The sequence below is a fragment of the Coregonus lavaretus genome (genome assembly GCF_964263955.1).
Source record: "Coregonus lavaretus genome assembly, chromosome: 6".
Lineage (NCBI taxonomy): Eukaryota > Metazoa > Chordata > Actinopteri > Salmoniformes > Salmonidae > Coregonus > Coregonus lavaretus.
In genome coordinates, this window is record NC_139993.1 from 56,642,973 (window position 1) to 56,773,764 (window position 130,792).

General features: G+C 44.5%; 1 protein-coding gene across 1 annotated transcript; it reads right to left on the reverse strand.

Moving 5' to 3' along the window:
* Positions 1 to 35,719: 35,719 nt before the first annotated feature.
* On the reverse strand, positions 35,720 to 107,380 carry lepr (leptin receptor; the record flags this gene model as incomplete). The annotated part of the gene is made up of 20 exons (XM_084163901.1): positions 35,720 to 37,667; positions 37,895 to 37,970; positions 40,631 to 40,733; positions 41,143 to 41,226; positions 44,610 to 44,816; positions 48,616 to 48,829; positions 49,123 to 49,205; positions 51,091 to 51,244; positions 61,941 to 62,092; positions 62,305 to 62,525; positions 68,746 to 68,845; positions 68,992 to 69,270; positions 79,915 to 80,059; positions 80,533 to 80,696; positions 90,098 to 90,279; positions 91,189 to 91,318; positions 92,650 to 92,895; positions 96,039 to 96,091; positions 104,284 to 104,399; positions 107,339 to 107,380. 20 exons carry the CDS (start codon positions 107,378 to 107,380, stop codon positions 36,819 to 36,821), a joined length of 3,600 nt encoding a protein of 1,199 aa, XP_084020027.1. The 3' UTR covers positions 35,720 to 36,818.
* Positions 107,381 to 130,792: the final 23,412 nt, after the last annotated feature.

The window sequence follows — 130,792 nt, forward strand, 5'->3', positions numbered from 1 at the left end:
CATTCTCTCACGTCGCTGTGGAGGAATTTTGGCCCACTCTTCCATGCAGAACTGCTTTAACTCAGTGACGTGTGGGTTTTCAAGCATGAACTGCTTGTTTCAAGTCCTGCCACAACATCTCAATTGGGATTAGGTCTGGACTTTGACTAGGCCATTCCAAAACTTCCAATTTGTTGCTTTTTAGCAATTTTCATGTAGACTTGATTGTGTGTTTTGGATCATTGTCTTGCTGCATGACGCAGCTGCGCTTCAGCTTCAGCTCACAGACGGATGGTCTGACATTCTCCTGTAGAATTCTCTGATACAGAGCAGAATTCATGGTTCCTTCTATTAAGGCAAGTCGTCCAGGTCCTGAGGCAGCATCCCCAAACCATCACACCACCACCACCATGCTTGACCTTTGGTATGATGTTCTTACTGTGGAATGAAGTGTTTGGTTTTCGCCAGGCATAATGGGACCCATCTCGTCCAAAATGTTGACTCAAGTTTGTCAAAAAGCACCTGGATGATCATCAAGACTCTTGGAAGAACGTTCTAAGGACAGATGATTCAAAAGTATAACTTTTTGGACGACATGGTTCCAGTAATGCCTGGCGAAAACCAAACACTGCGTTGCGTCGTGCCTAAGAACAGCCCTTAGCCGTGGAATATTGGCCATATACCACACCCCCTCGTGCCTTATTGCTTAATTATACCACAGCATTGTTGAATACTTGTTTCTGATTGGTAATGAATGGGGCAAAATCGTGCATCACCAGTTCATTGTTATGGATGTATCCAAATGACTGTCACTAAAAAAAGGTACTAAAAAAACTACTTTGCTGTTATTCTAGCTGCAAAGGTTGACGTGACTGTGTTAGCCATGAGTGTGTTAGCCGTAGTTGTATAGCTAGTAAGCAAGGGATAAGAATGGCAACCAAATAAAAAAAACAAATGACTGGGTCTCTTCCATATACACTGAACAAAATGATAAACGCAACATGTAAAGCGTTGGTCCCATGTTTCATGAGCTGAAATAAACCGGCCTCACAACCGCAGACCATGTGTATGGCATCGTGTGGGCTAGCGGTTTGCTGATGTCAACGTTGTGAACAGAGTGCCCCATGGTGGTGGTGGGGTTATGGTATGGACAACGAACACAAGTGCATTTTATCGATGGCAATTTGAATGCACAGAGATACCAGACGAGACTCCGAGGCCCATTGTCGTGCCATTCATCCGCCGCCTATCACCTCATGTCACCCATAAAGCATGTTTGGGATGCTCTGGATCGACGTGTACGACAGCATGTTCCAGTTCCCGCCAATATCCAGCAACTTCACACAGCCATTGAAGAGGAGTGGGACAATATTCCACAGGCCACAATCAACAGCCTGATCAACTCTATGTGAAGGAGATGTGTCGCACTGCATGAGGCAAATGGTGGTCACACCAGAAACTGACTGGTTTTCTGATCCACGCCCCTACCTTTTTTTAAAGGTATCTGTGACCAACAGATGCATATCTGTATTCCCAGTCATGTGAAATCCATATATTAGGCCTAATTAATTTTATTTCAATTGACTGATTTCCTTACATGAACTGTAAGTCTGTAAAACCTTCGAAATTGTTGCATGTTGCGTTTGTGTTTTTGTTCAGTATATATAGAACATAAATAATTAATAACTGGGTTGCGTCTCTGGCAACGGACTAACAATCAGGTTTGGTGGGAGGATGAAAAAGTATGAATTTACTTAAAAACATCCAAATATAAATGAAAACATGTCATTTCTACCGTTAAATGTGTGCTTTAGTATTGTTTTCTTTGGCAACTGTGGTATAAGCGGGATAAACGCCTTTGTTCTGTAGATTTTTGTAACATTCCTCTTAAGTCTTCCAGAGGTACTGAATGTCATAGCCCGTTCGGAACATTATAGGCACATTCATAATGTTTCTAATAAGTATTATAGAGGTTATAAATATCAGGTCGCTATACAGACATCATGGGAACATTAAAACGTTCCTTGGTAGTCCATGAAAGGTTCTGAATATCATGTTATTTTGGAGATATCCTAGGAACATTTCATAACGTTACATTTAGAGCTATGGTTTGTCTTCATATAACGTTACAATCGGAATGATAGAAATACATTTTGGAACATTGTCTGTAAGTTTCACAATAACGTTATCATGACTTATGTGGGGACAAAACTAACTTTGTGGTCACGTCCTGGAACATAATTTTGTTAGCTGGGCAAGAATCTAAAGACAGGACAGACATGCATCTCATTATACCCATTATACTATCACAGGACTAAACAATACCCAACATAAACGAGCCCTCTCACCAGGCCAGCCGATTAGTCCCTTATGCTAGTTCAAGGCATTGTGCACATGGGAATTTCCACTAGCATTGATGCCGAGTCATGCACTTAAAGCATTAAAGGCTTAAAGTTTTTTGAATGTGGTGGTTAAGACGTTAACGTAGGGACTGGGAGAGCCTTTCCTTTCAAATCCCCTCTGTTGAGATGATAGAAAGCACTCGGTTTCTCAGGCAATTACAGGGTTGTGTGTGTGCGTGGGAGCTATGGCTCTCGCTCTCTCTCTCTGTGTGTGTGTGTGTGTGTGGAAGCTATGGCTCGCAAAGCTACCTTCAACTTCCTTCAGATCACAGTGACAAGTTACAACATATATTTGTAGCAAACAGAGCAAGCAGTGGAGCGAATGAGAGCCATGAGCGTACAGCCACCGCTTGCTCCTCATCATCTCCCTAGAGTGCAGTGGTGCGCATCAGTTATATTTCAGATGGTGTCAACATCATATAATTTTTATGCATTTTGGAGTCCTTTCAAAATGTTACAAGAAGTGACCTTCTCACAGTCATAAAAAAAAAAACATCTCTCTGGACCCTTCCAGCAACACGCTGTCACAGGTTGACGTTTATTGGGATGAATCTTGTCCTGGAGGCAGAGCTAGATGGGCCAGCTGCAAAGTCAAAATTGGCTATATATCGTAAACATTTATGAAAACAAAAATTTGCTTTTTGGTCTTAATTTAAGGTTAGGCATAAGGTTAGCAGTTGGTTAAGGTTAGGGTTAGGTTTAAAATGTTTGACTTTGTGGCTGTGCCAGCTAGTGAATACCCTGCAAAGCTGCCTCCAGTAGTCATCCCAGTAAATGCCAACCAGCTGTTCTGTTGATCCTTCTTCATATGATGCCCTGTGGTGTGTGTTTAATATTATGTGTATATCGGGGCAAGGGATGGGGGGGACTAAGACACACGGAGGGAGGGGAGGGGGGTTCAGGGGATTTACTACTTAAGAAACACGCTTGAGATTAGGGAGCAGAGCCATCTGGTAGTCTGTGACATACACACACACACAAAGAAAGACCCCCCCCCCCCCCCCCCGCCCCTCCACACACATAGAAAGACAACTTCACACACACACACACACACACACACACACACACACACACACACACACACACACACACACACACACTCACACACACACACACACACACACACAGAGCATCACCTGAGTGACTCTCTCCTGTTCAACACCATCCACCACAGCACCGCATGCTATTGAGGGAGGTTCTCTGAAGGTTAAACATTTCATTTGACATTTTCCACACAGACAAAACCAACAATATCACAGAGCAATCTACAAAATACATTCACATGAAAAAACAAGAAGACGGAGACAGATACACAGTCCCCTCCCGATTTCATTGTGGGGACAAAAAAATGAACAAATAAAACAGCGATGTCTTCCAAGAATAAAACAAGTTAGAATAGGTGAATAAGAAAATACTGTCATTCTACTTACATTTACATTTACATTTACGTCATTTAGCAGACGCTCTTATCCAGAGCGACTTACAAATTGGTGCATTCACCCTATAGCCAGTGGGATAACCACTTTACAATATATTTTTTTTTTTGGGGGGGGGGGGGGTAGAAGGATTACTTTATCCTATCCCAGGTATTCCTTAAAGAGGTGGGGTTTCAAATGTCTCCGGAAGGTGGTGAGTGACTCCGCTGTCCTGGCGTCGTGATGGAGCTTGTTCCACCATTGGGGTGCCAGAGCAGCGAACAGTTTTGACTGGGCTGAGTGGGAACTATGCTTCCGCAGAGGAAGGGGAGCCAGCAGGCCAGAGGTGGATGAACGCAATGCCCTCGTTTGGGTGTAGGGACTGATCAGAGCCTGAAGGTACGGAGGTGCCGTTCCCCTCACTGCTCCATAGGCAAGCACCATGGTCTTGTAACGGATGCGAGCTTCAACTGGAAGCCAGTGGAGTGTGCGGAGGAGGGGGGTGACGTGAGAGAACTTGGGAAGGTTGAACACCAAACGGGCTGCGGCATTCTGGATGAGTTGTAGGGGTTTAATGGCACAGGCAGAGAGCCCAGCCAACAGCGAGTTGCAGTAATCCAGACGGGAGATGACAAGTGCCTGGATTAGGACCTGTGCCGCTTCCTGTGTAAGGCAGGGTCGTACTCTCCGAATGTTGTAGAGCATGAACCTGCAGGATCGGGTCACCGCCTTGATGTTAGCGGAGAACGACAGGGTGTTGTTCAGGGTCACGCCAAGGCTCTTCGCACTCTGGGAGGAGGACACAACGGAGTTGTCAACCGTGATGGCGAGATCATGGAACGGGCAGTCCTTCCCCGGGAGGAAGAGCAGCTCCGTCTTGCCAGGGTTCAGCTTGAGGTGGTGATCCGTCATCCATACTGATATGTCTGCCAGACATGCAGAGATGTGATTCGCCACCTGGTTATCAGAAGGGGGAAAGGAGAAGATTAGATGGAGAAGATAAGTTGTGAAGATTAGTTGTGTATCTTTATGTTCTTCCATGATAAATATATATATCCCTTTCTCTCCTTACTCTCCTTCCCAAACAAATTATTATAAGTATTGAATTCCTTTTTTTTTTACCACCTTTTTCGTGACATCCAATTGCGATCCAATTACGATCTTGTCTCATCGCTGCAACTCCCCGACTGGCTCGGGAGAGGCAAAGGTCGAGTCATGCATTCTCCAAAACATGACCCGCCAAACCGCATTCCTTAACACCCGCCCGCATAACCCGGAAGTCAGCTGCACCAATGTGTCAGAGGAAACACTGTTCAATTGACAACCGAAGTCAGCCTGCAGGCACCCGGCCTGCCACAAGAGCGCGATGAGCCATGTAAAGCCCCCCCGGGCCAAACCCTCCCCTAACCAGGACGACGCTGGGCCAATTGTGTGCTGCCCTATGGGACTCCCGGGTTTGATCCCATAACCTGGGATCGAACCCAAGTCTGTAGTGACGCCTCAAGCACTACGATGCAGTGCCTTAGACCACTGTGCCACTCGGGAGGCCATAAGTATTGAATTCCAGTGGTACAAACAGCAACACCCAGATGCTTGGTGGGTTATGGGTTGGCAATCCCCTTCAAAAGTGTATGTGCACACTCATCTCCTATAAACCGAACTACAGGTTCCAGATATGCAAAAGCTTGTCAAGTTTCCCCTTGAGGACATTAGTCAGAGAGGTAACAACCACAACAGGTTTCTGAGCCACAAGGAATTGTTTGGTTTCGTGTCATCTATACATGGTTGAATAATTGCTATTCTAGCAGCATACCACATTAGAGCTAAGCTTTTTTTAGGACATTTCAGTCCAGGGTTAGCCGAGTGTAGACCCATAGCACATTGTAGAGGCTGTTACCAACTGGAGAGCCCAAAATATTGGAGATGTCCCTTTCCACCTCTTTCCAGAAATCTTTAACAATGGGACAGTACCAGATAAGATGTACATAAGTACCTTTGTGCTGCTTACATTTGGGACATTCCCCAGAACATGCAGGGTCATATTTCAAATCAAATCAAATGAAATTGTATTTGCCACATGCGCCGAATACAACAGGTGTAGACATTACAGTGAAATGCTTACTTACAAGCCCTTAACCAACAATGCAAAGTAAAACAAATAAAAAAAGTGTTATGCAAAGAAAATAAAAGAAAATAACTCAAGAGCAGCAGTAAAATAAAATAACAGTAGGGAGGCTATATACAGGGGAGTACCGGTGCAGAGTCAATGTGCGGGGGCACCGGCTAGTCAAGGTGATTGAGGTAATATGTAAATGTGGGTAGAGTTAAAGTAACTATGCATATATAATTAACAGAGTAGCAGCAGAGTAAAAAAGGGGGATGGGGTGGGGGTGGGGGGGGGGCAGTGCAAATAGTCCGGGTAGACATGATTAGCTGTTCAGGAGTCTTATGGCTTGGGGGTAGAAGCTGTTGAGAAGCCTTTTGGACCTAGACTTGGCGCTCCGGTACCGCTTGCCGCGTGGTAGCAGAGAGAACAGTCTATGACTAGGGTGGCTGGACTCTGACAATTTTGAGGGCCTTCCTCTGACACCGCCTGGTATAGAGGTCCTGGATGGCAGGAAGCTTGGCTCCAGTGATGTACTGGGCCGTACGCACTACCCTCTGTAGTGCCTTGCGGTCGGAGGCCGAGCAGTTGCCATACCAGGCTGTGATGCAACCAGTCAGGATGCTCTCGATGGTGCAGCTGTAGACATTTCTGAGGATCTGAGGACCCATGCCAAATGTTTTCAGTCTCCTGAGGGGGAATAGGCTTTGTCGTGCCCTCTTCACGACTGTCTTGGTGTGTTTGGACCATGATAGTTTGTTGGTGATGTGGACACCAAGGAACTTTAAGCTCTCAACCTGTTCCACTACAGCCCCGTCGATGAGAATGGGGGCGTGCTCAGTCCTCTTTTTTCCCCTGTAGTCCACAATCATCTCCTTTGTCTTGATCACGTTGAGGGAGAGGTTGTTATCCTGGCACCACACGGCCAGGTCTCTGACCTCCACCCTATAGGCTGTCTCATCGTTGTTGGTGATCAGGCCTACCACTGTTGTGTCGTCCTACTTATGACAACAGGTGTAGTTTGTAACTTATGCATGATTTTATAGTTTTATAGGAACAACATATTTTCTTTGCATTAGTAAGAATAGCTTCCCATTCACAATTATTGATGGTCAACCAAAGGTCTTGCTGCCATGCATGTTTTCTACTATCATTGTTGACCTTGCCTATTGTAAATAGACTGCTGTATACAGTGCCTTGCAAAAATATTCATCCCCCTTGGCGTTTTTCCTATTTTGTTGCATTACAACCTGTCATTTAAATATATTTTTATTTGGATTTCATGTAATGGACATACACAAAATAGTCCAAATTGGTGAAGGTAAAAAATTCAACTAAATAAATAACGGAAAAGTGGTGCCTCCCATATAAAAAATTAAAAATATAAAAAACATTAAAAAAAAAAGTGGTTGTCCCACTGGCTATCATAAGTTGATTGCACCAATTTGTTAGTCGCTCTGGATAAGAGCGTCTGCTCTCAAGGAGCGCTCAAAACAGGTCAGAGACAAAGTTGTGGAGAAGTACAGATCAGGGTTGGGTTATAAAAAAATATCTGAAACTTTGAACATCCCACGGAGCACCATTAAATCCATTATTAAAAAATTGAAAGAATATGGCACCACAACAAACCTGCCAAGAGAGGGCTGCCCACCAAAACTCACAGACCAGGCAAGGAGGGCATTAATCAGAGAGGCAACAAAGAGACCAAAGATAACCCTGAAGGAGATGCAAAGCTCCACAGGGAGATTGGAGTATCTGTCCATAGGATCACTTTAAGCCGTACACTCCACAGAGCTGGGCTTTACGGAAGAGTGGCCAGAAAAAAATAAGCAAACACGTTTGGTGTTCGCCAAAAGGCATGTGGGAGACTCCCCAAACATATGGAACAAGGTACTCTGGTCAGATGAGACTAAAATTGAGCTTTTTGGCCATCAAGGAAAACACTATGTCTTGTGTTATTTCTTGTTTGTTTCACAATAAAAAATATTTTGCATCTTCAAAGTGGTAGGCATGTTGTGTAAATCAAATGATACAAACCCCCAAATAAACCATTTTAATTCCAGGTTGTAAGGCAACAAAATACGAAAAATGCCAAGGGGGGTGAATACTTTCGCAAGCCACTGTATGTAGCTTATTTTTAAAAAAATGTATGGAGCTAGCATGGACTAAAAAAAATCCCAGCTTATTAAGGCCAGATCGCTCCTTGCAAAAGGAAATTGAATTGATAAAGCTTAGAAGCTGGAGGAAACAGTGAAATTGTGAGTGCGGTAAACCATATTCTTGTTGCAATTTCAGGAAAGATATACGGGAGCCATCATTAAAACAAATCATTCAATGTCGTAATTCCAGCTTTGTACCAATTCTTAAAGCCACTGTCTGTACATGAAGGAGGAAGGAAGGGATTGATAACAATCGGAGCAAAGAATGTCATATGAAAAGCTGCTTTTGCAGTATTCTATGATTCAATGGTGTTCGTGACAATAGAATTCTCCTTTAGGCTTTTATCTTAGGTCTGCCAGAGATCCGAAACCAACAACCCTCTGATTCCAGATCCAACCATGTTGAGTTTGGGTGTGCTTAATCCTCTCAGAAATGATCTTAAGTTGTGTGGACCAGTGATAGTATTTAAAGTTAGTTACAGACAAATTTCAGTTGGAGTTTTTCTGATTTTAATTTTAGGTCGCTTGTTGTTCCAAATAAATTGCTCAGTGAATTTATTTGAAAAACTTTCCAGGGATATGATTTGGGATAATCTGCAAAGGATATACTGTAACATTCATTTTGATCACAGCAATGAGACCACCTAATCAGGAGGTTTGCTGAAGTTCTCACGCCTCCTCCTGCATGTAATCATTTCTTCATAGCTTCCCTCCCTCCCTCTGCTGGCTGTACACACTCACCATCTGTTAACTCCACAGCTAGGTTATAGTTGAACATCAACATACCTGTCAAAAACAGAGGGAGAGAGAGAGAATGAGAGAGGGGGTGGGAGGGAGAGAGAGAGAGAGAGAGAGAGAGAGAGAGAGAGAGAGAGAGAGAGAGAGAGAGAGAGAGAGAGAGAGAGAGAGAGAGAGAGAGAGAGAGAGATAGAGAGAGAGAGAGAGAGAGAGAGAGAGAGAGAGAGAGAGAGAGAGGAGAGAGAGAGGGGGGGGCGGGAGGGAGAGAGAGAGAGGGAGAGCGATGGGGTCTTCTTAGACCCACATAATTACAACAGTCCTTGTACAGATTTATACAGCTAGGGTAAACCAACAACCTTCCTGTCAAAATACACGTTTGTTTTTGCAGTCTTCACTTTTGCAGTCTTCACATTCAAGATGTGTACTGTAGTAGCATGTTAGATGTAGTACTTGTTTGTCTGCCCCCAGGTTACACACAACTTTATCACACACACAACTACGCTAAACACAACCGCACAGCCTATCAGAGATTCACAGTCATGTTATCAGAGAAAGAGAGAGAGAGTTAGGAGAGGGAGAGCTTTATTTCACTTTTGTTTATTATTTATTTCACTTGCTTTGGCAATGTAAACATATGTTTCCCATGCCAATAAAGCCTTTTGAATTGAATTGAATTGAGAGAGAGAGAGGTACAGAGAGAGAGTTAGGAAAGATAGAGAGAGAGAGCGAGAGAGAGTTAGGAAAGAGAGATCAAAAGAAAGGGGTGTTAAATCAAACTAGCCAACTGTCAGGTTAAATGCATCCCTAGCCAAGGACTAGTTCATAATTAAATAGCACCATGCAGCGCCATGCAGCAGTAGAGCTCCCTAATCAGCAGGCTGCAGCCATTAGGCTTGTCTCAGTCTCTGGCTGGCTCCCTTAGTATGGCGGCATGAGATCCTCTTCTTTCCCACTCTCCTTATGTTCATACGTCTCGATACACGGGGAATGGGATACACGTACAGTCATTCTGCGTATGGTTCTTAGCACCCCAAACACTAAATGCATACTCATACTTTCACAGGCACAAACACACACACCTACACACACACACACCTACACACACACCTGCACACACACACACACACACAGAGTCAGATCTGATATTACTCATCTTTGTGCTAGCGAGGCGTGCTGAGAGGCTCTGCCTACACGATCCAGCCGCTATCATTCCAACAAGATATCACAGTTTGACACGGTTTGACTTCAGTATTCGACGTTTGACCAGGGTGGGCATCAATTCCGAATGCTTAAGGTAAGAGTTAAGGGCTGGGATTGGGTTACAACAGAAACAACACAATGGTTAAGTTTAGGCACTACTTCCAAATGGTTAAGGTAAGGGTTAAAGACATGCTCCGGAACTTTGGCGACTACTAAGTCTTTTTTAAACCTCCCACTTTGGGCTGGATGTGTAAATGTGTAGTTCATACATGCGTAATCTATGAGCAGAATTACTGTCTTAACTCAATTAGCCATGAAATCCCTAGTTTGAAAGCAACTATTTTTCTGGACGCTGTGTGCTACACCATTTACCCTACATATTCCCCCACGTGGACCAGACCCCTAGCAATTCGATTTCTAGCCAATGAGCTTCAGCACCTTACCATTTGAGTGACAGCTAGCAAGATACACACACAGCAGAGCGAGAGAGAGAGAGCAATGACGTGGTGCACATATCTGCACATATGTGACGTAGTCCACAATTTTCGGGGATCACTTTTGGCTTGTGAACACTAATTTCAGAAATACTGGCTAGAAAGTATACAAACGTTTGGGATAGGGTAAAAAAAAAAGGTAAAAAAACGATTGCCTAGCACTGGAATTGACCACGCGACCCTCGGGCCCGGAGCGCACCGCTTTCGCCCATCTGATCCACCATCCCAATCCACAATGCTCTAGCAAACCGCAAGCCTACTTGATGGTAATAGTGCTCACCGTTGCCCCTAGTGGCCGGCATCTCCCAAGGTCCTGGGGACCTTAATGAACGTAGAATATTGCCTCGGATCTCGAGTAACCTGGCTAATCATTCGCCATAACAACCAGCCCTAGTCACATGACCTCCAGACATGACTCATCAAGCTCACATTGTTTCCACGAGAGCCCTGTGTGAGTATGTATGTGTGTGTGTGTGTGTATTTGTGTGTATTTGTATGTGTGTGTGCGTGTGTGTGTGTGTGTGCCCGTGAGGATGTTCGCGCGTGTGTGTAGGATCACTGTATGTGGTGGATATGATTATGTTTCACATATATAATACAGGCATTACACAATAACAACATGATGTTGTTGACATTTCAACTCTCCATGGGAGATTTCCCCTCAGCCTTTCAGGAATCTGGAGTTTGTAGTCTAACTACAGCTCTCTGGTCCACATTGCATCCAAGTACAGTAGCATGCATTGTTCTAACACAAACCTCTGGTGTACATCTTGTTGAGCTTTTGGAAAGATTCCATCCACATCTCCATCTCCCTGGGTCTAAATATAGGGATGGAAATCGTGACTTTACAGTATCCCTGTAAGGCTGACAAACGCACAATACAGATCCACCATAAGAAACAAAATAATTCATGTATTCGCTCGCTAACATATGCAAGGAAATATGCACATTTACAGAATAAAGATTAAGAGGAGTTTTCTTTCAATCCCTCAAGTCTCTCTCAAGTCTCTCTCCACCGAATCTGTAGTCTTATCCACTGAAAACAATAGCACCTGAACGCTACAAGGTTAGATATCTTGCAGGCATGCTTAAAGGGGCAATCTGCAGTTGCTATAGTCTGCAAACTGCAATGAATATGTCACTTCAATAACCGCTAAAATCCCCTTCGTTTTGAATGATTGTTATTTTCAAAATAATAATAATCTAGCCTAGGCATGATTAGGCAACCATTTGGATCAGTAATGGGTCTTTTCTCTACAGTTTACAAGGTCCAGAAAGGCACTTTAGCAGGTCAGTCATAGTGTGTATTTTGTCAGGATGTATCTGCGACACTGCGTTAACAGATACCATCAGAAAATATATGGATATGTGCTGTTTGTCGTGGATCATCATTCTCCCGAGTCGTCCTATAATTAATGTGGCCACCAATATGCTCACACATGCCCAGTTATTCAGGCAAGCTAACCGTGTGCTCTGCCTTCTCTCCTCTCCGAGCAGCCTTGCACACCTACAACCTAATGCCCAATTTCCACATAACACAATCATTCAAATAGCCAGGGTTGCTTCGCCCTCATGTGAGTGCTAGCAATCAGGCTAGGTAGTACTAGGCATTAACAGCCAATCCAGTAGAGGCTGGACGCTATAATGAGCTTCCATTGGTCAACAGCGCCGCGATATCGCTGAGTATTTGCAAAAAGTTCAGCTTTCCCCAACTTTGGTCCCGCCTGTTCACGCTACCTTGGCCATGCTCTGATCGCCCATGGGCACTTCACTCCATTGAAAATGAATGGGGCTCGATTGTTTCATCGCCCGCAACGTGTTAAGTGGAAATGCACTGTAACATAGCAGGCGTAAACCGATGCTGGCACTAAGACCGCACTCAATGAGCTGAATAGGGCCATAAGCAAACAGGAAAATGCTCATCCAGAGGCGGCGCTCCTAGGTGTCGGTGATTTCAATGCAGGACAACTGAAATCCGTCTACCAGCATGTGACCTGTTCATGTCCGGGTTAGACCCATAGCACTCATGTTGGAAGGACCCTGGGACTAAACACCTCCCTCTGCAACTGGATCCTGGACTTCCTGACGGGCCACCCCCCTCAGGGGTGCGTGCTTAGTTCCCTCCTGTACGCCCTGTTCACCCACGACTGCTTGGCCAAGTACGATTCCAACACCATCATTAAGTTTGCTGACGACACAACAGTGGTATGCCTGATCACCGACAACGATGAGACAGCCTATAGGGAGGAAGTCAGAGACCTGGCAGTGTGGTGCCAGGACAATAACATCTCCTTCAATGTGAGCAAGACAAAGGAGCTGAACATGGACTACAGGAAAAGGAGGGTCGAACAGGCCCCCATTAACATCGACGGGGCTGCAGTGGAGCGGGTCAAGAGATTCAAGTTAATTGGTGTCCACATCACCAATGAACTATCATGGTCAAAACACACCAAGAAAGTAGTGAAGAGGGCACAACAACACATCTTCTCCCTCAGGATCCATGGGTCCCCAGATCCTCAAAAAGTTATACAGCTGCACCATCAAGAGCATCCTGACCGGTTGCATCACCGCCTGGTATGGCAACTGCTCGGCATTATTTAATTTTTAACTTTCGTTTATTTAGTAAATATTTTCTTAATTCTATTTCTTGAACTGCATTGTTGGTTAAGGTCTTGTAAGTAAGCATTTCACGGTAAGGTCTATACTTGTATTCGGCGCATGTGACATAAAATTTGATTTCATTTGATCTCGTTGTGTTGTTGTCCTCCAGTGGCTAGCTAGCTAGTTAAAATTGGCCCTTTACTAAATTAGCCATGGATGGAGATAGGGATTTGGACATGATTATAACTGCAATTTGGATCCAACCATAAAATACATTGTGCCCCTGGACTGAGAGGATGGAAGTTCAATATCTAGCTAGATGTAGAAGGCTAATGTTAACTAGCTAAGGTTGCCCATGAAAGGAAGTTAGGATAGCGAGCAATCATTTTAGCCAGGTAGCCGAGGACAATTTTCTTTTTTTAACGTTTACTGTATGACAGTCATCGACCGTTTCGTCAACATGAAAGAGAGGAGGATGGCATTGGCGTTTTTGTATAGTAGGGTGAGTCAACATGTTTTTTCTACTAACACGAATGCATACACACACACAAATCAGAACTATGGACAGCCATATCATATGTAGCTTACGTTGACTGGACTAAATTGTTTTTGGTTCCTTTTAGTTGTCACTGTATTACACTAACCATAGGTGATTTGATGATGTTGAAATGTTGAAGTTGAAATGGTGCTGGAATAGTGAAGGCAACTCCTGTTTTCTTTGCGACTTGCAGTAACTCTCTGTGGTTCTAAATCAATAGTTGTTTAGTAGTCCTAAAATGTTGGAAATATGAATTTTCTTGACCATGCTGTAGGTCATGTAAATGTTTGTTACATGCAATATCCTTTGTGGACTTCAGCGGACAGAGGATGCTCTCCGGTTTTGTGACAAAACAAAAGTGTGGATGAATTTATTCTGCCACTGTGTCTTCTTATTGTCTCAGCCATAGGCCTATATGTCACGGTCGCAAGGCATATGAACTAACAGGTTATAGAGCAAACAACGCAATTATCACAACACACTGGTTTCCCCAGTGATTTTACCCATGCACGCTACTGATACACACACACGCTGATTATGTAACAGTTTTGCTTCCATCCCTCTCCTAGCCCCAGGGATCCTCTGAACACATCAACAACTGCCTCCCGCAAAGCAATGTTACCTATCGCTCCACAAAAGCTGCAGCCCTACTACTTCAAGGTCTCCGAGTGAGTGACGCACTGCTAACTAGCATTTCACACTGTTTACACTCACCCACTTTGACCTCCTCCTTCTCCGCAGCAACCCCAGCAGCTGGGCAGAGCACATCTGAGTGATCTGGGTCAACAGCATCAATGTAACAGTGTTTTTAGAGAGTGAGAGTGAGAGAGAGAGAGAGAGAGAGAGAGAGACTCCTGCAGCTCTGTCGCACGCTGGGTATGTACATAATCAATAGTAGGCTTCGAGGGGACTCCTATGGTAGGTACACCTATAGCTCATCTCTTGGCAGTAGTACAGTAGAATACTTTATCACTGACCTCAACCCAGAGTCTCTCAGAGCGTTCACAGTCAGCCCATTGACACCCCTATCAGAACACAGCAAAATCACAGTCTACTTGAACAGAGCAATACTCAATCATGAGGTATCAAAGCCAAAGGAACTGAATAATATTAAGAGATGCTATAGATGGAAGGAAAGTAGTGTCAAAACCTACCAAAAAACAATTAGGCAACAATAAATTCAATACCTTTTAGACAACATCCTGGACAAAACGTTCCACTGTAATAGTGAAGGTGTAAACTTGGCAGTAGAAATCCTAAACAGTATATTTGACTTCTCAGCTTCCCTATCAAATCTAAAAAATCTATAACAGAAAACCGAAGAAAAGTAACGACAATGACAAATGGTTTGATGAAGAATGCAGAAACTTAAGAAAGAAACTGAGAAACATATCCAACCAAAAACATAGAGACCCAGAAAACCTGAGCCTACACCTTCACTATGGTGAATCACTAAAACAATACAGAAATACACTACGGAAAAAGAAGGAACAGCATGTCAGAAATCAGCTCAATGTAAATGAAGAATCCATAGACTCTAACCACTTCTGGAAAAATCGGAAAACACTAAACAAACAACAACACAAAGAGTTATCTATCCAAAACGGAGATACAGTTGAAGTCGGATGTTTACATACACCTTAGCCAAATACATTTAAACTCAGTTTTTCACAATTCCTGACATTTAATCCTAGTAAAAAATCCCTGTCTTAGGTCAGTTAGGATCACCACTTTATTTTAAGAATGTGAAATGTCAGAATAATAGTAGAGAGAATGATTTATTTCAGCTTTTATTTCTTTCATCACATTCCCAGTTTACATACACTCAATTAGTATTTGGTAGCATTGCCTTTAAATTGTTTAACTTGGGTCAAACGTTTCGGGTTGCCTTCCACAAGCTTCCCACAATAAATTGGGTGAATTTTGGCCCATTCCTCCTGACAAAGCTGGTGTAACTTAGTCAGGTTTGTAGGCCTCCTTGCTCGCACACGCTTTTTCAGTTCTGCCCACAAATTTTCTATAGGATTGAGGTCAGGGCTTTGTGATGGCCACTCCAATACCTTGACTTTGTTGTCCTTAAGCCATTTTTACACAACTTTGGAAGTATGCTGGGGGTCATTGTCCATTTGGAAGACCCATTTGCGAGCAAGCTTTAACTTCCTGAATGATGTCTTGAGGTGTTGCTTCAATATATCCATATACTTTTCCTTCCTCATGATGCCATCTATTTTGTGAAGTGAACCAGTCCCTCCTGCAGCAAAGCACCCCCACAGCATGATGCTGCCACCCCCGTGCTTCACGGTTGGGATGGTGTTCTTCGGCTTGCAAGCAACCCCTGTCACGATTCTCTAAAGCAGAAGCCAGAAGCAGACCAGGACAAGGTGAGTAGAAGGTGGGCACCAGAGGTGAGTTGGTGAGAGTGAATAGGCAGATCCAATGATGTCACAGAAGCCACCAACGACCAGGCAGAGGTGGGGTGAATGTTCCGGGAGAATGACTGTAGACAGAGTAAACGAAGGTAAGTACACAGCAAGCAAAAAGTACAAAACAACAAAACTAACTCTAGTAACTTTGAGGCTGATACGCTGACACAACATACTGTTCATGGCTAACAATCCGGCAGGGAATGGTTGTCAGGTCAGAGCTTATGAAGTGGAGAGGTGATGATCAGGACCAGGTGTGCAGATAGCTGATGAGATGCAGGTGCGGGTAATAGAGAGATCTCCCGCCTATATTCGTCGCCCGGCAACCAGACAGGGTGCGTTCAGGAACCTCAAGAAACAGACTCCAGGACAGAAAACAGGCAACACAGGCAGAAACAGACTCAGGAAGCGGGATTCATGACAACCCCCTATTTCCTCCAAACATAACGATGGTCATTATGGTCAAACAGTTCTATTTTTGTTTCATCAGACTAGAGGACATTTCTCCAAAAATGTTGCAAACCGTAGTGTGGCTTTTTTATGGCGGTTTTGGAGCAGTGGCTTCTTCCTTGCTGAGCGGCATTTTAGGTTATGTCGATATAGGACTCGTTTTACTGTGGATAAAATATTAATAATATATAATATGCCATTTAGCAGACGCTTTTATCCAAAGCGACTTACAGTCGTGCGTGCATACATTTTTGTGTATGGGTGGTCCCGGGGATCGAACCCACTACCTTGGCGTTACAAGCGCCGTGCTCTTTTTTATGGCAGTTTTGGAGCAATGGCTTCTTCCTTGCTGGACGGCCTTTCAGGTTATATCGATATAGGATTTGTTTTACTGTGGATATAGATACTTTTGTACCTGTTTCCTCCAGCATCTTCACAAGGTCCTTTGCTGTTGTTCTGGGATTGATTTGCGCTTTTCGCACCAAAGTACGTTCATCTCTAGGAGACAGAACGCGTCTCCTTCCTGAGCGGTATGATGGCTGTGCGGTCCCATGGTGTTTATACTTGCATACTATTGTTTGTGCAGATGAACGTGATACGTTCAGGTGTTTAGAAATTGCTCCCAAGGATGAACCAGACTTGTGGAGGTCTACAATTGTTTTTCTGAGGTCTTGGCTGATTTCTTTTGATTTTCCCATGATGTCAAGCAAAGAGGCACTGAGTTTGAAGGTAGGCCTTGAAATACATCCACAGGTACACCTCCAATTGACTCAAATGATGTCAATTAGCATATCAGAAGCTTCTAAAGCCATGACATCATTTTCTGGAATTTTCCAAGCTGTTTAAAGGCAAAGTGAACTTAGTGTATGTAAACTTCTGACCCACTGGAATTGTGATACAGTGAATTATAAGTGAAATAATCTGTCTGTAATCAATTGTTGGAGAAATGACTTGTGTCATGCACAAAGTAGATGTCCTAACCGACTTTCCAAAACTATAGTTTGTTAACAAGAAATTTGTGGAGTGGTTGAAAAACTAGTTTTAATTACTCCAACCTAAGTGTATGTAAACTTCCGACTTCAACTGTATATGGGTAAATCACTTCTCCAATCTTTTTGGCCCTATAACAAAGAACAAACAGCAAAAAAAATACATGATCAAATGCAAATCTTAGAATGAACTATTAAAGACTACCAGAACCCACTGGATTCTCCAATTACATTGAATCAACTACAGGACAAAATACAAACCCTCCAACCCAAAAAGGCCTGTGGTGTTGATGGTATCCTCAATTAAATGATAAAATATACAGACCACAAATTCCAATTGGCTATACTTAAACTCTTTAACATCATCCTTATCTCTGGCATCTTTCCCAATATTTGGAACCAAGGACTGATCACCCCAATCCACAAAAGTGGAGACAAATTTGACCCCAATAACTACCGTGGGATATGCGTCAACAGTAACCTTGGGAAAATCCTCTGCATTATCATTAACAGCAGACTAGTTCATTTCCTCAGTGAAAACAATGTACTGAGCAAATGTCAAATTGGCTTTTTACTAAATTACCGTACGACAGACCACGTATTCACCCTGAACACCCTAATTGACAAACAAACAAACCAAAACAAAGGCAAAGTCTTCTCATGCTTTGTTGATTTCTAAAAAGCTTTTGACTCAATTTGGCATGAGGGTCTGCTATACAAATAATGGAAAGTGGGGTTGGGGGAAAAACATACAACATTATAAAATCCATGTACACAAACAAGTGTGCGGTTAAAATTGGCAAAAACACATATTTCTTTCCACAGGGCCGTGGGGTGAGACAGGGATGCAGTTTAAGCCCCACCCTCTTCAACATATATATCAACGAATAGGCGAGGGCACTAGAACGGTCTGCAGCACCCAGCCTCACCCTACTAGAATCTGAAGTAAAATGCCTGCTGTTTGCTGATGATCTGGTGCTTCTGTCACCAACCAAGGAGGGCCAACAGCAGAACCTAGATCTTCTGCACAGATTCTGTCAGACCTGGGCCCTGACAGTGAATCTCAGTAAGACAAAAATAATGGTGTTCCAAAAAAGGTCCAGTTGCCAGGACCACAAATACAAATTCCATATAGACACTATCGCCCTTGAGCACACATAAAACTATACATACCTCGGCCTAAACATCCCTGCCACAGGTAACTTCCACAAAGCTGTGAATGATCTGAGAGACAAGGCAAGAAGGACCTTCTATGCCATCAAAAGGAACATAAAATTCGACATACCAATTAGGATCTGGCTAAAAATACTTGAATCAGTTATAGAACCTATTGCCCTTTATGGTTGTGAGGTCTGGGGTCTGCTCACCAACCAATAATTCACAAAATGGGACAAACACCAAATTGAGACTCTGCATGCAGAATTCTGCAAAAATATCCTCAGTGTACAACAAAAAACACTAAATAATGCATGCAGAGCAGAATTAGGCTGATACCAGCTAATTTTCAAAATCCAGTAAAGAGCCGTTAAATTCTATAACCACCTAAAAGGAAGTGATTCCCAAACCTTCCATAACAAAGCCATCACCAACAGAGAGATTAACTTGGAGAAGAGTCCCCTAAGTATGCTGGTCCTGGGGCTCTGTTCACAAACACAAACAGACCCCACAGAGCCCCACAACAAAGACAACAACACAATTAGACCCAACCAAATCATGAGAAAACAAAAAGAGAATGACTTGACACATTGCATAGAATTAACAAAAAAACGGAGCAAACTAGAATGCTATTTGGCCCTAAACAGAGAGTACACAGTAGCAGAATACCCGACCACTGTGACTGACCCAAACTTAAGGAAAGCTTTGACAATGTACAGACTCAGTGAGCATAGCCTTGCTATTGAGAAAGGCCGCCGTAGGCAGACCTGGCTCTCAAGAGAAGACAGGCTATGTGCACACTGCCCACAATCGTACTACACCGGCTCTGACGCTCGTCGGATTTGGCAGGGGTTGAAAACTATTACAGACTACAAAGGGAAGCACAGCCGCGAACTGCCCAGTGACAAAAGCCTACCAGACAAGCTAAATCACTTCTATGCTCGCTTCGAGGCAAGCAACACTGAAGCATGCATGAGAGCATCAGCTGTTCCGGATGACTATGTGATCACGCTCTCCGTAGCCGATGTGAGTAAGACTTTTAAGCAGGTCAACATTCACAAGGCTGCAGTGCCAGACGGATTACCAGGACGTGTACTCCGAGCATGTGCTGACCAACTGACAAGTGTCTTCACTGACATTTTCAACATGTCCCTGACTGAGTCTGTAATACCAACATGTTTCAAGCAGACCACCATAGTCCCTGTGCCCAAGGACACTAAGATAAGCTGCCTAAATGACTACCGACCCGTAGCACTCACGTCTGTTGCCATGAAGTGCTTTGAAAGGCTGGTCATGGCTCACATCAACACCATTATCCCAGAAACCCTAGACCCACTCCAATTTGCACACCGCCCCAACAGATCCACAGATGATGCAATCTCTTATGCACTCCACACTGCCCTTTCCCACCTGGACAAGAGGAACACCTACGTGACAATGCTATTCATTGACTACAGACTGCTCTCAAAGCTCATCACTAAGCTAAGGATCCTGACGGGCCGCCCCCAGGTGGTAAGGGTAGGTAACAACATGTCTGCCACGCTGATCCTCAACACAGGGGCCCCTCAGGGGTGCGTGCTCAGTCCTCTCCTGTACTCCCTGTTCACCCATGACTGCATGGCCAGGCACGACTCCAACACCATCATTAAGTTTGCCGACGACACAACAGTGGTAGGCCTGATCACCGACAACGATGAGACAGCTTATAGGGAGGAGGTCAGAGACCTGGCTGTTTGGTGCCAGGATAACAACCTCTCCCTCAACGTGATCAAGACAAAGGAGATGATTGTGGACTACAGGAAAAAAAAGAGGACTGAGCACGCCCCCATTCTCATCGACTGGGCTGTAGTGGAACAGGTTGAGAACTTCAAGTTCCTTTGTGTCCACATCACCAACAAACTATCATGGTCCAAACACACCAAGACAGTCGTGAAGAGGGCACGATAAAACCTATTCCCCCTCAGGAGACTGAAAAAATTTGGCACGGGTCCTCAGATCCTCAAAAGGTTATACAGCTGCACCATCGAGAGCATCCTGACTGGTTGCATCACCGCCTGGTATGGCAACTGCTCGGCCTCCGACCGCAAAAAAAGAAATTTCGCTCAGCACTATCCAGAAGACTCATTCCTCCAGGCTATTATCCTCTATTCTCTTCCATAATATAATAATATGCCATTTAGCAGACGCTTTTATCCAAAGCGACTTACAGTCATGCGTGCATACATTTTTGTGTATGGGTGGTCCCGGGGATCGAACCCACTACCTTGGCGTTACAAGCGCCGTGCTCTACCAGCTGAGCTACAGAGGACCACTTATTCTTCCCTTAATTCTTAGCATCAGGAAGATACAGAAGCACTTTACACCAATAAACCTGCCTGTGTGAATCAGCTCAATTGGATTTTAGGGGGTTGTGTGGCACTGCGCAGAGCTTTGGCCTTCATGAGTCCACCACCACCTTTCCTCTCCCCTCTCAGCGATGTCATGTCCTGTGTGAAATAGGTTAGGTTTAATTTACATTTAAGTCATTAGGCAGACGCTCTTATCCAGAGCGACTTACAAATTAATGTGAGTATCACATCTATGTTACAGAAAGAAATATTGAAAAAGAAAGAAAGAAAGAGAGAAAGTGTGGGGGTGTAGGGCTTGGAGCTATTATCTGTGCCTTGATTAATATAGAAAATAGTTATTGATTGAAACTGTTAATTGAGAGAAGTCGTTATGTAATTGCAGCAATGTTCTCTACTAAATTGATTGTTGATAGTCTTGAAAACCCGACCCTAGGCAACACAGTGACTACCAACTGGGCACACACTGGTTGAATCAAAGTTGTTTCCACGTCAATTCAATGAAATGACGTTGAACCAACGTGGAATAGACGTTGAATTGTCGTCTGTGTGCAGTGGGTAAGGTCTGGTTTCAATGATGGACTTGCCTACGTCACTACTTTATCCGCTTGAATAAATACAAAATAGTAGCTAACAAGATGGAGATCACATTGGTTATTTTTAATGAGTGCATTTCGCAAGTGGCTAGTTTACATCAAGTACCTTAACTAAAACCACTGCAAAGGTTTTTGCCTGCAAACTTTGGTTTTGAATAGCAACGTTCTGGCATGTCTGCCTCGTGATTTGTTGGGAGAGTCCCAATAATTTTTTTTTTCCTTATCAATGTAGTGATGTGTATTTTTAATGGATTATCAGATAAAATTGAGTTAATCATGAACATATAGTTAACATTCTTTGTGGCTAACGGAATTGGGCCGTTTGTTTTAGTCTTCAAACACAGTGAAAAGAGCCAGGGTTGAACAGAGTTTAAACTAAACATGAGTGTTTTTGCAAGATAAGGATTGATTGATTGTAGTACTCTGAACTTAATGAAAGTTGAGTTTAGCCGCTCTCAGAGACAAAGGAAGTGGGCGGAGCAACAAAAGAGCGGGAAAACTGAAGAGGACTATATAAGATGGAGGGAGACCGTAAGAATGTGTGCCCCTCTGCAGACAGGTATCGGCTTTGTTGAAAACTTTAATAAAGTCATTTCTTGATGCAACAAAAACTCTGTAAGACCTTATTTGTAATAAAGTATAGTGGTTATTTTCCACAACAGTAGGCAGTGACATAGTTCCTCTATGCCAAAAGAGTCCATAATTGAAACCAGACTCTAGTCAGTGTTGCCTAGGGTCGGGTTTTTCAAGACTAGATTATTGACCACCCGTGAAAAGACAATAATACAGTGGGGGAATAAAAGTATTTAGTCAGCCACCAATTGTGCAAGTTCTCCCACTTAAAAAGATGAGAGAGGCCTGTAATTTTCGTCATAGGTACATGTCAACTATGACAGACAAAATGAGAAAAAAAATCCAGAAAATCACATTGTAGGATTTTTAATGAATTTATTTGCAAATTATGGTGGAAAATAAGTATTTGGTCAATAACAAAAATTTCTCAATACTTTGTTATATACCCTTTGTTGGCAATGACACAGGTCAAACGTTTTCTGTAAGTCTCCACAAGGTTTTCACACACTGTTGCTGGTATTTTGGCCCATTCCTCCATGCAGATCTCCTTTAGAGCAGTGATGTTTTGGGTCTGTCGCTGGGCAACACGGACATTCAACTCCCTCCAAAGATTTTCTATGGGGTTGAGATCTGGAGACTGGCTAGGCCACTCCAGGACCTTGAAATGTTTCTTACGAAGCCACTCCTTCATTGCCCGGGCGGTGTATTTGGGATCATTGTCATGCTGAAAGACCCAGCCACGTTTCATCTTTAATGCCCTTGCTGATGGAAGGAGGTTTTCACTCAAAATCTCACAATACATGGCCCCATTCATTCTTTCCTTTACACGGATCAGTCGTCCTGGTCCCTTTGCAGAAAAACAGCCCCAAAGCATGATGTTTCCACCCCCATGCTTCACAGTAGGTATGGTGTTCTTTGGATGCAACTCAGCATTCTTTGTCCTCCAAACACGACGAGCTGAATTTTTACCAAAAAGTTCTATTTTGGTTTCATCTGACCATATGACATTCTCCCAATCCTCTTCTGGATCATCCAAATGCACTCTAGCAAACTTCAGACGGGCCTGGACATGTACTGGCTTAAGCAGGGGGACACGTCTGGCACTGCAGGATTTGAGTCCCTGGCGGCGTAGTGTGTTACTGATGGTAGGCTTTGTTACTTTGGTCCCAGCTCTCTGCAGGTCATTCACTAGATCCCCCCGTGTGGTTCTGGGATTTTTGCTCACCGTTCTTGTGATCATTTTGACCCCACGGGGTGAGATCTTGCGTGGAGCCCCAGATTGAGGGAGATTATCAGTGGTCTTGTATGTCTTCCATTTCCTAATAATTGCTCCCACAGTTGATTTCTTCAAACCAAGCTGCTTAGCTATTGCAGATTCAGTCTTCCCAGCCTGGTGCAGGTCTACAATTTTGTTTCTGGTGTCCTTTGACAGCTCTTTGGTCTTGGCCATAGTGGAGTTTGGAGTGTGACTGTTTGAGGTTGTGGACAGGTGTCTTTTATACTGATAACAAGTTCAAACAGGTGCCATTAATACAGGTAACGAGTGGAGGACAGAGGAGTCTCTTAAAGAAGAAGTTACAGGTCTGTGAGAGCCAGAAATCTTGCTTGTTTGTAGGTGACCAAATACTTATTTTCCACCATCATTTGCAAATAAATTCATTAAAAATCCTACAATGTGATTTTCTGGAAAATAAATTCTCAATTTGTCTGTCATAGTTGACGTGTAACTATGATGAAAATTACAGGCCTCTCGCATCTTTTTAAGTGGGAGAACTTGCACAATTGGTGGCTGTATGTATGAGAGTTTGTGGTAGCATGCTCATTCACTTGGTTTTGGCGCCAAACCAATCATTTGTTTGCGGCTCCCCGATACAATTAGCTTTTTTCCATTCATGCATTTGTTAATTAAAGTTACAACTACAAACTGATGTAACTCCCTAGAGTCAAATGAGGCACCCGTGCGTCAATCTAATTAACATTTTTTTAAAATCTGTCAGTTTAAGCTAGAGATATCTGTTTTTTTGTATGGACTGCGTCTCAATCCACTGCATCTGCCAATGTCGGGCCTTCCGCATCTTCTCACAAAAACGTCTGTACGAACAGTTTGGCCTACAAACTAATATGACCCCTCTATGGAAAGATGAGACTCTCACAAAGTGTCACGGGACTCGTCTGAAGGTAACCCGGCACCGGTAAAAAAAAATATGGAAGTATAGAAGTAGTTTTGTGCCCCCACCCCACCACCCCAAAAAAGGGGTGAAATATCTCCTAGATGTAGAGCAGAAACTTCAAAACCTTATTCCTTATGATTTTATTTTAAAAAAAATCTGTTTTGCCATTTATGAATGTGTTATTCAATGAGTTTCTATGGGCTATAACAGTAAAGTATGAAAATGTATGCACTCACTAACTGTAAGTCGCTCTGGATAAGAGCGTCTGCTAAATGACTAAAATGTAAATGTAAAGGCCAAATTCAATATTTTATAAAATAATTTGTAAGTATTTTTTTGATACCTACATGGGTCCTAAAATTCAAAATCAAATAGCTAAATAATCCATTGTATGACCATCTTAAAACAATTCCATATTTTAGGTTAGTATTTTTCCTTTATCTAACCAGGCAAGTGTTATTGAGATCGTAATCTGAACGTTCCCATCTTCCCTCAAACAGAGCCCTAGCTAGTAAAACCCAACATCAATATGGCCACAATATGGCCACAATATGGCCCAGTAATAAAAGTTGGTGAGCGAATGGGATGAATAAAAAGAGGTAAACGTGACATAACTGGTCCTAAGAAATATGTTTTCTTTCTGTTAGGTGTCAACAGAGCTTTAACGTCCTCACAACCCTCTGGGCCAGGCACTACTATTGCAAAACTAGTGCACTATGTAGGAAATGGGATGCCATTTAGGGACAAAACCCCTGAGTCCAATCCAATCTGTTTAATCTTTGCAAACCCACCAAACTCAATCAGAACGATATGACATCAACGCCGGCAGGGTTATTCTATTACAGGAGCTAGGGCCTTCACTTCAGCTTGAACTCTATCTCTCTAAACACAGAGTGACAGCTCACTCACCTCACCTACCTCCGCTGCTCACTGTAATGTCATTACCACAGGTTAGAGGCAGAGCCGGGGTCTGTCAGTAGCCTACAGGCTGCAGCAATCACATGGTATTATTTTCTCATTCTACAGGTGAATAATGAATCATAAACATCCCCCCCTCACTCTCTCTCTCTCTCTCTCTCTCTCTCTCTCTCTCTCTCTCTCTCTCTCTCTCTCTCTCTCTCTCACACACACACCCCACCCCTCTGCTTTTCTTCTGTTTCCTGGTAGTATGATAACTTGACCATTCTAATCAGCTATGTCATGTTGACCTACACTACCAGTCAAAAGTTTTAGAACACCTACTCATTCAAGGGTTTTTCTTTATTTTTTACTATTTTCTAAATTGTAGAATAATAGTGAAGACATCAAAACTATGAAATAACACATATAAAATCATGTAGTAACCAAAAAAGTGTTAAACAAATCAATATATATATTTGAGATTTGAGATTCTTCAAATAGCCACCCTTTGCCTTGAGACAGCTTTGCACACTCTTGACATTCTCTCAACCAGCTTCACCTGGAATGCTTTTCCAACAGTCTTGAAGGAGTTCCCACATATGCTGAGCACTTGTTGGCTGCTTTTCCTTCACTCTGCGGTCTGACTCATCCCAAACCATCTCAATCTGATTGAGGTCGGGGGATTGTGGAGGCCAGGTCATCTGATGCAGCACTCCATCACTCTCCTTCTTGTTAAAATAGCCCTTACACAGCCTGGAGGTGTGTTGGGTCATTGTCCTGTTGAAAAACAAATGATAGTCCCACTAAGCCCAAACCTGATGGGATGGCGTATCGCTGCAGAATTCTGTGGCAGCCATGCTGGTTAAGTATGCCTTGAATTCTAAATAAATCACAGACAGTTTCACTAGCAAAGCGCTCCCACACCATTACACCTCTTCCATGCTTTACGGTGGGAAATACACATGCGGAGATCATCCGTTCACCCACAACTCGTCTCACAAAGACACGGCGGTTGGAACCAAAAAAACTCAAATTTGGACTCCAGACCAAAGGACAAATTTCCACCGGTCTAATGTCCATTGCTCGTGTTTCTTGGCCCAAACAAGTCTCTTCTTATTATTGGTGTCCTTTAGTAGTGTTTTTTTTGCAGCAATTCGACCATGAAGGCTTGATTCAAACAGTCTCCTCTGAACAGTTGATGTTGAGATGTGTCTGTTACTTGAACTCTGTGAATCATTTATTTGGGCTGCAATTTCTGAGGCTGGTCCTCATGAGAGCCAGTTTCATCATAGCGCTTGATGGTTTTTGCGACTGCACACTTGAAATGTTCCGTATTGACTGACCTTCATGTCTTTAAGTAATGATGGACTGTCGTTTCTCTTTGCTTATTTGAGCTGTTCTTGCCATAATATGGACTTGGTCTTTTACCAAATAGGGATATCTTCTGTATACCCCCCTACCTTGTCACAACACAACTGATTGGCTCAAATGCATTAAGAAGTAAAGGAATTCCACAAATTAACTTTTAAGAAGGCACACCTGTTAATTGAAATGCATTCCAGGTGACTTCCTCATGAAGCTGTGTGTGTCCATCTGTGTGTGTGAGTGTGTGTGTGTGTGTGTGTGTGTGCCGCTTAGGATGGTTCCATGCTCCTACAGATCTGAGCCCCTCTTTCACTTATACCCCAGGCCAATGGGTTCCAATTAGACTGTCAAGTGCTCACCTAACACAAATGACACCCTATTACCTTAAAATGCATTACTTTTGACCAGGCCCCAACGCTCTAAAGTAGTGCACTATAAAGAGAATAGGATGCCATTTGGGACGCATCCAAGGAAGCCAGACCCAGACAGAACTGCAGTGTCTGGAGTCATCTGGAGTCATCTAGGAGGAGGGCTTGAAGTCAGCCAATTATCTCAATAATAATTTGGATATTTCTGGAGGTGAACCAAAGGACCACAGGAGGGAATATTTATTCTAACAACAGAATAGTGTGAATACGCAGTAAAAGCAATGGTTTTGTACACCACTATTATCATTGTTTTCCCTGCTGGAAAAAAACAGCATTAATTTCAAGCTGGTCGATGCTGGTCCATGCTGGTCTATGCTGATCAAGCTAGTCTGACCAGCATGGTCTAGCTGGTCTGACCAGCATGGTCTAGCTGGTTATGCTGGCAGACCAGCCTTCATTGTGTTTTTGCTGGTGATCAGCATTAGCTGTGTTTTTGCTGGTGACCAGCATAAGCTAAAGCAAAACCAGCATCAAGTCACATTATGCTGGCTTGCGAAGTGATGTTTAATTCCTATTAGAATCCAGACAGACTGGATTAACCCCACAATCTGCATTAACTAAGACTGCCAGGGTTAGAAAGATGAATGAATGAGACTACATAAACCACGTAAACTGGAACAACCATTTCAGTAACGGGTGCAACAAATCCAACTAATAGATTGGATTAGTTTAGAAAAGTGTATGTTAATTTGAAAAATGTTATTTATCATTGTGTAGCAAAAACACAGATATTGAAAGAAACAATAAAAAATATCTAACTGCAGTAGAGCATACTGGGAAATATGATAGTGATGGCCGTGGTTTTGCAGACCTCTCGGTCACTGGCATAGCACACCCCCATACGAGCTTTGGTCTTGTGTTTTAGGTTATTGTCCTGTTGAAAGTTGAATTAATCTCCTAGTGTCTGGTGGACAACCAGGTTTTCCTCTAGGATTTTGCCTGTGCTTAACTCCATTCCTTTTCTTTTTTTATCCTGAAAAACTCCCCAGTCCTTAACGATTACAAGCATACCCATAACATGATGCAGCCACCACTATGCTTGAAAATAGAGAGTGGTACTCAGTAATGTGTTGTATTGGATTTGCCCAAAACATAACACTTTGTATTCAGGACAAAAAGTTAATTCCTTTTTTGCAGTATTACTTTAGTGCCTTTTTGCAAACAGGATGCATGTTTTGGAATATTTTTATTCTGTACAGGCTTTCTTCTTTTCACTCTGTCAATTAGGTTAGTATTGTGGAGTAACTACAATGTTGTTGATCCATCCTCAGTTTTCTCCTATTACAGCCATTAAACGCTGTAACTGTTTTAAAATCACCATTGGCCTCACGGTGAAATCCCTGAGCGGTTTCCTTCCTTTCCGGCAACTGAGTTAGGAAGAACACCTGTACCTTTGTAGTGACTGGGTGTATTGATACACCATCCAAAGTGTAATTAATGACTTCACCATGCTCAAAGGGATATTCAATGTCTGCTTTTCTTATTTTTTTTAAATCTATCAATAGGTGCCCTTGTTTGTGATGCATTGGAAAACCTCCCTGGTCTTTGTGGTTGAATCTGTATTTGAAATTCACTGCTAGACTGAGGGACCTTACAGATAATTGTATGGGTGGGGTACAGAGATAAAGTAATCATTAGAAAATCATGTTAAACACTATTATTGCACGCAGAGTGAGTCCATGCAACTTATTATGTGACTTGTTAAGCAAATTCTTACTCCTGAACTTATTTAGCCTTACCATAACAAAGGGGTTGAATACTTATTGACTCACGTATGGTGGTACATTGCAATGTGAATGTCCAATACGCACAATAGGCTGAATAGTGAGGTGATTTTCCACATTTAAAGTCCTGCAATGAGAGCTATGATGCTGATATTTGTGTTAACTCTTTAGAATTGTAATCTGTGGGTGTCACTGAGTAGGCTGATTAGCCATTTCATGGACCTAAGATCCATAGGTAAGGCTGTACATTGCAATATACAGTGAGGGAAAAAAGTATTTGATCCCCTGCTGATTTTGTACGTTTGCCCACTGACAAAGAAATGATCAGTCTATAATTTTAATGGTAGGTTTATTTGAACAGTGAGAGACAGAACAACAACAAAAACATCCAGAAAAACGCATGTCAAAAATGTTTTAAACTTATTTGTATTTTAATGAGGGAAATAAGTATTTGACCCCCTCTCAATCAGAAGGATTTCTGGCTCCCAGGTGTCTTTTATATAGGTAACGAGCTGAGATTAGGAGCACACTCTTAAAGGGAGTGTTCCTAATCTCAGTTTGTTACCTGTATAAAAGACACCTGTCCACAGAAGCAATCAATCAGATTCCAAACTCTCCACCATGGCCAAGACCAAAGAGCTCTCCAAGGATGTCAGGGACAAGATTGTAGACCTACACAAGGCTGGAATGGGCTACAAGACCATCGCCAAGCAGCTTGGTGAGAAGGTGACAACAGTTGGTGCGATTATTCGCAAATGGAAGAAACACAAAAGAACTGTCAATCTCCCTTGGCCTGGGGCTCCATGCAAGATCTCACCTCGTGGAGTTGCAATGATCATGAGAACGGTGAGGAATCAGCCCAGAACTACACGGGAGGATCTTGTCAATGATCTCAAGGCAGCTGGGACCATAGTCACCAAGAAAACAATTGGTAACACACTACGCCATGAAGGACTGAAATCCTGCAGTGCCCGCAAGGTCCCCCTGCTCAAGAAAGCACATAAACATGCCCGTCTGAAGTTTGCCAATGAACATCTGAACGATTAAGAGGAGAACTTGGTGAAAGTGTTGTGGTCAGATGAGACCAAAATGGAGCTCTTTGGCATCAACTCAATTCGCCGTGTTTGGAGGAGGAGGAATGCTGCCTATGACCCCAAGAACACCATCCCCACCATCAAACATGGAGGTGGAAACATTATGCTTTGGGGGTGTTTTTCTGCTAACGGGACAGGACAACTTCACTTCATCAAAGGGACGATGGACGGGGCCATGTACCATCAAATCTTGGGTGAGAACCTCCTTCCCTCAGCCAGGGCATTGAAAATGGATCGTGGATGAGCAATCGAGGGAGAAGGGTCTTGATCAGGGAGGTGACCTAGAGCCCGATGATCACTCTGACAGAGCTCCAGAGTTCCTCTGTGGAGATGGGAGAACCTTCCAGAAGGACAACCATCTCTGCAGCACTCCACTAATTAGGCCTTTATGGTAGTGGATAGACGGAAGCCACTCCTCAGTAAAAGGCACATGACAGCCCAATTGGAGTTTGCCAAAAGGCACCTAAAGACTCCCAGACCATGAGAAAGAAGATGAATCTGGTCTGATGAAACCAAGATTGAACTCTTTGGCCTGAATGCCAAGCGTCACATCTGGAGGAAACCTGGCACCATCCCTACGGTGAAGCATGGTGGTGGCAGCATCATGCTGTGGGGATGTTCTTCAGCGGCAGGGACTGGGAGACTAGTCAGGATCGAGGGAAAGATGAACGGAGCAAAGTATAGAGAGATCCTTGATGAAAACCTGCTCCGGAGCGCTCAGGACCTCAGACTGGGGTGAAGGTTCACCTTCCAACAGGACAACGACCATAAGCACACAGCCAAGACAATGCAGGAGTGGCTTTGGGACAAGTCTCTGAATGTCGTTGAGTGGCCCAGCCAGAGCCTGGACTTGAACCCGATCAAACATCTCTGGAGAGACCTGAAAATAGCTGTTTAGCAACGCTCCCCATCCAACCTTACAGCGCTTTAGAGGATCTGCAGAGAAGAATGGGAGAAACTCCCCAAATACAGGTCTGCCAAGCTTGTAGCGTCATACCCAAGAAGACTCGATGCTGTAATCGCTGCCAAAGGTGCTTCAACAAAGTACTGAGTAAAGGGTCTGAATACTTATGTCGATGTGATATTTTAGTTTTTGTATTTTTAATAAATTAGCAAACATTTCTAAAAATGTGTTTTTGCTTTGTCATTAATGGGGTATTGTGTTTAGATTGATGAGGGAAAAAAACAAGAATCCCTCAGATATAAAATATACACTTACTGTAGCAGTTTTGGGTGCCTCCATCTGATGAAAACACACTTTCCGATTTACACTTAAACACAGGTGTTCGGAGCATCTTGTCTTCCTTAGACAAGTGCTGTAACGTGGAGATATGGCCATGTGGGAACACTAACCCTATCAAGGTGTGCATCAATTTAACCTTTTGTTTTTTGAAAATCATTTCTCACTGATATGAAAGATAAGGTCCTTATGTTTTCAAAACAGTACCGCAAGCAATGCGTGTTAACTTTCAGACTGAGGGCCAGGGCTCTTAACAAAAAGCCCCCCGTAAAGAAGATACTATCATCAATAGGCGCTAAAGCAGTTAGCGTCTATAAATTGGGTAAGGGCTGACTAACGCTATCACACATTCATAGACTTTACCCTGCACATATTGTGTAGACCTGTGCTGGATTAATGGCATTTTTTTTTCTATTTTACATCAGGAATGATGTTGAACCCCTGCCCGGATGAAACCTCTCTCCTGGAAGAAACAATTGATCAGTCACTCTCCCTGTGGTGGGAAAAAGTACCCAATTGTCAAAAGTAAAGATGCCTTAATAGAAAATGACTCAGGTAAAAGTGAAAGTCACCCAGTAAAATACTACTTGAGTAAAAGCCTAAAAGTATTTGGTATTAAATATACTTAAGTATCAAAAGTAAAAGTATAAATCATTTCAAAAATCCTTATATTAAGCAAACCAGATGACACCATTTTCTTGTTTTTTAAATGTATAGATAGCCAGGGGCACACTCCAACACTCAGACATCATTTACAAACGAAGCATGTGTGTTTAGTAAGTTCACCAGATCAGAGGCAGTAGGGATTACCAGAGCTTTTCTCTTGATAAGTGTGTGAATGGACACTTGTCCTGTCCTGCTAAGCATTCAATATTTAACGAGTACTTTTGGGTGTCCGGAAAAATGTATGGAGTAAAAAGTACATTATTTTAGTTAGGAATGTAGTGAAGTAAAAGTATTCAAAAATATAAATAGTAAAGTAAAGTACAGATTCCCTTTACACCACTGCACTCTCCCCAATCCTCACCTACAGGTAATCCTGGCTGACCATGTTCGTGCTGTATAACCTATTTGAGCCAATGCAAACACAACACTATTTAGGATATCTAGTTTATTCAAATGGTATACTGACTCGCTTTTGAAATAAATCTTGAACATGCTGCAAATAAATAGTTGGTCCCACAGGTACCCTGTTTATAGTGTCTGTAGGCTATCCAGGGCTTTAAAAAATCAAGCCAACTACTAGACATTTACACAATTGTATTTATTTCACATTTCATGCTACACAAAGATAAATAGAATACATTTTTCTAAACTAATTCAATCTGTTAGTTGGACTTATTGCGTCCTATACTGAAATGATTGTTCCAATTTGGATGTTTTAGGTAGTCTCATTTACTCATCTTTCTAACCCTGGCAGTCATTCTGAATGCAGATTGTGGGTGATTTTCTGATATCCCCAGTCAAGCTGGATTCCAATAGGAATTAGACATCACTTTGCAGGCCAGCATAATGTGACTAGATGCTGGTTTTGCGGGTAACCAGCATATATTGGTATGCTGGTGACCAGTTTATGTGTCCAAAACACAGCGAAGGCTGGTCACCAGCAAAAACAAAACGAAGGCTGGCCACCAGCGAAAACACAACGAAGGCTGGTCACCAGCGAAAACACAACAGCGAAAACACAACGAAGGCTGGTCACCAGCGAAAACACAACAGCGAAAACACAACGAAGGCTGGTCACCAGCGAAAACACAACAGCGAAAACACAACGAAGGCTGGTCACCAGCGAAAACACAACAAAGGCTGGCCACCAGCGAAAACACAACGAAGGCTGGTCACCAGCGAAAACACAACGAAGGCTGGTCACCAGCGAAAACACAACAAAGGCTGGTCACCAGTGAAAACACAACAAAGCCTGGTCACCAGCGAAAACACAACGAAGGCTGGTCAGCAGCGAAAACACAACGAAGGCTGGTCACCAGCGAAAACACAACAAAGGCTGGTCACCAGCGAAAACACAACGAAGGCTGGTCACCAGCGAAAACACAACAAAGGCTGGTCACCAGTGAAAACACAACAAAGCCTGGTCACCAGCGAAAACACAACGAAGGCTGGTCAGCAGCGAAAACACAACGAAGGCTGGTCACCAGCGAAAACACAACGAAGGCTGGTCACCAGCGAAAACACAACAAAGGCTGGTCACCAGTGAAAACACAACAAAGCCTGGTCACCAGCGAAAACACAACGAAGGCTGGTCACCAGCAAAAACACAACAAAGGCTGGTCACCAGTGAAAACACAACAGCGAAAACGCAACAAAGGCTGGTCACCAGTGAAAACACAACAAAGGCTGGCCACCAGTGAAAACACAACGAAGGCTGGTCACCAGCGAAAACAAAACGAAGGCTGGTCACCAGCGAAAACACAACAAAGGCTGGTCACCAGTGAAAACACAACAGCGAAAACGCAACAAAGGCTGGTCACCAGTGGAAACACAACAAAGGCTGGCAACAAGTGAAAACACAACAAAGGCTGGTCACCAGCGAAAACACAACAAAGGCTGGTCACCAGTGAAAACACAACAGCGAAAACGCAACAAAGGCTGGTCACCAGTGGAAACACAACAAAGGCTGGCCACCAGTGAAAACACAACGAAGGCTGGTCACTAGCGAAAACACAACAAAGGCTGGTCACCAGTGAAAACACAACAGCGAAAACGCAACAAAGGCTGGTCACCAGTGGAAACACAACAAAGGCTGGCCACGAGTGAAAACACAACGAAGGCTGGTCACCAGCGAAAACACAACAGCGAAAACACAACAAAGGCTGGTCACCAACGAAAACACAACAAAGGCTAGTCACCAGCGAAAACACAACAAAGGCTGGTCACCAGCGAAAACACAACAAAGCCTGGTCACCATTGAAAACACAACGAAGGCTGGTCACCAGCGAAAACACAACAGCGAAAACACAACAAAGGCTGGTCACCAACGAAAACACAACAAAGGCTAGTCACCAGCGAAAACACAACAAAGGCTGGTCACCAGCGAAAACACAACAAAGGCTGGTCACCAGTGAAAACACAACGAAGGCTGGTCACCAGCGAAAACACAACAAAGGCTGGTCACCAGTGAAAACACAACAAAGGCTGGTCAGCAGCGAAAACACAACGAAGGCTGGTCACCAGTGAAAACACAACTGCGAAAACACAACAAAGGCTGACCACCAGTCGAAAACACAACAGCGAAAGGCTGGCCACCAGCGAAAACACAAGAAAGGCTGGTAACCAGCGAAAACACAACAAAGGCTGGTCACCAGCGAAAACACAACAAAGGTTGGTCACCAACGAAAACACAACGAAAGCTGGTCACCAGCGAAAACACAACAGCAAAAACACAACAAAGGCTGATCTCCTGCGAAAATGCAACAAAGGCTGGTTACCAGCGAAACACAACAGCAAAAACACAACATAGGCTGGTCACCAGCTAAAACACAATGAAGGCTAGTCACCAGCCTATGCTGCTCTGTTTTTTTTTTAGCAGGGTTACAGCCAAATCAAACATTTTGAGGGGATGTTACAGTAAAATGTTGATAAAGAGCACCCTCTCCTGGTAGTTATGCTACAGTACACTGGAAATAACACTAACCCAGAGGTTCTTCAGCTTTTTCAGCTCGAGACCCAAATGAGAAATTGACTGTCCTCGAACGACCCAAATTAAGAAGAAACAGTGTGTGATCATAAATGTTTACTCATAACTCGGGACCCACCTCTCACATGCTCAGGGCTCACGTTGGGTCCCAAACCATAGTTTAAGAAACCCTGCTCTAACCAATTCCATATTATGCAAATATCCCACATCTGATTTCTTATACTATCCCATCGGACCAAATGTTACTCCATACCCAAACCCTTTCAGATCATAGATATGTCAGTTTCTCACATGAAATCTAATAAAGCTGAATGACTCATATGCCAATCTATCATGTTTCAGCACATTCTGTATGAGCTGTCTTGCTCTAGCCTGGGTAACAGTCTGTTGGTGCCATCATGCCAGGGAGTTGGAATGATAGCACAAACAGGTCTGGGACCAGGCTATTCTTGTTCTACTTTCATCTAAATTCTGAACATTCTGAAAACGTATTAATGGACCAGGTGGGTGTTGTTGTTTGGCTTATATCCTACTTCCAGCGAGGTGAGAGCAGCTGTGGTCTTTATGTTCTCAAGGATAAATAAGGTTGTGTTCTGCTGTGAAGCCATGACTAACCATGGTCCCTGCCTAGCAACATGGCTAATCCTGTGTCACAGCAGATAGCAACTCAGTGTATATATTTTCTCTCTCCTCTCTCGCTCTCTCTCCTCTCTCTCTCTCTCCTCTCTCGCTCTCTCTCCTCTCTCGCTCTCTCTCCTCTCGCTCTCTCTCTCCCCAAGACAACCAAGTCGATATTCAACAAAACAAACGGTTTTCTCCTAGTACTGTCTGTCTGCAACCCTAACCTTTCTTTTCTTTGCTGTCTGAGTGACTGATGGCCTTGGTAATGGTGGAAGAGAAAACACTTATATTTTATCTTTCTCAGTATGGACCGTCTTCAACTCAACCTTCAAGTTAACCATTTCTTAATAAGTCAACAGTCGTGGCAATAAATATTTTATTTTGACCACGAAAAATAGACAAGAGATCTTGATAAGGATTACATATCACTCTGGTATTTTCTAGACATTCTTTAGAGTCTTCTTTTTTTTCATTGGTTTCAAAATGTCCATTATTCTATCATGTATACCTAGCAACAGCTTTTTCAATAGAAAATGGCACGCAATGAAACTAGATGGCACATTTCTTACATATCATAACAAAGTTTCAAATACAGTACATATACAACGAAGAAAATAGACATATTTTCTTTGAGGGCTCAGAAAGCAAATTCAGATCTGAAAGGCAATTCTCCACAAGCGTTACAATAAGTGTCCCAAAAACATCCAAATCCAACATCATCGTGATCACCATTTGCACACCACCAACCATTCAGTAACACCGGCTTTGAGACAAGATCCCATCATGTGCTTATGCTGCACAGTCTGTTGAGCTTAGAACAGCCATCGGAAAGAAAATATACATTTTCAGAAGATAGGCCTTTTCAGAAGATAGGCCTTTTCAGAAGATAGGCCTTTTCAGAAGATAGACATTTTCAGAAGATAGGCCTTTTCAGAAGATAGGCCTTTTCAGAAGATAGGCCTTTTCAGAAGATAGGTCTTTTCTTTCATTTTTTCTAATTTTTAATTAAATACATCCCAGCGTAATAGTTCCTGAAAGTGTGCAACACTTTCTCCTCCTCAGCTCTAAGACGTGACAGAGATGACTTCCTGTGAACTGAACAGTAGCACAGTAGACGGAGGGAGTGTGCTTATAAAATGGCATCCTATTCCTTATAAAGTGGGCAGAGGCTTAGCATCTAGGACGCCTTGCACCCTCGGACACCTTTTCCCCATATTCTAAATGTTCAATATAAGTGCACTACTTTTGCCCAGGGCCCATTGGGATCTAAGTGCACTATATAGGGAATAGTGTGCCATCTAAGACAACCAAGGTTCTGTAAATGCCCTCAACAGAAAGACAAGCCTATCAGTGACTGAACACCGGCCACAGGCCATTGTCTGTGTCTCTCATGAGTCCTCTCCCTCCTGAGGGACTAAACAGCAGCATAAGAGTGAATCAGTACATGAGGCACTAGCAGGGCTTACAGCTGGCGGGCGCTGTCCTGTGCTTTGAGCTGCCTGGAGGGAGCAGTTCTGAACTGGGGGAGATAGAGGGGGACGATCCTCATCCCCACCACCGACCCCTCGTCACTGGACTCACTAAACATAGAGTTCTGACGCCCGAGCAAAGGGTTGGACTCAACGGACGAGCCCTCTCTCCCCAGAACCATCACCTCTTTGAGAAGCATAGCCCCTGTGTGTTCCTCCGTCTCCTCCTCCTCTCCCTCCTCTCCCTCACTCTCCTCCTGACAGCCCATCCCCAGGTAATACAGGTCCTTCTCCTCAATCCCCTCCATCCCCCCATCCTTCTCTCCTCCCAGGGCCTCATCCTCCTGTTCTGACGTCTCAGAAAACTCCTCCACAGAGTTGTAAGAGCAGGAACGCCGTGGGTCCAGGTCCGACTCTCCGGCTCGGGAATGGGAATTATCCAGCTCCCACAGACCTCCGGGGAAGGAGCCAGAGATGTCGGAGTTGTTGCCGGAGAAGTTGCCCTCGTCGCTGGAGCTGCTGAGGCTGCCCTCCTGCTTGTAGAGGCGGTGGGGGTTGTCAGAGAGAAGCACGGTGGCGTAGGTCACTGATGGCTGGGCTGAGCTCTCCAAACTCCTGGGGAGATCTGGGAGTTGGAGGGTCTCCTCCTCCGGTATCCCAGGCACCTCTGAGTCCACACAGAGAGCTGGGGAGGAGGCTGGGATCAGGTCCTTGTCTGGGCCTGACGTAGGGAGCCCAGTCTTCTCCACAATGGTAGCCTGGGAAATGGTCTCTGAGACGAGGAGTAGTGGCCAGACTGGCAGGCTCTCTGGTTGGCGGAACAACTGCTCCATAGTGTCAGCCTGGACAAGAAGAGAGGAGGAGAGTTAGGACCACAGCAAGGTGAACTGGCCTGCCAAATACAGTGAATAAGATGAAATAGTACTTTATTAATACTGCAGCAAGCTGTCCTATACAGCACATGTACTTTTTTGTCTCTATGGTCTCTTACTGTATGAGTAGCCTGCTATATCTTTAAGTGTGTATTCATGGGTAAGTGTGTGTGGAGTAGTATTTCTGTACACCTCACCTTCCTGAAGTCAATCCCCTGAGCCCAGGAACAGTTGTTGGGGTTGGGAACATCCTTCCACATAAACTTCTTCATGCTGGGATTCAGACAGAATAGAATTTAACAACAAGGTATGGAGCCTCTCAGTCTCAAACTCGCTCTCTCTCTACTCTCTCTGTCGGTCTCTCCCTAGGGATGGGCGATATGGCCAAAATATCATATCACTGTATTTAAAAAAGATGTTATGACGGTATTTAACAGTATTTTATGTTTTTGGATAATACAAGTTCTAAATTTGCTTCATGAATAGTGCGTGACCCTAGGGTGACAACGCATACAGTGCATTCGAAAAGTATTCAGACCCGTTCCCCACATTTTGTTACGTTACAGCCTTATTCTAAAATGGATTTAATTAATTATTTTCCTCAATCTAAACACACTACCCCGTTATGACAAAGCGAAAACAGGTTTAGATATTTTTGCACATTTATTAAAAAATATATAACTAATACCTTATTTACATAGGTATTCAGACCCTTTGCTATGAGACTCGAAATTGTGCTCAGGTGCATGCTGTTTCCATTGATCATCCTTGAGATGTTTCTACAACTTGATTGGAATCCACCTGTGCTAAAATCAATTGATTGGACAAGATTTGGAAAGGCACACACCTATCTATATAAGGTCCCATAGTTGACAGTGCATGTCAGAGCAAAAACCAAGCCACGAGGTCGAAGGAATTGTCCGTAGAGCTCTGAGACAGGATTGTGGCGAGGCACAGATCTGGAGAAGGATACCAAAAATATTCTGCAGCATTGAAGGTCCCCAAGAACACAGTGGGGTCCATCATTCTAAAATGGAAGAAGTTTGGAACCACCAAGACTCTTCCTAGAGCTGGCCCGCCCGGCCAAACTGAGCAATCGGGGGAGAAGGTCCTTGGTCAGGGAGGTGACCAAGAACCTATATTGATAAAAGGTGACCAGGGAGGTGTCCTAGAGAGATTTACATGGTTATCAAAACGTCACGCCAGGTTAAGCCTACACAAAACACAGCCCTTGTTAAGTCTTTTTTAAATCCCCTATGGGAAAAGTGAATGGTGGAAAAACGATTGGAACCATTTCCCTGTTTGACCGCAAGGTTTTATGGGTATTATGACACCTCCATTGTGGGGCTCTATGGACCATGTAGACTGAACGCAAGTGTCTCGTGGTCAAGCAACAACAAATGCTCTCCTTGAGTGACAGGGGGCGGGACTAGGTCTGTGTGGAAAGCGGCATGGAGAGAGAGAGCTGAGAGGGATGACTGATGTAGCGTGTAAACTATAAAAATGGACGTTACACACAGCATATCACATTAACAAACCAAACATTCAAATACCGTTAAACAGTGAGGGAAAAAAGTATTTGATCCCCTGCTGATTTTGTACGTTTGCCCACTGACAAAGAAATGATTAGTCTATAATTTTAATGGTAGGTTTATTTGAACAGTGAGAGACAGAATAACAACAAAAAAATCCAGAAAAACACATGTCAAAAATGTAATAAATTGATTTGCATTTTAATTAGGGAAATAAGTATTTTACCCCTCTGCAAAACATTACTTAGTACTTGGTGGCAAAACCCTTGTTGGCAATCACAGAGGTCAGACGTTTCTTGTAGTTGGTCACCAGGTTTGCACACATCTCAGGAGGGATTTTGTTCCACTCCTCTTTGCAGATCTTCTCCAAGTCATTAAGGTTTCGAGGCTGACGCTTATTCTGTCTCTCACTGTTCAAATAAACCTACCATTAAAATTATAGACTGATCATGTCTTTGTCAGTGGGCAAACGTACAAAATCAGCAGGGGATCAAATACTTTTTTCCCCCTCACTGTAGAAGGTAAAGTAAAAACCTAAACAGGACCGTGCATCAATACATTTTAGTCATTTAGCAGACACTCTTATCCAGAGCGACTTACAGGAGCAATTAGGGTTAAGTGCCTTGCTCAAGGGCACAGACAGATATTTCACCTAGTCGGCTCGGGGATTAGAACAAGCGACCTTTCGGTTACTGGCACAACGCTCTTAACCACTAAGCTATCTGCCGCCCCAATAATGGTATATAGTAAAATACGGTATACCTCCCAGCCCTATCTCTCCCTCCCCTTCTCTCCTCTCTCTCTGCCCCCATCTCACCCCCTTTCTCCATTTCTCCCTCTTTCTCAGAACACATTCAGCCAATCACCATAGTAATTGAACCCTGAGGACATTCTGTACATTGTTGAAATGTCACGTATACTCTAATTCCACTCCTAATCAATGTGTCTGACTGTGTTCCTCAGATCAATAACCACCTGGAATCACCACTTTAGTCTTCACCACCTGCCCAGAGGCCAAAACCATTGTTCCTCTCTTTCTTAATGTCAGACACAGTCCAAAAGTGCTTTCTGTAAATACACCACTGCAATAGAACAGAACACACCACTGCAATAGAACAGAACACACCACTGCTATGGAACAGAATACACCACTGCAATAGAACAGAACACACCACTGCAATAGAACAGAACACACCACTGCTATGGAACAGAATACACCACTGCTATGGAACAGAATACACCACTGCAATAGAACAGAATACACCACTGCAATAGAACAGAATACACCACTGCTATTGTGTGTCTACGACTGAGCAAAAATCTGTTAGCAGTATATACAGTTGATTGTCAAATGATTGAACTTTAAACTATATTCAATAATGATGAGAAATATAATCTTACTGGTTTTGGGATATGACCAGGGTGACGAAGAGGACGATGGCGAGGAAGGCGATGATCATCAGAAGCATGTAGGCTGCAGGCCCAGCTTCACCCCCCCTAAAGACTGGAGGACAGGACAACACCCTGGGTAAGTCTATCAGTCAATCAATCCATCCACATTGGATCACATTCATATTGACACCAATACATAACCCTAGAGGAAATGTATTAAACACCCTTATAGAATTGGCACTTAAAAAATTTGAACATATGACTTACATTATAGATGCATGCATGTCAGTGCTGCAATATACAAAATAAACATAATCCATACTCATATGCCAAATACATAGGCTGCATTTACATAGGCAGCCCAATTCTGATCTTTTGACCAATTATTGTATAAGGATCTGATTGGTCAAAAGACCAATAATTGGAAAAAGATCAGAATTGGGCTGCCTGTGTAAAAGCAGCCATCGAGACATATTTTTGGCCGGGTGTATTTTATGTTCCTATCTTGAGGGAGGGCTTACCTTTAGTATACACTGGCTCTCCTTCTCCATCCGCAAACACTGGATACAAAATAAACTCGTACTCATCAGAGTCATAGAAATGACCTGGGAAATATAGTCACAGAGAAAGTGGCTCAGATTAGAACAGATTCAACCATGTCTATAAACTCTCACTAGAGGGCGCCAGAACCTCACAGCCAACAACCTCTCAAACTGGAACTCCATACGGATTGAAGTGCCACAGTTTGACCAGATGTCCAGATCAATTGTCCTGCAGTGTTTTTGTGGGTTTATTAATGTCCTTCTACATCAATCTAAAATAACATTGATTCACGGAACTGAGTGTTGTGAAAGAGAAGGTGACCCAGGGAGAGAAGTAATCAGAAAGATTAAAGAGAGGTATTAATCAAATCAAATGTTTTTTGTCACATGCGCCGAATACAAACGTGAAATGCTTAATTACAAGCCCATCACCAACAATGCAGAATTTGTTCTGCGAAATATTTGTTATGTAAAAAAAATTACAAATAAACTAAAGTAGAAAAAAAGTAACAATAAAATAACAACAACAAGGCTATATACAGGGGGGTACTGGTACCAAGTCAATGTGCGGGGGTACAGGTTAGTCAAGGTAATTGAGCTAGTGTACATGTAGGTAGGGGTAAAGTGACTATGCATAGATAATAAACAGCGAGTAGCAGCAGCGTAAAAAATGGGGTCAATGCAAATAGTCCGGGTAGCCATTTGATTAACTGTTTAGCAGTCTTATGGCTTGGGGTAGAAGCTGTTAAGGAGCCTTTTGGACCTAGACTTGGCGCTCCGGTACCGCTTGCAGTCCGGTAACAGAGAGAACAGTCTATGACTAGGGTGGCTTGAGTCTTTGACAATTTTTGGGCCTTCCTCTGACACCGCCTGGTATAGAGGTTCTGGATGGCAGGAAGATTGGCCCCAGTGATGTACTGGGCTGTATGCAGTACCCTCTGTAGCGCCTTGTGGTCGGACGCCGAGCAGTTGCCATACGAGGTGGTGATGCAAGCAGTCAGGATGCTCTCGATAATGCAGCTGTAGAACTTTTTGAGGATCTGAGGTCCCAGGCCAAATCTTTTCAGTCTCCTGAGGGGGAAAAGGTGTTGTCATGCCCTCTTCACTAATGTCTTGGTGTGTTTGGACCATGATAGTTTGTTGGTGATGTGGAAGCAAAGGAACTTGAAGTTCTCGACCCGCTCCACTACAGCCACGTCGATGTGAATGGGGGCATGCTTATCCCCCCTTTTCCTGTAGTGCATGATCAGCTCTTTTGTCTTGCTCACATTGAGGGAGAGGTTGTTGTCCTGGCACCACACGGCCAGGTCTCTGACCTCCTCCCTGTAGGCTGTCTCATTGTTGTCGGTGATCAGGCCTACCACTGTTGTGTCGTCGGCAAACTTCATGATGGTGTTGGAGTCGTGCGTGGCCACTTTGTCGTGGGTGAACAGGGTGTACAGGAGGGGACTAAGAACGCACCCCATTGAGGATCAGCGTGGCAGATGTTTTGTTGCCTACCACCTGGGGGCGGCTCGTCAGGATGTCTAGGATCCAGTTGAAGAGGGAGGTGTTTAGTCCCAGGATCCTTAGCTTAGTGATGAGCTTTGAGGGAACTATGGTGTTGAATCCTGAGCTGTAGTCAACGAACAGCATTCTCACATAGGTGTTCCTTTTGTCCAAGTGGGAAAGGGCAGTGTGGAGTACAATAGAGATTGCGCCATCTGTGGATCTGTTGGGGCGGTATGCGAATTGTAGTGGGTCTAGGGTTTCTGGGATGATGGTGTTGATGTGAGCCATGACCAGCCTTTCAAAGCACTTCATGGCTACAGATGTGAGTGCCATGGGGCGGTAGTCATTTAGACAGGTTACCTTGGCGTTCTTGGGCACAGGGACTATGGTAGTCTGCTTGAAACATGTAGGCATTACAGACTCGGTCAGTGAGAGGATGAAAATGTCAGTGAAGACACTTGCCAGTTGGTCAGCGCATGCTCCGAGTACGCGTCCTGGTAAATTTTGACCTGTTTAAAGGTCGTACTTACATCGGCTATGGAGAGTATGATCACACAGTCGTCCAGAACAGCTGGTGCTCTCATGCATGGTTCAGTGGGGCTTGCCTCGAAGCAAGCATAGAAGGTATTTAGCTCGTCTTGTAGGCTCGCGTCACTGGGCTGCTCGCGGCTGGGTTTCCCTTTGTAATCCGTAATAGTTTGCAAGCCCTGCCACATCCGACGAGCGTCAGAGCCGGTGTAGTAGGATTCAATCTTAGTTATGTATTGAAGCTTTGCCTGTTTGATGGTTCGTTGGAGGGCATAGGGGGATTTCTTATAAGGGTTTTTGTTATCCCGCTCCTTGAAAGCGGCAGTTCTAGCCTTTAGCTCAGTGCGGATGTTGCCTGTAATCCATGGCTTCTGGTTGGGATATGTACGAACAGTCACTGTGGGGATGACATCGTCGATGCATTTATTGATGAAGCCAGTGACTAATGTGGTGTACTCCTCAATGCTATCTGAAGAATCCCAGAACATATTCCAGTCTGTGGTAGCAAAACAGTCCTGTAGCTTAGCATCCACGTCATCTGACCACTTCCGTATTGAGCGAGTCACTGGTACCCCCTGCTTTAGTTTTTGCTTGTAATCAGGAATCAGGATATATTATGGTCAGATTTGCCAAATGGAGGGCGAAGGAGAGCTTTGTACGCGTCTCTGTGTGTGGAGTAAAGGTGGACCAGAGTTTATTTTCCTCTGGTTGCTGGTAAAAATGAGGTAAAACGGATGTAAGTTTTCCTGCATTAAAGTCCCTGGCCACTAGGAGCGCCGCTTCTGGGTGAGCATTCTCTATTTTGCTTATGGCCTTATACAGCTTGTTGAGTGTGGTCTTAGAGCCTGCATCGGTTTGCGGTGGTAAACTCTCCTGGTAAATAGTGTGCTCTACAGCTTATCATGAGGTACTCTACCTCAGGCGAGCAAAACCTTGAGACTTCCTTAATACTAGAGATTGCGCACCAGCTGTTGTTGACACAGACCACCACCCCTCGTCTTACCGGAGGTCGCTGTTCTGTCTTGCCGATGCACGGAAAACCCAGCCAACTGTATATTATCCATGTCCTCGTTCAGCCACGACTCGGTGAAACATAAGATTTTACAGTTTTTAATGTCCCGTTTGTAAGATAGTCTCAAACGGAGCTCACACAGTTTATTCTCCAGTGATTGCACGTTCCCCAGTAGGACAGATGGTCAAGGCCGATTATCCACTCGCGACAAATTCTCACCAAGCACCCGGATCTGCGCCCCCTGTATCGGCGTCTCCTCTTCATGCAAATTACGGGGATTTGGGCCTGGTCCAGGAGGAGCCGTAAATCTTTCGCCTCCAATTCGTTAAAGAAAGCGAAAGAATGAAAGAGAATGAGAGGGGAAATGAGAGGGGAAATGAGACGGAGAGGTATAACAGGAAGTAAATGTACATACCATATAGGTAGAGGAGCTTGTCAGTAGGGGGGAACCTGGTCCACCTCTCCCTGCCCTCTGGGGTCTGGCCCTGTCTGTCCTGGTGGTTCTGACCCGACCACTCTACGACCAGGGACCACGGTACATTGCTGTTAGGCTGCAGAGACCACAACAGGACCACACAACTACTGTTCACACGGGATGCACTGAACGAACGCACACACTGACCTGGAGAGAGGGAGGGAGGGACGGAAAAGGGTGGACGAGAGAGAGAGAGGTGGAAGGAAAGGGGGAGAGAGTGATAGAGAGGAATAAAAATTACATGTTTATATTTTCTCTTCATGTAAAAACGGTTGGCTGGCATGCCCTCACCGGCTAGTACACTTATGATGACTGATGTGTGTTCTGACCCTCTACAGGACTTCCGGTAAGAACAATGCTGATGCTTCTCTTTTCAGGGTTTTGTTTATTTTGCCTCTTCACCAACACACACACTTTGATTATATACCGTGGATCTTGACTGGGAATTCATCTTGGTGGACTAGTTATTGTGTTAAACCGAATTAATTGTGTTTCTATAAAGGCAAGAACATGCACAACATAACAGTATCAGTAAAGTGTAATAATTATATAATATAAATAAGCTATATAAACATGAATGAATAAGCATGATATTACACTACTATAACACAGATATAAACAGGGCTATAAACATGAACCTAAACGATAAACATCGTGTCGTAGAGAGAGAAACCAATTACTGACACTGACAAGATAAAGATTCATGGCACCCTCTCTCTCCGGCCCACAGCCAAAGGGTGCTGCAGCACCCCCTGAAAAATATGATTGGAAAAAATGTTTTTCACAAAGGTAGTGCACTGGGCCTCTACCAGTCCTGTATTAGTGGTTCGATATAGACTTCTGTAGCGCGCCAAAAATAAAAACATGCCGCAAAAATGAGCTGGGCGCACACATTATAAGGAACATCTCTGAATGCAGCGCAAACATTTTGGTGGGAAGCGCACAAGACAATGACACTGTCATAGAACACTGTATGTGTGCATTCCCCTTCATATAGCTTATAGCAGGGGGGCTGCAACCTTTTTCATATGAGTGACAATTTACAATTGATCCTACAATTTCTAAAGATCTGCATGCCAGTTATGATTTTCATATTAGCATTGTAGGCTACTCAACTGTGCCCAGAAAATGTCTAACTGCCCACAAACTGAATAGCCTCCTCCTAACTGGCTAACGCTGTCCATTCAGCCACACCCCACGGAGCTCCACTATCCCTACCTGTACGGAGGCGCTGTCCATTTAGCGGTACTGAATCACGGGCGTGGCCTTAAATGTGTAGATTTTTCTTCATTCCTTGGTTGAGTTTGTTTGTCTTTATGCGTCCTTTGTAGGCCTAAGTAATTCCTTTGACGTATGCCTTTTATTTCAATGCGTGTGTAGGATTTATCTGGCATAGTTTGCATTCGCAGTCAGCTGTTTTATGCTCCAGTTACTTTCACATTGATGTATGTATTTGAAGTCACCCTTGATAGCATGTATTATGCATCTATTTCATGTTGCCCTGTATGCACTGTTCCACAAGTTGGCTAAATGAGTCAATGTAGCCTATGTGCATTCGGACCCCTTCACTTTTTCCACATTGTTACGTTACAACCTTATTCTAAAATTGATTAAATAAAATAAAAATCCTCATCAATCTACACACAATACCCCATAATGACAATGCGAAAAAAGGTTTTTATAAATTTTTGCACATTTATAAAAAAACAAAAACACCTTATTTACATAAGTATTCAGACCCTTTGCTATGAGACTCGAAATTGAGCTCAGGTGCATCCTGTTTCCATTGATCATCCTTGAGATGTTTTTACAACTTGAAGGACAATCATCTCTGCAGCACTACACCAATCAGGCCTTTATGGTAGAGTGGCCAGACGGAAGCCACTCCTCAGTAAAAAAGGCACATGACAGCCCGCTTGGAGTTTGCCAAAAAGGCACCTAAAGAACTCTCAGACCATGAGAAACAACATTCTCTGGTCTGATGAAACCAAGATTGAACTCTTTGGCCTGAATGCCAAGCGTCACATCTGGAGAAAACCTGGCGCCATCCCTACGGTGAAGCATGGTGGTGGCAGCATCATGCTGTGGGGATGTTTTTCAGCAGCAGGGACTGGGAGACTAGTCAGGATCGAGGGAAAGATGAACGGAGCAAAGTACAGAGAGATCCTTGATGAAAACCTGCTCCAGAGCACTCAGGACCTCAGACTGGGGTGAAGGTTCACCTTCCAACAGGACAACGACCCTAAGCACACAGCCAAGATAACACAGGAGTGGCTTCGGGACAAGTCTCTGAATGTCCTTGAGTGGCCCAACCAGAACCCGGACTTGATCCCGATCGAACATCTCTGGAGAGACCTGGAAATAGCTATGCAGCAACACTGCCCATCCAACCTGCAGAGAGGAATGGGAGAAACTCCCCAAATACAGGTGTGCCAAGCTTGTAGCGTCATACCCAAGAAGACTCAAGGCTGTAATCGCTGCCAAAGGTGCTTCAACAAAGTACTGAGTACTTATGTAAATGTGATATTTCCGTTTTCTATTGTTAATAAATTTGCAAACATTTCTACAAACCAGTTTTTGCTTTGTCATTTTGGGGTATTGTGTGTAGATTGATGAGGGGGGGATATAATTTAATCAGTTTTGGAATAAGGCTGTAACGTAACAAAATGTGGAAAAAGTCAAGGGGTCTGAAAACTTTCCGAATGCACTGCATGATGAGGTTGAGTAGTACATTGTAGACGCCATTCCACAGACCTTTAAAGCTAATATTGAGGTGATAATGTCTGTGGGACATTTTTGTTTGAGTTTCTTTTTACAGGGACAGTGCACATTAATCAACGTTTCAGTAAAAGTGCAGGTTTTAGCCAACCGGCTAATTTTCAACCGCAGTCCCTGGGCAGGTTATTAAAAACAATTACAATACAGACCAAACAATGAGCAGTGAACACATGCAGAGCAACATAGGACAAGCAACACCTAGCACGCAGACAGACAGAGCAACATAGGACAAGCAACACCTAGCACGCAGACAGACAGAGCAACATAGGACAAGCAACACCTAGCACGCAGACAGACAGAGCAACATAGGACAAGCAACACCTAGCACGCAGACAGAGCAATAGCACAAAAAGCAACAAAACAAAATACATAAAAGCAACAAAATGTTTCCACACCTCACAAGCTACAGACAACAGATAATATGGAAAGCGGCAATACACAGCTAAGGATTAGGTTCACAAGTCTGATTGTCCTTTAGCCATGTCATGTTTGTTTTCGCTGTTCTCCAAATAGCATTTTAGAGTTTAAAAATGGTGTCGAAGTACAGTAAATGAGCTTCAACTGGTGGGTGTATTTTTACACACCCCACTTTGCCATTCCCTAGGTTTAGCTGAACTGACGCCAGTCATTTAGCAGACACTCGTATCCAGAGTGACTTACAGGAGCAATTAGGGTTAAGTGCCTTGCTCAAGGGCACACCGACAGATTTTTCACCTAGTTGTTCGGGGATTCAAACCAGCGACCTTTTGGTTACTGGCCCAAAGCACTTAACCACTAGGCTACCTGCCGCTGTCCTCACCCTTCCTCTTCTCTCCCTCTCTAGTGAAGCCGCGCCCTCTCGGGCCTTGAGGCAGTGAGCATGCCCAGTGGGGACCAACATGCCTGTTATCTCCCACTGATGACCATGAAGTCAGAAACATAGCATTTCAACTGACTATGACATAAAGCAAGACCACCAACTATATATATGTTATTTAAATTGGGAAAACAAACATGCAGTTTTCAAATAACATTTTCTTTTTTTCCAGATATTTATTTCTGACTACTAACTATTTAGACTGCTAGTAATCTGTGTATGCTAGTAATCTGTGTACTGGGTATAACAATCCTTCAGCCCCATACAAATACAGTACATTCCCATTCAGTGTATTTTTCAGCAGTGACTTACGTTTGGGGTGTCTCTCCAGGGTCATGTGGGTGTTCCTAGTGGAAGAGCCCTGGCTGTTCTGAGCCTTGACTGTCACAGAGTGGACCTCCCCTCTCCACTCAAAGCTATAGGAGGACACCAGGCCTATCTGCTCCTCAGTTACAGTGCCCCCAGAGTCCTGGTGCTGTACTACAAGTGCCTCCACACAGTAGGTTGGCTCCACTATGGGGGAATGCTATGGGGAAGAGGAGAGGGAAGAGTTGAGAGACTATCAAGGACTCTAACGAGGATTCATTATCCAATGTGCTACTTCCTTATACTCTCTGATCTGATAAAGGTGTTGGGGAAGGCAACCGAGTACTGCTATATTGCGCTGACTCATCTAGTATTTTCAGAATAAACTAAGAACAATGACGTAATAAAAGGAGAGGATACACCTGTTCAATTAATCTAACTCTCTCTGATGTTGACATTTAAACCACATACTGTAGGACATGTAATGTGTTCTCTGAAAGCTATGGACCCTACCTCGAAGAGAAGAGTGACGTTCGTCTGCGTACTTGGTGGATCCTCCTGAAACACTCGCCAGAAATCAGGACCCTGGTCAGGAGCTGAGAGAACAGAATATAGATGTTACAGCTGTGTGTGTGTGTGTGTGTGTGTGTGTGTGTGTGTGTGTGTGTGTGTGTGTGTGTGTGTGTGTGTGCACGTGTACCTACTGTATGACTGAGGCTTGAATTTTCTATCAGAACGTAATTTTCCATTTAGCAGCAGGCTACATAAAAATGGAACCGCTGGATAGGGGAAACGCTTGAGTCGCACAAAATGGAATATAATGTTAAAGGTCTAAAGACCTGCATCACTATACTGAGAGAGTTTTAGTTTCTCAAAGGACATATTTGGGTGTTTTTGGAGCATTTGTTCATGTTTATTCAGACCCCCCATACCGCACAACGAGGATCAGGAAGTGAATCGCTGGTTGGGGTAGGTTTCTCAAAAACAAGTGAAATCACAAAAAAGTGTCTGGACCCTTCTATAACATGCCATTTAGATCAAAAATAGAGATTTGGTTGTAAAAGAGCAAACTTCTCATTTAAGATCAGGGTCAGAAAGAGCGTTTTACACACAGCAAACCATGGATAATGAAGGGTTTGAAATGACCCATCTCCTTTCCCCCTTCTGATAACCAGGTGGCGAATCGCATCTCTGCATGTCTGGCAGACATATCAGTGTGGATGTCGGATCACCACCTAAAGCTGAACCTCAGCAAGACGGAGCTGCTCTTCCTCCCGGGGAAGGACTGCCCGCTCCATGATCTCGCCATGACGGTTGACAACTCCATTGTGTCCTCCTCCCAGAGTGCAAAGAACCTTGGCGTGACCCTGGACAACACCCTGTCGTTCTCCGCTAACATCAAAGCGGTGACCCGATCCTGTAGGTTCATGCTCTACAACATTCGCAGAGTACGACCCTACCCTACACAGAAAGCGGCACAGGTCCTAATCCAGGCATTTGTCATCTCCCATCTGGATTACTGCAACTCACTGTTGGCTGGGCTCCCTGCCTGTGCCATTAAACCCCTACAACTTATCCAGAACACTGCAGCCCATCTGGTGTTCAACCTTCCCAAGTTCTCTCATGTCACCCCGCTCCTCCGCACACTCCACTGGCTTCCAGTTGAAGCTCGCATCTACTACAAAACCATGGTGCTTGCCTACGGAGCTGTGAGGGGAACGGCACCTCCTTACCTTCAGGCTCTGATCAGACCCTACACCCAAACGAGGGCACTACGTTCATCCACCTCTGGCCTGCTAGCCCCCCTACCTCTACGGAAGCACAGTTCCCGCTCAGCCCAGTCAAAACTATTCGCTGCTCTGGCACCCCAATGGTGGAACAAGCTCCCCCACGACGCCAGGACAGCGGAGTCACTGACCAACTTCCGGATAACACTTGAAACCCTACCTCTTTAAGGAATACCTGGAATAGTATAAAAGTAATCCTTCTACCCCCCCCATTAAAAAATAAAAATAGGGTGGTTGTCCCACTGGCTATCATAAGTTGAATGCACCAATTTGTAAGTTGCTCTGGATAAGAGTGTCTGCTAAATGACGTAAATGTAAATGTAAATGTAATTGTGGTTATGAGAGCTAATGTACTGTACGTTTGTATAAAGAAGTTCAACCTTAATAGTAGTGGTGTGCTGGAGGTGCTATAACCAGTATTTTTATTGTCTGGACCGCTGAAGGGGTGCTCAGTCCTAGCATTGTAAAACTGCATGTGTAAAGGAAGGTTCAGGACGGCAACTAAATTCCGTTCAAAAGTTTGTCGATGCGTTTCAGAGGCAATTTGTCGAAGCAATGTTGTCAAAACACCTCAGCAATAAACTTTTCTATACATTGCATGTCTCTCTTGCAAAATAGATTTTTTATCGCAATGAGACTAACCTGTATAAATAAAAGTGAAATGACATGGATGAAGTGATGAGGAAGACAGTACCTCTGCTGTTGTGAGGGGTGGTGTAGAGCAAGTGGCTCCAGTCACTCCAGGTCCCGGAGCCGTTGATGTGCACACAGCGGACCTGCACATTGTACACCCCACACACATCTGGTTCAGGAACCTCAGCCCACAACTCAGTCTGCGGAGCTAGGACCTGTGGAACATATCCCAATTAAATCACATATTTACCCCAAATAATATATTTTACAATAATAGAGCTTCAAAATAAATCAATATGTATCCATTAACTCAAAAATGAACGGATTTTGGGAAAATACACTACATGAACAAAGTTATGTGGACACCTGCTCGTCGAACATCTCATTCCAAAACATGGGCATTAATATGGAGTTGGTCCCCTCTTTTCTGCTATAACAGCCTCCACTCTTCTGGGAAGGCTTTCCACTAGAGGTTGGAACATTGCCGCGGGGACTTGCTTCCATTCAGCCACAAGAGCATTAGTGAGGTCGGGCACTGATGTTGGGCGATTAAGCCTGGCTCGCAGTCGGCGTTCCAATTCATCCCAAAGGTGTGCGATGGGGTTGAGGTCAGGGCTCTGTGCAGGCCAGTCAAGTTCTTCCACACCGATCTCGACAAACCCTTTCTGTATGGACCTCGCTTTGTGCACGGGGGCATTGACATGCTGAAACAGGAAAGGGCCTTCCGCAAACTGTTGCCACAAAGTTGGAAGCACAGAATCGTCTAGAATGTCATTGTATGCTGTAGCATTAAGATTTCCCTTCACTGGAACTAAGGGGCCTAGCCTGAACCATGAAAAACAGCCCAAGACCATTATTCCTCCTCCACCAAGCTTTACAGTTGGCACTATGCATTCGGGCAGGTAGCGGTCTCCTGGCATCCGCCAAAACCCAGATCCGTCCGTCGGACTGCCAGATGGTGAAGCCTGATTTATCACTCAAGAGTCCACAGAGTCCACTGCTCCAGAGTCCAATGGCGGTGAGCTTTACACCACTCAAGCCGACGCTTGGCATTACGCATGGTGATCTTATGCTTGTGTGCGGCCATGGAAACCAATTTCATGAAGCTCCCGACGAACAGTTATTGTACTGACATTGCTTCCAGAAGCAGTTTGGAACTCGATAGTGAGGGTTGCATTTCTACGCGCTATGCACTTCAGCACTCGGCGGTCCTGTTCTGTGAGCTTGTGTGGCCTACAACTTCACGGCTGAGCCGTTGTTGCTCCTAGACATTTCCACTTCACAATAACAGCACTAACAGTTGACCGGGGCAGCTCTAGCAGGTCAGAAAGTTGACGAACTGACTTGTTGGAAAGTTGGCATCCTATGACTGTGCCATGTTGAAAGTCACTGAGCCCTTCAGTAAATGCCAATGTTTGTCTATGGAGACTGCATGGCTGTGTGTTTGATTTTATACACCTGTCAGCAACGGGTGTGGCTGATATAGCCGAATCCACTCATTTGAAGGGGTGTCGACAGACTTTTGGAAAGTCTGGAAAGCATTCAGACCCTTTGACTTTTTCCACTTTGTTACGTTACAGCCTTATTCTACAATGGATTAAATAGATTTATTTCCTCATCAATCTACACACAATACCCCAAAATGACAAAGCAAAAACAACTAGACATTTCTGCAAATGTATCAAAATACAAAAAATGAAATATCACATTTCCATAAGTATTCAGACCCTTTACTCAGTACTTAGTTGAAGCACCTATGGCAGCGATTACAGCCTCGAGTCTTATTAGGTATGACGCTACAAGCTTCGCACACCTGTATTTGGGAAGTTTCTCCCATTCTTCTCTGCAGATCCTCTCAAGCGCTGTCAGGTTGGATGGGGAGCGTCACTGCACAGCTATTTTCAGGTCTCTCCAGAGATGTTCGATTGTGTTCAAGTCTGGGCTCTGGCTGGGCCACTCAAGGACATTCAGAGACTTGTCCCGAACCCACTCCTGCATTGTCTTGGCTGTGTGCTTAGGGTCGTTGTCCTGTTGGAAGGTGAACCTTCGCCCCAGTCTGAGGTCCTGAGTGCTCTGGAGAAGGTTTATATCAAGAATCTCTCTGTACTTTGCTCCGTTCATCTTTCCCTCAATCCTGACTAGTCTCCCAGTCCCTGAAAAAAATCCCCACAGCATGATGCTGCCACCACGCTTCACCATAGGGATGGTGCCAGGTTTCCTCCAGATGTGACGCTTGGCATTCAGGCCAAAGAGTTCAATCTTGGTTTCATCAGAAAAGAGAATCTTGTTTCTCATGGTCTGAGAGTCCTTTAGGTGCCTTTTGGCAAACTCCAAGCAGGCTGTCATGTGCCTTTTACTGAGAAGTGGCTTCTGTCTCTACCATAAAGGCCTGATTGGTGGAGTGTTGCAGAGATGGTTGTTCTTCTGGAAGGTTCTCCCATCTCCACAGAGTAACTCTAGAGCTCTGTCAGAGTGACCATCGGGTTCTAGGTCACCTCCCTGATCAAGGCCCTTCTCCCTCGATTGCTCAGTTTGGCAGGGCGGACAGCTCTAAGAAGAGTCTTGTTGGTTCCAAATTTCTTCCATTTAAGAATGATGGAGGCCACTGTGTTCTTGGGGACCTTCAATGCTGCAGAGATTTTTTGGTACCCTTCTCCAGATCTGTGCCTCGACACAATCCTGTCTCGGAGCTCAAGGACAATTCCTTCAACCTCTTGGCTTGGTTTTTGCTCTGACATGCACCGTCAACTGTGGGACTTTATATAGACAGGTGTGTGCCTTTCCAAATCATGTCCAATCAATTGAATTTACCACAGGTGGACTTCAATCAAGTTGTAGAAACATCTCAAGGATGATCAATGGAAATAGGATGCACCTGAGCTCAATTTTGAGTCTCATATCAAATGGTCTGAATACTTATGTAAATAAGGTATTTCTGTTTTTTATATTTTATACATTTGCTAACATTTCTAAAAACCTGTTTTCGCTTTGTCGTTGATGATGAATATACAGTGGGGGAAAATAGTATTTAGTCAGCCACCAATTGTGCAAGTACTCCCACTTAAAAAGATGAGAGAGGCATGTAATTTTCATCATAGGTACACGTCACCTTTGACAGACAAATTGAGAAAAAAAAATCCAGAAAATCACATTGTAGGATTTATTTGCAAATTATGGTGGAAAATAAGTATTTGGTCACCTACAAACAAGCAAGATTTCTGGCTCTCACAGACCTGTAACTTCTTCTTTAAGAGGCTCCTCTGTCCTCCACTCGTTACCTGTATTAATGGCACCTGTTTGAACTTGTTATCAGTATAAAAGACACCTGTCCACAACCTCAAACAGTCACACTCCAAACTCCACTATGGCCAAGACCAAAGAGCTGTCAAAGGACACCAGAAACAAAATTGTAGACCTGCACCAGGCTGGGAAGACTGAATCTGCAATAGGTAAGCAGCTTGGTTTGAAGAAATCAACTGTGGGAGCAATTATTAGGAAATGGAAGACATACAAGACCACTGATAATCTCCCTCGATCTGGGGCTCCATGCAAGATCTCACCCCGTGGGGTCAAAATGATCACAAGAAAGGTGAGCAAAAATCCCAGAACCACACGGGGGTACCTAGTGAATGACCTGCAGAGAGCTGGGACCAAAGTAACAAAGCCTACCATCAGTAACACATTACGCCGCCAGGGACTCAAATCCTGCAGTGCCAGATGTGTCCCCCTGCTTAAGCCAGTACATGACCAGGCCCGTCTGAAGTTTGCTAGAGTGCATTTGGATGATCCAGAAGAGGATTGGGAGAATGTCATATGGTCAGATGAAACCAAAATAGAACTTTTTGGATAACTTTGGAGGACAAAGAATGCTGAGTTGCATCCAAAGAACACCATACCTACTGTGAAGCATGGGGGTGGAAACATCATGCTTTGGGGCTGTTTTTCTGCAAAGGGACCAGGACGACTGATCCGGGTAAAGGAAAGAATGAATGGGGCCATGTATCGTGAGATTTTGAGTGAAAACCTCCTTCCATCAGCAAGGGCATTGAAGATGAAACGTGGCTAGGTCTTTCAGCAAGACAATGATCCCAAACACACCGCCCGGGCAATGAAGGAGTGGCTTCGTAAGAAGCATTTCAAGGTCCTGGAGTGGCCTAGCCAGTCTCCAGATCTCAACCCCATAGAAAATCTTTGGAGGGAGTTGAAAGTCCGTGTTGCCCAGCGACAGCCCCAAAACATCACTGCTCTAGAGGAGATCTGCATGGAGGAATGGGCCAAAATACCAGCAACAGTGTGTGAAAACCTTGTGAAGACTTACAGAAAACGTTTGACCTGTGTCATTGCCAACAAAGGGTATATAACAAAGTATTGAGAAACGTTTGTTATTGACCAAATACTTATTTTCCACCATAATTTGCAAATAAATTCATTAAAAATCCTACAATGTGATTTTCTGGAGAAAGAAAATCTCATTTTGTCTGTCATAGTTGACGTGTACCTATGATGAAAATTACAGGCCTCTGTCATGGTTTCGGCCGAGGCTGCTCCTCCTCCTTGTTCGGGCAGGCTTCGGCGGTCGTCGTCCCCGGAGTACTAGCTACCACCGTTCGATGTTTCATGTTTGTTTTGTTTTGTCTGTTTGTACACCTGTCCCTTGTTAGTGTTTGATTTGGTTTCCTATTTAGTTATCGTGTGTTGGGTCAGGTGTTATGTGTGATTGGTTATTGTCTAGCTGTTGCTCTCGTTATTACTCTCGTGTTTTGTTGTTTTCGAGAGTCCGCACTGTGTGCGCTATTGTCTTTTTACGCACGTTGTATTTTGTGCGTAATTTGTATTTTGCCTCCCGGTTGGGTTGGCTGTTCGCCTGTTTGGTGCTGACTTCATTTACTAAAGTCTGTTCACGAACGCCCGTGTTTCCTGCGCTTGATTTCCACACCGCATCTACACTCAGCTACTGACAGAATCACACAACACACCCATGGAATCAGCAGGAGCAACCGCGCCAACGGACATCATGGAGGACCGTCTGCGTGGGCAGGAGGACAGGATCAACCAGATCGGTCACGCCCTGGATCGGGTGATGAACACTCTCCACCGATGGGAAAGCAGCGGGGTACCCACGCCCCCACCTACCGGACCATCCCCATCGGTCAGTCCTCCTGTCCCCCTTCCGGAACCCAGCGGGATTCGGCTCTCGCTCCCGAGGGCGTACGACGGCTCCGCTGCCGGGTGTCAAGGGTTCCTGCTGCAAGTGGAGCTCTACCTCGCCACCGTACACCCGGCGCCCTCGGGACACGAGAGCGTCTCCGCCCTCATCTCCTGTCTCACCGGCAAGGCGTTGGAGTGGGCCAACGCCGAATGGAGGAGAATAGACGCCGCTACTATTACCTACGCGGAGTTCTCCCACCGCTTCCGTGCCGTGTTTGACCATCCACCAGAAGGGAAGGCGGCGGGGGAGCGTCTATTCTACCTCCGACAGGGGATGAGGAGCGCACAGGATTTTGCTTTGGAGTTCCGGACTCTAGCGGCAGATGCAGGGTGGAATGAGCGGGCCCTCATAGACCACTTCCGCTGCAGCCTCCGGGAGGACGTCCAGAGAGAGTTGGCGTGCAGGGATACCACGTTGTCGTTTGACCAACTGGTCGACATGGCCATTCGGCTGGACACCCTGCTCGCCACCCGTGGACGTCCCGGGTGGGGGTTGCCCATTCCACCTTCCGGCACCTCCGAGCCGAGCCCTATGGAGCTCGGATGTGCTGGCGCTAGAGAACGGAGGAGTAGGAACCCGAGGGGGGCCGTTCCCTGCACCAACTGTGGCCGTGGAGGGCACACCGCGGCTAGGTGTTGGGGAAGGTCCCCCGGTGGAGGTGAAGGCAGGCCACGCATTGGGGGAGTCCTCCCAGGTGAGTAGGCGTCCTACTTACCCAGAGCTTTCTGTCGTTCACATAACCTTGCCTGTTTGTTTTCCACAGGTTGCACCTCGTTCCCAGCATAAGGCGCTAGTAGATTCAGGCGCAGCTGGGAATTTTGTAGATCGCCAGTTCTGTGTAGAGTTAGGGATTCCTCTCCTTCCCGTTGATAAGCCTTTCCCTGTACATGCCCTAGATAGCCGTCCGTTAGGATCTGGGTTAATTAGGGAAGTTACAGCGCCCCTTAGGATGAAGACGCAGGGGGGTCATGAGGAGACGATTCAGCTCTATCTGATTGACTCTCCTGCGTATCCGGTGGTGCTGGGACTTCCCTGGTTGATTACCCATGATCCTACTATTTCGTGGCGAGAGAAAGCTCTTAAAGGGTGGTCTGTTCAGTGTGAGGGGCTATGTCTGGGTGTTTCCATAGGGGCGACCTCGGTGGAGAGTCCAAATAAAATGCCCGCACTGCATATTCCCCCCGAGTATGAGGATTTGACACTGGTGTTTAGTAAGACAAGGGCGGCGCAGCTGCCGCCTCATAGACAGGGGGATTGTGCGATAGATCTCCAGTTAGGAGCAGCACTCCCGCGGAGCCATGTGTATCCCTTGTCTCAAGAGGAGAGGAAGGCGATGGAAACTTACATCGCTGAGTCTCTGAGACAGGGATACATACGGGCCTCCACTTCACCCGCTTCCTCTAGCTTCTTTTTTGTGAAGAAAAAAGATGGAGGTTTGCGCCCGTGTATTGATTACCGCGGTCTCAATCAGATTACGGTGAAGTACAGTTATCCACTTCCTCTGATTGCGACTATGACGGAGTCATTACACGGTGCTCAGTTCTTCACAAAATTGGATCTCAGGAGCGCATATAACTTGGTGCGCATTAGAGAGGGCGATGAATGGAAGACAGCATTTAGCACGACCTCCGGTCATTACGAGTATCTCGTCATGCCATATGGGTTAATGAATGCTCCCTCAGTCTTCCAATCCTTTGTAGATGAGATTTTCCGGGACATGCAGGGGCAGGGAGTAGTCGTGTACATAGACGATATTCTGGTGTACAGTTCTACCCGAGCTGAGCATGTAGCCCTGGTGCGCCGAGTGTTGAGGAGACTGTTGGAGCATGACCTATATGTCAAGGCAGAGAAATGCCTGTTCTTTCAGAAGTCGGTCTCCTTTTTGGGTTATCAGTTGTCTGCGTCAGGGGTGAAGATGGAGGTTGACCGGGTGTCAGCTGTGCGTAATTGGCAAACCCCAACCACTGTGAAAGAGTTGCAACAGTTCTTGGGTTTTGCGAATTATTAGCGGAGGTTTATCCGGGGTTTTGGACAGGTGGCAGCTCCCATAACGTCTCTGTTGAAGGGGGGTCCGGTGCGCTTGCGGTGGTCAGCTGAGGCGGACAGGGCTTTTGGGAGACTGAAGGACCTGTTTACCTCGGCGCCGGTGTTGGCGCATCCGGATCCCGCTTTACCATTCCAGGTAGAGGTAGACGCGTCCGAGGCCGGTATTGGGGCCGTCCTCTCACAACGGTCTGGCACACCACCTAAGCTCCGCCCCTGTGCTTTTTATTCTAAGAAGCTCAGTCCGGCGGAGCGGAATTATGATGTAGGGGACAGGGAGCTGTTAGCCGTGGTACAGGCCCTAAAGGTGTGGAGGCATTGGCTTGAGGGGGCTCAACACCCTTTCCTCATTTTGACGGACCACCGTAACCTGGAGTACATCCGGGCAGCTAGGAGACTGAATCCTCGCCAGGCCCGCTGGACTATGTTTCTAGCCCGGTTTGTGTTTAAAATCACTTACATCCCTGGGTCCCAGAATGGGAAGGCAGATGCCCTGTCTCGGCGGTATGACACGGAGGAGAGGTCCGTTGAGCCCACTCCCATACTACCAAAGTCTTGTCTGGTGGCACCGGTGGTATGGGAGGTCGATGCAGAGATCGAGCGGGCGTTACGCACCGACCCAAGTCCTCCACAGTGTCCAGTGGGTCGGACGTACGTTCCGCTCGAGGTACGCGATCGCCTCATTTATTGGGCTCATACGTCCCCCTCCTCTGGACATCCAGGTATCGGCCGGACAGTTCACTGCCTTAGCACTAAGTACTGGTGGCCAACGTTAGCCAGGGATGTGAGGGTTTATGTCTCCTCCTGTTCGGTGTGTGCACAGTGTAAGGCGCCCAGACATTTGCCCAGGGGTAAGCTACAACCCCTGCCCGTTCCACAACGACCCTGGTCCCACCTCTCGGTGGACTTTGTTACAGACCTTCCCCCCTCACAGGGGAATACTACCATCCTGGTCGTTGTGGATCGGTTCTCGAAGGCCTGTCGTCTCCTTCCCATGCCGGGTCTCCCTACCGCCCTACAGACCCGCTGAGGCTCTGTTTACCCATGTCTTCCGGCATTACGGGGTACCCGAGGATATAGTGTCTGATCGAGGCCCCCAGTTCACCTCCAGAGTGTGGAGAGCCTTTATGGAACGGTTGGGGGTTTCGGTGAGCCTTACCTCGGGTTACCACCCGGAGAGTAATGGGCAGGTTGAACGTGTCAACCAGGATGTGGGTAGGTTTCTGAGGTCTTATTGCCAGGGCCGGCCGGAGGAGTGGGCGAGATACGTTCCGTGGGCCGAGATGGCACAGAACTCTCTCCGCCACTCCTCCACCCAACTAACCCCTTTCCAGTGTGTGTTAGGGTACCAGCCGGTTCTGGCACCTTGGCACGAGAGCCAGATCGAGGCCCCTGCGGTGGATGAGTGGGTGCGGCGCTCGGAGGAAACATGGAACGCTGCCCACGTTCATCTGCAGCGGGCCATCCGTCGGCATAAGACGAGCGCCGATCTCCACCGCAGTGAGGGGCCTGTATACGCACCTGGAGATCGAGTCTGGCTCTCGACCAGAAACCTGCCCCTCCGCCTGCCCTGCCGGAAGCTGGGTCGGCGGTTTGTGGGGCCATTCAAAGTCCTGAGGAGGTTGAACGAGGTGTGTTACAGGTTAGAACTGCCTATTGATTACAGGAATATTAACCCCTCGTTCCATGTGTCTCTCCTCAGGCCGGTGGTGGCTGGTCCACTCCAGGACTATGAGATAGAGGAGACTCCTCCGCCCCCGTTGGACATCGAGGGGGCTCCGGCGTACACTGTGAGGTCCATCCTTGATTCGAGACGCCGGATGGGGGGTCTCCAATATCTCGTGGAGTGGGAGGGGTACGGCCCGGAGGAGCGGTGCTGGGTGCCGAGGAGGGACATATTAGACCTGTCCCTGCTGACCGAGTTCCATCGGGGTCATCCTACGCGCCCTGCTCCGCGTCGTCCTGGTCGTCCCCAAGGCCGGGATCGGCGCACGGCTGGAGCCGCGCGTCAAGGGGGGGGTACTGTCACGGTTTCGGCCGAGGCTGCTCCTCCTCCTTGTTCGGGCAGGCTTCGGCGGTCGTCGTCCCCGGAGTACTAGCTACCACCGTTCGATGTTTCATGTTTGTTTTGTTTTGTCTGTTTGTACACCTGTCCCTTGTTAGTGTTTGATTTGGTTTCCTATTTAGTTATCGTGTGTTGGGTCAGGTGTTATGTGTGATTGGTTATTGTCTAGCTGTTGCTCTCGTTATTACTCTCGTGTTTTGTTGTTTTCGAGAGTCCGCACTGTGTGCGCTATTGTCTTTTTACGCACGTTGTATTTTGTGCGTAATTTGTATTTTGCCTCCCGGTTGGGTTGGCTGTTCGCCTGTTTGGTGCTGACTTCATTTACTAAAGTCTGTTCACGAACGCCAGTGTTTCCTGCGCTTGATTTCCACACCGCATCTACACTCAGCTACTGACAGCCTCTCTCATCTTTTTAAGTGGGAGAACTTGCACAATTGGTGGCTGACTAAATACTTTTTTTCCCCACTGTATATATTTTTGTAATACATTTTAGAATAAGACTAACGTAACAAAATGTGGAAAAGGTCAAGGGGTCTGAATACTTTCCATTTTACATTTACATTTTAGTCATTTAGCAGACGCTCTTATCCAGAGCGATTTACAGTTAGTGAGTGCATACATTATTTTTCATACTGGCCCCCCGTGGGAATCGAACCCACAAACCTGGCGTTGCAAACACCATGCTCTACCAACTGAGCTACATCCCTGCCGGCCATTCCCTCCCCTACCCTGGACGACGCTGGGCCAATTGTGCGCCGCCCCATGGGTCTCCCGGTCGCGGCCGGCTACAACAGAGCCTGGATTCGAACCAGGATCTCTAGACCACTGCGCCACTCGGGAGTTTCCATATGTATAGTGTATACTGTATGTCTTAAAACATTTTGAATGGAGGAAAGATTTCCAAAATACTCATGCACCCAACGAAAGTGGGCACATTTTAGAAAGAAAATATATTAACCTAAATATTCTCATCTGCCCACCAAAAGTTTTAAATCAGAGGTTTTATTAAAATAACGTATTCTGCCTCAAGCCACCAGTAAATGCCATGTATTTTAGGGCAAATAATGCCACTCCTAGATCAGAGATAGATAGAAAAGTGAGACTTTATGCCCGACCAGCTGATGCTCATGGCCAGGCAGTTGTACCTGTTGCTCCCTCCCTGCCACTCTAGATGAGCTCAAGGCTGCATCCGAAATGGCACCCTACATCAGGGTTCCCCAACTAGCGGCCCAAGGGCCGGATTTGGCCCGCCAGTGATTTTATTTGGACATAGAAGACTGTAAAAACACCAGCAAATCAGCTCCAATTTATTTTTATATTGGAAATCTGTTCCAAAGTATTCCCACGCATAATAGAGAGATATATCTGATCGTGTACTAATGCAAGCAAGGTTTGAAATTATTATGTTTTAGTCAAATATTATATCTGTTTGGGCTTCATGCAGTCAATTTGCAGTCTACAAATTATTAGTAATTGTGTTCTGGCCCCCTGAGCATCCACTCAAGAATAAGACGGACCGCGGCTGAATCTAGTTGATGATCCCTACATAGTGCACTACTTTTGACCAGAGCACTATGGCAAGAGCCCTACGTACCTGCCAGAATGGATGGGCCCTGCCAGTGGAGAGGGCATAGCGGACCTGGTACTGCATATCGTAGAGGGGCAGTTCTGGGGGCACCCACGCCAGCTTTAGGACCCCACTGGGCATGCTTACTGCCTCAAGGCCTGAGGGAGGATGGGGCTTCACTAGAAGGGGAGAGGCAAGGAAGGGAGAGGACAGTCATTATGTAGCCTGGTCAAGCAGACTGAAAGCTATATAAAATGTGAAAAAAAAAAGAAAAGAAAAAAAGACTTATTATTATTATTAACACATACAGGTGCTGTAGGTTCCAAAAAGCCACAACATGTAAGAAAATAAATGTAACAAGACCAGAACTCCTATACTGGTCCTAACTCACCGTGTTCCATAGGTGTGATGTAGACAGGATGTGACCTCGTGCCGTTGTCTGTCTTGGCCTCCATCCACAGCTTGTAGCAGGAAGTCACTCTGATTGGCTGCAGATTGCAGCTCTTCACTCCCCTAGAGCTGCTGGATTCACACTTCGCCTGCCTGACCACACCCACTGGCCCGCCCACCCTCTCCGCCTCCTCCATGACGTCACAGGACAGGTCGGCCACCCTGGAGAATTTAACAGACACACACACGCATACACACAAAGAACGTCAGGGTGAAAACGCCCTTACCACTTCTGGGTATGTATGATCTATATCATAGTCTATGGTATGCAACAAGTCTAAACTTCTACACTTCCTTTCACTGCCTGAGTTTTGAAATCACAGCAATAATTCACAAATTACACACACACAGTCATTTACATTTTGCTTGACAACCTGCACTCAGGGGTAGATGTAACATAGTAAAGTATATCTGTCTCTCCATTTAGTATTATATGTTACGTTTCGTATGGGATGTTAATGTTAATTTGTGGATGTCCATCATACATTTCGTATGATATGTTCCAGTACCAATTGCAATTCGTACGATTTGTTACGAATTGCAAACGGTCTCATGTAACCCGTTTCAGAAAGTTAGGCTTATGTCCACGTCACTACTTCACAGAGAAGGCACTTGAATGTAAAAAGAAAATATATTTATCAAAATGCGTTTTGTTTGGGCAGAAATGCCTTCTGGAACATGTGAACATTCATGTGCCTTAATAACAAACTTGCATGCCATCTGTAAATATGAATAAAATTGTTAAATTATGAAAAAGACAGGAACCTTCCCACTAGACATGATTGGCTGAGATAATCGTGGGCTGGACATGCCGAGAGAGGAGTTTGGATTGGTCTGCCATGTAGCATGAGTCTTTCTATAACATGAGCTGCTCAGTATGTGTAGATAATCCTTGCTACCGCAGCATTTATTAAATATATAACATTAGCCATAGAGAACTGCAAAAGTGTTGCTACTGCTCTAACAACATTGCTGCCCTGAATTTAGCAGGTGCTATCAACAAAGATCAGTGGGGAAAAAGTTGTGATGGACTATTTTCTGCACACGGTCAGTGTAAACCGAAGTGACTTGAGACAATGCGGGCCAAACAAGCTGTACAAACAAAATGGAAACAATACAGGACGTACTTAGTTAAAGGCCTTCTAGTCTGCCGTGAAGCATTCATCCATGTATACGGGTAAGTCTAGCTACATTTTCAGATACACGTTTCTAATTTTGTTAGAATTTTAATTGCAAGTTAAAGCGTACTGTTAGCTAGCTACCAAACGTTAGCATGCTGGCTCGCTAGCTAACGTTACATGTATGATCTGTGTAGTAATATTATTTGTATCTCAGAAAGCCCTTTGCATTGTATGCATGGTGGCTAGCTATGACAATCTGTTTGTAGTGCTAGTAGTATTGTATAGGTTGGGATTATGGTTCATTGTTTAGCTAGCTCATTATAGCATTTATTTCACATGACCCATCAATTTATACAAGTGTGCCTGGGTAAAATATGTATAAAATATTTGCATCTGAACCCATTTCAGAGCACCATTTACACCTTCTGTATCCTGTGCATGTGACACATAGTTTGATTTTATTTGATATAGTGTGTGTTTACCAGAGATGGTAATGTGAAGAACAACACGACCTACACCAAAGTCAGCTTAGGATATAGGACTAGATAAAGTGTATTTTTACCTGTTTTTTTTTCTTATTGCAGGCTACTACTTTCACCACTTTTAGTCTTGAAATCTTTGGTTGTTTACTACACTACCTTACTCACTCTAATTAGCACATGGTATTACATGTGAATCCTTAAAGAGATGGGTAGACAAAGAAGATCTCTCCAGTAGGTGTACCAAAACATTCAAGAGCCATTTTCTCGAAAATGTGGGGTAACAAGTTTATCAACTTTCAAAGCAGGATTACTTTCCCATTGTTCCTCAACTGCAGTGTACGATCTACCATTTTGAAGCTCTGAGTCTCTACTTTTATCCAATGGCAAAAACACAATTTCAAATTTCGCAACATAAGACTGAATCGAGGTGGTCGGTCACATATAATTCTAATTTGAGTGTCCCGGACTTACATTTACTATGTTACGCCTAGTCTTAGACACCAGGCTGCGCTTGAGGGGGTTAAATCTGTTCTGTATTGTTCCATGATCCTGAACCAACTCCCACTCTGTATTTCTTAGGAATACATCAGAGACACCAAGCAGAGACACTGAAAAGGTGTCAACATTTAAAGCTGCAATATGTTCTGTTGTATTTTTGACTTTATGTTTTGGTTACCCCATATGTAACTCTGTGTTGTTGTTTTTATCGCACTGCTTTGCTTTATCTTGGCCAGGTCGCAGTTGTAAATGAGAACTTGTTCTCAACTGGCTTACCTGGTTAAATAAAGGTGAAATAAAATAAAAAAAGATATAAAAAAGATGGTGTGGTCTACAGCTTATCATGAGATACTCTACCTCAGACGAGCAAAACCTTGAGACTTCCTTAGATATTGTGCACATATCGCTTTGCCTGTTTGGCAAACTATTAAAATCGTATCAACCAGGAAATGTCAGAGCAATTTATGTATAATGCATCTTTAACAAAGAGCCAAATATAAGATCCTCCTGTATTTCAAATGCTCTAATACACTGCTTTTAATAATAAGATATAAGATAACCAATAGTCACTTTAACAATACAGTACCAGTCAAAAGTTTGGACACATCTACTCATTCCAGGATTTTTCTTTATTTTTAATATTTTCTACATTGTATAATAATAGTGAAGGCATCAAAACTATGAAATAACACATATGCAATCATGTATTAACCAAAAAAAGTGTTAAACAAATCAAAATATATGTTATATTTGAGATTCTTCAAAGTAGCCACACTTTGCCTTGATGACAGCTTTGCATACTCTTGGCATTCTCTCAACCAGCTTCATGAGGTAGTCACCTGGAATGCATTACAATTAACAGGTGTGCCTTGTTAAAAGTTAATTTGTGGAATTTCTTTCCTTCTTAATGCGTTTGAGCCAATCAGTTGTGTTGTGACAAGGTAGGGGTGGTATACAGAAGATAGCCCTATTTGGTAAAAGACCAAGTCCATATTATGGCAAGAACAGCTCAAATAAGCAAAGAGAAACGACAGTCTATCATTACTTTAATACATGAAGGTCAGTCAATACGGAACATTTCAAGTGTGCAGTCGCAAAAACCATCAAGCGCTATGATGAAACTGGCTCTCATGAGGACCAGCCTCAGAAATTGCAGCCCAAATAAATGATTCACAGAGTTCAAGTAACAGACACATCTCAACATCAACTGTTCAGAGGAGACTGTTTGAATCAGGCCTTCATGGTCGAATTGCTGCAAAAAAAACACTACTAAAGGACACCAATAATAAGAAGAGACTTGTTTGGGCCAAGAAACACGAGCAATGGACATCAGACCAGTGGAAATCTGTCCTATGAGTCCAAATTTGAGATTTTTGGTTCCAACCGCCGTGTCTTTGTGAGATGCAGAGTAGGTGAACGGATGATCTCAGCATGTGTGGTTCCCACCGTGAAGTACGAAGGAGGTGGTGTGATGGTGTGGGGGTGCTTTGCTGGTGACACTGTCAGTGATTTATTTAGAATTCAAGGCACACTTAACCAGCATGGCTAACACAGCATTCTGCAGTGATACACCATCCCATCTGGTTTTCACTTAGTTGGACTATCATTTGTTTTTCAACAGGACAATGACCCCAAACACACCTCCAGGCTGTGTAAGGGCTATTTGACCTAGGAGAGTGATGGACTGCTGCATCAGATGACCTGGCCTCCACAATCCCCCGACCTCAACCCAATTCAGATGGTTTGGGATGAGTTGGACCGCAGAGTGAAGGAAAATCAGCCAACAAGTGCTCAGCATATGTGGGAACTCCTTCAAGACTGTTGGAAAAGTATTCCTCATGAAGCTGGTTGAGAGAATGCCAAGAGTGTGCAAAGCTGTCATCAAGGCAAAGGGTGGCTACTTTGAAGAATCTCAAATATAAAATATATTTTGATTTGTTTAACACTTTTTTGGTTACTAATTGATTCCATATGTGTTATTTCATAGTTTTGATGTCTTCACTATTATTCTACAATGTAGAAAATAGTCAAAATAAAGAAAAACCCATGAATGAGTAGGTGTGTCCAAACTTTTTACTGGTACTGTACGTGTACAGGTGTAGGTTGTAGAGGTGTATGTGTAGGTTGTAGAGGTGTATGTGTAGGTTGTAGAGGTGTATGTGTAGGTTGTAGAGGTGTATGTGTAGGTTGTAGGTTGTGGAGGTGTAGGTTGTGGAGGTGTAGGTTGTAGAGGTGTATGTGTAGGTTGTAGAGGTGTATGTGTAGGTTGTAGAGGTGTATGTGTAGGTTGTAGAGGTGTATGTGTAGGTTGTAGGTTGTGGAGGTGTAGGTTGTGGAGGTGTAGGTTGTAGAGGTGTATGTGTAGGTTGTAGAGGTATATGTGTAGGTTGTAGAGGTGTAGGTGTAGGTTGTAGAGGTGTAGGTGTAGGTTGTAGAGGTGTAGGTGTAGGTTGTAGAGGTGTATGTGTAGGTTGTAGAGGTGTAGGTTGTAGAGGTGTAGGTTGTAGAGGTGTAGGTTGTAGAGGTGTAGGTTGTAGAGGTGTAGGTTGTAGAGGTGTATGTGTAGGTTGTAGAGGTGTATGTGTAGGTTGTAGAGGTGTATGTGTAGGTTGTAGGTTGTAGAGGTGTAGGTTGTAGAGGTGTAGGTTGTAGAGGTGTAGGTTGTAGAGGTGTAGGTTGTAGAGGTGTATGTGTAGGTTGTAGAGGTGTAGGTTGTGGAGGTGTATGCGTAGGTTGTAGAGGTGTAGGTTGTAGAGGTGTAGGTTGTAGAGGTGTAGGTTGTAGAGGTGTAGGTTGTAGAGGTGTATGTGTAGGTTGTAGGTTGTAGAGGTGTAGGTTGTAGAGGTGTAGGTTGTAGAGGTGTATGTGTAGGTTGTAGAGGTGTAGGTTGTAGAGGTGTATGTGTAGGTTGTAGAGGTGTATGTGTAGGTTGTAGAGGTGTAGGTTGTAGAGGTGTAGGTTGTGGAGGTGTAGGTTGTAGAGGTGTATGTGTAGGTTGTAGAGGTGTATGTGTAGGTTGTAGGTTGTGGAGGTGTAGGTTGTGGAGGTGTAGGTTGTAGAGGTGTATGTGTAGGTTGTAGAGGTGTATGTGTAGGTTGTAGAGGTGTATGTGTAGGTTGTAGAGGTGTATGTGTAGGTTGTAGAGGTGTATGTGTAGGTTGTAGGTTGTGGAGGTGTAGGTTGTGGAGGTGTAGGTTGTAGAGGTGTATGTGTAGGTTGTAGAGGTATATGTGTAGGTTGTAGAGGTGTAGGTGTAGGTTGTAGAGGTGTAGGTGTAGGTTGTAGAGGTGTAGGTGTAGGTTGTAGAGGTGTATGTGTAGGTTGTAGAGGTGTAGGTTGTAGAGGTGTAGGTTGTAGAGGTGTAGGTTGTAGAGGTGTAGGTTGTAGAGGTGTAGGTTGTAGAGGTGTATGTGTAGGTTGTAGAGGTGTATGTGTAGGTTGTAGAGGTGTATGTGTAGGTTGTAGGTTGTAGAGGTGTAGGTTGTAGAGGTGTAGGTTGTAGAGGTGTAGGTTGTAGAGGTGTAGGTTGTAGAGGTGTATGTGTAGGTTGTAGAGGTGTAGGTTGTGGAGGTGTATGCGTAGGTTGTAGAGGTGTAGGTTGTAGAGGTGTAGGTTGTAGAGGTGTAGGTTGTAGAGGTGTAGGTTGTAGAGGTGTAGGTTGTAGAGGTGTAGGTTGTAGAGGTGTATGTGTAGGTTGTAGGTTGTAGAGGTGTAGGTTGTAGAGGTGTAGGTTGTAGAGGTGTATGTGTAGGTTGTAGAGGTGTATGTGTAGGTTGTAGAGGTGTATGTGTAGGTTGTAGGTTGTAGAGGTGTAGGTTGTAGAGGTGTAGGTTGTAGAGGTGTAGGTTGTAGAGGTGTAGGTTGTAGAGGTGTATGTGTAGGTTGTAGAGGTGTAGGTTGTGGAGGTGTATGCGTAGGTTGTAGAGGTGTAGGTTGTAGAGGTGTAGGTTGTAGAGGTGTAGGTTGTAGAGGTGTAGGTTGTAGAGGTGTAGGTTGTAGAGGTGTAGGTTGTAGAGGTGTATGTGTAGGTTGTAGGTTGTAGAGGTGTAGGTTGTAGAGGTGTAGGTTGTAGAGGTGTATGTGTAGGTTGTAGAGGTGTAGGTTGTAGAGGTGTATGTGTAGGTTGTAGAGGTGTATGTGTAGGTTGTAGAGGTGTAGGTTGTAGAGGTGTAGGTTGTGGAGGTGTAGGTTGTAGAGGTGTATGTGTAGGTTGTAGAGGTGTAGGTTGTAGAGGTGTAGGTTGTAGAGGTGTATGTGCCCAATGCTGTAAGTAGTGTTTACCTGGACAGGAAGTTGATTCCACCTACAGGTAGGTTGTTCCACCTACAGGTCATGCTGTCCAGATCCCCATTGGTCACACAGCTGATATCAATGACCGGATCTGAAACACACAGAGAATCTACATCAAACTAAATACATTTCCTGAGGTCTAACGCTAACCCAATCCCAACCCTATATCAATCCAAGCCTTGACATACATCCAAACCCTGACATCCATACATGCATCCTCCCATCATCCCAGCTCACCTTTAATATATATCGTTGCGTAGCGGTAGTTACAGCTATACGTCTCCCCTAAAGGCTGGCAGCAATGCAGGGTGTCAGACAGTCTCTGCTCCGATGGTCGAACCGTTATCTTACTGACACGGTCGTTGACCGCAGTGTACTGGCTCTTAGGCAGGCGGTCACGGGAGTTCAGAATCCAGACCGTGGTGCTGGCGTTCACCGTGAGGTCGTTGAACACGCAGTACACGGTCACGCTGTCTCCAAAGCTGGCCACCACTCTCTCAGGGAGATATGTCACATCTGAAAGCAAGCAAAGTGAACTCAGTTAGAAAAACTGTATAATAGGCTAATAGCCACATCACACCAAACCTTCACAAATGTTTCTAAACTTTATTAGGGTAATGTCAAAAGTAAGTCAAGCCATTGTTTATATGGAAAATACAAGCAGGATATTTTATCGCGGCAAACACAACATTTCAGCCATTTCAAATGGCTCAACAGAATGAAACATAACACCTGCGAACTAGTTTAAACCTTCACAAAAGTTTTGAACAGGCTATATTGCAGCAATTACCAAGAAAGGCTAGTGCCTACCGTACCCAACAAATGACAGCAATAGGCTAATGATATTAATACTATAACCTATCTAAAAATGGAGCACACATTTCAAAAACGTAATTTAACCACGAAAATGTCTCAACAGAATTAAACAAAACACGTTTTGCATATTTAAAGAACTGGTTTAGATTTTTAAATAGGCTACAATAATAACAATGATATACAATAATAATAAAACAAATGATTATAAATACGAAAATAAAATAAAAAGTTCCAAAATGGCATCCTACCTGAATAACGAGTTCCACAGTAGCCTGCATTTGGCCCTTTGTGTGGTACACTACATGGCCAAAAGTATGTGGACACCACTTCAAATTAGTGGATTCGGCTATTTCAACCACACCCGTTGCTGACAGGTGTATAAAATCGAGTACACAGCCATGCAATCTCCATAGACAAACATTAGCAGTAGAATGGCCTTACTGAAGAGCTCAATGACTTTCAATGTAGCACCGTCATAGGATTCCACATTTCCAACAAGTCAGTTCGTCAAATTTCTGCCCTGCTAGAGCTGCCCCAGTCAACTGTTTGTGCTGTTATTGTGAAATGGAAACTTCTAGGAGCAACAACGGCTCAGCTGCGAAGTGGTAGGCCACACAAGCTCCCAGAACGGGACCGCCAAGTACTGAAGCACGTAGCGCGCAAAAAATCTTCTGTCCTCGGATGCAACACTCACTACTGATTTCCGAACTGTCTCTGGAAGCAACGTCAGCACAAGAACTGTAGTAAAGGGGGGACCAACTCCATATTAATGCGCATGATTTTGGAATTAGATGTTCGACAAACAGGTGTCCACATACTTTTGGTCATGTAGTGTATAAAAAAATATTCTGCTAAAGTCTTCTATCATGTAAATGACATAGAATTGCATGCATGCATTTTTTTCTTCACACCTTGCAACAACAAAAAAATATCCCATGTCTGGAAATCCTAAAAACATGTCTGCTCAACATGTCTAGTTACCATGGCAACAGGTGGTAAGAACACTTTTCCCCCGCTTTGATTCTACCCTTCATCCTGAATGGAAAATTTGTAATCAACGGACCAAGGTAAGAAACAAAATCAATGTCATAAAGATTTATTTGAAAAAATAATCTGAGAAGACATTAAAAGGAGAAAAACTCAATTTCACACAGCAGTACACAATCTCCAGACATAGTCTGAAATAACAGATGAAGCATCACAGTTTCAGGGACAATGATGAAAAACTTGCTTCCAGTTTAAGTTATTTTCTGTTTGTCTGATTTTATGTACCTCATAAACAATCTATTGACTGAAAGCTAAAAAGGGCCATAGCCTAGGTGATTAGTTGCATGTAATGATCTTCCTCGGAGCAATGAGAAACAAAGAGCGTGTGTGAGGGAGAACCTCCTGGAGCCTCTCTAGGATTCAAATGTAACAAATGTCTCTGCGTGTGTCTCTGTGTGTGCTCGTCCTGACCAATAAAAATATAATTATATTTCCATGGTCCTGGCTCTCCTGTGTGTGTTTTCAATAATCACTTTTACACTGGGCAGAATCCCTCAGAGATCCCCATCTTTCATTCCCTGTCTTTGTCCTTTATGAAGAGCCTTCATCATGTCAGTCAGAGAGAGGGCTGACAGGGCTGACCGATGAATCTCCAGCTCTGCAGTGAAGCTATAGGAGGAGAGGTTGGACATAGACAGACAACCTCCGAAAACCAACTCTCTGCATGATGTAGTCATCACAGAGAGAGGGGGAGAGGGAGAGAGAGGGACAGAGAAAGGGACAGCGAGAGAGAGATAGAGAAGAGGGGCAGGGAGGGAGAGATCGAAAGAGGAGAATAAGAGAGAGATCAACTAGACAAAAATGCAAATGAGCCCTTTGATGAAAATAATAATACAATAATCCCACCTTCATATTCCTAATCTAATATTCTCTTAATTTAATCCATCCACCATCCAGCTCCCTAATTACCACCCTGCTCCATCCTGATCCTGTCCCCATATTTGACATTACATCTGGCAACCTGATACAACTTCACAATTTCCTAACCAAATCTGTTTGCTAAGTTACCCAATGTATACTGTATTGGCTGCATGGGAATGCAATGTATATCTATGAATCATTGCGTCTCTAACAGTACAGTATGCAGCAGGTACTGACCCATCCCAGTCTCCCCATATAGGTGTGTTTGTGTGGGCAAAATCTATCAACCACAGATGTATAGAAAGACAGTGTGCTAAGAAAATAGCTTCTCCTTTTGTCTTAAAGAGTGACTCAATGCACCAATTCCGCATGCGTTTCTCTGTTGCTCATTGTGAAAAACAAAATGTCAGTCTTGGGGGTGTGATTCAATGTGGCAGTTACTGATGTTTGTCCCACATGAGACACCATAGAACAAAGCCAGAATTACTTTAGAATGAATCTAAGATAACTCAAAATAAATCTAATTTTTCTGTACGTTTTTGCCGAGGTTTTAGTCACGCAATTTTACATCCAGCTAAGGTGTTTGGTGCAGTATTTCTCAAGTAAAATTTTTTACGACCTGTTGTCTTATGTAAACAAAGTCAGATCCACTGTGCTGCTGGGCAGGTGTGTCTCACTGTCTGTGTGTTCTGCATATCCTGTGTTTAGAGGGCAAGTGAGCATTGTCGAAATCAAAACCCTATCCTCAAGTAAGTCATGACAAACTCACCTACAAAGACTGACTTTATGACCAGAATTATCCTATTTACACTTTGTAGTCAATTTTGAGACTAGAATAAATGTTTGACTAATATCGATGCCAGCGGAGTACAAAAATAATAATTATCAGCTTCCATTCAGTCAGCGCATAAAACCGCTTCGCCAGGCCAAATATATACACATCTTTCTTGAAACATTAATATCTTAAAAGCCTTAATAGACATGTTTGCGCAGTGGTGAACCTATATGCCTTCAGTGTGTGACAGGTTCGTGATTCTGAAAGGACAGCAACCGTAATACCAGCGCACTCATGTAGGAGACTGCACTTTTTGTAAAACACAAAAGGGCCAGTGGTGTAGCACAGGTATTCTTTTCAGTGGGCATTGCGTATACTCACTTCTTAATCCCTATTGATGCGGATCAAAGTACTGTAGTGGAGGTATACGACTTATTAATTATGTAGTACAATAGAGAAATCATGCACAAAGTAGCCTACACAATCGCAAAGCACGTGAAATATATTCACATGCGCACTGCACACATAGCCTAGTTTCAGCGGAATATCATTTGCAGGCAGCAAGAGTGTGCAGCTCTCAACTGGTTTTGGCATGGAGCAGCTCACAGAAGAATGACGGAAGGGTAGTAAAGACGTTTCCACTTATGATACCAGTAAATGCAAACTAAGGCAAAAATGGGTATGAAAACTAGGTATTGAAAAAGTTTAGTCGAAGTGTTGGTTAGTAGGCTCTTTGTGATGAGCATTTGTCATCATGAGCTGTTTGCATCAGGGGCGTAGACATAGATGGGGCTGGGTGGACAAAGGCCCACCCACTGGGGAGCCAGGCCCTGACAGGCCCACCCAATCAGATTGATGTGGTTTAAGCATTGTTGTAGACTTAGACCATCTAACTTTTGTCAATTTTAGAGTGAAAATCTGAAAAATCAATAGGAAAACTTGTTAAAAAAACATAGGAAAACACAGGATCTTTCACATAGGGTGCTCTTCCTTCGCTGGGCGGCACATTTGGGAACTTTTTGGCAAAATTGGAGTATACCCGCTTCTCCAGGCACCACTACACCACTGCATAGGGCCGATGGAAAGACAGCAGTCAGACACAGCATGATGTTGTTAAAGGATAAGCAGTCCATAAACTCCGACCTAATAAGCCAGTAGGTCCCAATCATAAGAATCGAAATGTACAACTATTACTTCCCTCTGCAAACAACATTTCACGTTTAGCACAAAGTAACCACTGACCTAAAGTTTAAAGTGGAACTGACAGCGTTTTAACTACTTTGCAAATATGAAACAAACAGACAATCATAATATCAGTCAAAAATATCATTCCCAGTTTATGCTACAAAACCAACTTTATAAAGAGGTTTTAAAAATAGGTTATATTTGACTCAACATTCCATGACGTACACTAAGGCATTGTTGGCAGAATAGATGGATGCAGTTCATGATTAATATAATTCACCAATACATTTCTTGCTAGTCCAAAAAATATTGCTATCAGGTTGTAAATCACAGCTGGCCTGGTACATTGTTTGCTGCCTCCATTCGGGATGCACTGTTTCAGTTTCAATGACTCAATATTCTGGACAAAAATGGATGAATGTAACTAAAGCTGGGAATGTCAATACAATCAAACTAGCAAGGGCAATGATCACAAGTCAGTCATAACATGGCTAATAGGCTAGCATATCTATTTATGTAGTAAGCTAAAAACACAGAGCCTAATGTTAGCTAGATAGCTAGCTAACTGCCAGGAGGATGTCATGTCATGCCATTGGAGGAGTGGGTGAGTGACTGACTTTCTCCCTTCATATAGTTTTTCGGTGGCTATACACAGCTAGAGATGCAGGTGTCATTTGGTTAGCTTGCAAGAACTTGAACGAATGTTATCCAGTTAGCATATCTCTTGCGTTCGCAAATTTACTCTGGCTATCTACTCCGATTTCAGAGCACTCTCGTCTGAGTGTGCCAGAGCGCAGAACTGATGAATTTACGAACGCGCAACACCCGTTAAATATGACCGGTGTCAGTAAACATAGGCAAAAAAAGTTATAGTTAGTCAAGAACGCTCTAGATAACATGTAAACAGCATAACCAGCTCTGCTAGGGCGAGTAAAATGGTCAGAGTGAGGTGTTCTCTCATTTGTGTCTGGAAGTAGCTAGCTAGCAAGCAGTGTTGCCAACTCCTCAGTAAGGAAAGTAGCTATTGGCTGTCCTAAAAGTCGCTAGAAGTCGCTAAATGACATCATCACCTAATTTGCATAATTGGCAATGTGCATGTAATTGTGATGGACGCTGTAGGAGAGAGGAATAACGTCGTGGGAGAGACAAAAAATGAGTAAAAAACACCCTACATTTACATCCCGCCCTGAATGTAAGCCAGGGCGGGATCAGCCAGCGGTGGCTTCCCGCATGCGCGATTCATTTGCAGTCTGGACGCGGAGGGGTGAACATCTCCTGCTCTGACTGCAGCTGGGAGGGACTGCTGCGCGAGGACTGGGCCGCCTGTGAGTGCTTTGGGACGGGGGTGGAGCCCACGCCACGGCAGCACCTGCTGCTCGTTGAGAAGAGTAAGAACGATACGTGCTTTCAGTCTCCAATAACACCAGAAAAAGTCGCTAGATTTGTCACTAGTCGCTTTTTTGAAAATGTGTCGCTAGAGGGGTCTGAAAACTCGCTAAATATAGCGACAAAGTCGCTAAGTTGGCAACACTGCTAGCAAGTTAGCCAACTTTAGTCAGTTAGCTTGGGTGCTTGGTTTGGACAAGCATGCATTGGCAGGCAAGCTGCAGAAGGACGAGGAGGCTACAATTCCCCATCCCATCATTTATCAGTGCAATTTTGACGGCCAACTAGCTGAAAAAGTTTGAGAGGGTTTATCTAATGTTCCGTCGTTAGATATTTAGCTCATCTTGCTCTGGCTAACATTAGTTGTTGATGTCCATAACTGAGGAAGAGAGAGCCTACCTTTTCATAGTTGTTTGATCAATAGGACTGTAAAGGTCCTTAAATGTAAGAGGACTCCCGTGGTGTTTACATATTTGCAGAAATCCATTCAGGTGTATTTTGTGGCTTTTGGCGAACGCTTTCTAATGATCTAAAGTCACGCTGTTGCAACTGCCTGTAAAACACGCAGTTCAAAGTGAATGATGGCAGGCCCGTGTGGTAAATGGCTTGTTCGTATGAAGGCCTAATGTAGCTCTGATTGGCTATAGCGCACCGGTCTGTGTAGACTCAAGTCCTGGACAAGACAGATGTTTTTAATTGGTTTTATTTACTGCAGTGTCTATTAATTGTCCAAACGCACAGCCGCTTTCCCACTCTATATTACTAAAGAATTTTCACAAATGCGTAATATCCAAACATTCTAAGAATTTATGAAAATGTGAAAATGACCATATCTAAGTGGTCGCTTGTCAGAAAATGATTTTTAAAAAGTGTCATTCTTCCTGGGAACAGATATTAATAAGATTTCATGTTGCTAAAATGCTTTCAGTTCCACATTAAATGCAACAATGTTTCACACACACAAAATATTTTCTAAGAGATGGCTAGCAACAGCAAGCGCCGCTGCAATAGAAAAAACACAGTTCCACTCACCAGATGATCATTTAAAACTTAACTTCTTGTTGAAAGTTATTCTTGAAAAGGAAGAAGCTAACAAATTAGCAACAACATCCTCTTTGATAGCACCTGCTGAAGCCGCTGCAAAATAGCCGACAACAAAAGCTAGCTAGCTAGACCGTGAGAAAACTATTGTTCGCTACTGCGCGGTGACCTGTTGTCCTTCAAGAAGGCAGACGTTTCCATAAGTGTTTGTAAAAACGGCCCCACCCATTAAGTCAAAATGTGATTGGTTGATTCCACTGTCACTCCAACATTTTGCCCAAATACAGCTGAATGGCAGATGCCTTTATTTAGCTTCTGATGGCCTAGCCTATGGCTGACTTAGCTAGCTAGATTTATTTTCCCAGAGACCATCAGTGTTAACTGTGGGGATCTATTTTCTTATAACTAGATGTGATGCCTAGCTTAGAAAGAATACATTAATGATTAAACATAATAGGTTTGTGCTGTACTGATATAGATTGTTTAACATAACAAGCTGTGATTAATGTGAGGAACCGTTAGGGGGTAGGCTGAGACAGGCTTGTGACTCACACACACACACTGCCTCTTTGTTAAACTGCTCAAGGACATGTGTACTGCTACAATGAAGAAGAACAAACTATGTCTGAGGTTGCTGACTCGAGACAAGTTGTAAAGATAACAACTAATGCCCGGCAACAGTGAAGCGCCAAGGGGCTGGGACCAGCCTGAGCGCCAACGATAGGTTGGGTAAGTTTAAACACACCCAGCCTCTATTCTGACAGGCCCAGCAGGGAGCGGGAACTATCTCTGTCAGAGTATTTAAAGAAGAACTTATAACAATAGCTCAGTTCTCTGTCTGCCCTGCGTGGTTTTTCAGTGGGCCCGTATATACGAACATCATATTTACCATTCAAGTGTTTGCATTAATTAAAATACTAGTATATCTTAAAAGACGTGTGTTCAACTCTTTTTGTTCCTATACCAGATTCGAATTGACGCAACATAACATAACCCTTTTCTTTCCAACAAAAACAGAAGAGATAAAATCAGAACATAATTGAAAATAATACTATCATTATTATTATATAATAATAATTATTATTTTATAAATCCTTAGCCCTTCTCTGAAGGCGTAGAAGGCCCATTGTTCCCCACTGTGTTTGGGTTAGTAATAATTTGTAGAGTGGCTCTATTTTCCCTCAGCATGCATTTTTTCACTATTCTGAATGTCTAAAGAATCCATCCATATGTTGTTCTGAAATATGAACACAGAAATACTGGACATTTTAAATTGTTATTACAATCATAGTCTTGAATTGGACTCGCATTTTTCTGGTCTCAGTCTTGACTGTCTCTGACCCCTTTTCCCCCTCCCGGTCTCGGTCTTGACTTGGACTCGAATTTGTTCCGGTATTGATCTTGAATCAGTCTCGCTTTAGGTGATCTCGAACACAACACTGCTGCTTCCTACTTAGTCATAAACGGTCATAGATGACCACACTGAGATTGGCCCTGTATGCATATCATACTGTATACAGATGAGCAAGTTTAATTGGTTTGTTTTCAGATATTGCACCCTATCTCCCCTTGGAGATAATAGAGGTCAATGATTGAATCACACACACACACACCAAACATACAAACACACACCAAACATACACACACACACACCAAACATACACACACACACACACACACACAAACAATCATGAACACACACAAGCATGCACACATACATACACACACACACACGCACGCACACACGCAGGCGTGCACACACACACACACACACACACAGGATAATTAATGGAACGCACACGCACAGGACAATTAATGGAAGGTTTGTCCTCCACGACTTTCTCTAAAACAAATGCCACCATATCGGCCACAGAGAACACTAGAATAACAAAACTTTGAAGGACGAATAAGAAATGACTCATTCTGTTGTCTGGAACAATACGCAACTAGCTACTATCTGGAGATGTGACTTGAGTGCGGAGGCCTTGGTGCCAGAGAAGCTCACCTGCAGACTCACTCACTTTTTCAGAACCATTCAATCATGCTTTTACAGATGGATGGGAACAGCAGAGGGATGTGGATAGACTAGATTATAGGTAGCAGCTGTGAGTCCATTGAAAACAACCTCACATAGAGTGTACATGTCACTCCATGGAATACCCGGGACAAAAGCCAGTGGGAAAGCCAACCCTAGCTGCACAGCTGCCTAAGGCCCTGATAGATGGTCTGCACAGCTGCCTACAGCCGTGATAGATGGTCTGTACAGCTGCCTACAGCCGTGATAGATGGTCTGTACAGCTGCCTAAGGCCGTGATAGATGGTCTGTACAGCTGCCTACAGCCGTGATAGATGGTCTGTACAGCTGCCTAAGGCCGTGATAGATGGTCTGTACAGCTGCCTACAGCCCTGATAGATGGTCTGTACAGCTGCCTACAGCCCTGATAGATGGTCTGTACAGCTGCCTACAGCCCTGATAGATGGTCTGTACAGCTGCCTACAGCCCTGATAGATGGTCTGTACAGCTGCCTACAGCCCTGATAGATGGTCTGTACAGCTGCCTACAGCCCTGATAGATGGTCTGTACAGCTGCCTACAGCCCTGATAGATGGTCTGTACAGCTGCCTACAGCCCTGATAGATGGTCTGTACAGCTGCCTACAGCCCTGATAGATGGTCTGTACAGCTGCCTACAGCCCTGATAGATGGTCTGTACAGCTGCCTACAGCCCTGATAGATGGTCTGTACAGCTGCCTACAGCCCTGATAGATGGTCTGTACAGCTGCCTACAGCCCTGATAGATGGTCTGTACAGCTGCCTACAGCCCTGATAGATGGTCTGTACAGCTGCCTACAGCCCTGATATATGGTCTGTACAGCTGCCTAAGGCCCTGATAGATGGTCTGTACAGCTGCCTACAGCCCTGATAGATGGTCTGTACAGCTGCCTACAGCCGTGATAGATGGTCTGTACAGCTGCCTACAGCCGTGATAGATGGTCTGTACAGCTGCCTACAGCCCTGATAGATGGTCTGTACAGCTGCCTACAGCCGTGATAGATGGTCTGTACAGCTGCCTACAGCCGTGATAGATGGTCTGTACAGCTGCCTACAGCCGTGATAGATGGTCTGGAACATAGAAAAGCTTGTTTTTGCTCGACAAACGGTTATTGTACCAGTAATCAAATAATAAGTAACTGTAAATGTTGTGTTAATGCAGACAGCTGAAGCATGATGGGTAGTTTGGCTTCTTTTACGGACTCAGATCTTTTCGACTCGTTCAGTCAAAAGAACAAATCTTAACTCAATTTGTTCATTTGAGTCAGTAATAACCAGAGCATGCAAAGCTGTGTCCATCATAACGTTCAATAATAAATGTATTTCATTCTTGCACCATGCGATCAATTATCAGTTCTAATTTAAACATATTTTTCCTTCTCTATGCTGCCTGCATCATGATCTATTTTGCCTGCGCGCATACAGACAGTTGTTGGTCGGAGCACGTCTCCGGAGTCACCGGAGGAGCACGTATTAATCCTGCTGTAGAATTCATTGCAGCCAGCAGGTCAAACGAACGACTAAAATGAATGAGTCACTCAGAAAAACGAATCATGACTCTCGAGTCAGTAAAAATTGTTGTTCAAAAAGAACGAATCGTTTGCGAACTGCACATCACTAAAGCATGTGTACATTGCTGTATAACCAGAGGTCTTACTGTGCAGCACAGGAGGTTGGTGGCACCTTAATTGGGGAGAACGGACTCGTGATAATGACTGGAGTGGAATACCTGGAATGGTATCAAATACATTAAACTCATGGTTTCCATGTGTTTGATGCCATTCCATTTGCTCCGTTCCGGACATTATTATGAGCCGTCCTCCCCTCAGCAGCCTCCTGTGCTGTGCAGGTATACTGTATGTGAGGGGAATATCTCTGACTGTATGTGTGTATGTAGGGCAAGGCAGAGGTCTTACTGTGCAGATAGATGTCCAGTATGATGTTAACTGTGTGTTTAAGATACGCATGTTTCTGTGCAGAAAGAGAGAGAGGTCTTACTTTCCAGATGGATGCGGTGTGGCTGGCTCCAGTCACTCCACAGGTGAGGCAGAGCAGGGTGGTGAGACCGGATCTGGACAGTGTAGTGCAGACCAGGCCTCAGTCCAGTCAGAGACACCCACTGGCCTCCAGACACCTCCATGTGCTGGAACAAAGGAGTAGGGGAGAGAAATACAATATGTCATACAGAAGTTACTATATGGATTGACAATTTGACACAAATACAAAATGGCATTGTGATGACTGAGTCTAATAAAAAGTATGAGCTGGCGCACACCCAGAGAACATCACTTAGTGTAGAGGTGCTGACCAACGGAGAATAAACTGTAAGCTATAAAAACAAATAAAAGAGAGTCGCACACACTATGTATAAACTCCCAGTAATTTATTTACTGTGCGACTCTCTTTATTTGTTTTTATTGTGATGACTGAGAACATAACTAAAACTGATATCTACATCTAAGAAAACCATGAGCGGTCTTAAGACTCTTCTTCAACATCCTCTATCCTCTAGGTGTTTGCTCTTGTTCTCTGTTAAATTATTATTGTCTTTAGCTTTATTTGCTGTAAGACCTGTACTTAGATGTTGTGTTTGCTCGGAGGCCAGCATGTTCTTACCAGCCAGTTGGGGTGAGAGGTACTTTGGGAGGTGTTGTATCGGACCTCATAGCTCAGTGGGACAGGGCTGGCATGGGGCTGTGGCTGTGGGTCGCTCCAGCTCAGAACCAACTCTCCCTCTGTGGTCTGGGTGTGCGTTAGGTTCACTAGTGGACTTGGTTTCCCTGTACAACACACACACACCACAAGCAATACATACTGGATGAATACATAATCATCTTCATCATCATCCATGATTCATGATTGTTAGCAGCATCACCATCCTCCAAACAATGACATTGTTCATCCATATAGTTATATATTCTTATTCCATTCCTTTACTTAGATTTGTGTGTATTAGGTTTTTGTTGTGGAACTGTTAGATATTACTTGCTAGATATTGCTGCACTGTCGGAACAAGAAGCACAAGCATTTCGCTACATTCGCAATAACATCTGCTAACCATGTGTGTGTGACCAATACATTTGATTTGATTTGATGAAACACCACCATCATCATTAATCGGCATCATCAACATCATTGTCATAATGCCATCCAATACGCCAACGTAGGATCTTAATTTGACCAGTATTTGGTAGCAACAGGATTTGAAAGTTTTGTGCATAATGTTGCTTGATCGGTGGTTAGGCTGTTAGCTGGACAAAAGTAGGCAACATGAAAAGTGCAATACTGTTAATACACCAAACTAAAATATAAAAACGCAACATGTAAAGTGTTGGTCCCATGTTTCATGACCTGAAATAAAAGATCCCAGAAATGTTGCATACGGACAAAAAGCTTATTTCTCTCAAATGTTGTGCACAAAGAAGCTGATTAAACAGCATGATCATTAAACAGGTGCACCTTGTCTTGGGGACAATAAAAAGCCACTCTAAACTGTGCAGTTTTGTCACACAACACAATGCCACAGAGGTCTCAAGTTGAGGGAGTGTGCAATTGGCATGCTGACTGTGTCATTTTAGAAAATGTGGCAGTACGTCCAACCGGCCTCACAACCACAGACCACGTGTATGGTGTCCTGTGGGCGAGCGGTTTACTGAACAGACGTTGTGAACAGAGTGCCCCATGGTGGTGGTGGGGTTATGGTATGGGCAGGCATAAGCTACGGACAAGGAACACAATTACATTTTATCGATGGCATTTTGAATGCACAGAGATACCATGACAAGATCCTGAGGCCCATTGCTGTGCCATTCATCCGCCGCCATCACCTCATGTTTCAGCATGATAATGCATGGCTCCATGTAGCAAGGATCTGTACACAATTCCTGGAAGCTGAAACTTTCCCTGTTCTTCCATTGCCTGCATACTCACCACACATGTCACAAAATTTGGATGTTCTGGATCAACGTGCACGATAGCATGTTCCAGTTCCTGCCCATATCCAGCAACTTCGTACAGCCATTGAAGAGGAGTGGGACAACATTCCACAGGCCACAATCAGCCTAATCAACTCTATCCAAAAGAGATGTCGCACTGCATGAAGCAAATGGTGGTCACGCCAGATACTGACTGGTTTTCTGATCCAGGACCCTACCTTTTTTTTTTAAAGGTATCTGTGACCAATGGATGCATATCTGTATTCCCAGTCATGTGAAATCCATAGATGAGAACCTAATGAATTTATTTCAATTCACTGATTTCCTTATATGAACTGTAACTCAGGAAATGTCACGACCCGGTGCGAGAAACAGTCACTAATAATTGTCAGAACCCAGAAGATGAGGCAGACACAGCAGTACTAGAGATGGTGGTTTAATTAAAGAACAAAATCTTCAGGCAAAGAAACTAAATCCACAATGTCCAGAAATAAAGCCAAGAGGCACAAAGAGGAAAACCTCCAAAAAACAAAAGAAACTCCACAAAGTGGTAAAATCCCAACCAGAGAAATATCCATATAAAACAAGGCTTGGGCTGGGTGCTAACTTACAAACACTGAGCAAGGAACTGAGGAACACACAGGGTTTAAATACTAACAAGGGAATGACCTACAGGTGCAAACAATAATTAGAGCAAGAAAAACAAAAGGTACAAAAAAGGTGCAATGGGGACATCTAGTGACCAAAACCCGAACAGTCATGGCCAAAACCTGACAGAATCCCCCTCCTAGGAACGGCTCCTGACGTTCCTACCAGCCTTCTCAGGGTGGAGGGCCCTGAACTGACGAATGAGGTCAGGGTCCAGTATGTCCTTGGCAGGAACCCAGGAGCGCTCCTCGGGACCGTAGCCTTCCCAGTCCACCAGATACTGCCAGGACCGCTGCACCCGGCGGGAATCCAGTATCCGGTGGACGGTATAAGCCGACTGGCCACCGATGACACGGGGCGGAGGGGGAGGTCTGCCTGCCGGGATAAGGGGAGAAAAAACAACAGGTTTTAATAAAGAAATGTGAAATGTTGGATTGATTTTAAGGGATCTGGGTAAGTGCAGGCGAAAAGTAACGGGATTGACTCTCCTGGCAATCTTAAAGGGACCGATGAACCTCTGGGACAGCTTGCGAGACTCCACCCGTAGTGGTAGGTTCTTAGTTGAGAGCCATACTCTCTGGCCGGGGTACAGGGTAGGACCGGGACGGCGACCTCTGTTGGCTTGTCGTTGGTACTGCTGAGAGGAACGCAGAAGATTAAGACGTGCCTTCTTCCACGTAAGCCGACAGCGTCTGATGAACCTCGAGGCTGAAGGCACTCTGACTTCTGCCTCCTGGTCCGGGAACAATAGAGGCGCATAGCCAAACTGACACTCATGCGGGGACATACCAGTGGAGGAGGAGCACAAGGTGTTGTGCGCGTACTCGGCCCAAACAATGAAGGATGACCAAGTGGACGGGTTATTGGAAACCATGCATCTGAGGGTGGTTTCCAGCTCCTGATTCATCCTCTCAGTTTGGCCATTGGACTCCGGATGGTACCCTGAAGATAAACTGGCCGTGGCCCCTATGAGTTGGCAGAAGGCCTTCCAAAACCTTGAGGCGAACTGGGGACCTCTGTCGGAAACCATATCTTGCGGAATCCCAAAGACTCGGAACACATGGTTAATCACCAACTCAGCCGTTTCCTTGGCAGAAGGTAATTTGGTCAAAGGAACAAACCTGGCCGCCTTAGAAAACCTGTCGATGATGACTAGGATCGTAGTATTACCATGGGACGGAGGAAGGCCAGTAATAAAGTCCAACGAGATATGGGACCAGGGTCGGTGGGGAATAGATAGAGGGTGAAGGAGTCCTTGAGGGCGGAGGTGAGAAGATTTGCCCTGGCAGCACACGGAACAGGCTTTGATGAAAGTGGCAACGTCTTCTTTTATGGTGGGCCACCAGAACTTACGCTGGATGAACTCCAAGGTGCGGCCTACGCCCGGGTGACAGGTGAGGCGAGAGGAGTGCCCCCACCGAAGGACTTGAGACCTTGCTGCCTTGGGAACAAACAACCGATTAGCAGGACCTCCTCCAGGACCCGGTTCGATGGCTTGAGCTTGTTTCACGGTATCCTCCACTTGCCACGAGATCGGAGCCACGATCTTAGCGGCCGGAAGGACAGTCATGTCAGTATCTTCTCTAATGGCAGGAGAGTAGATTCGTGACAAGGCGTCCGGTTTGAGATTCTTCGACCCGGGTCTATAGGTGAGGATAAAAAAAAGAGAAATCGGCTGAAGAAAAGAGACCATCGAGCTTGTCTGGCGTTCAACCGCTTCGCCTGCTGGATATACTCCAGATTCTTGTGGTCCGTAAGCACTTGAAACGGTTGAGAAGCCCCCTCGAGCCAGTGTCTCCATTCCTTCAATGCCATCTTAACCGCTAGGAGTTCACGATCCCCCACATCGTAATTCCTCTCGGCTGGGGTAAGCCGGTGAGAGAAGAAGGCGCAAGGATGAAGCTTCTTGTCTTCACCCCTCTGTGACAGGACAGCTCCAACCCCAACCTCTGATGCGTCTACCTCCACCACAAAAGGTTCATCCGCCGTTGGTAGTGTCAGGATGGGAGCAGAGAGGATGCGCTGCTTGAGTCCTTGGAAGGCCGTCTCAGCTTCTCTTCCCCACAGAAACCTTGTGTTGCCACCCTTGGTTACCGCCGAGAGAGGGGCTGCCACCGAGCTGAAGTTCTTGATGAACTTGCGGTAAAAGTTGGTGAAGCCCAGGAAGCGCTGAACTTCCTTAACGGACTTGGGGGTGGGCCAATCCGCTACCGCCTCTACCTTCTTGGGGTCCATCTGGACTCGTCCGGGTTCCACTATAAATCCCAGGAATTGTACTCGAGAGGAATGGAATTCACACTTCTCCGGCTTAACGTACAAATGGCTGTCTAGGAGGCGTTTGAGCACTTGTCTGACATGCTTAGTGTGTTCTTGAAGGGAGCTCGAAAAGATGAGGATGTCATCCAAGTAAACAAACACAAAGATGTTAAGCATATCCCTAAGCACATCGTTTATGAGCGCTTGGAACACAGCCGGAGCGTTGGTCAGGCCGAAGGGCATCACAGAGTATTCGTAGTGACCAGTAGGCGTGTTGAAAGCGGTCTTCCACTCGTCCCCGGGTTTGATCCGCACAAGATGGTATGCGTTCCGCAGGTCAAGCTTAGTGAAGACAACTGCTTCCTGGAGCAGCTCGAAGGCTGTGGCCATAAGGGGTAGCGGGTAGCGGTTACGGACGGTTATGGCATTGAGTCCCCGGTAGTCGATGCAGGGTCGTAATCCACCGTCCTTCTTGGCCACAAAGAAAAACCCTGCTCCCGCCGGCGAGGTAGATGGACGCATGAGACCTGCTGTCAGAGCGTCCTTGATGTAGGTATCCATAGCAGCTCGTTCGGGAGGAGAAAGGGAAAAGATCCGACCCCTGGGAGGGCAGGTCCCCGGCAACAGGTCGATGGTGCAATCGTAAGGTCTATGGGGTGGTAGTTTGGTGGCCCTCTGTTTGCTAAATACCAGTTTGAGGTCATGGTAACACTCGGGAACTCGGGACAAGTCGATGGATTCTAGAGACTCGGAAGGAGAACTCTGGGAACTCGGGAAGATACAAGTGGCTTGGCACGTAGGACCCCACTGCTTGATAGTGCCCACAGACCAGTCGATGTGAGGGTTATGGCTGTGAAGCCAGGGATAACCAAGGACGAGAGGAAACTCGGAACAGGAGATCAGATGAAAGTTCATCACTTCCTGGTGTTGGGAAACTGAAAGTCGTAAGGGGGTAGTGGCACGAGTGACAAGTCCAGATCCCAAAGGACTTCTATCCAACGTAGTAACCCTTATGGGGTCACTTAGAGGTTCAGAAGGAACGCCATTCTCCTTCGCCCAGATCCCATCCATGAAGTTACCTGCGGCTCCAGAGTCTACCAAGGCTTGAAGAGAAAACTCGTGGTCGTCCCAGGAAAGGGTAACAGGAATGAGCAGGCGGGAGTTGGATGGATGGGAGGAGGTTATGTTTCCCGTTACAGTCCTCCCAGGCCTGCACGGGAGAGTGCGTTTCCCTGGAGCCCGGGACACGTGGAGCGGAAATGGCCCGGTTTGCCGCAATATAGACAGCATCGCTCCCTCATCCGGCGGTCTCTCTCAGCCTGGGAGATGCGTCCAACCTGCATGGGTTCTGGTGGAGCCAGCGAGGATAAAGGTGGAGACTCGGAGCTGGAACCGATAGGAGCTAGGGTGAGCGGTCTATGGTTTTGTTCTCTCTCTCTCAGACGCTGGTCTATGCGTGAAGCCAACTTGATAAGGGACTCGAGGTTGTCCGGTGGTTCCCGAGTGGCCAGTTCATCTTGGATGGTGTCAGAAAGACCCTTCAAAAAACACACTGTGAGCGCCTCGTCGTTCCAGCCACTTGCTGCTGCCACAGTGCGGAACTGGATGGCATAGTCCGTCACGCTGCGCCGACCTTGGCGGAGAGTCAGGAGCTGTTTGGCTGAGTCAGGGCCGTTGGTAGGACCTTGAAACACTCGCTTGAATTCTTCAGCAAAGGTAGAGTAGCTGGCACAGCAGGGACTTTGGGCATCCCACACAGCAGTAGCCCAGGCCAGGGCCTTTTCCGACAGCAGGGTGATGATATATGCTATCTTGGACCGGTCGGTGGGAAACGACGATGGTTGCAGCTCAAAGGAGAGAGAACATTGGGTGAAAAACCCCTTACAAACACTCGGGTCCCCTGAGAACCGTTGGGGAGGCGGCAGACGAGGTTCAGCCAGGGGATTAACTGCCAGGGGTCCTTGAATCGGATGAACTGGAGCAGAAGCGGTTGCCGGGGAAAGTCGATCCGAAATCTGCTTTATGGAAGTCAGCATCTCTGACAGAAGTTGAGAATGTCTAGCCATTAAGGCCTCTTGCTGAACCAGAGCAGCTTCGTGGCGTTGGACAGTCCCCTCATGGTGGGACAGCATGGAAAAAAGATCCTGGGTACTGGCTGCCTCTGGGTTCATAATAATGGCTCAGTGTTTCTGTCACGACCCGGTGCGAGAAACAGTCACTAATAATTGTCAGAACCCAGAAGATGAGGCAGACACAGCAGTACTAGAGATGGTGGTTTAATTAAAGAACAAAATCTTCAGGCAAAGAAACTAAATCCACAATGTCCAGAAATAAAGCCAAGAGGCACAAAGAGGAAAACCTCCAAAAAACAAAAGAAACTCCACAAAGTGGTAAAATCCCAACCAGAGAAATATCCATATAAAACAAGGCTTGGGCTGGGTGCTAACTTACAAACACTGAGCAAGGAACTGAGGAACACACAGGGTTTAAATACTAACAAGGGAATGACCTACAGGTGCAAACAATAATTAGAGCAAGAAAAACAAAAGGTACAAAAAAGGTGCAATGGGGACATCTAGTGACCAAAACCCGAACAGTCATGGCCAAAACCTGACAGGAAAGTTGCATGTTGCATTTATATTTTTGTTCAGTATATAACCGTGTGTTTGTGCAGGTTTTCAGTGAATGTATGTAAATCACGAAGCTCATCTGCATTTCCAGCGCAGGAACATTCTCAGTAACAAACAAGTGATCAAATTAAGATGCAATATCTGTAACTCTATACTGCAGAGACAACAATGGCCTCAGGCACATACACTACTGTAACAGCCATTGGAGACACATTGATTGTGCCTGATAAACTGCATTGGTTATAGACTCCCACAGGCTTCATACAGGGCAGCCAAATGATGAAATCAGCAGAAACGTATATAATAATATAATATGCCATTTAGCAGACGCTTTTATCCAAAGCGACTTACAGTCATGCGTGCATAATTTTTTTTGTGTATGGGTGGTCCCGGGGATCGAACCCACTACCCTGGCATTACAAGCGCCGTGCTCTACCAGCTGAGCGACAGAGGACGTGAGATGACGTGACACCATGACAGGCCAGGCTCAGTGGTGTGTGAACATGATATAATAACAGTCTATCTATTAGACAGCATATCTACTTTAGTGGTCTATGGGCTTATTACTGAATACCGATCAATAAGGCCAAGCTCCTCATGTCAGGAAAATCAATACCTCAAAATGGAATTAAATCACTGAAATCGCAACCCAGTACCAAGGCAGAGTAGAAAAGACACCCTCTCACAAGTTCTTCTTGGAATTTTAACATATATTACAGTATTTTACAGTGAGATGTATCTTCCTGGTATTTAAACTTCTTTGTTGGTCTTTGTGTTTACTCCCAGTGATTGACTTGACACAGGCGTTGTTTGTAACCCATCTTATAAAACAGAAAAGAGAAGTGTCATAATTATAAGGCGCGGTGATGATGAGCAGCAGGGGGGATAATTGAGTCTCATAATGGAAATGTCCCCGCCTAGCCGACAGGAAGAGAGACTGAATTAATCAGCAGTTTTTTTTCCTTCTTCTGTTTTTTTAATGTTTCATTATTAAAGATTATCACTCTCAGACATTCACATCTTAATAAACAGGCTGTGAATGTTAAATTACTTTTAGGGAATGAATGGTAGTTCCCTTCACGTTGGTTGGACACTAAAGGCACTAAATCATGCATTGACTTTGATAGGAGACTCGTGTGAAAATGTAAGTTAAGCGCAAGAATATTAAGTCAGAATACCAGCCCATACGAGCATAAACAGCATATCTGACGTACATTCATTCCTCACATAATGGCGAGGGGAGCAAACTCTTCTTAAAGCTGATAAGCAGGCAATTTTCCTGCTTCCTGCCTTGCTACATCATTTAGGCCTACTGATATTCCAGGGGTTTATACCCCTCTCTTGATAAGTGCTCTTTCTGTGGCATAGGACTTTGTAAATATTGAGATGCATGTAGCTACGTATGCTTTACTGCTTGTGATGTAAGAGAGCAGACCCACTAATGGAAACCATAACCTCTGATCAAAATGTTGTTGTTAATCATTGAGAACATGGCTGATAAGGCAATATATATATGCATCCTCTAATGTACTATCATAAAGAGCACATGTTCAACTTAATAAAAACACATTTTCCCATCTTTTCCCATCTATAGTAATACTATAGTAAGTGCCAAATAAAGTAACAGGGTTGACAACTTAATCTTAAATTAGCCATAAATCCCCTAGTGACAGGGGGAATGGAAGCTTGTTGTGTGCAACAGGGAGAGGCAAATTAATACAAGCTTCACACAATTATTTATTGTTAAAAAATGTCTAGCCTGTCCATCTATGGGTAACAGGATTGACATGTTATGCTCGACCCGCTCAGTTTTCCACCACAAAACACCAGCTCACCTGCTTTTACACTATGATTTGAATATTAGATCTTCAATGTCTATTTATATATATTTTTTAAATGAATAGTTTCACCATATTGAAATGAGAGTTCAGTTCACTTAAGAGGGTTAACCTTAAAATGAGGGACAGATTTATAACAACAAATAAATAATAATCTTCAGAAATGACTTTGTCAAAGCAGCAAAATAACTAGGGCTTTACAATTATGGTGAAATGTAGGGGTTAAGTGGGTTAAAATCCTCCTAGAAGTCACAGAGAATGCACAGAACGACATGTCTAAATGCAGAATTTGGGCCCTTTAGCAAGTCTTTCTTCATATTAAAAATAAGACTTACATAATTTTCCATGTGATCTAAATTAAATGGCACTTCAATTAATATAACAGGCTACAATTTCTACTTGTATCAAACCAATGTTCCATTGACCAACAAGGCCGCAAAGAGCTTTGATTGAGCAAACAAGGTATGTGTTTCCCATCAGTGGAGAGATCTCCAGCTCATCACCATGGTTCCTGGGACCAGAGTAAACACTAACCCCGGCCTGCCTGGAAGTCCCAAAGGGCAGCTGGTATCAGACCTACTGAAGCTGCCCGTTACACTCACTATAATGTAAACACGTGTGTGCAGTCTTTAAGCCTTAACCAATAACTCCCCAGTTTCATTCATGGTACAAATGGCTCCCTAGATACTGCTAGCCTACATAATAAACAATAAGCTTGCCAGGCAACACGCTGGTGCTTGGCAAATGTTAAGTGATATCCATTAACCTCAGAATATGAGGACCTGATAGATAGGCCATTTAAGCAATTAACATCCTCTATCACCTTCAGACGAGAGGTTGAGAGGGGGATCAGACGCATTCAGACACGCCTTACCGAGACATGGAGGGACGCTGAGCATCACCAGGGGACCTGCTGTGGTGTTGGACACATTGGCTGTCACCACGACGATACTGCTGACCACATGGAGAGCAATAGAACAAGTGATGGAATCCTCTCCCACACAGTCCATGCTGTCAGTCCCATGCGTGGTGTTTACCTCACTGTCAGGCAGTGTTCTGAAATAGACAGGAGACATTTATGTACTTCACCAGATGAGGCCATGGACTGCATCCCCCCATATGCACTACGTTTAGCCCTATGGGCCCTGGTCAAAAACCCAGCCTAAATAAATATACTTTCATTCAGTAAAGATAAGAGGCTAGTGTGGTAATCATAGACTAAACACAGGTCAGGATACAACCTAGCCTGGTCCCAGATCTGTTTGTGCTATCATGTCAACTCCTTGTCATGCCATGTTTGAAATGATCACACAAACATCTGGGACCAGGCTAGGTGCAATCCACATGAAAGTAATGAAAACAACAAGTAAAAACACTTTTGTGATATTTTGCCTAATTATTTGCAAAATATTTAATCTGATTGGCCAAAAGACCAATTATACAGTGGCTTGCGAAAGTATTCACCCCCCTTGGCATTTTTCCTATTTTGTTGCCTTACAACCTGGAATTAATATTGATTTTTGGGGGGTTTGTATCATTTGATTTACACAACATGCCTACCACTTTGAAGACGCAAAATATTTGTCCATTACATGAAATCCAAATAAAATTTCATTTAAATTACAGGTTGTAATGCAATAAAATAGGAAAAACACCAAGGGGGATGAATACTTTTGCAAGGCACTGTAGGCAACTGGTGTTGGTTTTTTATCACACAGCCAACAATCTCAGCCAGCTCCATGCTTAACCCTGCTGTGGGAGAATAGGCTCTGCCAGTCACATTGCATGCAGACATGGACAGACACGGATACACACACACACACACACCTCAGACCCCCACCTGTGCTCTTACTGCCTCAGGCACATCTTTGAGCCAACACTAGACAAGAATAACAAACAGGACGGGAGAGGAGAGGACAGAGACTCTAGACAATAGCAGCAGGTTGAATTGAACTTGATACTCACGCTAAGTGATGCAAGCAAAGTGCCACTGACCCGGGAGTGGAGGTGTCTGAGGAAGTGGTGAGGTGCTTTAGATCACATATTACATTTTCCCAGGTCTCATCAACACGGCACAGGATGTCCCAACAGGTGGCTGGAGAGAAATGTAATTCGCATATTAGCATCAACACAGGCACATACTGTCTGTCTGTCTGTCTATCTGTCTGTCTGTCTGGTCGCTGTAAACCTTAATATATGAACTCACCAACCCCACGCCAAGCACACAAACCCACCTAGTTGAATAAACCCACACCCAGTTAGGACAGTCATAGCAAGCCCTGGAACATATTCTGAAAAAATAAGCCCTAGAATCTGGCCAACGTCATCTAACAATCCATCCATTCACCCCCTCTTCCTCACACTTAGGACCTCAGGTCTTCCTGAGCTGATTCAGCTCGTCATTGTAGAGAAAAATGTAACACCCACTGACACCATTTTACCTCTGCACAGTTATTGTCAACGATTCATGAGACCGTTTTCAAAACATCCCCTCTCTAAATGCCACAGAGCCACAGGCGGTGGGTAGCCTCATCTAATGACTATGGATTAGCATTAGCACGCGTCAGAGGCTACCACCTCGCTTTCGATCTCATGAATAAATCCTTCGCCATGAGCCATTACTTCCTGTTGTTAAAAACACACACATGCACGGATGCACACACAGGCACGGATGCATACATCCACACACAGCTTTAGCTTGTGTTACCACCTCCCACTTCCACCACCACCTCCAGACAGAGAAAAACACCACACTCAAGTGCACAGAGGCCATCATATCACTCCAGTTAATTGGCCCCTATTCAACTGAATGAGCCTCAATGTTCTCTTCTTCAGTGCAGTTAGTGGTCACAGGCTGTTTTATTACGCACCATTCAGAGAAATGAAATGAAAAACACATTCATCCAGCTGTCCAAGGCCAGTATATACAAACTGTCTCAGTATAGGAGTGCTAATCTAGGATCAATTCCTTACTCTTATTCATTATGATTTAAAAGGTATTTGATCCTAGGTCAGCACTCTACTATATGATGCTTTGTGAATACGGTCCCAGGGCAGTAGTAAGACAGAACTCTCACCCAGTAAATGTCATGCACAGGAGGTTGGTGGCACCTTAATTGGGGAGAATGGGCTCATGGTAATGACTGGAGCGTAATAATTATAATAATATGCCATTTAGCAGACGCTTTTATCCAATGTGACTTACAGTCATGTGCGCATAAATCTTTACGTATTGGTGGTCCCGGGGATCAAACCCACTACCCTGGCGTTACAAGCGCCATGCTCTATCAATTGAGCTACAGTGGAGTGGTATCAAATACATCAAACACATGGTTTCCAGGTGTTTGATGCCATTCCATTTGCTCCGTTCCGGCCCTCAGCAGCTTCCTGTGATGTCATGTCAGTAAAACAGAGCAGGATGCTTACCTCTGCTGGGCTCAGTCTCCGGGTGAGGTCCTAGTGTGCTTGTGAAGTTCCTGAAGAGGCACTGAGGGGTGTGTGGGTGTCCCGGAACAGATGGTGCTGCCCTGGACCCCGCAGGCCACCTGTCCGCTCCCTCTACTCCCTGGTGAAGTTGGGCTGGGCGTGAGGCACAGCAGAGCTCTGTCTGCCAGGGGAGGTCTAGAAGGTCTCCATGGGGGGATTCTTCCACAGGCTCCACCGACACAGCACCTGAGGCAGAAACAGGAAGTAAACATGATTGACAGGAAATTACATCAGACACTGGACAGAAGCTGTGGCTGGGGTATAATGATGCTGGTAATACCAGAATTGTGGGTTTGATTCTCCACATGGTATTCAATCCCCACAATATTTATTCCAACCATTACAATAGCATTTGCCCCTAGGCGGATATGAAACATTTAAAAATACGACATTGATATGAATTCCTAATAATACATTCCTTTCAGACCGAATTCAAGAGATCAAGATTTCAAGAGATGTTCATGAATTTGGTAAAAGTATTATAAAAAGGCTACACTATTGTTCAGAGACCTTCACTAGAATAAACTCTGGTAACCTCAGCCTATACCAGAGTGATTCTACCAACTCAAGGATACTTACTGCACATGCTTCTTTGTCAACCAGGTAAAACAACGTGACTGACAAGACTATGGTTCATTCCACCCATTAGTCACCCATCCACCCTCCCAGTCTCCCCATAGCATGCTGGCTTGGGGTAGATATTACAAAAGGGATGTCTGTTGTATACTGATTCCCAAAGACAGTGTTCTCAAAACACAAACACACACACACACACACACAAAGGATTGCTACTTTACCTGACAAAGATCCACTCTTGGATAAATTCATTGTAGCTTAGTGGGTAAGAGCGTTGTGCCAGTAACCGAAAGGTCGCTGGTTCTAATCCCCGAGCCAACTAGGTGAAAAATCTGTCGATGTGCCCTTAAGCAAGGCACTTAACCCTAATTGCTCATGTAAGTCGCTCTGGATAAGAGCGTCTTCTAAATGACTAAAATGTAAAATGTAATTAAAAAGGTATGTGGTGCAGCAATCATGTTCCTACTTCATTTCTACTTTTCTTTTTGTGTGTCTATTTGGTTCAATGTGGGCCATTTTTGTGGTCAGGAGACATTATGCGCTGCTAATGTGAGAACGATCTATTCTGTGTTTCACTTGTGTGGTAGAAGGATTACTGCCGAACACATTGGATGATGTCCAACATTTCAAGGATGGCTAACCGCAGAGACTGGCATACTTCTATTTAGATCACTCAGTGTCACACCAATGAAATGCAACACTTTTTGGCAATAATGGACTGTATTGTAAGTAGGGGTGTGACTGTATGGGAAGATGACCTTTGTTTCTGTATACAGTGGGGAGAAAAAGTATTTGATACACTGCCGATTTTGCAGGTTTAAAACAAAAATCCAGAAAATTACATTGTATGATTTTTAAGTAATTCATTTGCATTTTATTGCATGACATAAGTATTTGATCACCTACCAACCAGTACGAATTCCCGCTCTCACAGACCTGTTAGTTTTCCTTTAAGAAGCCCTCATGTTCTCCACTCATTACCTGTATTAACTGCACCTGTTTGAACTCGTTACCTGTATAAAAGACACCTGTCCACACACTCAATCAAACAGACTCCAACCTCTCCACAATGGCCAAGACCAGAGAGCTGTGTAAGGACATCAGGGATAAAATTGTAGACCTGCACAAGGCTGGGATGGGCTACAGGACAATAGGCAAGCAGCTTGGTGAGAAGGCAACAACTGTTGGCGCAATTAATAGAAAATGGAAGAAGTTCAAGATGACGGTCAATCACCCTTGGTTTTGGGCTCCATGCAAGAGCTCACCTCGTGGGCCATCAATGATCATGAGGAAGGTGAGGGATCAGCCCAGAACTACACGGCAGGACCTGGTCAATGACCTGAAGAGAGCTGGGACCACAGTCTCAAAGAACACCATTAGTAACACACTACGCCGTCATGGATTAAAATCCTGCAGCGCACGCAAGGTCCCCCTGCTCAAGCCAGCGCATGTCCAGGCCCATCTGAAGTTTGCCAATGACCATCTGGATGATCCAGAGGAGGAATGGGAGAAGGTCATGTGGTCTGATGAGTCAAAAATAGAGCTTTTTGGTCTAAACTCCATTTGCCGTGTTTGGAGGAAGAAGAAGGATGAGTACAACCCAAGAACACCATCCCAACCGTGAAGCATGGAGGTGGAAACATCATTCTTTGGGGATGCTTTTCTGCAAAGGGGACAGGACGACTGCACCGTATTGAGGGGAGGATGAATGGGGCCATGTATCGCAAGATCTTGGCCAACAACCTCCTTCCCTCAGTAAGAGCATTGAAGATGGGTCATGGCTGGGTCTTCCAGCATGACAACGACCCGAAACACACAGCCAGGGCAACTAAGGAGTGGCTCCGTAAGAAGTATCTCAAGGTCCTGGAGTGGCCTAGCCAGTCTCCAGACCTGAACCCAATAGAAAATCTTTGGAGGGAGCTGAAAGTCCGTATTGCCCAGCGACAGCCCCGAAACCTGAAGGATCTGGAGAAGGTCTGTATGGAGGAGTGGGCCAAAATCCCTGCTGCAGTGTGTGCAAACCTGGTCAAGACCTACAGGAAACGTATGATCTCTGTAATTGCAAACAAAGGTTTCTGTACCAAATATTAAGTTCTGCTTTTCTGATGTATAAAATACTTATGTCATGCAATAAAATGCAAATGAATTACTTAAAAATCATACAATGTGATTTTCTGGATTTTTGTTTTAGATTCTGTCTCTCACAGTTGAAGTGTACCTATGATAAAAATTCCAGACCTCTACATGCTTTGTAAGTAGGAAAACCTGCAAAATCGTCAGTGTATCAAATACTTGTTCTCCCCACTGTATATGCGGATGAGTGTACTGTTCTGTATGTTCTGGCACGGGAAGTTTCCAGGGAATTTGTGGCGGCAGGTAGCTTAGTGGTTAAGAGCGACCGAAAGGTCGCTGGTTCTTATCCCCGAGACGACTAGGTGAAAAATCTGTCGATGTGCCTTTGAGCAAGGCACTTAACCCTAATTGCTCCTGTAAGTCGCTCTGGATAAGAGCGTCTGCTAAATGACCAAAAAAAAAAAAATGTAAAAAAAAAAAAAAAAAGATGAATTGCTGCTGGACTGCAATCAATAAGGAACCAAATGTAATGTAAATACATGTGGCATTGCTGCTGAAATGTTTGCTATTCATTATTTTAGTCCAAGGGAAAGCTTTCCTGGGGATAGTGAAGTTGTGAGCCCCAGGGGAGGTAATGTGGATGGATGCAGTGAGACTAACGGGGAAGGAGCTCAACTCACCGTGGGAGACGATGAGGATATGCACCAAGAATGTCAGCATTGCAGACAGGATCCTGTTGAGAGAGAGAAAAAGAGGAAGGGAGGGAAGGAGGGAGAGAGAGATGGAGGGAGAGAGAGGGAGGGAGAGAGCGAAAGAGAGCAAGAGGGAGGGAAGGAGAGAGAGAGAGAGAAAGGTACGGGTGGATGAAGAGAGAAACCGTAGAGAAAGTGAGAAACATAGATAAAGAGAGAGCGATATGTAAAACACATAGACAGTCTATGCAATCGTGACTCAACCCAACACTGAAAACTCATTTGACAGGAGAACAGAGGGTTTTGCAGTAGATACTAATGTCAGGCAGTGTCACTGAGCCTAGTCAGAGCCTTTAGTAAAAGTCACCACACCATGACCACAGTATTCTGCTGTAACGGCCTGGGTGTTGTCTACTCATCTGCAGGCACAGGCTTGACTCATCTCTACACTGCAGAAACTTCCTCATGCAAGATTAGAATGGATGATGCTGTACTTTCAGACTTTTTACAAGTCTGCAGTTATACAAACTTTTGTGAGCTTCTGAATGGAAAATTGCTGAGCAGTCCCCACCCACACTTGAATTTCCATTATGACTATAGCATCCATATCATAAACCACTATATAATAATAATATAATATGCCATTTAGCAGACGCTTTTATCCAAAGCGACTTACAGTCATGCGTGCATACATTTTTGTGTATGGGTGGTCCCGGGGATCGAACACACTACCTTGGCGTTACAAGCGCCGTGCTCTACCAGCTGTGACCACATAGGCACTACAGTAAATAACATTTACACAATAAATAACACAAACTTACATTACATGCTGTATAAACATGGTGCCTGCCTGCCTGGGTTTTAAATTAAACAAATCACACATGCTGAAGTTCAATCCCATGCCACATTCATTCCATTTCATATTCAAGATCACCACCATCAAATCATACAATCCTTACATTGTCTTCATGAGTTAGAGTTAGTGAGCATAGCCTCTACTGTGGGTGAGATAACTCTCACTGGGGAGAGAACAGAGATGGAGAGAACCTTAGGGACCAGTTAGGAAGACAACACAACGCACATATATACACTGAGTTTACAAAACATTATGAACACCTGCTCTTTCCATGACATAGACTGACCAGGTGAAAGCTATGATCCCTTATTGATGTCACTTGGTAAATCCACTTCAATCAGTGTAGATGAAGTGGAGGAGACAGGTTAAAGAAGGATTTTTAAGCCTTGAGACAATTGAGACATGGATTGTGTATGTGTGCCATTCACAGGGTGAATGGGCAAGACAAAATATGTAAGTGCCTTAGTAGTAGGTGCCAGGCGTACTGGTTTGTGTCAAGAACTGCAACGCTGCTGGGTTTTTCACGCTCAACAGTTTCCCGTGTGTATCAAGAATGGTCCACCACTCATCTTGATCTAACAGTGTATCTAGAACCTAAAAGGATTCTTCGGCTGTCCCCATAGGATAACCATTTGAATATCTATTTTTTGGCTCTAGGTAGAACTCTTTTCAGTTCCATAGAACCCTTTCCACAGAGGGGAAACCAAAAGGGTTCTACCTGGAACCCAAAAGGGTTGTCCTATGGAACCCTTTTTTCTAAGAGTGTAGATAGAGATGTTATAGATGCTGAAGAAACTGTTGAAACTGCTCCCCAAGTAATCTCACCATCCAGAACCCAATCTCCCACTACTCAATGTTAATGTATATCACAAGAGACTACTACCAAGGTAAATGAAATTCAAGCAGGGGCCATTTCATCAAAATTGCTCTGAGAGCCCCATATAGTAGCCCACCATGTACACTACCAGTCAAAAATGTGGACACACCTACTCATTCAAGGGTTTTTCTTTATTTTTACCATTTTCTACATTGCAGAATAATAGCGAAGACATCAAAACTATGAAATAACACATATAAAATCATGTAGTACCCAAAAAAGTGTTAAACAAATAAAATTATATTTGAGATTCTTCAAATAGCCACCTTTTGCCTTGATGACAGCTTTGCACACTCTTGGCACTCTAGACCTTACCGTGAAATGCTTACTTACAAGCCCTTAACTAACAATGCAGTTCAATAAATAGAGTTAAGAAACTATTTACTAAATAAACTAAAGTTCAAAAATAAAATACAAAAGTAACAAGAAAGTGACATAACAATAACGGCATCTTGCATGTTATGCGTGAGTGAGAAGATGATGGGAGTGAGTAACAGTGTGTGTGAGTGTGTAGGGCCCTGTTAGTGTGCATAGAGACAGTGCAAAAATAAAAATAAAAGGTCAATAAAAATACAAGAATAACTCAGATAGTCTGTAGCTATTTTGTTAGCTATTTATCAGTCTTATTGCTTGGGGATAGAAGCTCTTCAAGAGCCTGTTGGTGTCAGACTTGATGCACTGGTACCAGGAGGTGTCGTGAGGAAGCAGAGAGAAAATTCTATGGCTTGGGTGGTTGGAGTCTTTAACGATTTTCCGGGCCTTCCTTCCACACCGCCTGATATAGATGTCCTGGATGTCAGGGAGCTCAGCCCCAGTGATGTACTGGGCAGTCCGCACCACCCTCTGTAGCGCCATGCGATCGAGGGCGGTGCTATTGCCATACCAGGCATTGATGCAGCCAGTCAGTCACGATAACAGCTGAAAACTCCCTTGGGAGGTAGAAGTGTCGGCATTTGACCATCAGGTATTCCAAGATGGGTGAATAGTGGGTCAACACCTCTACTGCGCTGGAGTTGCATTGACGCGACTGCATTGACGACTGAATTCATATGCTCAATGCCAAAAAAATACAAAATAAGATATATTACAAGAAAATACAATTTGGTTCAATGTCACTTTGTACTTAAACAGTAACAACATCAATTATCTTAAGTCAGGACAAACTTGACATAACGCACCATAAACATGTCTGTCCCCCTCCTTCTCAACACATGCATGTGCCTGCGATTGACTACAGGGAAGTATTAAGAAAAGAAAACACTATGAGAATTACACAACTCTTGCCTTGCGACAACGGATAGACTCATTCCCAAACTTATGGGCGTGTTCCTCTGCCCAGGCGTTGCTGACGCATGCTAGATCTTACAACGCCTGGATAGGTATTTTAAGTATCAGCTAACCACATCATATGTTATAGCAATGTGTCAGTCGATGACACAGTCGATGATGTGGCACGCAACCATTGGTTGATGCGTGCAACGTCTGAGCAGGGGAACGCAACCATTACCAGCGTTCCCGGTTGTGAATATATGGTATACAGCTACGGACGGAAGTTACTTTCCGTAGCAGGTTAGGAGAGCATTTTAGCTAACCATAACTATTTTCCTAACCTTAACCTAATTCTCCTAACCTGCTACATAAAATTCTCCTAACCTGCTGCGTAAATTCTCCTAACCAGCTACGAAAAGTCACTTCCGTCCATAGTCAAAAGCAGTGGTCACCATGTGCAGGCGCCTAACAACCCCCCGGAAAACAAGGAAGTGATAGGCTGGTAAGAAACACTTTTCTCAAATACTGTAACGATAACTAATATTATAACTTCTAAATGACTCCTCAAAGGCAGTGGAAGTATAGGCAACAACGTTACTATAATGAGCTACAGGGGACATGACTGAGCCATGAATATGTTCATGGCTCGGAGATTCTAACTAGCAACCTTTCGGTTACTGGCCCAATGCTCTAACCGCTAGGCTACCTGCTGCCCTATTTGACTCACTCAGTAATGAGAAAGTGTTTTTACCTGGTCTGGGAACTTGATTCCCACACCAAACATCAATAGCCTACCCTTTGCATGCAGGTTCGTGAAAATTAAATCATGAAAATTACTCCAAACATGAATACAGATTAAAGCAGGAAGCACCAGTGATTCGGTTAATAAAAAAGTGGTCAGATGACGCAGATGCTAAGCTACAGGACTGTTTTGCTAGCACAGACTGGAACATGTTCCGGGATTCTTCAGACAGCATTGAGGAGTACACCACATCAGTCACTGGCTTCATCAATAAGTGCATCGATGATGTCGTCCCCACAGTGACCGTACGTACATACCCCAACCAGAAGCCATGGATTACAGGAAACATCCGCACTGAGCTAAAGGGTAGAGCTGCCGCTTTCAAGGAACGGGACTCTAACCCGGACGCTTATAAGAAATCCCGCTATGACCTCCGACGAACCATCAAACAGGCAAAGAGTCAATACAGGTCTAAGATTGAATCATACTACACTGGCTCTGACGCTCGTCGGATGTGGCAGGGCTTGAAAACTATTACAGACTACAAAGGGAAGCACAGCCGCGAGCTGCCCAGTGACACAAGCCTACCAGACGAGCTAAACCACTTCTATGCTCGCTTCGAGGCAAGCAACACTGAAGCATGCATGAGAGCACCAGCTGTTCCGGATGACTATGTGATCACGCTCTCCGTAGCCGATGTGAGTAAGACTTTTAAGCAGGTCAACATTCACAAGGCCGCAGGGCCAGACGGATTACCAGGACGTGTACTCCGAGCATGTGCTGACCAACTGGCAAGTGTCTTCACTGACATTTTCAACATGTCCCTGACTGAGTCTGTAATACCAACATGTTTCAAGCAGACCACCATAGTCCCCGTGCCCAAGAACTCTAAGATAACCTGCCTAAATGACTACCGACCCGTAGCACTGACGTCTGTAGCCATGAAGTGCTTTGAAAGACTGGTCATGGCTCACATCAACAGCATAATCCCAGAAACCCTAGACCCACTCCAATTTGCATACCGCCCCAACAGATCCACAGATGATGCAATCTCTATCGCACTCCACACTGCCCTTTCCCACCTGGACAAGAGGAACACCTACGTGAGAATGCTATTCATTGACTACAGCTCAGCATTCAACACCATAGTGCCCTCTAAGCTCATCACTAAGCTAAGGATCCTGGGACTAAACACCTCCCTCTGCAACTGGATCCTGGACTTCCTGACGGGCCGCCCCCAGGTGGTAAGGGTAAGTAACAACACATCTGCCACACTGATCCTCAACACGGGGGCCCCTCAGGGGTGCGTGCTCAGTCCCCTCCTGTACTCTCTGTTCACCCATGACTGCATGGCCAGGCACGACTCCAACACCATCATTAAGTTTGCCGACGACACAACAGTGGTAGGCCTGATCACCGACAACGATGAGACAGCCTATAGGGAGGAGGTCAGAGATCTGGCCGTGTGGTGCCAGGACAACAACCTCTCCCTCAACGTGACCAAGACAAAGGAGATGATTGTGGACTACAGGAAAAAAAAGAGGACTGAGCACGCCCCCATTCTCATCGACGGGGCTGTAGTGGAACAGGTTGAGAGCTTCAAGTTCCTTGGTGTCCACATCACCAACGAACTATCATGGTCCAAACACACCAAGACAGTCGTGAAGAGGGCACGACAAAGCCTATTCCCCCTCAGGAGACTAAAAAGATTTGGCATGGGTCCTCAGATCCTCAAAAAATTCTACAGCTGCACCATCGAGAGCATCCTGACTGGTTGCATCACCGCCTGGTATGGCAACTGCTTGGCCTCTGACCGCAAGGCACTACAGAGGGTAGTGCGTACGGCCCAGTACATCACTGGGGCAAAGCTCCCTGCCATTCAGGACCTCTATACCAGGCGGTGTCAGAGGAAGGCCCTCAAAATTGTCAAAGACTCCAGCCACCCTAGTCATAGACTGTTCTCTCTGCTACCGCACGGCAAGCGGTACCGGAGTGCCAAGTCTAGGTCCAAAAGACTTCTCAACAGCTTCTACCCCCAAGCCATAAGACTCCTGAACAGCTAATCATGGCTACCCGGACTATTTGCACTGCCCCCCCACCCCATCCTTTTTACGCTGCTGCTACTCTGTTAAGTATTTATGCATAGTCACTTTAACTCTACCCACATGTACATATTACCTCAACTACCTCAACTAGCCGGTGCCCCCGCACATTGACTCTGCAACGGTACCCCCCTGTATATATAGCCTCCCTACTGTCACTTTATTTTACTGTATATATAGCCTCCCTACTGTCACTTTATTTTACTTCTGCTCTTTTTTTCTCAACACTTTTTTTGTTGTTGTTTTATTCTTACTTTTTTTGTTTAAAATAAATGCACTGTTGGTTAAGGGCTGTAAGTAAGCATTTCACTGTAATGTCTGCACCTGTTGTATTCGGCGCATGTGACCAATAAAATTTGATTTGATTTGATTTGATTTGATTTGATGACTGCCTCCATTAATTCATTGGTTCTCTTGTTCAAAACAATAACATCCCAGGTTACAATAAAGTACGGACGGACAGCTACCCAGCTCTGCCAAGTGGCCACCTGCAGCTGAGAGACCTAGTCCTAGACCATCCATAGGGATGAGTTAGGCCACTGAACGATAACAACTGGGCTAGGTGTTATTCAATGTTATATAACAACCTGTGTGTGTGTGTGAGAGAGAGAGAGATATCAAACTGCTATCAGCATAATGATGAGAAGGAAGCATTGGGCATGATTGGGCCCTAAATTAAAAACACAGGTGAATCCTCTCCATCACAGCCCGTGCTGGTACACACATGCCTCATACCTCATATTAATTAGATCACATATCAAAACAAGTTGTACTTTGCAAGTGACAATAACAACATATGGTAGTAGGCCTATCACAAATATTCAAATGACCAGAAAAGTAATGAATGTTAAATGACTAGTCAAATGGAAAACTAGATCTAGATTTGATAAACAAATGTGGTCCAGATTTGATAAAGCACCTCATGCGTATTCACACATAGATCAGTGGCCAAATCAAATCTCTCATCTCATTTTGAGTACTGATTGAATTTCAGCAGGTTGACATTTATTGTCACAAGTCTTGTCCTGGAGGCAGAACTGTGCGATTTGCCCTTAGATAGGCCAGCTGCAAATTTAAAATGGTCTATATTGTTAAAATTTATGAAAACAAAAATTAGCTTTGGTCTTAATTTAAGGTTAGTGTTAGGCATTAGGGATAGCAGCGTGGTTAAGGTTAGGTTTCAAATCAGATTTTATGACTTTGTGGCTGTCCGTTTGTGATCACCTACATGTCAGTTCAACATCTAGTTTTGATTTACATTTGATTTGATTTACATTTGATTGAGTTGTAAACTTTGTCAACTAACGTTAAATCAACATGAAATCAACAAAAAATGTCACCATGTTATTGGATTTAGGTGAAAAGTTGGGTGAAAATAAATATGAAATTCCCTTCTGTTGATGACTTTTTTCAAATTCAACCATTTTCCCACGTTGATTCAATGTCATGACATTGCACTTTTGTTGTTGAAATGACGTGGAAACAACATTGATTCAACCAGTTTTTGCCCAGTGGGCACTCTGCAGAGCTGCCTCCAGAGCAAGATTCATGACGAAAAACGCTAACCAGCTGAATTTCATCCATAGCCTGAATGTCAATGTAGATTAATTAACCTATAAAAAGATGTTAAGTCTGTTTTTGACACCCAAATCTCAGTCCCTCGATGGCATGCCCATGGGAGTATTGCCTAACAACCTACTCCACCAAGCCACCGACGCAATGTGAGTCACAGCATTGAAACAGTTCCAAATTGGGCGCGCTGGGTCTTGCATCACCGGGAGGAAATCCTGGTTAATTTCTTTAGAAAAGCAGTTCCACAGTTCCCTCTAATTAAGGAGGGACTCCAACACATGCATGCCAGAATTGCAAACATATGCCTATAATAGTTTTTTTCGTTTTTAAAACTTGAAATCTTTAACCAACAACAAATATGCATATAAGCTGTAAAACAAACAAATAAGAAGGCTAAAAAAAGACAGTTGTTGATGTTTTGTTTTTTTACTTAGAAAGAAGAGCATGCAGAAAACAAACATTTCTGCTCAGCTGACACACTGAGACAGCTGTGTCTGTATTGATACTGTATGTAGGCTATGTGTACCGTTTTAAAATGTATGTAGTTCTGTCCTTGAGCGGTTCTTGTTTATTAATGTTCTGTAGTATGTCATGTGTTATGTTTTGTGTGGACCCCAGGAAGAGTAGCTGCTGCTTTCGCAACAGCTAATGGGGATCCTAATAAAATACCAGAAAAAAAGATCCCCTTGAGTTTTCACACCTGGACCACAAATATTCTAGAATGTTGCGATGATCTTGAAAGCATGTACTGCTCTGAATAGTAGTCTATAATTCACAAACATTTTAGAAGAGAAAATGAATTAATTGATCCTTACTTGATCTCTTGGTTCCTCTCTAGTCGCCGATGTCCCAGTAACCGACAGTTATCCAGTCTGTGAATTACTATGCAAGTTATGCAACAAATACCTAAGTTTGAGTCCTTATAAGTAGGCTAGCCAATAGTTTGCCCCATTCTTTCACAAACACAAGTGCGGGATCATAAGCTACTGTTGTAGAGCATACTGTTACAGCAATGTCAGAATGCTGCAACAGTTCCTTGTCATTGAAGTCCAGTATGTTTCCCAGCGCTGTCCCCTCTCCCCAACATGTAGCTAACTAAAAGGCGCTCTTCACTAGAGTGATCCTAAAGGAACCCTCCTCTCCGTTTGGAGAAGGGAGTGGCATAGGTTGTTACGCATGAGACAATATCGTCACGGGAACTAACGCGCATCAAATAATAACACTGTTCTAATAACCATTAAAAACACAATTATAATAAAAATGTCTTCAACACAACATAACATGGTTGACAATGCACAATTAAATAAGCATTATGCCGAAATCGCTCAGCCATTTCCTGATTGCTAAAATTCTAATAGTTTGCTGAATTTCAGTTTGTGACAAAACAAGCAAGTAGAGTGTAGAGAATCATTGTGCCATCTTAACCACTGTCAAATATGTGTTACATAACCCAAAATATTGTATTTTCAGCTGTTTGAAGCTGGTGTACAAAACCGAAAGTAAAATACACAAAAATGAAACTTAAGAATGGGAAGCATAGAAATGGCTACATAGAACATATCTACTAGATCTATAACGCACATTTCTATGTGAATTTGGTTGGTCACCCAAAAAGTTATATATTGCAGCTTTAAGTAGTAATTAGTCTATTAAAAATACTAATTAATTTAATTTAGTCCCATAGGCATAAAATAATAACATATCATTCATAACGGGAAAATTATCATGACATTGCTTTGGAGGACAATGTGAAATTTTTTAAGTGGAAAAAAGGATCATATGTACAGTATATATTTACCTTACATCAGTGGAGTGATCTCATCCTCAAGGTGATGTCATATTACAGTTTCATAGATAGCTTAGTCATGGCAAGTTTGTAGCCCAAGGGAATTTTTTTGTATATTGTGTAGTCAAAGGGTAGCTGTTATTTTAACTGAAAAGTAGGCCCATACATGAGTAATAAATGGTAGTGTTGTAAATCCAACTGGCATATTATAGACAGGAAGAATAACTCATATTTGGGCCATATTATTCTGAAGGGATGGGTGCTTATATATGGACTAATAGTTACCATGAGGTGATTGTTATTTATTGCATCATATTCATCCTATTTATCAGTTTCCCTTGAAATTCACTTTAAATCTTCTTCCCTTGAAACTACCTGAGTGTTATAGCTATTATTGTGTCTGATTAAGCATAACAGAAGCCTGATATTGATGTGTTGCATTAGCAGAAAAAAATATGGGTGAAGGAGAAGTAAGGATACCAGGTCCAGGCTGACAACCCTGGCTGGAATTTCACCTACACTCACTGCTGGACCTCACACTCTGGAGGTGTGGCAGATTGATTATATTGGAGTCCACATTCCTTGCTTTCACCGAAGTACAATTTCAGTCCTGAGCAACCTGAACAACCCATTTCTAATCCGTCCATCCCAGACCCAGTAGTGTCCTTGCTGCATCCCAAAGTAAACAGACAGTGTGATGAGTGTGATTAGAAGGAGTCAGGCGCAGGAGGGTAAATCACCGAATACAGAGTTTATTCCGTCGTACACAGTTGCGCTGGATTGCGACAACAAAATACAGGCACAGGGGAACAATCGACCCCGGCAATACAAGGTACGGGTATCTCCAACAAAATACAGGCACAGGGGAAATATCTACCCTGGCAATACAAGGTACGAGTAGCTCCACCCAGCTACACTCAACTCACATAAAACAATCACCCACACGGACAAGGGGGCAGAGGGAACACTTATACACAGACTAATGAGGGGATATGAACCAGGTGTGTGTAATTGACAAGACAAGACAAATGGAATGATGAGATATGGAGCGGCAGTGGTATAAAACTTTAAACTTGATTCTGTATGAGAGGCACACAGCCAAAGCAGAGGTGGGTGACTGTTCTAGGCAGGTTGTTTGTTCCCTGACAGAGATGACAGTCTGTTTTATCATTGAAACACAGTTTGATGCATGGAGCGTGTCCTTGTGTAACTAAGGACTGTTTTGCATGTAAAGAAACAAAACCTTTTTTCACCAAAACCTTCTTCTACCGTTTTTCCTTCTATTACAGTAGGCAGATGTGTTTATATTGTAAAGTTTGACTTTGGCAGATCATTTGTCTTTGTGTGTGTGTGTGTGTGTGTGCGTTTGTGTGTGTGTGTGTGTGTGTGTGTGTGTGTGTGTGTGTGTGTGCGCACGCATGCTTGTGTCTGCACACTCCTGCCTCATTGTTAAGGGTGGGAGTGTGTGCATGCCTGCTTGTGTGATGAGATGGATAGCCCTGTGAGTGTAGGATGCGTCATATGTAGGGGCACCCTATTATCGTTTTATGTAGGCTATATTTTGTGGGTTGCATTGATTGGTCTTCCCTGGCAGACCCCTGTCTAGTCCTACCCTCCACATGGTGTGCTGGATTGCAGCTGTGACAACTTTCTGCAGCTATCTCCACAGCCTGCAGTGTGTGGGTGTATATAGGCCATCGAGGGCAGGAAGATACCAAAGGCAGACAAAGCCTGCAAATCCTATACTACCCTATATTCACACCACGACTCTGCACTAAGATCACAGAGATATTAACTGATGTGGGGGTCACTTTCCCGAAAGCATTAAGATCATTTTTTGTCCACGTTACGATGAATCGTTATATGCATAGTAAAAGAAATACGCACATGAAACAAACAAAAACTAGAAGACAATTAAATATGGTAGGCTTGTGTATCCTACAGTGTAAAGTTCACTCAATGGGCTACACACAATCACAATGGGAAAAAAATCACGGTTGGCTTTGACAAAGAACACGTGTGAGACAGTACAGTAGGCTACATTACAGTACATTACAGTAAGCTAGAAAGGACACCAGACTTACCCATGCATTCAGGGGGGTGACATCATTCTCCTCACCAGGCATCATCCCACCTCATGTAAGAATGACATCATCCTCCAATGATGTCATGCTCCCAGGAGAGTGGTCACATGGTGCACTGCACACTGATTAATAATGAATAAACAGATTCCATCATTTGACGTGCTGAGCAGAGAGAACAGTATCCGAGCCACAGCCTATATATGTGTCCATATATGGAGTGCCACATACATTGAGGATAGGTATCGGTAGTCTAGAGTGGCACAATAGGATTGCAAGGGGGGGCATAGGATAATATGAAAAATAGGAGTAGGGAATCGTTGCTACTAGTATAAATATTTTATGACGTTGTTGCATGTGATACGAGCCACATACATATGACTCTGGCTACAAAGGCTATTGCGCTTTGGAACGTCATCTAATTAAAATCGACTGTTGGCTATTGTTTAGCCAATTAATATGCTCATGTCAACTTAATTTAATTTATCTAGATAGCAGTGACTGTGTCATCTCTTCTGACATTTTCCTGAGGGAGAAAATGATTATTCTATAAGAAGCGAGGAACAACAGAAGATTTACTATCTACGTCACAGGCAAGCCTTGCTGGCATTCTGGAGGTTGTCTACCGTTAAATCCACAAACCGGGCCGTTACTCTCTCCCTGGTGATAGATCTATCTCGCCGGTCTGCTAAATCTATCGCCCTACTGATGAGATCGATGGTGGCCAACAAAAGCTGGCCGAGCATCCTTTCTTTAGACTATGAATTCTGTCCTGGCAGTCAGTATGGCTTCGCTTAGCTTTGTCTCCGAACAACATGATCTCACAACTCACTGCTATATTTCAACAATGTTTGTCCAAAAGACACAATCGTCAAACTGCAAAGCTGTAGTCAAAGGTGCTATACCACCGTCAAATGTGAGATTAGTTTCTGGCCACCTTGTCACGACTTCCTCTGAGGCTGCCTCCCCTCCTTGTTCGGGCAGGCTTCAGCGTTCATCGTCACCGGCCTTCTAGCCACTGCCGCTCCTCATCTCATCATTCCATTTGTTTTGTCTTGTTTATTACACACACCTGGTTCATATCCCCTCATCAGTACCTGTATAAGTGTTCCCTCTGCCCCCTTGTCTTTGTGTGTGATTGTTCATTGTAGAGGATATATATCTTGGTGGAGCTAGATTTGTATTGTGTATCGCCGGGATATTCACCCGTGTGCCTTGTCTTCCCCAGTGCGTCGTTTACCGCACTGGTGTATATTACGCATTGCTGCATACCTCTGTTTATTTGAATAAACCATTTATTCTGTGATTTCCTCTCCTGCGCCTGACTCCGTCCAACATCACCCCCGCTACACACCTGCGATGCCTCCTCTCGACAGCGCCGCTTGAAGGCCACAGAGGAAAGGTCAGATCCTAGATTTGGCTTTTTAAAATGTTGTAAATAAAGTGATCCTCTTCTGATGGTTCTGACCGCTGTTGGCCTTGCCAAGACACTCAGTCAATTTACCCCTGCAGACATAGGCCAAAATCAGACAGAAGACAATTCTGTTGTCTGACAAAGCCATGCTGCATAATCTCACATTTTGATGTCACAACTTGCCATTTGCACCACTTGGTCAAAACGTCAAGAGTCGACACGAGTTAGTGAGATCTTGTTGCAATAGAATAGACTGTGTTATGGCAGGTGACAAACAGGCCTGCAGCCACTGACCGGGGTAGCCTTTTCACCTTTGATGCCCCCAAAGAGCAGTGCTCACTATAAAGCTGATTTTACAGAGGTAGAAGCTTGCAGAGTATTAGCAGTGAAGCATGGTACAAGTGTGCAATTCAGGCCCAGTGGAGCAGGAAGGCTGAAGGCCAAGCTAAGTACAGTGAGGGAAAAAAGTATTTGATCCCCTGCTGATTTTGTACGTTTGCCCACTGACAAAGAAATGATCAGTCTATAATTTTAATGGAAGGTTTATCTGAACAGTGAGAGACAGAATAACAACAACAAAATCCAGAAAAACGCATGTCAAAAGTGTTATAAATTGATTTGCATTTTAATGAGGGAAATAAGTACCCCTCTGCAAAACATTACTTACTACTTGGTGGCAAAACCCTTGTTGGCAATCACAGAGGTCAGACGTATCTTGTAGTTGGCCACCAGGTTTGCACACATCTCAGGAGGGATTTTGTCCCACTCCTCTTTGCAGATCTTCTCCAAGTCATTAAGGTTTCGAGGCTGACGTTTGGCAACTCAAACCTTCAGCTCCCTCCACAGATTTTCTATGGGATTAAGGTCTGGAGACTGGCTAGACCACTCCAGGACCTTAATGTGCTTCTTCTTGAGCCACTCCTTTGTTGCCTTGGCCGTGTGTTTTGGGTCATTGTCATGCTGGAATACCCATCCACGACCCATTTTCAATGCCCTGGCTGAGGGAAGGAGGTTCTCACCCAAGATTTGACGGTAACATGGCTCCATCCATGTTTTGCAGAGGGGGTACTTATTTCCCTCATTAAAATGCAAATCAATTTATAACATTTTTGACATGCGTTTTTCTGGATTTTTTTGTTGTTATTCTGTCTCTCACTGTTCAAATAAACATACCATTCAAATTATAGACTGATCATGTCTTTGTCAGTGGGCAAACGTACAAAATCAGCAGGGGATCAAATACTTTTTTCCCCTCACTGTATCTCCCACCTCTGTTAACAAAAGCCTAGGTTCTACCTTAGCGCTTTGTAACTTCTTTCTTGTTTTCCTTTAAATCTGTATAATGAAAGGAAATATAATTTGTTGAGCTTTTTCCTGTAAATAACAAGGTTCGTATAAATTATTTTTATGAATAGCGTCTGTATATTTACATGTTTGTGGAAGGTCTGTGTGTTAGGCATCCTCCTCAGTCTACAGTGTTGCCATTGGACCCTTGCCCAGGGCCCCTGCTATGAGGGCCGTCACTGAGTTTCATGTCCCAGGCTAAGGTAACATGCCATCATTTGATCCCCTCCGCAAGGATAACTCAGGACTTCTTCCAGAAGTTTGCACTCATACAGTACAGTACACTCCCCCTCATGGATTCAAATGAAGAAAAAGGAGTAGTGTAAGGAATTTGGTGGAAACTTCCACCAGCCATGTACCAATGCAGTGGTGTTAAATGCAAGAGGGGGAGTGAACGAGGGCACACTTCTGGAAAAAGGGTAGAGAATTGGAATGCAGCCGAGTTGGCCTTGCCGATGGGATCAGATGATATTTGTTCCTTCAGTTCAGTCTGGGACATACAGTAAAGATCCAGTTATTCATTCATGACTTATTCACTCATTTGCCTAAAGTAACAGCTCCATGGAAATGTAAAATGCTGCTTACTGGTAAAAGTGCTCCCTCAAATTAAACGTGCGTGTGTGTGCGTCCATGTCTTCATCCATCCATGCATGCAGGACAGAGGGGCTTGTTGTGAGTAGTTTCAGCATTTGTTTTCCAGAGCTGAACTGTATCGGATGTCTCCCCAAAAATATAGGCCTGCCAAATACAAGGCTGGTCCGCTATGCTGTTGAATGTAGCAACCTAGCAAACATGACCCCATTGGCCCCATGTGAGTAATCGGTGGGTAAGGTGGGCACGGGCTAGCCCACACCAAGTCCACAGCAAGACCACACCAAGCCCAACACGGGCTAGCCCAAACCAAGCCCACACAGGCCAGCCCACACAGGCCAGCCCATACCAAGCCCAACACTGGAGTTGTCACTAGTTACCACAGCCACAAAGTCAGAAGGCCCACCTACCTCAACCAATCAGATGAGAGAGTGTGATGATGCGTATGCCGGTTTACGGTTTGTGGGAAACTACCAATCAGATTAAAGAGTGTGATGACGCGTATGCCGACCGGCTTGCAGGGGCAGACGAAAGACATGCATTTCTTTTGTCTTATTAGCTATAATAAAACCAACCGTTCTAAATGCAAAGTGGTAATCAGATGTCTTATTCAAACTCAGTTTGCAAGCTTATCATAGTTGTCTTAAGCCAGAATAGGTTTACTCCAATACAGTGAGGGAAAAAAGTATTTGATCCCCTGCTGATTTTGTACGTTTGCCCACTGACAAAGAAATGATCAGTCTATAATTTTAATGGTAGGTTTATTTGAACAGTGAGAGACAGAATAACAACAAAAAAATCCAGAAAAACGCATGTCAAAAATGTTATAAATTGATTTGCATTTTAATGAGGGAAATAAGTATTTGACCCCCTCTCAATCAGAAAGATTCCTGGCTCCCAGGTGTCTTTTATACAGGTAACGAGCTGAGATTAGGAGCACACTCTTAAAGGGAGTGTTCCTAATGTCAGCTTGTTACCTGTATAAAAGACACCTGTCCACAGAAGCAATCAATCAGATTCCAAACTCTCCACCATGGCCAAGACCAAAGAGAGCTCTCCAAGGATGTCAAGGACAAGATTGTAGACCTACACAAGGCTGGAATGGGCTACAAGACCATCGCCAAGCAGCTTGGTGAGAAGGTGACAACAGTTGGTGCGATTATTCGCAAATGGAAGAAAAACAAAAGAACTGTCAATCTCCCTCGGCCTGGGGCTCCATGCAAGATCTCACCTCGTGGAGTTGAAATGATCATGAGAACGGTGAGGAATCAGCCCAGAACTACACGGGAGGATCTTGTCAATGATCTCAAGGCAGCTGGGACCATAGTCACCAAGAAAACAATTGGTAACACACTACGCCGTGAAGGACTGAAATCCTGCAGCGCCCGCAAGGTCCCCCTGCTCAAGAAAGCACATATACAGGGCCGTCTGAAGTTTGCCAATGAACATCTTAATGATTCAGAGGAGAACTGGGTGAAAGTGTTGTGGTCAGATGAGACCAAAATCGAGCTCTTTGGCATCAACTCAACTCGCCGTGTTTGGAGGAGGAGGAATGCTGCCAATGACCCCAGGAACACCATCCCCACTGTCAAATATGGAGGTGGAAACATTACGCTTTGGGGATGTTTTTCTGCTAAGGGGACAGGACAACTTCACCGCATCAAAGGGACGATGGACGGGGCCATGTACCGTCAAATCTTGGGTGAGAACCTCCTTCCCTCAGCCAGGGCATTGAAAATGGGTTGTGGATGGGTATTCCAGCATGACAATGACCCAAAACACATGGCCAAGGCAACAAAGGAGTGGCTCAAGAAAGGAGTGGCCTAGCCAGTCTCCAGACCTTAATCCCATAGAAAATCTGTGGAGGGAGCTGAAGGTTTGAGTTGCCAAACGTCAGCCTCGAAACCTTAATGACTTGGAGAAGATCTGCAAAGAGGAGTGGTACAAAATCCCTCCTGAGATGTGTGCAAACCTGGTGGCCAACTACAAGAAACATCTGACCTCTATGATTGCCAACAAGGGTTTTGCCACCAAGTACTAAGTAATGTTTTGCAGAGGGGTCAAATACTTATTTCCCTCATTAAAATGCAAATCAATTTATAACATTTTTGACATGCGTTTTTCTGGATTTTTTTGTTGTTATTCTGTCTCTCACTGTTCAAATAAACCTACCATTCAAATTATAGACTGATCATGTCTTTGTCAGTGGGCAAACATACAAAATCAGCAGGGGATCAAATACTTTTTTCCCTCACTGTATCTGCATTGTTTTTAAAATGGCATGTAGACAAACAAATGGACACATCTTGATTTTAGATGTATTTATTTTTAATCACAAGTAAAACGTACACAGTTTCACAGACATTTCAATTTTTTTAATTGGCTGATTTCTGGCTGATTTAAGAAGAAAATGACATACTTTATTTTGCACCTAGGCACTTACAATAGTCATTTCTTTATTTAACTTAATATAGCATAGGGCTCCCGAGTGGCGCAGCGGTCTAAGGCACTGCATCTCAGTGCTTGAGGCGTCACTACAGACCCCCTGGTTCGATTCCAGGCTATATTACAACCGGCCGTAATTGGGAGTCCCATAGGGCGGCGCACAATTTGCCCAGCATCGTCCGGGTTTGGCCGGTGTAGGCCGTCATTGTAAATAAGAATTTGTTCTTAACTGACTTGCCTAGTAAAATAAACATACAATTAATAGCCTTGCAGAATTTCACCACCCTAACCCCACTTACAGTACATACTCTTTATTTTCATCCACAAAAGTAACTTTGATTTGCATTTTTGTTTTTTTACAGATATTTTGTTACATATACATTATTCATACACTTTACATATACTTTACAGTCGTGGTCAAAAGTTGAGAGAATGACAAAAATATTAATTTTCACAAAGTCTGCTGCCTCAGTTTTTATGATGGCAATTTGCATATACTCCAGAATGTTCTAAAGAGTGATCAGATGAATTGCAATTAATTACAAAGTCCCTCTTTGCCATGAAAATGAACTTAATCCCCAAAAAACATTTCCACTGCATTTCAGCCCTGCCACAAAAGGACCAGCTGACATCATGTCAGTGATTCTCTCGTTAACACAGGTGAGAGTGTTGACGAGGACAAGGCTGGAGATCACTCTGCCATGCTGATTGAGTTAGAATAACAGACTGGCAGCTTTAAAAGGAGGGTGGTGCTTGAAATCATTGTTCTTCCTCTGTTAACTATGGTTACCTGCAAGGAAACACGTGCCGTCATCATTGCTTTGAAAAGGGCTTCACAAAAAGGGCTTCACAGGCAAGGATATTGCTGCTAGTAAGATTGCACCTAAATCAACCATTTATCGGATCATCAAGAACTTAAAGGAGAGAGTTTCAATTGTTGTGAAGAAGGCTTCAGGGCGCCCAAGAAAGTCCAGCAAGCGCCAGGACCGTCTCCTAAAGTTGATTCAGCTGCGGGATCGGGGCACCACCAGGGCAGAGCTTGCTCAGGAATGGCAGCAGGCAGGTGTGAGTGCATCTGCACGCACAGTGAGGCGAAGACTTTTGGAGGATGGCCTGGTGTCAAGAAGGGCAGCAAGGAAGCCACTTCTCTCCAGGAAAAACATCAGGGACAGACTGATATTCTGCAAAAGGTACAGGGATTGGATTGCTGAGGACTGGGGTAAAGTTATTTTCTCTGATGAATCCCCTTTCCGATTGTTTGGGGCATCCGGAAAAAAACTTGTCCGGAGAAGACAAGTTGAGCGCTACCATCAGTCCTGTGTCATGCCAACAGTAAAGCATCCTGAGACCATTCATGTGTGGGGTTGCTTCTCAGCCAAGGGAGTGGGCTCACTCACAATTTTGCCTAAGAACACAGCCATGAATAAAGAATGTTACCAACACATCCTCCGAGAGCAACTTCTCCCAACCATCCAAGAACAGTTTGGTGACGAACAAGCCTTTTCCAGCATGATGGAGCACCTTGCCATAAGGCAAAAGTGATAACTAAGTGGCTCGGGGAACAAAACATCGACATTTTGGGTCCATGGCCAGGAAACTCCCCAGACCTTAATCCCATTGAGAACTTGTGGTCAATCCTCAAGAGGCGGGTGGACAAACAAAAACCCACAAATTCTGACAAACTCCAAGCATTGATTATGAAAGAATGGGCTGCCATCAGTCAGGATGTGGCCCAGAAGTTAATTGACAGCATGCCAGGGCGGTTTGCAGAGGTCTTGAAAAAGAAGGGTCAACACTGCAAATATTGACTCTTTGCATAAACTTAATGTAATTGTCAATATAAGCCTTTGACACTTATGGAATGCTTGTAATTATACTTCCGTATACCATAGTAACATCTGACAAAAATATCTAAAAACACTGAAGCAGCAAACTTTGTGAAGACCAATACTTGTGTCATTCTCAAAACTTTTGACCACGACTGTACATACAGTACATTATACTTTTATACACAGTATTGCATGATAGGAATCAGTGGAGGCTCCTTAGAGGAAGAAAGGGGAGGACTATCCTCCTCAGTGAATTTCAGATTTTTAAAATAATGAAACATTTAAAAAAAGTTATCCTTTTTAGATAAAACTATACTAAATATATTCACATCACCAAATAATTGATTAAAACACACTGTTTTGCAACGAAGGTCTACAGTAGCCTCAACAGCACTCTTTAGGGTAGCACAATGGTGTAGCCGGGGGACAGTTAGTTTCCATACTCCTCTGGGTACATTGACTTCAATACAAAATCTAGGAAGCTCATGGTTCTCACCCCCATACACTTACACAGTAATTATGACAGCTTTCGGAGGACATCCTCCAACCTATCAGAGCTCATGCAGAATGAACTGACATGTTGTACACCCAATTAAAGGATCAGAGAATGAATTTAGTACTGAAAGCATAACCAACAGCTAGCTAGCACTGCAGTGCATAAAATGTGGTGAGTAGTTGACTTAAAGAGAGAAAGACAATAGTTTAACAGTAACAACAAATTAATTTAACAACAAATTAATTTCTTCAAAAATGAAGGAGAAGCAAGATCAAGCAAGAGAGAGTGAGCTACAGTGGCTTGCGAAAGTATTCAGCCCCCTTGGCATTTTTTCTATTTTGTTGCCTTACAACCTGGAATTAAAATTGAAACAAACAAGAAATAAGACAAAAAAACAGAAAACTTGAGCGTGCATAACTATTCACCCCCCCCCCCCAAAGTCAATACTTTGTAGAGCCACCTTTTGCAGCAATTACAGCTGCAAGTCTCTTGGGGTATGTCTCTATAAAGCTTGGCACAGCTAGCCACTGGGATTTTTTCCCATTCTTCAAGGCAAAACTGCTCCAGCTCCTTCAAGTTGGATGGGTTCTGCTGGTGTACAGCTATCTTTAAATTATACCACAGATTCTCAATTGGATTGAGGTCTGGGCTTTGACTAGGCCATTCCAAGACATTTAAATGTTTCCCCTTAAACCACTCAAGTGTTGCTTTAGCAGTATGCTTAGGGTCATTGTCCTGCTGGAAGGTGAACCTCCGTCCCAGTCTCAAATCTCTGGAAGACTGAAACAGGTTTCCCTCAAGAATTTCCCTGTATTTAGCGCCATCCATCATTCCTTCAATTCTGACCAGTTTCCCAGTCCCTGCCGATGAAAAACATCCCCACAGCATGATGCTGCCACCACCATGCTTCACTGTGGGGATGGTGTTCTCTGGGTGATGAGAGGTGTTGGGTTTGCGCCAGACATAGCGTTTTCCTTGATGACCAAAAAGCTCAATTTTAGTCTCATCTGACCAGAGTACCTTCTTCCATATGTTAGGGGAGTCTCCCACATGCCTTTTGGCGAACACCAAACGTGTTTGCTTATTTGTTTCTTTAAGCAAAGGCTTTTTTCTGGGCACTCTTCCCGTAAAGCCCAGCTCTGTGGAGTGTATGGCTTAAAGTGGTCCTATGGACAGATACTCCAATCTCCGCTCTGGAGCTTTGCAGCTCCTTCAGGGTTATCTTTGGTCTCTTTCTTGCCTCTCTGATTAATGCCCTCCTTGCCTGGTCCGTGAGTTTTGGTGGGCGGCCCTCTCTTGGCAGGTTTGTTGTGGTGCCATATTCTTTCCATTTTTTAATAATGGATTTAATGGTGCTCTGTGGGATGTTCAAAGTTTCTGATATTTTTTATAATCCAACCCTGATCTGTACTTATTTGTCCCTGACCTGTTTGGAGAGCTTCTTGGTCTTCATGGTGCTGCTTGCTTGGTGGTGCCCCTTGCTTAGTGGTGTTGCAGACTCTGGGGCCTTTCAGAACAGGTGTATATATACTGAGATCATGTGATACTTAAATAAAGTCCACCTGTGTGCAATCTAACTAATTATGTGACTTCTGAAGGTAATTGTGACACTCTGGCTCTATGGACGTTTATATTGAGCCAGGGTTGTTCATTTTCATGTGTTTGGGTGTATTTCATTTGGTGGTGTTGGGGATGGGTGAGTTTCATTTTGTTTGTGTCATGTGGTGATTGGTCGATGACTCCCAATCGGAGGTAACGAGTGTCAGCTGTCGGCTCGTTATCTCTGATTGGGAGCCATATATATTCTGTATGTTTTCTCCTTTGTGTTGTGGGTTATTGTTTCCTTGTGCTATGTTCAGTCGGTGTCATAGAGAACTTCACGTATTGTCTTTTGTTGTTTTTTCGTGGTTGCTTTAATAATAAAGTCATCATGTTCACTCACAACGCTGCGCATTGGTCTCCTGTTGTAGACGATCGTGACAGTAATTGGTTGCACCAGATCTTATTTTGGGGCTTCATAGCAAAGACGGGGAATACATATGCACGCACCACTTTTCCGTTATTTATTTTTTTAGAATTCTTTGAAACAAGTTATTTTTTTCATTTCACTTCACTAATTTGGACTATTTTGTGTTTGTACATTACATGAAATCCAAATAAAAATCAATTTATATTACAGGTCGTAATGCAACAAAATAGGAAAAACGCCAAGGGGGATGAATACTTTTGCAAGGCACTGTATATTTCATTGTATTTTTTACACTTTCACTTACTTAGCTAGTGAATGCAGCTAGCTAGTTTAGCCTACTCAAACACCCGGCTCAAACAGAGGGATGCTATGTTAGCTAGCTGGCTATGACTATCCAATACTGGAACTCTTCCAAATCAAGGTAAGCTTTTGGTTTTACTAATTTATTGCTGCCGGGGCCCGTCGGTGTAACTGCTAAATTGCTTGCTGACTGTACACTGTACTGCATGATTGTAGTGGGTTTACTAACGCGTTGGTTCCTGTAGCTATGTTGACTATGACGTTAGCTAATATAGTGACAACGATGTAGGCTGTGTGTAGAGGTTAGCGACTGGATCCTGGACTTCCTGATGGGCTGCCCCCGGGTGGTAAGGGTAGATAACAACACATCTGCCACGCTGATCCTCAACACGGGGGCCCCTCAGGGGTGCGTGCTCAGTCCCCTCCTGTACTCCCTGTTCACCCATGACTGCATGGCCAGGCATGACTCCAACACCATCATTAAGTTTGCCGATGACACAACAGTGGTAGGCCTGATCACCGACAACAATGAGACAGCCTATATTGAGGGGGTCAGAGATCTAGCCTTGTGGTGCCAGGATAACAACCTCTCCCTCAACGTGACCAAGACAAAGGAGATGATTGTGGACTACAGGGATAAAAAGAGGACTGAGCACGCCCCCATTCTCATCGACGGGGCTGTAGTGGAACAGGTTGAGAGTTTCAAGTTCCTTGGTGTCCACGTCACCAACAAACTATCATGGTCCAAACACACCAAGACAGTCGTGAAGAGGGCACCACAAAGCCTATTCCCCCTTAGGAGACTGAAAAGATTTGGCATGGGTCCTCAAAAAGTTATACAGCTGCACCATCCTGACTGGTATGGCAACTGCTCGGCCTCCGACCGCAAGGCACTACAGAGGGTAGTGCCCCACCCCACCCCACCCCACCCCATCCCCCTCTTTTACGCTGCTGCTACTCTGTTTATTATTTACATTTTAGTCATTTAGCAGACACTCTTATCCAGAGCGACTTACAGTTAGTGAGTGCATACATTTTTTTTCTCCATACTGGCCCCCCGTGGGAATCGAACTCACAACCCTGGTGTGGCAAGCGCCATGCTCTACCAACTGAGCTACATGGGACTACTATTATTTATGCATAGTCACTTTAACTTTACCCATAATACATAATACCTCAATTACCTCGACTAACCGGTGCCCCCGCACATAGCCTCCCTACTGTTATTTAATTATTTGCTTTTTTTTTTGTGTACTTATCTATTTTTTACTTAACACTTCTTTTTTTTCTTAAAAACTGCATTGTTGGTTAAGGGCTTGTAAGTAAGCATTTCACTGTAATGTCTACCCCTGTTGTATTCGGCGCATGTGGCAAATAACATTTGATTTTATTTGATTATGATATGAAGGTTTGGCTAGTAAAGGTTTTTCGCCTGGTCACAGACAGCTGATGTGTTGTGCACAAGGGAAAAGTTGAGAGGAGGAGAGCGCGTAGATGCAAGAAGGAATGATACAACAAATATGAATATGAATGACAGTCATCCAATATACTGTAATAGAAATATGGCCATGCTCATGAAAAAATAATAGTCCTCCATCATCTTAAACGGCACCGACCGCAAAATGGTACTCATCATTACATACTCTTGCAATAAGTGCCATGAGATCTTTAGTGACCACAGAGTTAGGACACCCGTTTAAAGTCCCATCTTCAATTTTATTGAGGAACATTCCATAGTTAGTTATTAATTATAAATAACGTTATGAACACTACGGGGTGCCTGAGGATATAGTGTCTGATCGGGGTCCCCAGTTCTCCTCTAGAGTGTGGAGGGCATTTATGGAACGTTTGGGGGTCTCGATCAGCCTTACCTCAGGTTTTCACCCTGAGAGTAATGGGCAGGTGGAGAGAGTAAACCAATATGTGGGTAGGTTTCTGAGGTCCAACTGCCAGGACCGGCAGGAGGAGTGGTTGGGGTATATTCCCTGGGCAGAGATAGCCCAAAACTCACTCTGCCACTCCTCCACTAATCTCACTCCTTTCCAGTGTGTGTTGGGCTATCAGCCGGTTCTGGCACCCTGGCATCAGAGCCAGATCGAGGCTCCTGCGGTGGATGAATGGTTTCGGCGCTCGGAGGAGACATGGAAATCTGCACACGTCCATCTGCAGCGGGCCATCAGACGGCAAAAGGCGAGCGCCGTGCGTGGAGTATTTCCTCCCTGCGTGGAGTTATTTTCTGTGTCCTTTTGGATCCTTTTCGTATTAAAAGTATGTATCCAAGAGTTCTGTGTCCTGCGCCTGACTTCGTTTACCGCATCTCACAGACAGTCGTGACACATTGTCTGTTGTTCCCCCTTTCTTTCCCCTTTCTTTCTCTGTCGTGTTCATTGTTTTGTATGTTATTTTGTTTTTGAAAACCATAACAGATTTTCAAAAAAGAATGACTTAATTGCCTGGGCCTGAATGGGCCTAAAGGCCTCTAAGACTCGATCTGACCATCAGAAGGAAAGTGGTAATAGGTCAACCCATTTCTGCTGATTCTCTCACATCACATGATGATGTAGCTTTACTCTTGAGAGACAGATGGAGATGGTCATAAAACCCTTACAGCATTCAGATGATCACCTCTCACAGTCTCTGAGGATGCTTACTCATACAATCTCTCTCTAGGCTATGTCTTTATCTCTCTCTCTCTCTCTCTCTCTCTCTCTCTCTCTCTCTCTCTCTCTCTCTCTCTCTCTCTCTCTCTCTCTCTCTCTCTCTCTCGCTCTCTCTCTGTCTCTCTCTCTCTCTCTCTCTCTCTCTCTCTCTCTCTCTCTCTCTCTCGCTCTCTCTCTGTCTCTCTCTCTCTCTCTCTCTCTCTTTCTCTCTTTCCATCTCTCTCTGTGTGAACTCACTAAACCCACACCAAGTAGACACAAGCACAGACACACCCATAACATCTCCTCCTCCTCCTCCTCCTCCTCATCTCTACCTCCACTCCTTTTCAGTCTCACACACATAACCTTATCTCCAGCCGAGAAAAATAGGAAATAATTGAATGAAAGAGAGAGAGAGAGAGAGAGAGAGAGAGAGAGAGAGAGAGAGAGAGAGAGATGAAGTAGCCAGTTGGTACGTCACTCTGTGTCATCATCTCAAGTGAGTAACCATCCAGAAACTACATTTAGGTAATGTCTGGGGGAAACAGTCACTGGTGTCCATGACACTGCTCTCATTTGGAAACAGTAATACGATCTCTAATATTGTTTCTTTGACATTGGATTGTTTTCTCTTTCTCAGAGAAAGACAAAGGAAATATGTTGAAACCCACAGAGGCAGGGGAGGGGATAGGATTATAGCTTGGTTTGGAGAGAATTATAAGGACCACTGACTGCTGTAGTCTGTATCATGTCTTTCCATTCATCACAGAGGGGAAAATAACACTCCTGGCCAGGAAAGCTAAGATGCCCTCCCTGAGTATTCTGCCATTTTCAGAGCTGAAATACTCAAACAGAAGCAACATTTACATTTACATTTGAGTCATTTAGCAGACACTCTTATCCAGAGCGACTTCCAGTTAGTGAGTGCATCCATACCACATACAGTTACAGTAAAGTCCAGTGGTAATAGTATGTTTGTTGACACGTTCCAGAATGTCCATTCTGAGAAAATAATGTTAGCATATTCCAGAATGTCCATTGTGGGAAAGAGATAGATACAGTGTTGTATGTAAACATTAGTTGATGGGCATCAGCTATATGTTTGTTATGTCACTTTCCAGGAAGGTAGTGGTCTGGATGAAAGAAAGGTTACTGTCCTTGAGCATCTCCAGACAAACAGCCTTCCCTTCAGACATACAGCCTTCACACCAACACAATATTCAATATTCCTCAACGACAGTAGCACTCAGCCAGGGGAGAGAGAGAAGGGTGGGGGGTGATAAGGAAAGAGAGAGAGAGAGTGAGAGGGGGGTGATAAGGAAAGAGAGAGAAGGGGGGGGGGGAATATAGGAGAATATAGAGAAAAGGCACAGAGGTAAGAAGAGAGGAGGTATGAGGTTCCTTGCAGACCTTTTCCTGCTAGTGGTAAGACCAACACATTTCATACATTTACATTTTACATTTTAGTCATTTAGCAGACGCTCTTATCCAGAGCGACTTACAGTTAGTGAATACATATTTTTTTATATATTTTTTTATACTGGCCCCCCGTGGGAATCGAACCCACAACCCTGGCGTTGCAAACGCCATGCTCTATCAACTGAGCTACATCCCTGCCGGCCATTCCCTCCCCTACCCTGGACGACACTAGGCCAATTGTGCGCCGCCCCATGAGTCTCCTGGTCGCGGCCGGCTGCGACAGAGCCTGGATTCGAACCAGGATCTCTAGTGGCACAGTTAGCACTGCGACGCAGTGCCTTAGACCACTGCGCCACTCAGGAGGTGTGTCTGGGGATTTTGTGAAGGAAGGAGATTGAGTAATTTCATCATCTTGAATCATTGATGGTGATAGTGAACATTTTCTGATTAAAACTGTGGCGGTTTATGAATGAAACACCTCAAGGCCACAGAAGAACATTGAAATGTATTATTATGTTTACCTTTTATCATCTCTTTGGTACTAGCCTAACATTCATGTCGTAATTATAATTAATAGTTTGCATTTTGCAACTGAAACTATAGGCTTAGGCTAGGTAATGAATGGGGATGAATCATTGTTTACTGAAGGAACATTCAGATCATTGAGAAGGGATGAATATGTATGCTTCTGCAAAATGTAAAATAAATGTCTGCAGGCACAGCATGTGCCAGAGTACTTTTTATTATCACTGTCAAGTGCCAATTAGCCTTAGCATTAACTCACTAGAGAGAGAGAGAGATATAAAGACATAGCCTAGAGAGAGATTGTATGAGTAAGCATCCTCAGAGACTGTGAGAGGTGATCATCTGAATGCTGTAAGAGTTTTATGACCCTCTCCATCTGTCTCTCAAGAGTAAAGCTACATCATCATGTGATGTGAGAGAATCAGCAGAAATGGGTTGACCTATCACGACTCTCCCTCTGACGGTGACAGATCGAGTATGAGGGCACTTTAAACAAAATAACATACCAAATAACTTTTACAGATGCACCATTGAGAGCATCCTGTCGGGCTGTATCACCGCCTGGTATGGCAACTGCACCGCCAGCAACCGCAGGGTACTACAGAGGGTGGTGCGGTCTGTCCAACGCATCACTGGGGGACACTGCTTGCCCTCCAGGACACCTACAGCACCCGATGTCACAGGAAGGCCAAAAAGATCATCAAGGACATCAACCACCCGAGTCACGGCCTGTTCACCCCGCTATCATCCAGAAGGCGAAGTCAGGACAGGTGCATCAAAGCTGGGACCGAGAGACTAAAAAATATCTCAAGGCCATCAGACTGTTAAATAACCATCACTAGCCAGCCTCTACCCAGTACCATGCCCTGAACTTAGTCACTGTCACTAGCCGGCTACCACCCGGTTACTCAACACTGCACCTTAGAAGCTGCTGCCCTATGTACATATAGACATGGAATCACTGGTCACTTTAATAATGTTTACATACTGTTTTACTGATTTCATATGTATATACTGTATTCTACCGTATTCTAGTCAATGCCACTCTGACATTGCTCGTCCTAATATTTCTATATTTCTTAATTCCATTCTTTTACTTTTAGATTTGTGTGTATTGTTGTGAATTCTTAGATACTACTGCACTGTTGGAGCTAGGAACACAAGCACTTCGCTACACCTTCGCTATGTGTATGCGACCAATAACATTTGATATGATTTGAACAATGAACACAACAGACAATGAGAGCAAAATCGGCTTCCTTGGTGTACAGGCTTTCTGGCTGAGGTGTTGGCTGCAGTCCTTAAAATCACTAAGGAACTATAATAGTCCACACACATCAACACGGTTATGAAGAGTGCATGACAACACCTCTTCCCCCTCAGGAGGCTGAAAAGATTTGGCATGGGCCCTCAGACCCTCAAAAAATTATACAGCTGCACCATTGATAGCATCTTGACTGGCTGCATCAAATCAATTTTATTTGCCACATGCGCCGAATACAACAGGTGAAATGCTTACTTACAAGCCCTTAACCAACAATGGTTTTAAGAAAAGAAAAAAGTGTTACGTAAAAAATAGATAAGTATAAAATAAAAATAATTAAAGAGCAGCAGTAAAATAAAATAACAGTAGGGAGGCTATGTACAGGGGGTACCGGTACAGAGTCAATGTGTGGGGGCACCGGTTAGTTGAGGTAATTGAGGTAATATGTACATGTGGGTAGAGTTAAAGTGACTATGCATAGATAATAAACAGAGTAGCAGCAGCGTAAAAGAAGGGGTGGGGTGGGGTGGGGATAGGAGGGACAATGCAAATAGTCCGGGTAGCCATGATTAGCTGTTCAGGAGTCTTATAGCTTGTGGGTAGAAGCTGTTAAGAAGCCTTTTGGACCTAGACTTGACGCTTCCGGGCGGTAGCAGAGAGAACAGTCTATGACTCGGGTGGCTGGAGACTTTGACAATTTTTAGGGCCTTCCTCTGACACTGCCTAGTATAGAGGTCCTGGATGGCAGGAAGCTTGGCCCCAGTGATGTACTGGGCCGTACGCACTACCCTCTGTAGTGCCTTGCGGTCGGAAGCCGAGCAGTTGCCATACCAGGTGGTGATGCAACCAGTCAGGATGCTCTCGATGGTGCAGCTGTAGAACTTTTTGAGGATCTGTGACCCATGCCAAATCTTTTCAGTCTCCTGAGGGGGAATAGGCTTTGTTGAGCCCTCTTCACGACTGTCTTGGTGTGTTTGGACCATGATAGTTTGTTGGTGATGTGGACACCAAGGAACTTGAACTCTCAACCTGTTCCACTACAGCCCTGTCAATGAGAATGGGGGTGTTTTTAGTCCTCTTTTTTTCCTGTAGTCCACAATCATCTCCTTTGTCTTGGTCACGTTGAGGGAGAGGTTGTTGTCCTGGCACCACACAGCCAGTTCTCTGACCTCCTCCCTATAGGCTGTCTCATCGTTGTCGGTGATCAGGCCTACCACTGTTGTGTCGTCGGCAAACTTAATGATGGTGTTGGAGTCATGCCTGGCCATGCAGTCATGGGTGAACAGGGAGTACAGGAGGGGACTGAGCACGCACCCCTGAGGGGCGGATATGTTGTTACCTACCCTTACCACCTGGGAGCAGCCCGTCAGGAAGTCCAGGATCCAGTTTCAGAGGGAGGTGTTTAGTCCCAGGGTCCTTAGCTTAGTGATGAGCTTTGAGGGAACTATGGTGTTAAACGCTGAGCTGTAGTCAATGAATAGCATTCTCACGTAGGTGTTCCTCTTGTCCAGGTGGAAAAGGGAAGTGTGGAGTGCAATAGAGATTGCATCATCTGTGGATCTGTTGGGGTGGTATGCAAATTGGAGTGGGTCTAGGGTTTCTGGGATAATGGTGTTGATGTGAGTCATGACCAGCCTTTCAAAGCACTTCATGGCTACTGACGTGAGTGCTACGGGTCAGTAGTCATTTAGGCAGGTTATCTTAGTGTTCTTGGGCACAGGGACTATGGTGGTCTGCTTGAAACATGTTGGTATTACAGACTCAGTCAGGGACGTGTTGAAAATGTCAGTGAAGACACTTGCCAGTTGGTCACCGCATGCTTGGAGTACACGTCCTGGTAATCTGTCTGGCCCTGCGGCCTTGTGAATGGAGTAAAGGTGGTCTAGAGTTTTTTTTCCCTCTGGTTGCACATTTAACATGCTGGTAGAAATAAGGTAGAACGGATTTAAGTTTCCCTGCATTAAAGTCCCCGGCCACTAGGAGCGCTGCCTCTGGATGAGCGTTTTCCTGTTTGCTCATGGCCTTATACTGTTCATTGAGTGCAATTGAGTGCAATCTTATGGCAACTGTTTGGCATCTGACCGCAAGGCGCTACAGAGGGTAGTGCGTACGGCCCAGTACATCACTGTGGCCTAGCTCTCTCCCATCCAGGACCTCTACACTGGTTCCCCGTGTATATAGCCAAGTTACTCATTGTGTATATATTCCTTGTGTTATTATTTTTCAATTTATTCTACTATTTCTCTCTGCATTGTTGGGAAGGGCCCGTAAGTAAGCATTTCACTCTTAGTCTACACCTGATGTTTACGAAGCATGTGACAAATAAAAATGGTGTACTGAGCAATGTGGCCATTCCCCCCTGTAGAGCATCATTAATGCCACCTCATGACTACCAAACCCCCTCAACAACCAGAGCTGCACTGACTTAACACTGAAGCCCTCTCACAGAGCAGGGGTGAGAGAGAGAGAGAGAGAGAGAGAGAGAGAGAGAGAGAGAGAGAGAGAGAGAGAGAGAGAGAGAGAGAGAGAGAGAGAGAGAGAGAGAGAGAGAGAGAGAGAGAGAGAGAGAGAGAGAGAGAGAGAGAGAGAGAGAGAGAGAGAGAGAGAGAGAGAGAGAGAGAGAGAGAGAGAGAGAGAGAGAGAGAGAGAGAGAGAGAGAGAGAGAGAGAGAGAGAGAGAGAGAGAGAGAGAGAGAGAGAGAGAGACACAGACAGACAGACAGACAGACAGACAGACAGACAGACAGACAGACAGACAGACAGACATGTGGTGGAGAGGGAACGGGAAAAGACAGGCAGAGGACATTGCATGATTCAGTAGTCAACTAATTGACCATTAGAATAAATCACCATGAGTCTTCCTGGAATTTGTGATTGGCCAATTGCACTGTTCTGCGGAGTGTCAACAAAAACAACAACAGTGGTGGCTGGCAGATCGCCACGGTAACAACAACACTATACGGACAGGCCTAGACCATGACTTCATTAACGGTCCTTGGGTCAGTAGTTCCTAATGCCACGGTGATGAGTCTTGAGACCCTGGACTGGGGGCTGGTGGTGATGAGTGTTGAGTCCCTGGACTGGGGGCTGTTGGAGATGAGTGTTGAGCCCCTGGGCTGGGGGCTGGTGATGATGAGTGTTGAGTGTTGAGCCCCTGGGCTGGGGGCTGGTGGTGATGAGTGTTGAGTCCCTAGGCTGGGGGCTGGTGCTGATGAGTGTTGAGTGTTGAGCCCCTGGGCTGGGGGCTGTTGGAGATGAGTGTTGAGTCCCTGGGCTGGGGGCTGGTGGTGATGAGTGTTGAGTGTTGAGCCCCTGGGCTGGGGGCTGTTGGAGATGAGTGTTGAGTCCCTAGGCTGGGGGCTGGTGCTGATGAGTGTTGAGTCCCTGGGCTGGTGGTGAGTCCCTGGGCTGGGAGCTGGTGGTGATGAGTGTTGAGCTCCAGTGCTAAGAGCTAGTGGTGCGTCACGATAATATCTCCTTTCTCCTGAAGTTTGCACTACTTTCCACAAATCTAAAAGGCAAGTGTTAGTGGGAGTTTCCACCATATTTCTCATACCAGTCATTTCCTTTCAAATCAATAAAGGGAAGTGAACAAGTGCACACTTTGTGAGGAAGGAGAAATAATTGGGACATAGCTGCCCATACGAGCTGCCCACTGAGACAGCTCTTGCCGGGGACTTGTTTGCAGTGTTGGCCTAGACGGTACCCCCTGGTGTTGGAGAGGTCAGCTGAGTTTAGCAGGGCCATGACCGCAAACATAGGCAGCAACATTGATTCGTTGACATCCTATTGATTAATAGAAGTCAAAACAAAGGAGCAGATTCACTCTCTCTTTCACTCTACCTGCCAGTATTTCTCTCTTCAGTCTCTCTCTTCACTACTGATACCTCCTTCTCTTTTATCTGCTCATTCCCTCTCTCCTCTCTGTATTCTCTCTCTTCCTCTCCACCACTTCTCTCTCTCCTCTCTGTATTCTCTCTCTTCCTCTGCACCACTTCTTCTCTCTCTCCTCTCTGTATTCTCTCTCTTCCTCTCCACCACTTCTTCTCTCTCTCCTCTCTGTATTCTCTCTCTTCCTCTGCACCACTTCTTCTCTCTCTCTCTCTCATCTCCGTATTCTCTCTCTTCCTCTGCACCACTTCTTCTCTCTCTCTCCTCTCCGTATTCTCTCTCTTCCTCTCCACCACTTCTTCTCTCTCTCCTCTCCGTATTCTCTCTCTTCCTCTGCACCACTTCTTCTCTCTCTCCTCTCTGTATTCTCTCTCTTCCTCTGCACCACTTCTTCTCTCTCTCTCCTCTCCGTATTCTCTCTCTTCCTCTCCACCACTTCTTCTCTCTCTCCTCTCCGTATTCTCTCTCTTCCTCTGCACCACTTCTTCTCTCTCTCTCCTCTCTGTATTCTCTCTCTTCCTCTCCACCACTTCTTCTCTCTCTCTCCTCTCCGTATTCTCTCTCTTCCTCTGCACCACTTCTTCTCTCTCTCTCCTCTCCGTATTCTCTCTCTTCCTCTGCACCACTTCTTCTCTCTCTCCTCTCTGTATTCTCTCTCTTCCTCTGCACCACTTCTTCTCTCTCTCCTCTCCGTATTCTCTCTCTTCCTCTGCACCACTTCTTCTCTCTCTCCTCTCCATATTCTCTCTCTTCCTCTCCACCACTTCTTCTCTCTCTCTCCGTATTCTCTCTCTTCCTCTGCACCACTTCTCTCTCTCTCTTTCTCATGATCTCCCTGTCTTTCGAGGTATCAGGTTGATTTGTCTCATAGTTCCGCCATACTCACTCTAATGAATCTGTGTTACATCCCCTGTTTACTGTCACCTTTTACCCCGGCTGTTCTGTTCCTGGATCAGTGGAGAGGTCTTCCCTCCCTGTTTCCACTGGTTGTCACGATCGTTGTTAGATACGGACCAAGGCGCAGCGTGGTAAGCGTACATCTTTATTTACGTACACGACACGAACAAAACAACAAACCAAACAATATGTGAAGTCCTAGGTTAAACAACAAACCTTACGGATCAAGATCCCACAAAACATACATGCCAAAAGGCTGCCTAAGTATGGTCCCCCATCCGAGACAACGAGCCACAGCTGTCTCTGATTGGGAACCACCCTGGCCAACATAGAAATAAACGATCTAGAATGAAACACATAGAAAACCAAACAATAAACCTACACACCCTGGCTCAACATTAAAGAGTCCCCAGAGCCAGGGCGTGACACTGGTCTAATGAAACAATCACACGTCCTAATCTCTTCAAGTAGTACAAGTTCCTGGATCGTTCTTATTGTTACTGAACAAAAATATAAACGCAACATGTAAAGAGTTGGTCCCGTGTTTCATGAGCTGAAATAAAATTAATTTTCCATACGAACAACAAGCTTATTTCTCTCATTTTTTGTGCACAAATTTGTTTACATCCCTGTTAGTGAGCATTTCTCATTTGCCAAGATAATCCATCCACCTGACAGGTGTGGCATATAAAGAAGCTGATTAAACAGCATGATCATTACACAGGTGCACCTTGTGCTGGGGACAATAAAATGTGTCACAGATGTCTCAAGTTTTGAGGGAGCGTGCAATTGGCATGCTGACTGCAGGAATGTCCACCAGAGTTGTTGCCAGAGAATTTAATATTCATGTCTCTACCATAAGCCGCCTCCAACGTTGTTTTAGAGAATTTGGCAGTACGACCAACCGGCCTCAAACCGCAGACCACGTGTAACCATGCCAGCCCAGGACCTCCACATCCGGCTTCTTCACCTGCGGGATCGTCTGAGACCAGCCACCTGGACAGCTGATGAAACTGAGGAGTATTTCTGTCTGTAATAAAGAACTTTTGTGGGGGAAAACTCATTCTGATTGTCTGGACCTGGCTCCCCAGTGGGTGGGCCTATGCCCTCCCAGGCCAACCCATGGCTGCGCCCCTGCCCAGTTATGTGAAATCCATAGATTAGGGTGTAATTAATTTATTTCAATTGACTGATTTCCTTATATGAACTGTAACTCAGTAAAATCGTTGAAATTGTTGCATTTTGCATTTATATTTTTGTCCAGTATATATTGTCCCTGGATCAACCAATCAGCAGTTACTAGATTAGTTACTAAAGCAGGTGCAGGTGCTATTTCATCTCAGATAAAACATTGTCAACTTAGAGAAAGTGAATGAGTAAAAGAAAATAAAAAAAACATTGTGTGGTCCTCTGTAGCTCAGCTGGTAGAGCACAGTGCTTGTAACGCCAGGGTAGTGGGTTCGATCCCCGGGACCACCCATACACAAAAATGTATGCACACATGACTGTAAGTCGCTTTGGATAAAAGCATCTGCTAAATGGCATATTATTATTATTGTATGACACAGCACATTCTGAGGCCTCGGTTTGGTACTCACCAACTGCTCAGTCAGGATCTTCACAGAGCCACTGTCTTCACAGAGCCAAGGTCTTCACACAGTCCGGCCAGTGGATAAATAGACAGGGTTGACGAGAGTCTGGAGAGTAGGGTAGATGTAGAGTAGTATTGATATTCAGGACAGCCAGCTGAGAGTGAAGAAGGCTATGTTGCAGAGCAGGAGGTGTTTGGGGAGATTTGTCTATGGCCTAAAAGGTGTGTAGTACAACAGGTGTGTAGTTACGTTTTAGAACATATCGCTGCTTCCTCGCAGGTCGCTGGGCAAATGTACAGCTATTCTGGGAGAGAGGGTCAGGAATACACACCAATCATCTGCACTGACACTGGCATGCCAGGAGGGGCTGAGGAGGGGGCCTGGGAGGAGGCCAGGGGGGGTTTAATGGGGACTGAAAGCCAGCTCACACTCACACACACACACACGGAACACACACACACACACACACACACACATACAACCCCCCCTACAGTTGGTCAGAATGGCAAACATGCCAGCTTAGCAACCTGGCACCTTGGCTGCTACTGCCCTCTCCCCACCCTACCCTACCCTACCCTACCCCACCCTACCCCACCCTACCCTACCCAACCCCACCCTACCACACCCTACCCTACCATACCCAACCCCACCCTATCACACCCTACCCTACCCAACCCCACCCTACCCTACCCTACCACACCCCACCCTACCCTACCCTACCCTACCCCACTCCACCCCTACCCTACCCTACCCCACCCCACCCCACCCCTACCCTACCCTACCATACCCCACCCCACCCTACCCCACCCCACCCTACCCTTCCCTACCCTACCCCACCCTACC